The sequence below is a fragment of the Amphiura filiformis genome, chromosome 11, assembly GCF_039555335.1.
Source record: "Amphiura filiformis chromosome 11, Afil_fr2py, whole genome shotgun sequence".
Lineage (NCBI taxonomy): Eukaryota > Metazoa > Echinodermata > Ophiuroidea > Amphilepidida > Amphiuridae > Amphiura > Amphiura filiformis.
In genome coordinates, this window is record NC_092638.1 from 2,603,821 (window position 1) to 2,710,557 (window position 106,737).

The window sequence follows — 106,737 nt, forward strand, 5'->3', positions numbered from 1 at the left end:
ACGGAGCGAATATTTGAAAAAAACTGCATGGAACGTGTTTTTGATCTTGCGAACATGGTGCGTAAAATGATTTAAACGAAGTATTTTCAAACGGATTCTAAAAATTTGTATAAACGCACAAAAATAATGTTAAGATACATCCATGCACCAACATTTGACTCACTGCGATATTTGATTGCTGAGAAAACGCGGTTTTAGAGAACAACTTTATACGTCTTGTATACGTTTTTTATACGTTTCTTCGTGTAACCTTAAGGGATGTGGCTATAGGAACAAAGACCAAACAAACATATTCTTGTTTACGCCGTAATATTGTAGTATTTCAACCATTTTACAACTTCAGCTGTGTAACTTACAAAAATTCCCGCTAAAAAGTGGTTCTTTGAATTTTTTTTAATACATTAAAAATCGCATTGGACTTTTCGTACTGATTATACTATAATGATTACCTGCCTATAATGTTCTGATCACACTATAGACTGGGATTATATGTGACCCCATTGCCAGGCAATTTGTTCCTATTGTTCCTTGTCTGGAAAAATTCAGGGACTGTGCTTTTAAATAACCCGCCAGAACACAATAAGGCCATTGACCTGTGTAGTGGTCATACGTTGTTCATTCGACCATAAAGATTTCTAGTCCCTCAGCAACTCATTAAAAATGCGTTGCATCAGGTCAGGGATTCTATTATAATAATTCTAATCCTTTCTTTGAGGTGAATAGATAAAAGCGAGTTCTTGAAAAACAGGTGTGATGTTGTAGATAATATATTATCATCAAAGTTGCTGGCATATAGGACATTTCGTGGAAGTGGCGCTTATTATATATTTCTTGTAAACACAATCTAATGTGGTACTCGCTACATGGAGAAGGTCGGTCTGCAAATGTCCAGTGCATGAAGCTATATAGTAGAGATATTATAGCTTCATGTTCAGTGTAAATCAATTAAAATACTATAGCTGGATATCAAAAATCGTGATGCATTCCTTCTTGTTATGGACGATATTAATTTTGATATTATTGTGACAAAATCCATTCCCTTCTCAATTGATTAGGCTCCAGTCTTAGGCTTTCTTTTCTAAAAATAAATCCTAGGGCCTAAAGGCAATTAAATATGGGCTAAACCCATATTCGGTATGCGGAAAGTTTTCATAGTCATCTATTACCTATACCAGGGGTCCGCAAATAGCGTGGCTTCCCGAGTGGCGCGAGGCGCCGTTTAGATTTAAAATAAATAAATAAATAAATAAATAAATAAATTCCCATGTTCTCCGTGTAAAGACAGGCTAAAATAGTGCAAAATATTGCACCAAATGGCGTCATTTGCACCTCAACTTAAAAAAACAAAACGATAACTTCACAGGGGGCACCCCTCTGACTCCCCCGGCCGTGCTAAAGCACCGCGAAAGCTGCTTCGCAGCCATTGAGTGGCGCTTTTCAGTCTTTTATTTCACGTGGCGCTTCAACAAACCTATTTGAGGAAGCCTGACCTATACCAGTTTTCACCCCGATGTGGCAGTGACGTCAACACGTTGAAGCAGCTGTTTCGCTCGCGCATCTATGCGGCGTCTTTAAGCGTGTGCGAGTGTACATCAGCGCTTTGATCGAACGCTAGGGAGTGTAATGAAATTCATACAGTGCTGATGTCACTGCCATATCAGTAGCCTGAATCCTTCTGGCCTCTAATGACGGCGTCTTTTATTTACCCACAATCCGTCACGTTGCCTTATTCACCAACAGCACAACCCGATGACCGTGCGTAGTTGTTGAAAAACTGAAGGATCCAGTCTACCACATCAGGGTGAAAATGGTATAGCTTATCGCAAACCAGCCAAATTTGTATATGTTTGAATAGCTATAGAATACCCGTGAATATAGTGTCAGAAACTCTCACACATCTTGGGATAACCTTGTCATTAATGTGAGACTGAAAGCAACGCCATTTTGGGGATATATTTGAACATTGCGAGGGAAAACATTGCGGTAAAAGTAAGTTAATCATGAAAATCGTTTAATTCTAATAATATCAACCAGTCACGGACACTTAGCCAAGACTATGTGAGAAGTTTGGGGTATGTAAAGCATTTTCTTGTTATAAAAAACAAGGAAAAAGCAGTCCAAAATTAAACAACTCGATATTTAAAGAAAGTACATTTTGAGAAGGCCTACGCTGGTTCTTTTAATTCTAGTTCAAAATCTGTTCATCACCTGCAGTCCGATTTGGTATCTATGGTTTCATAAAAGTATTGGGAACTCTTTTTATGATATTTTGGTTTAAAAAACGATACTGTTAAAAATATCGGTATTTATGCCAGCGACATTTCTATTATGTAAAATGCATTGAAAATTGTCGGCTAAAAAGTGCATAAATTAAAATCGCGAGCAGTAATAGAAACAACAACTATCTACATTCCAAGCGGAAACGCTTTTCAAAAACATACCACCTTTTTCGGGCAATCGCTGAAACCGAAATATGAAATTCTAGGCCATCTGTAAAAAAGTGCGTGAGCAGAAATGACCATGAACTTGGGTCACCGAAATAAGTGTTTATATTGGTGTCAGGCCTTTCATAGTGATACAACAATTAGCCCCCAATAATAGCTTTCATTTGAACCGTTATTTGTTAAACTGCGATTTTTACTTTTGAGAAATCAATGAATGTATCAAAAAACTTTTCGAAAGTCGATTAAAAATGGCCTAACCCGTTAACCATTTGGTTCTGAAATTGTTGCCGTGATCTGCTGATCTTAAAGTTTATAATTTCTATAGATTTTCTATGAACACATTACATAATCCATTAATTCTCGTCATGTAATTTTTTGAAACTTAAATATAGTGCTCTGTTGGCTTTATTATACGCTTCCTTCTGATTGCCTAAAACGAGCCTAATGTTTTACATATTTTGAAAACATAAGGACAGCAAGACGTGTCCAGCTGAAACTACTTTTTATTTAAATAACTTTAAGCCTCTACAGCCTATCTCCAAAAAAAGTTGTGCAAGTGAAAATCGCCCTTTGGCAATTAGAAAATACTGTTGTGAATGATGCTTACATCAACGTGAAGCGTAGTCGTAGCTCTCAAATGCCGTTTGTTCTGTTCATTTTGCTTGTTTTAATCTCGAGATATGTTTAGTTAACAAGGGTAAAATCACAATTGTGCCACTTTTACTAGGAAAGAGGGCTGTACATGTAAATCAATGATAGTATTAAGTTTATCAAGTGTTCCTTCGTAAAATCAAAAGAATGCATCAATTACACAACAATACAAAATTGTTTTTACTGTCGTACTGTTTTATCATGATACAAGTATAATGATTCTCTTTTTCCACTTAAAACAGATTAAAATATAAATGAATATTTCACATTCTGCTGTAAAATTAACTACATTTGCATGTCAAAGATTTTATCATGGTAAATACTGTTCTCTTTGTCACTCAATACATGTTAAAAGACAAACAAATATTGCATACTTATAGGTTAATGAACGCGTATTACTTGTTGGGAGAGAAATTAGACAAAACAATACACACGCGTGGATGTTGACGCGTCTTATGCACGAGCCCCGAAGCCGGGAAGTACATTAGACGCATCAACATCAGCTATCATTGATTTATATGTACAGCCCTCTTCCCTAGTAAAAGTGGCACAATTGTGATACTACCTTTTGTTGTTAATTAAACATATCTCGAGATTAAAACAAGCCAATTGAACAGAACAAACGGCTTTTGAGAGCTAAGACTACGCCCTTGACGTTGATGTAAGCATCATGTCACAACAGTATTTTCTAATTGCCAAAGAGGGCACTTTTCACTTGCACAACTTTTTTGAGACAGGCTGTACAACGAAAATTTTATCTTACGGTTAGCAGCTATTTTAAACTATTGCGATTTAGTAGTTCACAGCATCTTGTGAATGGTAAGCCTAGTGAGCTTTGGCAAAAATTGCATTGATCATAGCGAGTGTGTAGAAGAATTCAAATTATCACAGATATACTTTTGTATGTCCTGTGGTTCTTGAGTTATGTTGTAAAGAGCGCTGAAACAACAACACTTTTTTTTAAAAACGTACATACTCATTAACAACAATAAATCAACCAAGTTTTCACAGTATATGATTTGTAGAATGAACTTTTGCAAAACATCAAAGTGTAGTAGTAGTCAAATCATCCAATACCGAGAAACCAATAGTTTTGACTACTTCCCTCAAAACATGTTGCATTTGTATAATATTATTATTGCAAACCTGTAACTTTTTTGCCACATAACACACGGGATAACACACTAACTATACATTACAGCTAAGTAAACAAGTTGGTACAAATTTCATGAAAATCCGAGCAACTTTAATTTTTGATCCCTGTACAACTTGACCTACGACCCTTTTTGACATATAACCCCGCAACTACAACGTAAACGCACAGAATTTATATTTTTGTGATCCTTACGCCGGATCAGACGGATAATTTTATATCCTAATGATGTATGACCCTATGGGGTCATTTCTGGGGTCATTTGGAGGGTCATAGTATACAAATATTGACTGCTATGAGGTGCATTGGTTAAAATTATAGGCCCGCGGTGATCTCAAAACCATGACTATGCCCGAATAAAAAGCAGTCAATATTTGTTTTGTATACCAAATCTTAAGATTCTTGTCATTGAAGTGATGTAACAGGATTATTTACCATGAACAACCCTGGATTTTAACTGAGCTTTTATGGGCTCTATGAATAATTCTTTCAGATTTTGTGAGGAACTTGTTCAAGAAATGATATTAGCTTCCTACTCTCCGGTATTTATTCCTGCTCTAGTTGAAACGGAACTTGAATCAAATCATATTTGTATGGTATTTTATGGTGCCTAATGTTGTTAGCCAAATAATTTACAGGGTGGGCTATTTTGGGTAATGGGCAGATTGGATTAAATTAATATTAGCGAAAAATGGTTTATTTTCAAATGTTTTCAAACTCTTCCCACGAATTTTGGACACACTAACAGTGTAATAAAGTACACCCCCTTCATTTCAAACCTATTCATTGCATTTCTACATACATACTGAATTATACGGCCTTGTGCATACAAGAATACTGTGTACTACAGTTTAATTTTTAACTCTTCTTTTCCTCAAAATGAATATTCCTTACCTAGATCTTAAGTTACAGGTACTTTAGTGACTCTTTCAAATTATGCAAGAAGCCAATCTTTTGAAAATAATTCTAAACCGTCGTATTTCAATGAAAATATTATAGTATGTTGCTATGCCTTATTTTCATAGTAAAAAAATTGTTTCCGCTATGTGATCATGCCACAAATCTCTTTGGTGTAAATCAAAGAAGTACGGGTATATATTCATTTATTAGTATTACAGTTTGTGGTGTCATTTACATAAGATTGTTTGAAATGTATATGAATATGAAAGCTCGTCCTTTGAATTATTTGAACCTGTCTCCATTGCATATATAAGACAGGGTTATGGGGTAAAACCATCCTCTTTAACTATAACAGCTCACGGTAGTTCTGACTTTGGGCGGAAAGGCTGCATAGTGAGCAACAATATACTGAATGTATAGTTGAGTATGAATGACCATTTCACTACTTTCTCTAACCCACTGAACTTAAAAAACTGTACAATGTGTCTCATATAATAAGTTTCTTATGTCAGACACCCCGTGCGTCGTTGGGAGAAAGGCGATATAACTGACAATAGCAATAATAGCACTTTTATTAACATGTCTTGCGATAGCGTGTTTCTGCTATTACTTTGAATGTATAAATGCAATAATCGCACCGCGATTTTAAAGAATTGCTATTTGTGCTATTAACACTTATATTTTTCTAGGTTACAATTTATCTACAACATTAAAACGGCTTAACGTGGTACGCTATTCGCGCGATTATGCTATTTTTCCATAAGTACTTAAGAAGTAGTGCTATTCGCGCGATTTTGCGTTTTTGTTGGTTGGTTGATAGATCTATAGAGGGTGCGCTATTCGCGCTATTTTGCGTTTTTGTACTTACAATAATGTTTAGGGGCGGTGATCTGGCATGGGCGGTTTTCAGGAAAAAATTAAAACAATGTATATTGACTGTTCATCAAATTGTGATACTTTTTAAGTAAAGAGAAGTGTGAAAGCTGGGATTAGGCGGTTTTCGGGAAGGGGTATAATGTTTAGGGGCGGTGATCAGGCATGGGGCGGTTTGCAGAAAAAAAATCAATGTTTAGGGGCGGTGCTTGTGGACGAAGTAAGAACGAGGCAATATACACCATGTACTGTTGGTAAAATTGTGAATGATTTTTAAGTTAAGAGAAGTAATGTTTGGGGTTGGGCGGTTTTCGTGAACGGGATTTTTGTCGGTGAGTACTTCATATCTAAACATCCTCGTCCTGACAACTCTTTCAGAGGATGGCGACTTTATACACAGCGGTTCTCGGCAAAACGGTTTTTGGGGTAGGCTGTTTTCAGAAAAAAGGCGATAATGTTTAGGAGAGGTGTTCGTGGATAAAATAAAGAGTCAATTGTATACTCATTTACTGTTTCATATAATTAAATTGTGAATGCTCAAATTGCGAATGCTTTTTATTTAATAAGAAGGAGCCAATATATGATTTACTGTTTCATATAATTAAATTGTGAATTAAATTGGGAATGGTCAAATTGCGAATGGTCAAATTGCGAATGATTTTTAAATTAAGAGAAGTGATGTTTGGGGTTGGGCGATTTTCGTGAACGGGTATTTTGTCGGTGAGTACTTCATATCTAAACATACTCGTCCTGAGTACTCTTTCAGAGGATGGCGACTTTAGACACAGCGGTTCTCGGCAAAGAGAAATTTAAAATCTGGTGTGGACGGTTTTGGGGTGGAGCGGTTTGCAGAAAAATCCTCGTCCTGACAATTCTTTCAGAGGATGGCGACTTTAGACACAGCGGTTCTCAGCAAAGAGAAATTTAAAATCTGGTGTGGACGGTTTTGAGGTGGGGCGGTTTGCAGAAAAAAAGGCGATAAGTGTTCGTGGATAAAATTAAATTGTGAATGCTCAAATTGCTATTCTGGCTATTCTGTGCTCTTATGGCAAGAATCACACTTTCACATTAACTTATGCTCCTTTGTGCTACTATTGCTATTTACCTATTACTCATCATATTACATTATGCTATTCTGGCTATTCTCTGCTCTTATGGCAAGAATCACGCTTTCACATAACTTGTGCTCCTTTGCGCTATTGTTGCTATTGTCAGATTTAGCGCCTTCATGGTCGTTGGCAGCCATTTCAAACTATTTTCATCTTTATTTGATAAATTGGTGATCCGACAAATCAAGAATTCGTGAACATATCAATCTGGAATATTGCCGCATTTAATCATAAATGAGTATTAGTCTCACTGTACATGCTGTAGCTGTTAATAACTAATAGAAGCATGCGGATTATTCGTGCATTGTCCCGATTTCATCGAAGTAAATTCCAGGCTACCGACAATTCCCAGGGGTGTGGGAAATTTCGCTGGGCTGGTATAAACCACAAATCGACTGGTTTTTTTCACGTTTCTTCGGAAATACGTCGATTTGGAACTTCAAATTTCAGGATGGTAATTAGAAAAATATGATCTATTGTATGATATCATATTCTCTTCAACACAGTGGCGTAACTACGGGGGGGGCAGAGGGGGTGCCAAATTGACCAATTTAGCATTGATTCTGCGCCCCTCCAAGCGATGAAAGTCAAAAATTCTGCGCGCTACCTGCGCATTTCAGCACAAAATCAATTGAAAGAACATTAATTGTACAAAATTAATTAGTGATAGGCCTTATTTGCCCAGACTTTCGCGCTACGCGCGCAATTGTTTCACGAATGGGGGGGGGGGCGTCTAAGATGTCGGGGAGGGGTAGGGGCGCCAATTTTGTTTCTTGCCCCGGGCGCTACCAACCCTAGTTACGCCACTGCTTCAACAGGGTGGTAAATCGGGGAATGAGGCTCTCGATCGGGTCTGGATGGCAAATAATAATACAGCCTGTCTCAAAAAAAATTGTGCAAGTGAAAAGCGCCCTCTGTGGCAATTAGAAAATACCGTTGTGACATAATGCTTACATCGACGTCAAGGGCATAGTCTTAGCTCTCAAATGCCGTTTAGTCTGTTCAATTTGCTTGTTTTAATCTCGAGATATGCTTACTTAACAACGAAAGGGTAAAATCACAATTGTGCCACTTTTACAAGGGAAGACGGCTGTAGTCATGTAAATCAATGATAGCATCAAGTTGATCAAAAGTTCCTTCGTGAAATCAAAAGAATGCATCAATTACACAACAATACAAAATTGTTTTTAATGTTTCATCATGATAAAGGTATAATGATTCTCTTTTTCCTCTTACAACAAATTAAACGATAAATAAATATTTCACATTCTGCTGTAAAATTAAATACATGTGCATGTCAATGATTTTATCATGGTAAATACTGTTCTTTTTGTCATTCAAGACATGTTAAAAGACAAACAAATATTACACACTTATGGGTTAATGAACTTTGACCAGTTCATGAAATTTGACAAATTAATGAAATTAGACAAAATAATGCACGCGGCTGGTGTTGATGCGTCTAATGCACGAGCCCCGATGCTAATGCACGGTATTGCAAGTGTTATGTATAATTTACATGTACAGCCCTATTCCCTAGTAAAAGTGGCACAATTGTGATTTTACCGTTTCGTTCTTAACTAAACATATCTCGAGATTAAAAAGAGCAAGTTGAACAGAACAAACGGTATTTGAGAGCTAAGACTGTGCCCTTGACGTTGATGTAAGCATCATGTCACAACGGTATTTTCTAATCGCCAAAGAGGGCGCTTTTTACTTGCACAATTTTTTTTGAGACAGGCTGTATGTTGGTCCATATATAAGTTTTGAGGGCTTAAAGCCAGAACTGTCTATGTCCATTTTTGGTCAAAATGAGTCAAGTCCACTATTAGATATGTGGACTCTTTCTTTGGTAGGAATGACTAACTCCAATAGTGAAGAAAAGAAGGTGACATAACAATGCCAATAGTGATTATGCTATTTATACTACACACACAAACTTTCAAACATTTTTGATAGACAGTTTTGGCTCTAAACCCTTGAAGTGAAATTGGCACTAAACGATGTCCATAAATTCGTATTTACCCTTTTGGTTGTATTGTTTGTGGGTTTTTTAAGTACGTTTCACTGTCACAAACTCACATTCACAGAATGAATAGATTCATATCACATTGTATTTTATTAGGAAAATGGCGTCTAAGACACTTGTGGTCATCCTCGTCCTGGCTCTCATGGCCGTAGCTTACGCAGGGCCATTCACTGAAAAGGATCTTGCCGTAGAAGATATGAAAAATGCCTTTGAGGCAGTAGAAAAGAGAGATTCTGAAGGTAGGCCTTAACCCTTTTTCTTTATTAAACTTTCTACTATTTTAATCATTTTGTCAAATGTTATGAGAATTGACATTTCATTTAAAAAATAATATGACTGATATCATAACGCGTAATATCCATGGTATCAAAAGGTAGGTCTAAGCCTTTTTTCTAAGCTCTTTTCTAAGGTGAAAACATCAGTTTTGATATAAATGGTTATAACTTTTTGTACCAATTACAGGTATGTAAATGTGTACATTGCTGGAAACCATAAAGAACACAGATTACAATGACGTAAACTTGAAATCAATATTCAGGGTGTGCGAGAAAATATACAGGGTGTACCAATTAACTTTTAACGAACATGTTGTATAGTTTTAAATTGCTTATTTCTTTTCAGAAGCATATTTTCAATCTGAGGACCAACCTTTTGTACCAATTATTACAGGTATGTAAATGTGTACATTGCTGGAAACCATAAAGAACACAGATTACAATGACGTAAACTTGAAATCAATATTCAGGGTGTGCGAGAAAATATACAGGGTGTACCAATTAACTTTTAACGAACATGTTGTATAGTTTTAAATTGCTTATTTCTTTTCAGAAGCATTTTTACAATCTGAGGAGGTCAAAATCAAACAGGGCTTGAAAAGGCCCACCAGAAAATATATAGTTTGTATAGGGTGCGATGCTTGCTTAAAGGCATATGTATACGGGGTGATCAAAACTTTCTTCAAGTTATTATACCTAATTAACTATTCAAAAATCTTAATTAATGCTAATTGGCTGCTTAAAATACTTTCAGTAACTGGTTTAAGTCACACATAATCATAACAACCCATAAAGAGTACAAATTATCTCTTCATTTGACACTTTCGGACTTATTGCATGAAAATTTGAAAATCGACTGTTATACATAGAAATCTATGGAAAAAGACATGGAGTAACACATAAACCAGCTCGTTAGTCTAATTTATTAATTGAAATTACGCAAGCTAGGCCTACTTAATTGTGCTAAATAATCATGGATTTTAGTTTGTAAATCTAGATAAAAGGGAAAACAAGCATGTCATCTAACTATGCTGGACTCTTTCCATACAGTTTATATGGCCCCGTGTCCGCACCTCCTCCAACCAAGGACCTAATTAGCTTAATTAATCATAAAAGAAGTTAGCAACAATGTATAGACCTTAATTTGGTATCAAATTAGAAAGGAAGAATCAGGCTTTCCATTAAGACCAAAATAAGTTGTAAATCTAGTCATTTTAGTAAACAAATAAAACACAACATTTAAAATGTCACAACTCCAATTGGGGTACCCAACTTGAGACGCATGGCCTATGTGGTTGTGATCAAACAAAATCAGTCTGAAGTCGGGAATATTCAATTTTCATTTTACTTGGATGATGATGCATTTGCAAAGCTACATTGCAGAAAGCCTTATTGAAATTAGACACTTCGTTCCAAAGATATGACCAGTTGAAGGGTTTCCATAACAATAGGAAACAGAAGAAATTATTTCCTTTGTTTTTCAAAATCAATATTTCCGACTTCAGACTGATGTACCTTAACCTTTTCCGTACGTTCCCCGGAGTAGGCTAGATTTAGCTATACCGTATTTCATTTGGCAAAACAGGATAATATTTTTCTAATCTGAAAAAAAAGTTATTTATAATTATATAATTATTATCCCTGATCTTTCTTTATTTGTTTTTAATCGTCGAGTAGTTTGACCTAAAAACATTCACTCAGTGTTTCGTTAAAACATAATTATACGCAAATAAAATTAAATGAACCCTGACAAATCTTACTTATTTTTATATTCGTGTCAAAACCCCGAGGAAGTACAGATCAAACCCAGTTATGATTCGGCAACAGTCATTTTTGCCGACAAAATTGTGTATGGGGGGTTGTCACACCCCTCGTACCCCCCCCCCCCCATAACCCCCTCTAGCGACGGCCCTGGCAATATTATTCTTAACATGATATATGAAAGTTTATAATCGGATCATTACATTTAGAATTAGCTGATATTTAATCCCATACTTAAAGGCCTATTCAGTGATTCCAGGGGCGTAGTAGCCAGCCCTCTCTGCCATGGTGGACAAGGCTCCACCCCCCCAATTGATTAAGAAATAGATCAAAGTGAGCGAGCATAGCGAGCGAAACCTTTACTGGCGTGTGGTCCAGGGGTCCACATTAGGGCCCTGGTGGGGGTCCAGGGGGCGAAGCTCCCGGAAGCTGATGGGTTTGGGCATTTTTATACCATGAGGAGAAGCCTCATTTGTAACGTTTTTATGTGAACATTTTACCATGTAAAAATGTAAGGTTTGTTCAATTTCTCTCATTCCTTCCCTCTTCCTTTAAATTACTCCCCCTTCTCTTCCTTAAGTTCCCATTCCTTCTCTTTCAGTCTTCTTTATATTCTTTAATTGCTTCCCCTTTCTCTCATTCCCTCCCCCTTCCATTACACTCACTTAAATTACTTCTCCCTCAAATCACGTCCCGTTCCCTTCCTTAAATTTCCTTTCCTTCTTCATATTCTTCAATTTCTTCCCCTTTCTTACACTCCTTCCCGTTGTGCAGGAATTGCTTCCCCACAACATGCAAGTTGTTTTCTTGACCTCTTTTCCCCTCTTTCATTCCCATTTCCCTATTCCTTCCCTCATCCCTCTCAGGCGTCCCTTTTGTTTTTTCATTTCCCTCTTTTTTAATTATTCTCGTTTCCTCTCTGTTGCTATTCCTTTCTTTTCCCCTTCCCTCTTCCTTTTCTCTTCTTTCTTCAACTTTCTTTCTTTTTTCTTCTTTTCTTTCATTTTCCCTTCTTTTCTTTTTTCTTTTCCCTTTCCTTTCTCTTTTTTAGCTTGTCCCTTCAAAATTTCCCCCAGATTTTTCCAGGGTGGGCGAGTCGCCCACCCTGCCCATCCCTAGCTACGCCACTGAGTGATTCCATAGCTGCAGCAAAGGTGTAAAAATGAAAATTGCGTATAAGAATGATGAAGGACAAGTCATTAAAATTGTCATTAGGTATTTTTGCTATTCAAAACAAAATAAGAAAAACAGCAGTAGACCTATTAACAAAGTCGAAGTCCCATTTAAATACTTTTTTTCCTTTTATACGTGGCTTTCGGCCAATGGGCTTATCTATGACTTTAACAATGGTGCCAAATGACGATCCTCCGAATGAGCAAATCACTGAATAGGCCTTTAAATAGCCAAGATTTTAACATAACTAAAAATGTCTTTGTTATTTATATTATTCATGTGTATCTTGTTTTGTTTTCCTCATTAAGGATTTGGCCACCAAAAGAGGGAGTGTGATGTACTGTTTGAATGTCAACTAGACCCAATTCCTGCCTACTGTAACTGCTAAGTGGTTAAGTTCCAAAGAAAACCGAAATGACGTTCGCACATCGCATGCGCGCGCTCGACCACAATCAAGGAAAAAGTCGCACACTTTGACACTATGTTGAAACTCTTCATTGCCGCTCTGCTAGTTCAGTTATATTAGTATAACTACGTATAAACCTTCCCCTTTTCCCCTCCTCCCCTATTCCTCCTCAATCAATGGGGAGACTAGTGTAGTCAACATCAAAGTGATTTCATCAAAATTTAATTTAGGAGGGGGGAAGCGGGGTGGCGATTTACATTGCCAGAGTGTGCGATTATTTTTTCCCTGATTGTCTAAGCGAAATTCTAAATAACTTTATTTCTCTTTTGGTTTATAAATCTACAAGAAAATGGTAAAACTACTTGCTCTATAGTACAATATGGGCTTTATGATCAATGTAAAATGTTGGGAAAATGTGCTTGTTTATTTCGGGAGCAGTCACAAACAACTCTGACCGTACTATAATTCCCGCACAATTAATATACTGGAATATCAGCCATAACACTATATCTGGTGGCGTGCGATAAGTTAATTAATGGCATTGTTCATCTCTATTTTGTCGATTGACGTTTATGCCTCATTTTGGACCATAAGTAAAGGTATATAAAACAACACTCAAATACACATTGCACATTTGAATACTATTATTAGCTAAATACGGAAAGGTAAATCGAAACAATTATTGAGTAACAACAAGTTCGGGTCATGTGATGAAACTTAAAAACAAAGTGCACTAAAACGTCTAGAGTGTGATTTGAACCGGTGACCTCTGGTCAATAGCGCTGGACCTTGTCCATTAGGCCACCATATCCAATTGTTTAATGGAGCTGTAGGCCCTATATTGCTACCTAAGATAAAAAGGGCAATTTTAAGCTTCTTACTGTACTGATAATAGTCGAAAGTGGAATAATCATGTTTAGCAAAACAATAAATGAATGAATAAATGAATCTTTATTTCCATAATTAAAAAAAATACAAAGAAATTCAACATCGAAAAGTAAAATAAAGCAAAACAATTATGGAGGAGATGATCGGAAGGCCAATAAGGCCAGCACTGACCATCCCCTTACAGAACTAAATTAATACAACAATAAACAAACAAAGTATATTAAACCTATCACACAAGAACAAACGGGGCTCCAAGAACTAGTTATAAAATGAGATCGTAGATCATAGCATTCATTTCATCATAAATTTTCTGAGCATTGTAGGCCTAACCCTTAAAATGCAGGAACTTAATCACGCTGCGTGCCTCAATTTTCACCATCTTGCAGGTTATGCGCCTACTACCCATCTAGCGCCACCTGTAAAAAAGTAAACATACTTAAGGGATTTGGAATGAGCGTTTTGAGCGTTTCGACAGTATTTTTTGTGGGACATGACAGCACATCAGACATATCGAATTGCATTCTGAATACGAAGAATGTCTTTCTGATATCAAATAATTTTTAAATTGAAATTCACGATATAATACAAATTTTATAACAAATTATTAAAATTTGATATTTTTCACATTTTTGATAAATAACAGTCCTCGAAGTAAATTTTATAAATCTAATGATATATTCTTAAAGTGTATGTAGCTGGGAGGAAAAGCCGACGATCAATTGAAAATTTTGACCTTTCATATTGAAGATATGGATTTTTTCCCAAAAGAACTAATTTTTTTGGTGTTTTGGTGAAAAAAATCCATATCTTCAATACGAAAGGTCAACATTTTCAATTGATCGTCGGCTTTTCATCCCACCTACATACACTTTAAGTATAAATCATCAGATTTAATAAAGTTTACTTCGAGTACTGTTAAATATTAAAAATATCAATTTTTAATCATTTGCCATAAAATTTGTATTACATTGCGAATTTCAAAAAATCAAAATTATTTGATATCAGAAGGTCTTTCTTCGTATTCAGAATGCAATTCGATATGTCTGATGTGCTCTAATGTCCCACAATAAATACTGCCCAAACGTTCATACCCCATCCCTTAAGAGACCATTTTTGGACCATAATGTACATTTATCGATATAGATCTTTCACTTCTGGGTGATGTCAAAAACATTTGAATACCCCCTCATACACCTAGTTCTAGTTTGAATACATCAAACACATTGAGAGTATTGAATTTATGAAATAGTGGTCCAGAATGGCTTCGATAATGACTATTCGAAATGGCTCTCACAGCCCATTTTTGGAGCAAATGTATTTTATCAAGATATGTTTTACATGCATTCCCCCATATAAGTATACCATAATTAATATAAGGCAAAACAAGCGTAGGCATACAATAAAGCGTGTGCAAAACACGCCCAGGTATAAAAAAAAATAAACGGTCAACCTGTGTTTAGGATCAAACACTTGCGTTTTTTGTTTTATTTTGTTATTTGTTGTTGTTTTTGTTTGTTTGTTTCTTTCTTTCTTTCTTTCTTTGCTCAATATGAACAGTTTACAGTAATCTGAGTAGAAAATATCACATTTACATACGAATATGTGATGCGATCAAGCAAAATCAGTCGGAACTCGGCAATATTGATTTTGAGATATAGCCAAACAAAGGAAGTATTTCCTTTTGTTTCCTATTACTTTGGAAAATCTTTAATTGCTCATATCTTTGGAGCTGTTTGTTCAATTTCAATGGGGTTTTCTGCAAAATGTAGCTTGTTAAATGCTTTTTACTATCCTATAAGAAACTGAAAATTTAATATTTCCGAGTTCCGACTGATTTTGCTTGATCGCATCACATATATTTCTTCTTAGATTATTGTAAACCGTTCATTAAAGGAGTATTTCGTGATCCTAGCATCCTCTTTTTATGACATTTTTCAGTAGATATCCACGAAAAAAGCTTATTTCCAAAATTTCAGTTGATTCCGATTTTGCGTTTGCGAGTTATGCATGATTATGTGTATTACACTGCTCCATAGACAATGTGTTGTAATTTCGTTCTGGTGCACCAGAACGAAATTCAAATTCGGCGATATTTTTGCTAAACGAATTAATCTGCAAGAAATATTTGGTACATAAACATTATGTAGCCAGAGGTATCCAGTGGTGTAAAAATCTCAACTTTTTTTGGGAAAAGTGGGGGGATGAGGCTGTGGATCACGAAATGCCCCTTTAACTGTGCGACAATAATGTAAACCGCAAACGGTTTACAATAATAGGGATGAGTTGGTGGGGTGTGGTGGGGTGTGCATGGCGGTTAGTGTGTTTCCCAAAGCTAACCAACGTAATCAATAACGTAAGAAGCAAAACATGACGACGACTTTGCTGTTTGAGTGTCCTAAAAAAAAAACCACACGTATCAATAATACAGGAAGTAAAACATGAATGTAAACTTTCCCGTCTTTCATGTCTTTGGGTGACCTCACAAAACAAACCTATATACGTTGCAAGAACACCCAAAGACAGAAAAGTCTTCATTTTGTTGGTGCGAGAAGACCCCAAGCTAGGATAGGAAAGATCATATTCATGTTTTGCTTGCTAAGCTATTTTTAAATACGTTGATAAATAGGCTACGTTGATAGCCTTTCAAATACGTTGATAGCCTTTCAATTTTCGGCCCTCACAATTTCTGTCAGGAGTGAACAACATGATATTATAAGTGGTGCCTTCACTAATCCCATTCTAGTGTGAATCAAGAAATGCCAACGGTTTCTCCTTCCAACTTAGGGTTAGCAACTATTTTAAACTGTTGCAATTTAGTAGTTCACAGCATCCTGCGAATGGTAGTGGTCTTTTGCAAATGGCCAAAATTGCATTGATCATTTCATAGCGAGTGTGTAGACGAATTCAAATATCACACATCTAGTTTTGTAGGTCCTGTGGTTCTTGAGTTATGCTGTAATGAGGGCTGAAACAACAACACTTTTGTAAAACGTACGCAACTTCAATTATGAGGCTATTCTGTAAAGGCCCATGGTCTAACTTAAATGTGGGCATCCATGAAATTTCAGCAAACCACGGCAATGTTCACGGGCGATTTTACTGTTTGAAAACCCCCGCGTAAGTTACGACCCAGTGCCGGCTCTCACCCAGGTAAAGTCCCCACCTAAATTGCCGTGGTTTTGGCCGAATACCAGTCCCGGCCGCGAACTTTTAGTTAACATTTGAATAGGGGGCAATTTTAAAGACCTATACATGGTGTCCCAAACTCAAAATGTGTCAAACCCCAGATGCAATCGTTTTATAAATAATACGTCTGACCTGATTCAATCATCCTTTACGTAATATGTCTTTTTCCGGGGACAAATTTTCAGTCAAATCCCAGGTCACATGATATCAATTCCGGGACCATCGTTTTTCGGCTGCTTCGACCATCGTGTACCCTTAAAGGGGCATTTCATGATACAAGCATCCTCTATTTACTATATGGTTCAACTCCGGTATTCAACTTAAGGAAGCTGTGTACTCTCAGACATGCATATTATAAAAGTGCCATAACTTTGTAATTATTCACGCAAGACATATAAAATATTCAGGGCATAAAAAATTTTCTCAAAAATTATAGCGCATTGGTGACAAGTAAGATATGTATATTATAGGGGCAAGGACTACAACTACTGCACTGAAAACTCAGCAACTCAAGGCAAGTAGTTATTGATTTATTGATCAAATATTGGTTTTCCCTCATTTTTGACTGTAACTCCACAACTGTTGAAATAAAATTTCCAGTGCAGTAGTTGTAGTCCTTGCCCCTATAATATACACATCTTACTTGTCACCATTGCGCTATAATTTTAGAGAAAAATGCAAATAGGCACAAAATTGGGCAGGGGTGTAGTACCCCCTTAAGGATCCTCCGCAGTTAATTTTAATCTTCTCCGTTACTAGCTGTTGGTTTGCCAATATACTGTGGACATAAATATCTGCTGTAACACTAAGGACGGACCTTCTCTATACGATCCATCTCTGCTGGCATTTCAAATGATGGAACTCACACACCTCAGTAATTGTCTTCAAAATGCCGCCAAACAAAGAATAGTTTAAGGTCACTCAAGAGTAACAAATCCTTTACAAGGATTGCTTCGTAACGTCATTCATAATCGATAGATATCGACTGTTTAGTAGGAGAACAGGACACAACATATATACTGCATAACATTTTCTAAAAAACTTTGTGCTGAACGGTTAGTAATTTTACAGGTTTTCAAAATAGATAGATTTGTCCAAATTTGGAATTCACCATTTTTACGCAATATCCTGTAACTTCTATTATAAACGTCCAATTTCTAAAATCTAAAATTCCTAAGAAAGCTAAATATATACAAATTTTAGAATTTAAAACAATACTACCAAAAGTAATGCCCTTCATACCTAAAAAAAATCAACTTTCCCGGTATAAATCATTCTGGGACACCCTTTGTATCTCTAGCGTTTCAAATCTTAACACCCATTAAGTGTTTCAGTGCTCCAATAAAAGAATTGTCACTCCAGTAGAAATGCAAGAAGCAATCTCCCTGTTTATTAAGAAAAAATCTTGGATGCCAAATGCCTAGCTGTGTAAAGTTCTGGTTAGTCTATCTTCTACTTTAAATGGATACTACGTATAAAACATCACAACTGTACAACGCCATCACTTTCATTTTTTACAGCAAATCAAATTGTTTTTATATCCTATGCTGATACACTCCACAAAGGATTGTATATAGTTCGATAATTGAGTATACAAGAATTGTCCAGGAAAAATATTTAAAATACAAAAATCATAAAAACAAATCCATCCTGTCTGGTCCCTGTTTCATTATGCTTCTCACAATATAAAATACACACACGTCCTAACAATTAATTTGCGACATGTACACAATTTTGATAAACTGGCCACTACTACCAAAAACTAAATGGAATAATACAAATAACATTAATCATTGGTTAATACATGAGTATCACTTGTTGGGAGTGAAATTGTACAAAATGATTTACGCGTACTGAGATGTCGATGCGTCTAATATACGAGCCCCGAATTTATTAAACTATTTCATACACGAGAAAAAAATCGCGTGATTTTTGCTATTTTTATTTAAAAATTGTCACAAAAAATGTCGAAAAATGCAATCAAATATAAATGCATCCACTCGCTAGAAAAATGAACGCGTCCGAAAGCACTGCGCGTACTACGCGGAGTGCGAGCCCGTGCAATTATACAACATTTATGCACGGCTAGTAATTTACTAACGATTTCTCTGATTGGTTCTGACTATCTAGCAGTGTATGAACATGTTTTCAAACACATTCTAGTAAATGCTGTATATTATTAAGAAATTATAACCACATCATTTTGTTTTATGTTCCTTTCAAGTTTGCACAAGTCATGTAAAACATCTAGTGGCAAGACATAAGGAAAACTTATTCAGATCATTTTTCTCGTTTAAATGTTTAAAACATTTAAAGGTGAACCTCATTGAAAATAAAGTTATATATCAATGGAAAGCTTATGATGCCAGGAAGCAGAAAAGAATATTTTTTATTTGCCTAACGTACCAGGCTAGTCATAATCTCCATGCAAAGATTGGATATTGGCCCCCCCCCCCGCCCCTAAATTACAAAACGAAATCGTTCAAATTGGGCGCTTTCGTTGATGACGTCAGCTCGGGGACACACAGTTACTTCCGGGTTTGATTGTAAACACAATGTCCATGCATTACTGTGGCATGCATCGGGCCAATAGGCCAATGCACGAATTCAGTCATTGTCAACTTACTTTACATGAAAAATATCTTCAATAAAATAAGAATAACATGAAGGAAACATCATGATCAAATCATGGCCGGGGTGATTTGGGATAGGCCAAGCCATCCACGATATGCATAGGGAATATTACAGTAAAGCACGAAGAGCGAAGATTCGCCGAAGAACCGGAATAAAAACAGATTGCAAAAAATAACTGCAAGTTGAGATGAACTTATCACAATGAGAAAATGAAGGAATAGAATAAGGTACATGTACAGAGTTTTTAATTATTTCTTAGCTTTACAACCGGTCATGTATGATAGGCGAACTCGTAGATACATCCCTACGGGATGAACTCAGTGACTGACTGAGTCTCAGTCGCCGAGTGTTCGGTATCCGCGACTGTACTGTACTTGCAGACAAAATGACCGATTTGATATTCACATTCTGATATTTCCAACTTATTGCTACTTCATCAGCAAAATTTATTCCTGTAAATGTTCCAAATATAAGCGATTGATCAAATCTGCTAAAACACACAGCCGGGCACACAGCGCAAGTGTTACCGGAGGACGAAGCGAGTCGCTGTGTTTGTGCATGTCCACCTTGATCGGGTTCCTGCAATTTCTTCAGCAGCAATTTACGCATCATGTTCGGTAATCCATAAAACATGAATGTTTCACTTTTTCAGTACGGTACACTGATTGTACTATCATTAAAGAATCGTGACACATGTGACAATATTTTAATTTTATTCAGATTTCAGAATTCCATCAAATAATGGTCTACTAAGCCTAAATTGTATTTATTTCATAATAAAGTATCTGTTTCTTTCAATCGTGATTGTGGGGAAAGAATGTATTACCGCAATGCGCTAAATATGAAAACCTTTATATGGGCTGGATTTTTTATTAATTTTTTGATTACGGCAACGAGCATTCCCAAGGTCATAGACATTGATTTGGGTGCTTTTTGGGCGCCTTAAAAAAGACCCAAAATTCATTCATTTTTTTAATTTTTCAGCTTTATTGGCCATCAAAAAAAATCGGAAAAAATAATTTTTAGTATCCTGATATCATAAGCTTTCCATGGATATATAACTTTATTTTCAATGAGGTTCACCTTTAAGTACAAAGCGTTACAGAAAACATATTAAAATATTTCATATTATGATGCTATTATAATATTTCATACAATAAGTAGATAAAGTATACTTTATTTTTGAAGAAACGTTTTCAAACTTCGTTTGTCATGTTGAAAAATCAAAGTGTATACAATTTATTTTAGTTTATTTTTAAGGTCATTATAATCTTGCTGTAACAATTTGAAACATAAAACTAAACATATTAATAACATTTTCGCAAAATATTACTATGTGATGATAAAATATAAAGTATCAAACGATTAAAAACAACGTTTATTATATTATTTCATTATTTTCATTCTTGAGTGTAAAATATTGTGAAATGAAAGCATTGATTGATATTGTTACATTGATATTATAATGTTATTTCTAAGAATATGATAGAGAAACAATTGTAAGAAACAATTGTAAACAATGTTTATGAAATGATGGTAAAATGTCAAATATAAAAAGAAAAGAAAAGAAAAGCGACATTACATCCTGTACTGGTGATGTATTAATCTGGGTTTAGTGGATTTGAATTCATGACATAAACATCGCTTTAACACAAAGCATTATAATCTTTATAATCTAAAAACTTAAAGGGGATTACTATTACCCTCTAAAAGTGCTTAAACCCCTAATTTCTCCTTAAGGATACGATACATGATTTACCGACAAGTGACTCATTTCGGAATGCGATCATGAATTTTGAAGAAAAAAAAGTTTCCACAGGTTTCGTTGGGATTCGAGCCAGCGATTCGAAAATTCCTTTGATTTACGCGTCTAGCGCTTTACCGCTCGGCCACGATGGCAGTTGAGTAGAGGAGTGTAATGATAAATGATAAATCTCATAATGCCATCTTTTGTTTACTAAAAAAGAAGCGTTTTGTAAAGATAGATTAGCCGTTTTATGCATAAAGATCACGAACGTTTGGGAAAGGTTTCAAACAAATAATAACGACACTGATGTGATGATGAAATTGCGTAAGTCGGGAAATATCTGCGTCGCAATGTTTTGTTTTGGTTTTAGGAATTTGACCTTAAAATTTACGACTTCATAACATTATCATTCGAAATCAACAAAAGATATTTCAACAGTATATGGCCTCATTTTTTCTCTAGAATGTTTTGTACATGTATGTGAAATAGCTTCAACAATGGTTCGCTGCATAATGGTAAAAACAGCCTTGACCTAAAAAAAGGGCGAGAGGTACCATATTTACGGATTCAGGCTAAATTTTAAATTGATATAAAACGTTTGTTTTTTGATCGATTACAAAAAATAATGTTTGTCATATAAAGAAATTGTGTCTGGCGTGAATTACACTACAGTTTTTTATTCTTAGGGCTCTTTGACTTCTTCAAATAAGTTTTTAAATGATAGAGTGAATCCCCTGGCCCTCTATAATTACGCACAAAAGATCGAGTCCCCTTAATATTAAAATTACTGTTCGCATTAAAAATGTCTCAATCCTATGAACAAAATGCAAATTTTTTCACTCACAGATTTAGAAATTAAATTCGGATATTTTATTTAAAAACACTGCTGTGTTGATTGGACGAACGTGGTATCAAAATGCGCGTAAATATACCATCCTTCTTTCTATGTCAAAATATTGAGAATACGATTTATAGTTCTGAAGCTATATGCATATTTATGCGGCTGTAATACTTGGATACCTGTTAATATATTATGCATGAAAAGCGCGAACGCCAAAAATAGCTTATTTTGATGGGCCCCCGTAGGGTTAGGGTATGTATGGAGCGAGTCTAAACACCTCTTTACACAATCGTTGTACCCCACAGAGGAAAAAGTGTGTGTAATTCATTCCCTATATGGCCACAATTTATCCTCATTGTGCGATATTGTGTATCCTACAAGGTCGGGCTGGAACTGAAACAATGTAACCCACATTGATGGACATCTACCCTTATGCAATGTGTGAGGTTTTGTGTGTGGGGGTGTGTGGGGGTGGGTGGGGGAGGGGTAGGCGTGTGGAGTGAGTGTGGGTGTTTTTTTAAGAACTGCGTTAAAATGTATTTGATTAATCGTTCATATTAAAAGCAGCATTCCTGCATCCCTCATTACTGTCGTTTTCAAATCTCTTCTGCTCAATTGGGGCCATCGGCACCGAATCAGGATGAACATTCGATTCAGATATATAGCTAGACCTAACATCTGAAGACCTAACACCGCCTGCATTAACAATACTGTCAGGCACCTCACTGGTTTCCAAACTCGAAGATGTCGTGAGAAATATGCCTGCTTGTCGAACAACGAATAAAAAGAACAATGAAATACCAAAGACAATGCTCAAAAAACAAAAGAATGGTTGTGCTATGTATTGAGTGGATGGAACCAATGCAAGGTAGCCCACAACATAGTTTAAAGTCAGTAGCAGCACTACGATGACGTCATATTTCAAGCGAGATTTGCTGTTGCCGTAGTCAGATGCTTTGGTGCCTTGAGGGTCGTTCTGGGAGACAAAAACCTGAGCTGCATAAATGAATAGGATACCATCCACGGTGATAACAACAGCCAAAGGTACTATGACAGAGGCAATCATGGGAGTTTGCTTTAAAAAGCATCTGAAATGGAAAACAAATTAATTACTTTAATATTCTATTCAGCGAATGATGGAACTTTATTTACCCTGGTGGCATATAGGTTAAGTCATAGAGAACTTTTTGGCCAATAATATGACTAAAACTTAGAATACATCGGCCAGTAACATTCCGTTGCAAGCTGCAGTGTCTAACACCTAAACCTCCCATCAAACAGGTCTGCCATTCAAAATTAACGCAGTATATGGCCAGAAATGCTATCTGTAAGGGATGAAATCAAAACTCGACCGCCGGATGACCACCGAATACCAGCGGTTGAACAGGCTCCAACCGGACGAATCCACCCGGAACCAGCGGTCGACTGCCACTCGAATTTTGATTGCATCTCTAAGGTACTAGTACCTCTTGAGGCTGGTTATGCTGATGAAACCTGTACCAACGACGGAACGGCTATCTGGCTGTCCGGCTGTCAGAATTATTATTATTGTCCAATGTACACAAAACTAAATTTAGTACCTTGATACCTTTTTAAACATGTTAATTAGCATGTTGATATTGTACTTTAATTTCAGAATATGTTACACCTAAAGCAGGTCTTGCACATATTAGATATTACTTACATATCTTCCTTTGAGTAGTCTTGTTTTGTAATTAGGCTCGTAACTATCACAATTATTGCTGGTACTCCTGTAGATATCACAAAAATCATTTTTCATTAAAATGTTAATTGATATACCACCTTTCTTTGATCAATTCTTTATTAATTAACTCATTAGTTCAGTCTTTCTTGTTTCCCATAGTGCAGCGCGTCCAACTCTTTTTCATACTATTTTTATACCGCCCTCACGCCACCAACTAATACGCATGCGTAGAAGGTGCTATTTGGATCGACAAAATGGCTAGACGCGCTGTATTATGGGAAATCTGTCCTGAATTGTTCCACTGCAATTTGATTGAAAGTCAATTCATATAGTTCTATAGCATTAACTTAAAACCTTCAAAAAGTTAAGCTCAGTTCATACTCGACGGCCCATACAGCGGCGTCAAAATTTCACTGGGCATAGCCATGGCTATGAGCCAATGAGCTGCTGCTCCGAACGTAAGTAGAGTATAAACTGAACTTTACACTACACTACCTACCCCATGCAAACAAAGACGCTGTAGTAACGAAACACCATTCCAAACCATCGAGCTTACTTTTGTAGTTACAACACATTGCGATACCCTCCATCACTGTCCACGAAGCTGTTACAAGTGCGAAGTAGTGTACAACGCCTGCCAGAACATTGCAAATTATCTCGTCAACATCGCCACTTTCTACCTTTGCAATTAGAACGATGTAAGACACATAGAGTCCCAACAACGAAACGCAGAAACTGAGTAAGATTTTGTTACTAAGAGACTTCAATAAATGTCTGTCGTAAAATAATAATAAGAAAAATAGTAACAATGATAATAACAACAAAAATAGTAACAATGATAATAACACTAACACTAATAATAAATATTTCCATGCTCGTCACATGACAGTTCGTGACAGCGCCAACATCGACCTACCTCAAACTTTTAATCTTTCGAACAAAATCATGTGCTGAAATGTGACGGCCGACATTTGAACTTAAATATATTATCTAGAATTTCTCACGCCCACAAAAGTTAAAGTATTTTTTTTCTAGACCTAAAAATTTAGCTTTTTTTGAACATCAGAAACGTAGAGCAAAGGTGCATATATGTACCCGATATATAAAGGAAGAAAAAGTCTACGAATCAGCCAAACATACGTAAACTGTTCACATTGGTTGGTGTTCTTGATTATGAAGGCCTTTGCAAAACATTTCCAACAAATAATGAAAAGTAAAATCCAAACGTACTTATTAATTATGTATACCACAATGGTAATAGTGATCATGAATGTAGCCACGCAGCATCCGACATAGGTAAAGATGACCATATTGAGCGGGCCCGGTGGGGATATAGGTTCTTGGTGTTCCACAACGGACAAGCTTCCATTTCTGACAGACACGTCCGGGTTATCTTGAAGTATCAGAGCCTCATTCATTTCAACTGCAAGTGTTTTGTCGTACAACATAGTACCTTCTTCTAAAGTAACCGTGTAAGCTACTTTAATACTGCCAGGCGTGAATTGTGTAATATCAGTGAACAGAAACACATCGGCTGCCGTGTCTGTGTCAGATATTACTTTTTCAATCTATGAGGAAAGGCAAAAGTAAGACATTTCATATTAATATGTGGCTTTAAATTATATTTTCTTTCTTTATGTGTTCAAAACATACAATGATACAGTAAAATACTACACTATTCATATAAATTAACAACAATAAATAATGTGCCGAGGTTTTCTTTCTATACATAGAAAAACTGTTTTCAAGGAATGCATGGCTTCATAATATCATAAGGGTCACTCCAAAGCAGCCACAGCTGCAACAGAGTCCCTCTCGACACCAAACCTTTAACAAAAAGTTCATAAAACAACAATAACCCCTGCCTCACCCAAATGTGTAACCATTTCACATAACCCCACACCTCTATATTTGACACCAACGAATAGCTATAGGACTTCTCTATCCAGTGACACCAAAATAGGCACACATATTCACCACATAAGTCGCTATATGACGTATATATTAATGTGCTAGTGCGCCTTCGCTAAACTGGAAAATACACACAATATATAGACCAAAATTGCGTTTTCTGCTTTAATATTTTAGCATCATTCGATTTCCACAGGATTTTTTCCTAAATATGGCTATGACTAATTATAAAAAATTATATGCCAAGTTTTCAGTCTATATCCGCACACAATATTCTGCACACAAAAGAAACATCAATGACTTGTGCTAAGGTTCATACGTATTTGAATGAGCAACTGTTGGGATTTTGTGGCGTTGTACCCGTTTTCATTGTTTTAAAACATAAAAGTATTGTAATTAAATACTATACATTCACTTCTTTAATCTTTAATATACATTTGAAATAATTCATCATATTAATGTTTTAAATGTTTAGAAGGGCCGATGGAATGGTACGAAAATGTTCAAACGCCATTTATTCAAAATAGCGATTTTACGTATTCGTCACTCTGCCGAATTCATAACGAATTATGATAAAGTATAGAATTTTTATGATTGATATACTTACAAAGGGATGTAATATCTTGGTTGCATTTCTGTATGCATCTGATTCAGGGTCGTGCAAATCGTCCGTGAATTCTGCAGGTTCTCCGAATAGGGAATCTATAGTCATGGAGCACTCAAAGCATTTGCCGACTAAATTAAATAAATTTGGAAAAGAACAAAGCTTACAAATCATTTCAGGCATATGAATGTGAGAGCTGTAGAGGTATTTAAATCTGTTATTTGCTCAATACCTACTTTTGGCCAATATTTCAAATAACAGGCCAAATTAACGTGACTGATTTAAATATGGAGCCTTAACACCAATCTGTTTCACAATTCTTTCCAGTGTAAATACATGAACTGCATATGCACTGTCCAGCCTCACAAATGCCGTGCCCATTGCAGTCATCGTCGTCTGTGCACACTATAACAATAATAATATTAATAACATAGTAATAATGGTATTTAATAATAATAATAACAATCATTACAAGTGGAAACATAACATGCATAGGCAGATAAACCAGAGTGAAAACTCCAGACATACGTGCCTGTGCATGAACTTAAACCCCATACCTCTCGCTTGAGAACTATGTCACAGATAAACCAGAGCAAAAACACTACGGATATACCTGTCTGTGCGGGGACTTGAACCCCAGTCCTCTTGCTTGCGAGGCGAGCGCTCTAACCACTGAGTTACACAGACTGTCCGTGATGAACAGGACTCAAGTCTGGTACTTATGGATATGAGCAGTCAGGGTAAACAGTACAAACAATACATAACCCATCAGTGGACGAGATCAATTAATGGTGCTTACCCGCCAGCTTAATATAATTATCATACTGGAACATAGAAACATTTAAACATTACAAACTAGCCTCACGAGATCAAATTAATGATGCTTAATCGTTATTCTTAATATATCAATATACAGGGGAAAGAAGAATAACGCATCGCACACTATAGCCAATTAAACATGAAATTACAAGTGGAAACATAACATGCATAGGCAGATAAACATTCTTCTTTCCCTTGTATATTGATTAAGAATAATGATTAAGCATCATTAATTTGGTCTCGTGCGCTAATTTGTAACGTTTGGATGTCCCTATTTTCCAGTGTATGATACGTAAGCCCCCTTCCCTTGATTGTTTCATTTTGTACTTATGTTAGGCAAAAAAAAACACACAACAAGTTTGTTTCCCGTAGCGCGCGCATTTCGTTTTTGACGGCTTTTTTTGCGTATTTAGATTTTTTTTTTCACTTTTGAAAAAAAAAAAACCCAACAACGGACAAATCGCAAAAAATAATATATTCATTACTGGAGTAATACATATTCATGAAAACCTTGGTTGTTGTTATTGAATGCTCAATGCTTTGTGTAAATCCTTTGGTTGCCAAGTCCTATTGCAGTTGAAATCCATAGATCCTGTGTATTATTGTATTATTATTACAAACATTGTCTTAGTTTCCCATGAAACTAAATCAAATATAACTTTTGTGTGAGTGTTGGACATATTGTAAATTCCCATTCCAATTTGCAGCAAAAATTAGTTTTTCATTTCAGGACATGGATTAAAAAACAAACGCATTTCGCATTTGACTTTTTAGACCTGCTACAGGAAACAAACATGTTTTTTTGGCCTTATACAACATATTGTAGAGCTCATCCTATATTATATCAATCACGTGACACCATTATGATTTAAAGTTATTCATAGAGCAAAATCTGCACAACCAGTCAAATTTGAAATGTTCAATATACAGTAGGCCTACCTTTACTTTCGGTTGGTGTAACTGACGTTGATCTGGGTTGAGTTGATTGAGTTCGTTCAATTGTAGTTGATTTTGGCTGAGTTGGTCTTGCAGTAGTTGACTTCGGTTCAGTTGATTCAGCTGTTGTTGATTGTGGTTGAGTTGTTTTTGCTGTTGTTGACATCGGTTCAGTTGATTCAGCTGTTGTTGTTTTTGCTGTTGGTTCAGTCACTGGACTTGTAGTTGTTTTACCTTCGGTTGTAGGCTTGGGTACTATGATAGATTGTGTGCAATGTATGTAAATATTTAATTATATACACACCTACGCAAAATAAACATCTCAAAAAGGGGCTATTGTATTACAAATCTGTAAAATGCGTTGGAAGCAGAACTTATTTCTGCACATTTTGACACCTCATTTGTAGCAATTGACTAAATATTGACGTCACAGCGTACATTTAAATCAATGTAGCCCAAGATTTGAAAGTTGCAATAAATTCTATTGATTTTGCATTCAGTGTAATGGAAGGAAATCTGTGTAATGATATCTGAGTGTTTTTGTATTGTAAAAATTTGTATGTAAGTGCAACTTTCAAATCTGTACCTCACCACATTAAATTTACCGGTGTTTTATTGTTTTCTGGGCTATCGTATCAAATGAGGTGTCAAAATGCGCAGAAATAAATCCTGAATAAATAAACCCCTCCATGATACCAACATTTGAAGTGTGCACGTAAGAAGTTTCTTGCATGTACAAAACTCGTAATTTTCATGAAAAAACCCAACATTTGTATTTGGTTGTCGTCGGTCTTTAAGACCTTAAATACTTACATGCAGATTGTGTGCATATGTATGGTTGATTATCACTGCACGACGTTTCATTCATTCCATTGTCATTCGGTGATTCAGAGAGTTCCATTATAAAACAACTTCTCTCCCAGGAAACTGCATCCTGTAAGTACATTTTAAGGGATAGTTATTACTATTAACTAAATCTCAAGTTGCATATCAGAAATCAGATTAACTGTGAACTATTTGAAACTCAATGACGCTAAAACCGAGTTTTTGTCGCTGGTTCTGCCTACAACATCAGGCATCTTCAGTTAGCTGACATTGAACTCACTATTGGTTCATCAAAGATCACGCCATCTACAGTCGTCAGAAACCTCGGTGTCTATTTTGATAGCACAATGTCACTCAATTCTCACATTGACAACCTTCGCCGCTGTATTTTATTCCACATCAGAAATATCTGGCGAATCCGGAGATTTATTGATTCAGACACATGTCATCACACAGTTCGTGCTTTGGTCATTTCACGCCTTGATTACTGCAACGCGCTTTATACTCGCTTGTCATCTAAGAATATGAGCCGTTTGCAACGCCTACAGAACAGTGCAGCGCGTGTTATATATATGCTGTTGGTCGTCGAACTGAAGCTGCGCCATTAATATCAAAACTGCACTGGCTTCCTGTGGCACACAGAGTAACTTTTAAGATCTTGCTTCTTGTGTACAAGGCACTCAATGATCAATCACCTGCTTATATTGCTCAAATGTTCTCTTATTATGTTACTGCTCGCCCACTCAGATCTTCAAATGATCCTTCACGTCTTGCAATTGACAGATTCAACTCTGTTGCTGGAGAACACAGGTTTCCTGTTGTTGCTGCCAAAGCATGGTATGGTCTACCACAACACATCAGGGGAGCCTCATCTACAATCACTTTCAAGAAACTCTTAAAAACACATTTGTTCTGACTTTCTGGTTGTTATTGCTTATGTATTTTGCTCATGTTATTTTTGTAAACGCAATGTTGCTTTGGCGAATTGCGTCCTAAGAAACTTTTGTATGTATGTATGTATGTATGTATGTAATGTGGCCACACGTCATGGCCACTGCATTGTAGCGGTTGCTAATCAAAACGTTCACGTTCACGACTAAACACTGTTAAGTGTAAGCACTCCAATTTGGTCAAGAAATTACCTTTGTGGTCGCTGATAAGACTTGTGATATTCCAAGTGCGATTCTTTCTCAAACAGAATAATAAGTACATTGTAATCAGTTGATATATCAGAGGCTCAAGTACCAAGACTTGATAAAATTTTGCGCGGCACGAAAGTCAGTGGCGAAAGTATGCAATAATTCCTTAGTTACCTGCATATTGTTAAAAACTCAATTGTAAACCTTTTTAATCAATACCTTGTCTACGCTTTTATTTCCAGACAGATAATCCAACCATATTCCATTTGGGGAGCTAGAATGCTGAGTACGATCTTGCAAAATAGTTTGAAGTATAGCTGACGGCATTGTTGGCAATATAGCCCCATCAATCTGTGAGAAATAATGAGGAATTCAAAAATGGAATGATACATTAAATTGATTTATTTTTCAGTTTTGCTTCATGCTCGTGGTTGTTTGACATGTAGATTTATTTTAAAGAAAAGTTGAACACTGATGGCGCTAAATCTTGTTTGATTCAAACTATTAAAGTATAAAATAGTTAACAAGGAATAGGTATTATCGGATATAGCTAGCTCTAAACCTCTACGCTACTATGTAAAACGGAAAATTTGGAACAATCACTCTTCGACGAATTGATTGATTTTATTCGATTTTTGAAGCCAATCCTTAGCCCAATTTTAAGAAACTGCTTTAAGAATTTATTATTGACAATACCTTACAAGACTGTTCTGCGGCATCGAAATCTACAGCCCCTCCTTTGTACCCAAAACAATCGCCTTCGTATTCTATATATCCAATCGGACAAAACTCTATTAAGTAGTAAAAGAAAACATCAAATTGTATAAACATAACGTTTTAAAACAATACCAAGAACAGTCGGATATATATAGAAGAAGACAATAATATGAAAATATTACGTTGATTGTGACTCAGCTGCTCAGGTACACGTGTGATATAATTAGCTTAGAGTGAGGCTTCCAGAATTGCAGTTTAGCCAATCGTCCTGCTCCGTTGTTCTGATTTGTACAATTCACGCTATGTCAATTTGTTAAATTAATTAAACACAAATTGTAATGCAGTACCATCGATGTGTGCTGTAGTGTAGAAATGTGGGGTGTGGGTGTGTGTGTGTGTGTGAGTAGAAGATGGTGGACAGACATTTAAGCAGCTAATTATAATTTGCCTTGTTCAGATTCCGAATGGAAGTTCACCAGAAACATCCACTTCCAGGCATATCTTACATCATGATATTTATCAAACAATCTATATAATTTCTCTTTGTTACAGGAAAAAATATATTTACCACTTTGAACATGTGATGGAGAACTTAAGAGAAAGGGTTCAAAAACGACATCCGGAACATCCGGGATTCCAATCAATGTGTCCGAATCTCGTAAGCGTTCTGCAATGAGCTCTGAAGATGTTGTTCCCCACCAGTTATGAGTTGCGTTTATAATTCCATCTCCCAATGTAACGCTAATCTCGTAGTCATTAATTGGGTTATCTAAGATGTTGCTGTAGAATTCCACTCCAGTCGCGCCAACTTCAATGGTGTATAATTTGTTAATGACTTGCATTACATTGTTAGTAATGAGATTATTCGTACATTGTTGAGGTTCATCTGGTATGTCGTCTTGATTTATATGAAGCACATGGTATGCCGCGTTATTGACGGCTATGTTACTGTCCATGTTAATATATACGTTGTTAATATCTATCACACTTTCTGATTCATAACACTGGTTGCTAAGAAGCAGATTGCCATAGATGTGAACCCATTCTACTGGATTACTTCCTAGCCCCTCAATGAACACCATGCCTTTCAGAAAGCTGTTATATGAGAACTCGTTGTTCAGAATGCGATGCATAGATTTATTCCGATACTGGCCGTCTCCTAGTTGTAACTTTAGAACACCCATCCGCTCGTTTTCACTGATTTTACAGTTTTCCATTTCAAACACCGACCCACTTTGGAGTATCATAGACAATACATATTCACTGGTTGAGGCTTCATTTGATATCATTTGACACCGGTCTAAATATATATGGTAGTCATAAGGCAACATGTTTGAGACGCTATTCTGTAATCCAGAAGGAATGGTAGTAACTTTTATTCCACCATTGTTATTGTCGGCAAAGATTGAATCTCGAATTGAGTGCTTCATCATCCCTGTTAAAACGACAATGTGGAAAAACTGTGAATAGCTATATAATGTGAAATGTTAATTGGATAAGAGCAAAATAATCATCTACCAATGCCCACATGAGCTTTATTGTTGAGTCTAAAATCTTCCCGGTGGATTCAATTGAAGAAGCTGCATGAAATATCTTATTAGTGGCCACATTGAGGCTTATTTTTAATTTTTTTTATTCTTAAAAGTCTTAGCCGTAAATAAACCCTAGCCTTAAGTATTCACGTAACCAGGATGGTTTAAAGCCGACATTTTTGTGCTAAAGCAAAGAACAAAATACTCACGAACATCATCAGTTGTTGTCACTCTCGTGTAAACCTCCAAGTTCAGATTCGGACTGTAAGATGTATAAACACGCAACACACCACCTGCTTCTGGGGACACGACAGTTAAATGCTGTTCGTCATGGGAAATATTTCCTAACAAATTGGCCGTCTCGCCTTCATATACACTCACGTCATTGTCATCTTTATCCGCCTTGTAGACTTGCAGGACAAGAATTTCATTTCGTTTTGGTCGAATGTAAACGATGCAAGACTCATGGGAGGAATCAGTGTACATTTTGTATGGAATTTGCAGCAGTAAATCAGCGTATTTGTCAACTTCAATTACACTGTCCGAATATGGCGCACATATAGGAATGGTGTTAATGTAGCACATTGAAAACGCAAAACCGTCATCTTCCTCGTGTAGTACAACAGCCGACTCTTCGTTCTCCCTAATATTGATCTTATCCATATCCAGAATAACGTTCGCAGTTTTATAGAGCACCACACCATTGACAGCATTTAGCACAGTTACATCGTGTAAAATAAAGTCAATTACTGGTGTATCTGTCAATATTCCAGAAGAGGATGAATACATGATATTGATGTTGTCAAGTCGTGGGCTAGCATGCCTTATGTAAAGTCCCGGGGCAGGCTTTAAATGAAGGGAGCCTGTGTTTAAGATATCGACATATTCCAGAATAGATTCGGATGTATTTGACTCTTGGTTTCCAATAATTCTGATTCCACCCCATGAGTTAATGGGTTCATATTCGCATTCTAAACCAACGTCTTCAGAATGACCACAGTTTTCTACTCCGATACCATTAGAAGGACAATCAGCCAACATGAGCTCATCCCCGAAGCACCGTACATCATCAAGCCAAATCCGATCAGGTGGTGTCCCGGTAAAATCTCGGTTAAGGTAGGAAATCGGTGCGCCCATACCCAGTTGACCACAAACCACTTTAGCATTATTGGGGCTCCAGGAATCATCGCAAACCGTTCCCCATTCTGCATTGACAAATATTTCAAGACGTCCTGCACGAGATGAGGGACCGTCTTTTAATCGTACTGCTCCCCAGTCCGTATTCATACCAGCTTTCTCTAATGTATTCATTACAATAGGGAAACTATCATTACCGCGAGCGACGAGAGAACCGAGGACCAATATGCCAATATTTGGTTCGAACAGTAGTTCTACCCCTGGTTCTATTGTCAACGTTACGTTATCCGGTATAGTGATATCTGACTGCACTAAATACGGACTACCAGAAAGTGTCAGAGTTTTATCTTTTAGCAGTTTTCCGCCGAATGATAGTTGTTCTCTCCGAGTATTTTGAGACTTTGTCGTATTATCATCAGTCAAATATGGCCGAAAGGTAACACCAGGTCTGTCATTCCAATCGTTGAGGTCGAAAATCTTTTGATCTATTTTTGAAGCATCCGTAGTATTCCAATTATTAAATGTGGCATCTAGTGACGCATCTGCATCAAAGAAAATGAATGCTCCAAGACAAAGCTCATACATAAAATCTTCATTGCCAAAGAAATTATATTGAAATTTCCCCGCCAAAAGTCTTGTGATAATTGTACACGCCTGGTCTTCACTGTTTGAAGATTCTGATGGGTGGTTATCTATCAAAACATTTCCGTTGAAAATGTGTTCAAAATTAGACGACATTGCTGAAGATAACGTCACCGCTTCAAAGAATTCAACAATGTGAAGAGCGGAATTCTGTAAGAAGTTGTTATTTCTGACGTCACATCGTGGTAATTCATTTGGAATCTTCAATACTGTTGCTTCATTGGCCTCAAATACATTATTTATGACTGACAAACTGGCGTCGTCACTTGCTTTTTCTATATCTACCACGGTACCATAATTGTTTTTAAAGATGCTATCAGAAATGAATGCATTGACAATGTTTGCGGCTTCGAAGTAAATAGCGCTCTGGGATGTCTGAAAAAAGTTGCAACCATCGATAGTAGTATTACAGCGTGAGGTTATCTTGATACCAAAGGGTGTGTTATCAAATGTGCAGTTCTTAACTATCCAGTTTGACCCACCAATCAATACAGCTTCCGTCTTAATGAAAGAGAAAGATGTATCCTCTAATATCATATTTGAAGCACCTAACTGTAATCCATTATCCATGTCGTAAAAGCTGCATTTAGAAATTTTCCCAACAAGGGGCGCAGAACCGTCTATTAAATAACGCCCATTGAAAAAATGTGTATTGCTTAAATACAACCCCTCAAATTGGTGCCGAAAATACATACAGGTAAAGTAGTTACAATCGATTGTAGTATCGCTAATAACTATCTCGGTCCATTGGGTCGGTATGAACTCCATGATTATAAAAGCGGTATTATTAGCCACTACGTTGTCTTTAAATATGCCCTTGTCCAAACCATCTGAATACGGTGATCCGATAATATGCACGATGTTGTCTGCAAAATTGTCGACAATAGTGTTGTCTTGTATCGTAATCAATGCAGTTTGAGTAATATCTGTTGCCGGGAACACGATTTCCATTATTGTACTTCCGGTGTTGTTTGCTACTCGGTTACCGTCCATTGTTACGAATGGTACGTAATATACACCTATCACAGTAATATAGCTTAAAAATTCCATGTTTCCGTTTTTAGTGAATGTATTGTTGGAAATCACAGCGGTGCTGGGGGAAATGTCGATGAAATTGTTGCAAGCAACATAGAACTCCAATCCCCCGTCTGCGTGATCATGTACATAACATGATGACATTACAAAATTGCATATATGATCATTGCAATTAACAGGCTCAACACTTATTGCAATTTCTTCGTTAAATTCAAATGTGGAGTTCGTGATGGATAACTCATATGCCTTATTTGAACTTGAAGCAAATCTGATAGAAATTGCATTATCTGTGTTATTTGACATGATACACTTGTCCACAGATGTTGTACCAGATGCACTGTCTATTAGTAAACCCCAGCCTTTGTTATGTGAAACGTCAGCGTTAAGCAGTGACAGATATCCGTATGTCTTTGTTACACGCATTCCGTAGTATATATTTCCAGTAATTGTTGATGCTTCAACAGTAAGTCTTTGATGCGTATGTTGCACATTTATACCTCCGTAATTGTCATGGATATAAACATTTTGTAGGTGTAGATCGTAATCCGAATCTACAATGAGAGAAAATAAAAGGTTACAATATTAAAATTGGTTTATTTTTGGTATTAATGGAAGTAGTAGACCCATACAGGACATGTGCAGGAGGGGATCTCACATTAACCTGTCATACATAGTCCTGGCAGTCTTGTGTGTAGATGTAGACTTATCTAGACTTAAGCTGTTGATGTGGAACTTAAACGATCTGAAGAGGCAATGAAATTTAGAATTCAAAAGAGTCAATGGTTTTGCGGTATATAGGGCTAAGCTGCGACAGATAGAAATGGCCATAGTGCCTACCAGCGTCACGATAAGTCTTTCGTGTCTAAATGGAAGTATCTCCTTGCCCGAAACAAGAACATCATCTGTTAATAGTCATTGATCATTGCCATGTATTAAAATAAATGTATAACAATTAATGTAATATACCTCTCTGAGCCTGGATCAACAGGTTGAAATACGTGGTGTCATACGACTGTGATCTACAGTGTGGGCCAAAAACAACTTTACCCAATTTCAGAGGGCGGTTGCTCGAATTATAGAAGAGCTATTCATGATAATGTTACATATTCTAAATGTATATCTTTCTAAGAGTATGTGATGAAGACATGAAAGCAAAGGAAGCTAAATTAAAAAAATGGTATTAGTTTTACGTCCGAGGGTCGAAAATCACTTTGTCCACACGTAATTCAATGGGATTTGTCCGATTGCTAAGAGTAAGGCATATACATATGCGTTAGGCATACATGTAATTAGTAAACACGTTTGGCTTGTCTCTGAAAAGTGATGATTGTTTTATATGCATGAAAGAAATACAATCAATTTTAATCCCCATTTACTTGCCATGTACTCGAACTTCACTCCTGTCATTGACCAACAATTAGCATAAAAATTACACAATTACAAAGGTTTCATCTGGCGCAAGTTTTGAATTTTAAATAGGTCTTCGTGCATTTTGAGACTGCGTGGCTTATTTCTAAATAGGTTTGCAAGGTGTCAAGATAAGGCAATTCACAACACAAGAGAGGACTTTTATGGCAGAGGTATACTTAAGAACAGAAAGCTTTTTGGAAGTGCAGCGTCAATTTCGGATTCGTTTCCCGAACGTAAGCGTCCCGCTAAAACCTACCATAACTCTACATATGAACAACTTTCCTCGGAAGTGTGATGAATAGATGCAAAGCGGACGTCCAAGAACTGACCGTTCAGCTGCAAATATTGCAGCAGTTCAAAGGGAACTTGCAGCTAACCCCGGAGTCAGTTGTCGACGCAACAACTTGCACAATATAGCACAAACGCAAAAAGTGCAAACTTTCTTGTAGATAACATTTGACAAATAATGACAAAAAATCAGGTCTAAGGTTACAATTGCTTTTGCGCATATTTGAAGAGAATTGTTTTTATATCTTTGCAGCATGAAAGCTGCATATCATGACGAAATATCGTAGTTTGAAATTTAAATTGTTTATGTTTGATTTATTTGGTTGTGTTATATAAAATTGCTGAACAAATTTGTGCGTATACTGAGTGGTTGTCATTCTCTATCGAACTCGGTATTGCAAGTGATGCGACGCGACAGCTAGTAGGCCTTCGCGTGGACAAAGTTAATTTTGACCCTTTGATTTCAAACTAGCGTCACGTTTTTAATTTAATATATTTTTGGATAGTTTTTTCAACATATACTCTTAAGAAGATGTTCTTTACGAATATGTGAAAACAATTTGAAGCAGACTTTTCAATTTTGAGATATGAACCTTTTTAATTGGGTAAAGTTGTTTTAGGCCCACCCTGTATACACCATAACTGTGAGACTATTTGTAGTCGTCCTTATAGGTTCTCCATTACTTGGGGATATAGAGCTTGAAAGTAGTAAATCATCAGTCGTATTCCCATTCCAAAACTTAATTCCCGTGTATGGACTGCCTGCTCCGGAAAGAATAAAGGCTGTTATCGTAGTTCCAGGTGGAGTTGAGAAAACCTGCATATGTCGAGAAAAACCCTTAAAAGTTGTATTAAATTTTATTTTCATATACTGAATATACTGAAGAAAATTTGTAGTATATCGATAATTTCAAAAATCCAATTTATTTGTTATCAGAAGGGTCTTCCTCGTATTCAGAATTCAATTTGATATGTCTGATGTCCTTTCATGTCCCGCACAAAAAGTAAACGTTGCTATCCGAGTTTAAATCGAACGATAAATGTGAAATACTTTCTCGCATATTGGAAACCATGAAACAAAAACAACGATTACGCATCAGCAATACCTGAATTTAAGTATTCATTTCATACATACCTGAAGACATTCAAGGGGGTCAATATAATCGTCTTTAGCATGCTCCAAGTAAATGTATTCTGATAGACGTCTATTATCTCCACAGAAGCGATAGTAATCAGGATCTTCCAGAAGTGCGTTGCCATCATATTGGACTCCATACTCGCCATTTGTAGCTATTTCACCGCCCTCCACATAGATACTTCCTGTTCCAACGGTAGACACATCAAGCCCATTTCCCTCATTTTGGAGAATACGGCTGTTAAATACCATGGTTTCAACAGACACTTTGGAGAATTTAACGCCATCGCCAAAATTATTAATTATGTTAACGTTGTTAAGAATGGGTGGGATACCAGCAGCACTGATGGCCGGTAGTCCTTTACCAACATATTCAATATCGGTGTAGCTAAGAACGGATTTTGAAGTTGAGTTGCCCTCCTGTATCCATTGCAGACCTCCCCATAGCGTTTGTTCGATAAGGGATGTTTCGCAAAGTAATCCAAAATCGTTATGATGTCCTATTGGAGATGAATTCGAAAATAAAGTGATGCAAATTTTAATACTAAAGGAGTATTAAAAATTAACTGTTTTGATGCAGATGTCCTATTATAATTATAATGTCCCATACGAATCCAGCTGTATAAATCATGTACAAACCACATTAATGTACGTAAAACATGATATTGCTGGAACATATCACCTTTTCTTTGCCCTCGGATGGGGAAAATTTCCATTTTGAGCAATATCATACGGTATGAGATAGGTAATGAACATATGTAATGTTATTACACTTTCAACTTACCGCGGAGTCCAGATTCAAAAGGTAAAGAGAAGTTCAAGCATGCCCCCTATTTTATTTCAAAATTGTGATCATGCAATGAAAGGGTTACATGTAAGTAAAAAATGTGCTTACGCTGTAGTAGGGGGCTCGGTAATTATGGTAGTATAAACAACGTCAAAATGAAACTTACCACAATTATGAACTCCTATTCCATTGTGACTACAATTCCAAAGCACTTCCTCATCCCCAATACACTCAACATCGTCCAACCAAATTGGTCCCGAACCGTACCAGCTGTATCGGGAAACATATCCACTGAGATATCCCAACTGTCTACAAGCTACTTGGGTGTCAGGTGGACCCCAATTGTGTTCACAAACAGTTCCCCATTGCCCATTTAAAAACACCTCAAGTCTGCCTTCATTTGCATAAAATCCGTCAGCTAGTCGGATTTGATCATATCCAATGGGTATTGATATATTGACTGGGATTCTTGTGAATTTGATTCTCTCTGTCTCTGTGCCATTAGCGATAAGAGAACCGCGAACAATTACGCCAGTATTGTGTTGAAATTGTAGGTCAACTCCCGGATCAACGGTTAAGGTGACATCGGGGGATATAACCAGGGTACTAGTGACATTATATGGGCTACCCGATATATCTAAAGTGGCATCTTGGGTAATATTACCGCCAATTTCAGATTGACTGTATCCAGAGTGGAATAGCAATATGAAAATCAAAGCACTGAATAGTGCTGTGGAGCTTCGTTTCAGAACCATTTTGTAAAGTGTCCCTCCTGAATATACTCAGCACAGCCTAGCCAGCTGCTAGGTTCCTGTTAAGATGAAATACAAAATACAAAAAGTATTAATAATATACCTGTTTGCATTTATAAAAACACTATACTTCCTGAAAGTGGTAAACACTCACATCACTCAACTGCTTGATCAAGAACTCAATATTTAATATCAGCAGTAACATTTAAAACGCCACGCAAAAAAGTTTTAACCAGTCAGTAAAAAAATATGAATGACGTCATCAAGTCATCTTGGCCCAAGTTATCCCCGGTTCTGATTGGGTATCACGCATCGCGTAAATTCATGTGTTATATATCATATTATAGAGTTTGCGAAATGAAGTTTGGAATTTACTTCGACATCCACTGCAACTTCACATTATTTTGATTTCTTGCTCAAATTTACTTCAACGCGAACGTCTTATACGGTTAAGCGTTTTGTTGCTTAAACTCAGGATATATGTACCAATGGGCGATCAAATAAAGGGCATGTAAAGTGGGTTGTTGGTCACACTTGAAGACAAATTACTCTACCTTAGGGGCTTCGTTTGAAAAAAACATGAATGGACTCGTCAGGCGATGACCAGGGATGATGTCGGGAGCCAGCGCTAATCTTCCTGTGAAGTTTTCACAGAACGGCATTTCGCAAGCTGATTTTTCCGCCATGCCACAAAATTATATATACCAGGCTTGACGTTTAGAACAAATAATATTATTTTAACCTAATTCAATCACTAATTTTCAACTACATTATATGTGGCGTGTTTTTTACCCAAACCAAAAGAGATTTCCTATAGCTTGTAATTTTGCACTACATGGGGAAACATGCTACTGCTGAAAAATTTACTGCTCAGCATAGATTTTCGCGTTCACTTCGACTCCCAAACGTTTTCATGGCAGATATGTTGAATAAATAACCCTCTAGACGTTGAAGTTTGTGCTTTTTGAACCGCATTATATGTGCCATGAAAGCCCACATCTAACTTGATGAAAGTCTTTCTTATCATGGTGTCTCAGTTACTGTTTGTCTTGATGTCATCACTAGGATCCAATGATATGCGCGGAAACAAATACAAGATTGCGCGGAGATTGCCCAGAACTTTACATAAAACACACACACATATATACAGCCTGTCTCCAAAAAAATTGTGCAAGTGAAAAGCGCCCTCTTTGGCAATTAGAAAATACCGTTGTGACATGATGCTTACATCAACGTCAAGGGCACAATCTTAGCTCTCAAATACCGTTTGTTCTGTTCAATTTGCTCTTTTTAATCTCGAGATATGTTTAGTTAACAACGAAAGGGTAAAATCACAATTGTGCCACTTTTACTAGGGAATAGGGCTGTACATGTAAATCAATGATAGCTGATGTTGATGCGTCTAATGCACTCCTCCCTTCGGGGCTCATGCATTAGACGCATCAACACCAGCGTGCGTGCATTATTTTGTCTAATTTCATTAATTTGTCAAATTTCATGAACTTGTCAAAGTTCATTAACATATTAGTGTGCAATATTTGTTTGTCTTTTAACATGTCTTGAATGACAAAGAGAACAGTATTTACCATGGTAAAATCATTGACATGCACATGTATTTAATTTTACAGCAGAATGTGAAATATTTATTTATCGTTTAATTTTTAAGTGGAAAAAGAGAATCATTATACCTTTATCATGATAAAACACTAAAAACAATTTTGTATTTTTTGTAATTGATGCATTCTTTTGATTTCACGAAAGAACTCTTGATAAACTTGATGCTAACATTGATTTACATGTACAGCCCTCTTCCCTAGTAAAAGTGGCACAATTGTGATTTTACCCTTTCGTTGTTAAGTAAGCATATCTCGAGATTAAAACAAGCAAATTGAACAGACTAAACGGCATTTGAGAGCTAAGACTATGCCCTTGACGTTGATGTAATCATTATGTCACAACGGTATTTTCTAATTGCCACAGAGGGCGCTTTTCACTTGCACAACTTTTTTTGAGACAGGCTGTATAACACATTAACAAGGAAATACATGTCAATTTAAAATGTTGAGTAACTTTGAAATTTACAACACATGCCCCTGAATAAAAAAATAATATCGCCTCCCTTTAAGGCCAAAAACTGGGTGCTATAAATAAAACTTACATAATTACTAATGTTTCTATGTAGGCCTATACCGTATTAAGACAAATAAAGTAATTCTGCTATTGGCATTTTCCTCTCAGTGACTTACTGGTTACGCTGTAGATACAGAGTATCGAATCTTCGGTTCCTTTTTTTCCTGGAAATAAACCTGCCTGCTTAATCACAAAAATACAGCACATCTAGCTAAAGAGTAGACGAAATCAGGTCTTGTTTATTAAATTGTGCTATTTATGCGAACCATGATCCCGGACTATCTTCTTTATCATTTGATTATTTACATTGTGCTGGTGTTTATCTCTGACCACACGGTGTCGACTGCGGACGACAAGTTTTCTTTAAAAATATAAACATTTCGAAATTGCACATTTTCGTATCAGCATGATAAATGCATTAGGCCTACAAAGAATACAAATAAGCCCAGTATTGCTGGTTCACTGGTTTTGCGATAGCTCTTGATATTTTGGGAAAATATCTCAAAGCCTGTTGCTAGCAGACTAAGTATATTATCAATAATGTCAGGGGGCTTCATATACAGCTAATCTATACGGGAGCAGGGGCGGATTCAGGGGGGGGGCGCAGCCGGCGCGCGCCCCCTCTATTTTTTGACTAGCAAAGGGCGCCGGTAACTTAAAAATACAAAAATGGTAAGAAATTAAAAAAAGGAACAAATTCGGCCATGAACAGCAAACAATGGGCCAAAACCGTTAAGTTTTCGAGGGGGTAACCCCCTTTAACACATATTTTTCGTCGTCGACCAAAAGGCGCCCCCTTTATCAAAAATTCCTGGATCCGACCCTGGGGAGAACAGTAGTCTATTTGTAATATTGCTCATTTTACTGGCTGCTTGAGCAAAATGTTAACCTTATATTAAATGATATTTCTTGTTTACACTTGTTTGTTACAATGTAATTTCAATTCATTTGGACATATATTTTTGCGAGAATGAAATGAGTACACGCAAGAGTATTTTATATGCCTAAATCTCCATAATAATGATAAAAAGATAATAAAGTGACGTAAAGATATACGCCCCTTAAGTAGGCTACATACGAAAACTAAGCGACGTCATTCTAAAATAATTCATTAAGTGCCGTTATAGCACCCTCAACGGCAATAATTGCCAATAAATCTCCAGATTTCGATTCTGAATTACCATTTGCTCTTAGCATAGAACTCCTTTGAATAATTAACTTGTCTAATCCTCCAGGGGAGGCAGTGCCTAGCACTGCCGAGGAGCTGAAATTTACCCTTACCAGCACCTCTTGGTGCTGGGTTTCCCATGGCTTTCTTTTCCCATGGGGGCTCCATTTAGGGTATGGCACGGGACCCTTTATTTTTAAAGGCAGCCCGTGGAGGGACAGTGAGACACCCCTCCCTTTCCATAGACTTGGGGGCAGTGCACTTGGCAAGCACTGGGTACCCCCTTATCCTCCCTGGCCAGGGTTACGGCGAAGACCAACGGCGGATCTAGCGAGCCAGCATAAGTAGTTAGCATCGGCAGTTCACTGGCGGATGAACAGAGGAGAAGGGAAATGGTGGTCATCCTTAGTCCACCCTGTAGAAGGCAATGGCGAACCACTACAGTATCAGCCTAGTCATACCATGAGAATGTCAAGAAAATGTGTTAAGACTAACAGCGTTAAGGAGAATGCTTGTATCAAAAGCAATCTCTCGCTCGGTAGGGACCCCCATTTGCAGTGGGTGGGACCCGATCGCCATCAAGATACCACGCAAAAGGGAAATGTGAACTTACGTAAAAGGTTATTGAGACTTGGAACTTGGAATGTAAGAACATTGCACCAGGCTGGAAAACTGGCAAACTTATTAAAAGAAATGGAAAGACTCAAAGTTAACATCCTTGGAATAAGTGAGACAAGGTGGACGGATGCTGGAACGTTTCATGATGCACTCATGTCTGCAGTAGAATTCACCACGACCTTTGCATGACTTAAACCCCATTCAAAGCTATTAAACCAAGATAACACTCATTGAAAACAGCTCAACTGATTAAATCAGATCTTCTCTGGTTGTACACATGTGTCTGTTTTATCTGTGCGGTATCGCAATGAGCTGGTATTAGTTTCAGTTGGGTAACCGATTATAAAGGAAACGCAAGGTAATAATGGTATGTAGACCTTTGTTCACGAAATGAGACAATGCCCTGCTTATTGTTAACCAGCATTCTTGAAAATGAGCAACATAATGATTGTTGACTTAACACGGTTTGGAAATAATTTCTTCATATTTTTGGTGTTATCTGTCGTTTACATATCCTTCCTAAAACACAAAAGTACCCATACTTCCAAACACCTAAATTAGCTAAAATTTAGGACATGTTACAAAACTATATTTTCTAGAATTTCAGAGAATACTTTAAATGTAGCCTGTGCCGTTTTTTTGTAGCATCCTTCAGAAGTGAGCGGTCCGTTACCAATATTTTCGATCAAATCTCCATTCAATTAACATGGGGAGTTGGCTAGCTCATGCCTTGCCCTCACTCATATTTTACAAAAGTGCGACTATTTCTGAACATCTAACCTAGCTGTAATTTTAGGTCATGTTAGAGAAATATATTTACAGTGATGTTAACTAGGCAAATGCATATACTTCTAACATACGCTATTTGTAAAGGTCGCGCGTCAATGGTGAGAGCACTGTGTGCTGTGTATAAGAAACGGACAGTAACTGCAGTATGTACATCTGGAGAATGTAAAGTGATTTTCGACGAGCATACAACTCATGAACAGTAGACTTCGGTTGTATATATAAATGCGCATATATAAATGCGCACGTGACCAGATGACCAGCGCCATATTTGCATTACATCACTGTCAATCACTGAAATGGCGATCATTGAAGGAGTGGTTACAGTTGTGACCTTGTTTCGTGGCTAGCACTGGCAAGGAACATTGGCTGGAGGTTCGATGCTATAAATTTGCAAGGATAAATCATGGATATCAAAGGATCATGATTATTGCACAGCACCCCCATGTACAAACATAACTCATGTTTATTTATTTATTTTTATTTATTTATTTATTTATTTATTTATTTATTTATGTATTTATTTATTTATTTATTTATTTATTTATTTATTCGACGAAAAACGAAAACCCTGTTCCATTTTGAACAAATTGGGAAACAAATTTTTCCTGTACAAATGAATGCTGACCCCAAATTTCGGAAATTTCAGGACAATTTTTTTTTCTTTTCTCAAATTGAAATTTATTTACAGATTTTTGTGATTTTTTGGGTTATTTATTTTTTTTTTAAATACCAACCGACCGACCTACCCTACTTGAAAGGTCCGTTCGCCCGTAGAACAGGGTTTCTCTCTTTCTCGCCTTACTTATAATTTTATAAATATTATTTGCCCCCCCTTCCCCCAAAACCACCCCCCCTTTTACACTCATAACCCCTTCCGTGTAAAGTAAAACTTTATAAGCCGGTTGAATCAAACTGAACAAAATTGACGTATACAATTACAATATAATACCATGACAATAATGTGTATGACGGATCTAACTTACTAGCTGAATAAACCTCAAAGCATGGATCACATACGTGATTGTACGTCAAATTGTCATATGTGACTGGACGCGGCGTATGAGCGTGATGTATAGTATACGAGTCTTCCAGCCGGGATGATTTAGATCATGCACAGTCATCTACGTGTTTATACTCTAAATTGTACGTCAAAGGTTGACAAAGGGTGTACAGATTACCGATTTAGCATGGGGGACACAAAAGGTGCGTGCTTAAAACACATTTTGAATTTGTTTTTTTGTCCATTTGCGAGCGAATGAGAGTTGAGAAGGTCGGGCGGGGAAATCTAGCCTATTAGTTTGAGAGGGTCATTATGCCGAAAAGGGCTAAAGTTATAGTTTCCTCAATTTACGTTATAATTAGAGTTAAAATTAGGGTCAGAGTTATGTTCATTGGCGGCACTACAGGGGGGATACTTATCTGGACTCCCAAATAAATAAATCCATGACCCCTTCCTTCCGAAGAAAATGACAGCCCCCTAAGTTCCCTACGTGCAAACATTATCAAATAACATCATCGGCAGCTACCCAGTTCTGACCTTAATGCCAGTAAGAATCACATTTCGTCATCAATATGGCCAATTGCCACGCCCATTTAGCACGGAAATAATGAAATATAACTTTTTAAATCAGCTATATCTAGCTTTTCCGTCATAATTTTTTTTTTTCCGTAATGGAAAATCCAAATAAAGAGTTTATGTTTCGGGTCAAATTATTTTGCCCTTTGCAATCAATGCCACTATTTTGCAAAGCCAATTTTCCTTGTAACCTGTCATTTTCGCCTATACTTTTGCGTGTGGAATTTGTGCACATCCGGGTACCTTACATCGTTCAACACGGTATGGCGACTTGTAGATGTCACGTGCGCATTTATATATGCGCATTTATATATATACCCGAAGTCCACTGATGAAAGGGGAGTAGCAGTTTTGCTGGATAAAGTTACTTCGAGGAGTCTGATAGGTCATTGGGGTGTGTCAGACAGAGTAGTGCTTGTTAAATTAGCTGCAAAACCTTTCAATCTTGCAATCATCCAAGTCTATGCACCAACCGCAGACAGTGATGAGAATGACATTGCTGCTTTTTATAAGGATCTGGAGAAGGCAATGAAACAGTGCAGGTCAGATGAAATCACCATGGTAGTGGGAGATTTTAATGCAAAGGTCGGAGAAGGAAGAGTTGGAGATACGGTAGGGCCTCATGGTTTGGGTGCAAGAAACGAAAGAGGAGATCGGTGGATCGAATGGTGCAACGAACAAGACCTCATGATTGCAAACAAATGTTTTGTGCAACCACCTAGACGGAAGTACACCTGGGTATGTACAGGGGATAGGGTGAGAAATCAAATTGACTTTATTACCATTAAAAAGAGGTTTTGAAATGCAGTGAAGGAAACAAAGACCAACCCGGGTGCAGATATCAGCAGTGACCATGTGCCAGTTATCAGTAAAATTCATTTGCAGCTCAAGAAGATACGGAAGCAAACAGGGGCTAATAAACTTGACTTCGCAGCATTAAAAGAAGACAGCAACATCAGAGATATGTACAAGCTCAAAGTGAGCAACAGATTTGAGGGGCTGGAGGATGAAGGGGACAAAGACAATACCAAATGGCAGATTTTCCTAGAGTCGATCGTGGAAACTGCAAAAGAAGTGATTCCACCAAGGAAAAAGCAAAATAAACATAGCTGAATGACAAAAGACATTCTAGATTTGATGGAAGAGAGAAGACAACAAAAGGTGAAAAATGACAACAAGTACAAGGAACTTGATGATATGGTCACGAAGAAGTGTCTTGATGCAAAAGAATCATGGTTCAACAGCAGATGCGATAAGCTTGAGAAGCAGAGGCATACAAGCCCCAAAGAAATGCACCGGATTATTAAAGAGGTTTGTGGAAAGAAGGGGTGTACCTCAGCTGGATGTATCAAGTCGAAGGATGGAGATATCATTGTGGAGAAGGACCAGTTCATCAAAAGATGGACTGAATATATCTCAGAACTATTTGATGATGAGAGAGGTGAAATGCCAACTATCAAACGGGAAATTGATGGCCCAGAAATTCTGCAATCTGAAGTGCAATCTGTGGTTCACAATATGAAGAACAACACATCAATTGGTCCTGATGAGTTAGGAGTGGAACTGATTAAGAACTTGGATGAGTTGGGGATAGTGAAGTTGACAGAAGTGTTGAATGAGATCTATAACTCAGGTGAAATTCCTCCAGAGCTGAGCAAGTCCATCTTTATTGCTTTACCAAAGAAATCTGGAGCTATATTATGTGAGTTACACAGGACAATAAGCATAATGAGTCATGCAGTGAAGATCCTGCTGAAGGTGTTGATGGAGGATTGTGGAACCAGGAACGCAATTTTCATGCTGAAATTGTTATGTGAGAGGGCGATAGAAATGAAGCAAGACCTGTATAATGTGTTTTATTGATTACACCAAGGCATTTGACACCGTAAAACATGAGGAACTGTTGAATATTTTGAGTGCGATTTATATTGATGGAAAAGACCTAAGAATTATCAGAAATGTGTATTGGAACCAGACAGCAGCAATCAGAGTGGGCAATGATGTAGGGCGGAGTTTGTTGAAATCAAGAAAGGAGTGCGGCAAGGATGTGTTTTTTCGCCAGATTTATTCAACTTGTACAGCGAGTGGATACTAAGAGAACTGGAGGATTTACCAGGAGTGAAGATTGGTGGGACAAATATTAACAATCTAAGGTACGCAGATGACACTGTCCTGATAGCTACATCTGAGTCAGATGTTCAACAAATAGTCAACAAAGTTGTGACTGAAAGTGAGAAGAAATGACTGTTCATCAACTGCAAGAAAACTGAGTGTCTGGTAGTTACAAAGCAAAAGGATGTTCCTATCTGCAACATTAAAATGCATGAGGGTAATCTGAAGCACGTTGACGGGTTTAGCTATGGGAAGGTGAATCACAACAGATGGGAGGTGTGACAGAGAAATCAATAGGAGAATTGCAATGGCAAAAGAGACTTTCACAAGGATGAGCACCCTCCTTTGTAATTTGAATATCACCATGAGTACAAGACTCAGGGTCTTAGATTGCTATGTACTACCAATTCTGAAATATGGTTGCGAGAGCTGGTTAGTCTCAAAGGCAATGGAAGATCGATTGCAAGCAACATAAATCTGGTTCCTCAGACGAATGTTGAGGATCCCTTGGACTAGTCACACCACAAATGAAACATGATTGCATAGAGCTGGCAGTCAACGGATGCTCCTGAGGAAGATCCGGAAACTGCAACTTGATTTCCTGGGCCACTGTATGACGAAAGATGATCTGGAGTGTTTGTTTCTTACGGGGAAGGTTAATGGAAGGAGAGACAGAGGGCGCCAGAGGACAACATATCTTCAGAGTATCGCAGCCTGGACGGGTGTGGATAACATCAAGCTGTTGAGATTGGCAAAGAACAGGATGGATTGGCATTCCATGGTCGCCCACGTCACTGGATATGGCACATAGAGAGAGAGAATCCATTTTTGTTTGGTTTCATTTATTTAATATATTTTCAACGGATCTCACTTGTCTAAGGATAATAATTTGTGACTCACTTGTGAACTCACCAGATCATTCGTTCAATCAACCGATTATTACAAATACAATACTCTGTGATTACCGGTATAATATTTCATTACCCTTACCTAAAACACTAGCATTCCCTAAGACATTCCACTGAATGGTTAATAACCGGTAATGAATGCCTTATAATGATGAGGTTAATGTGCGGTTGTTCACTCAGCCGCCTGTTGCTTACCATCAACCGCATGAGTGGTTCACATACCCTTCTAAAGGCGAAATATGTAAATGAGCTAAACTCTCAAACCACAAAGAGCCGACATTCAAACCACCTTGGAAGCACTACGACCATCTAGAAAGCCTTCCAACCGCCTCGGAAGCATTCCTACCGCCTACAACCACATACAGCTTAGCACTTCGCTTACTTGCTAAGTGGTTCATAAACCGTCCTCAGAGGCAAAATATATGTAAATGACCTTGGAAGTTAATAAAAAATGCGTTTTCGACCAGCATACAACTTAAATACAACTTGAATTCGTTATAAAGCCGAATAGCTGTAAATTTCCTGGATGGATTTGCTGGAATATATTACTGTATAAGCTATTTCCACCACTACCTGTCCATCGCTCTATACCGGTCTCTTCTACCAGATCGAGTGTTCTCTTGCCCGTATTGTCCGTCTTAGATTTGATTTCTGGAAGAGGCGACGTTTCTTTCTCGCTGCTCTTCTGCAAATGTCGACGAACCAGGCCTGGACTCCGATCATCTTGGTAATAGCATTGCTTTGGAATATGTTTGGCCAGTCAGTAAATGCAATGGCTTCTAATTCCCTATTAATCTTACTGGTTATTTCGTAGATACCATGATTAGATTTTGTGATCTATAGCAGATAGCATGATCAGATTTTGCTATCTTCAGTAGATAGCATGATCAAATGTTGCTATCTTCAGGAAATAATATGATCAAATTTTGCCATCTTCAGTGTGCAGCTAAATCAAATGTTATCGTAGATAGCATGATCAAATTATGCTATTTTGAGTAGACGGTATGATCAATCTTTGCTATTTTCAGTTGATAACACTAGATTATGTTATCTTCAGTACACAGCATGATCAGATTATGTTATCTTCAGTAGACAGCATGACCAGATTTTGTTATCTTCAGTAGACAGCATGACCAGATTATGTTATCTTCAGTAGACAGCATGACCAGATTATGTTATCTTCAGTAGACGGCATGACTAGATTATGTTATCTTCAGTAGACAGCATGACCAGATTATGTTATCTTCAGTAGACAGCATGACCAGATTATATTATCTTCAGTAGACAGCATGACCAGATTATATTATCTTCAGTAGACAGCATGACTAGATTATGTTATCTTCAGTAGACAGCATGACCAGATTATATTATCTTTAGTAGACAGCATGACCAGATTATACTATCTTTAGTAGACAGCATGACTAGATTATGTTATCTTCAGTACACAGCATGACCAGATTATATTATCTTCAGTAGACAGCATGACCAGATTATATTATCTTTAGTAGAGAGCATGACCAGATTATACTATCTTCAGTAGACAGCATGACCAGATTATGTTTTCTTCAGTAGACATGACCAGATTATATTATCTTCAGTAGACAGCATGACCAGATTATATTATCTTCAGTAGACAGCATGACCAGATTATGTTATCTTTAGTAGACAGCATGACCAGATTATATTATCTTCAGTAGACAGAATGACCAGATTATGTTATCTTCAGTAGACAGCATGACCAGATTTTGTTATCTCAGCAATCTATCTAAAATCAAGTCGCTTGGTTATGCCTTTTTCACCACTACCTGTCCATGCTCAATACTAGCCTGTTCTACATAGACAGAGTGTTGACTAACCTCCACCATTTCATGCTCGTGTCAGTGATGTCCTTTTGGGTTTCTGGAACAGGCGACGCTTTTTTCTCGCTGCTCTTCTGTAAATGTCGACGAGCCAATCCTGTCTTCTGATCTTCTTGGTAAGTCTTGATTTGGAATGTTTGGCGAATCAGTAAATACCAGGTGGCCTCGTATTTATCAGTAACCTTTCTGGTTGTATAGTAGACATGGTAGATAGCATGATCAGGTTTTGTGATCTTTAGTAGACGACATTATGTTTTGCTATCTTCAGTAAATAGCACAATCAGATTATGCTATCTTCAGTAAATTACATAATCAGATTATACTAAATTCAGTATATAGCATGATCAAATATTGCTATATTCAGTAGATGTAATGATCAAATTTGGCTATTTTCAGTAGATGGCATGATCAAATTTGGCTATTTTCAGTAGATGGCATGATCAAATTTGGCTATTTTCAGTAGATGGCATCATCAAATTTGGCTATTTTCAGTAGATGGCATGATCAAATATTGCTATATTCAGTAGATGGCATGATCAAATATTGCTATATTCAGTAGATGTAATGATCAAATTTGGCTATTTTCAGTAGATGTAATGATCAAATTTGGCTATTTTCAGTAGATGGCATGATCAAATTTGGTTGTAAGAAATACGAAAGTTTGCATTTTTCTGCAAATGCTTTGCTAATTACCAACACACAACGCAGATTGGTATGCAAATTATATGATATATTACTCATTTGTTCACTAGCAATGGCGTAGTGCGAGTCATTTGATTTAGGTGGGTGGGTCACCAAGTGGCAAGTAGAGTATGGTAAGATGACTTAAAACAACATACGGTATAGAGGCACCACTTGGGCAAGGGATACGCAAGACAGACAGAAATGGACGATTCTTGAAGAGGGCTTCATACCACCGAGGATGAAACAGCCCACATCGTCATCATCCCTATATCTTCGTGTCAAAAATTGCCATGATAGTACAGCGACTCCTCTCGGTTTTTCAACAGCTACGCATCACGATTTTGTTCGAGATAGGCCGAGCGACTCAGGCTAAGCATACCATGCCTATCATATGAGATACACACAGAGTTTCTATATTCTACACATTATTACGATATGTGCATGCTCTAGTACCCCATATGTTTCTATTAGGACCCGGTGCTTAATCTCGCCGATTACTCTCTGCGTCGCCTCAAGCAGCATTTCGATGGCTCTCCTGCGTCTTGCAGTCTCAAGCCGCAGCACGCCGATGAATTAATATAGTGTAGCCATATACCTGGTTGCGAATTCGCGAGCAGTTATGGGCATCGAGTTCGCAACATCTTTCCATCTCCTTGCTCTGCGGTTTGCCATTCATTACTCAAAACCTTTATATTAATGTTTATTGTAGTACGTACTTGAGTTTACTCACTGTGAGCAATTTGCGGATCAGTCGATATAATCCGCAAAGAATCAACGCACTCAAGGACACTAATTTGTAAGGGTATTGTTGTCAAGTGTTATAAGTCGGTTGCGAGAAATGCAGGAGTTGGGCCGATCAAGCCGATGAACGGGTGACTGAACATGGCTTTTCATCGAGCAGACACACATTTTGTTAGTGCATATCGCAACAGTATTTTATTTCTCAGCATAGGCGCATCGGCTTGGGTCTGCGTCTTGGGTTGCGGGCACGCCGCAGACTTTATCGGCGAGATTAAGCACCCAGACCTTAGAAGAAAATCGATTTGTTTTCAGGTAAAACCAGGGTTTTGTTTCCAGTACACTCACTCGAAAAGCAGTACACTAATTAGCGGGGCCTTGAAGCTTGCTGTGGATATCTTTTACTGCATTTTAGAAGTAAAGATTTTGAAATCCAATGTAAAAATTGTGATATATTTAATTTTGAGAATTACAATTCTACTTTGTAGGTATAAAGGAACACGTTTAGCCCATTCAGTTAAGTTCCAGGTGCAAGCCCTATAACACAATGCATATGTAAACTTTCTTTATCTGTGTCAATAATAGAATATTGATTTCAACGGAGTATTGAGCTGTATGGAAAAAATATTTAATACAGGGTGTTTACACTGTGCAGCCTAGGTCAGGTGAGGTGTAGGCTTTCTCTAGGTGAACACATCTACTTGGTATCATCACCACATAGACTGTTATCATACTGACATTCTTGCTTTGAGGCTGTTTACTGCATAAAGCGCTATATAAATATCTACATTTAATGAGAGTAAACGAAAGAAATTGTTGTTTTTACTATCCTCTACCTACGATAGACGACAGGCAGGTCCAATATTTTTTATCGTAGTGGATACCAACTGCGCCGGCATCCGATACTCAAAATATTGAACCTACCTGTTGTCTTCCATAGGTAGAGGATAGTAAAAACTAAAATTTCCATTGTTTATTCTCTAAATACACGAATGTAATCGCAATACGCGCAATTGAAGACGTGAAGTTGAAAACAAGTTTTGTTCATTTGAAGATATGAGGGGTTTTCATGACAGCAATTCTTGCTTAATAAAATGGCAAGTTATTAAACTATTATGGAACTGACTAATAATGCGAATATGCATCGACATCCCCTACTCAAATTATTAGACCTGCCTGTCGTCTGTCACATGGTAGAGGATAGCAAAAACAAAAATTCACATCATTTATTCTCTAAATATCCTATCAAACAACACACAAAGACTATCGGTCATTTTGTATAAACCACCTTTATTAAAGGCATGACCTGCCTACAAAGACTTCACATTATTGTGATTTGACAATTAACATTGATCAACATGAAATTACAAGCAATTAATGCCCCTATTATATGTATCCATCATTGGCATAAGATATATCCAACATGCATCTTATGAATATTAATGTCTACTTTATAAACCAATGTAACATAAAGTAACAACCCTCTGTCTAACAAAAATAATTATGCAATTTGCTTACTACAAATCATAAGCGATCCACAACACACATGTTTACAATACAATTCTAATAATTATATTAAAAATAGATTTATTTAAGGCCCCTATATACAAAAAGAAAAAACACATTACACTAATACACCTGTCTTAATAAATACTTTGCAAGCAACTATAGAGTAGGTTACCCTCTTTATATTCACTGTTTTCTTCAACCAAAAATCAAACAAACAAACAAAAAACCCACATTTTTCAAACATGTTTGACAAATCCAGACCATTTTCTTACTTTTCTTTCGCTGTCTAGGCTGGTGGCTTGATCACACATGATCTGGCATGATGTTTGTGATCAAGCCACCATCTAATCACATGTGATCTAACATGCTATTGGCGATCAAGCCATCATCCAGTCACATGTCATCAGCCTGCTACGATAATTCCTTCAAGTCATTTTTGTGTGTGTAATTTTGAGAAAAAAGTACAAAATACAGTTCAAGCAAGCATTTAAACACATTTATTCACCAATCTTTGCTCAAGAACAAATGATAATGAGAATTAAAGGGAATAATCGGAATTATGGTGATTATGTAATTGATGCTTGCTTGAAACCTATTTTGTATTTTGTTCTCAAAATTACAAAAAATGACAGGCAATTATGGTAGCAGGGTGACGATGTGACCTGACATATTGATCAAGCCATTGCCCAATACTCGGGATCTGTCAAGCATTACATTTGATATGTTCTACAATCCTACAAATTAATTGATCATTTACCAATACCAGCATGCTTGCTTAAGCAGTAATAGAACTTATTGTTGCAGATTATATTCCTCCTGGATCTTGTTCTGAGGAGCTTTATTCCATTGGATTGTTCTGTCTTCACATGACTGCAAGTTTCATTATCAAAGTCATTCTATCAGAAGAATGATTTTATTCCAAAGACATATTTTTACCTAGTTAGAAAGCTCTAAGGAAGATGGATTTGCTGGAATATATTACTGTGTAGATGTAATTCATATAATAACTTCAATTATATGAAAAAACCTCTAGATTATTTTAAAATGTGCTAATACTTGTATTGATATCAAGAAAATAAATAATTATTAAAGGAATGTATATTTCATTAGAGTCCTGTGATGATCTTTCCTATAATTAAAAAAGTATATATAAACTATGAAATCGATTCAACAGTTTGTATGAAAAACTAAATCAAATTTTGTTTATAATGCCTTCATGACATTGTGTCACCACAAATTTAAATGAGATTTCCTTGTTTTTTCAGAGTGTTGATCTTCGATGTTGGGGACAAGTTCCTTGTTGAGAAATAATCCATGTTTGGTTTACCCTTTATGTGCACAGAATTTGGTATTACAGATTACACCCAAAGGTCTCTGGAATACACACAAATGTATTAGAAATACACCCAAATGTATTAGGTATACACCCAAATGTATTACGAATACTCCCAGATATCCCAGAAACACCCAAATGTATTAGAAATGCACCTAGATGTCTCAGGAATACACCCAAATGTATTAGAAATACACCCAAATGTATTAGAAATACACCCAAATGTATTAGGTATACACCCAAATGTATTACGAATACTCCCAGATATCCCAGAAACACCCAAATGTATTAGAAATGCACCTAGATGTCTCAGGAATACACCCAAATGTATTAGGAATACACCCGGATGTATTAGGAATCCTTCACCAGTATTTGGCAAAGGAACACACCTAAATGTATTAGGAATGCACCTAAATGTATTAGGAATGCACCCAAATATATTAGGAGTACACCCAAATGCACATGTATTAGGACAAACTCAATTTTAACTAAGCCCGCATCTCTTCATATCCAACAAAGTGAGTATTGATTAATTTGCTGTGCACATATGAAAGGTATTAAAGTAATACATACATTTCAAAGAAAGACTAAATTAACATTGAACACAATTTACCATAGACTCAGCAACAACACAGCAAGATTCCTCACATGGTAACTCCTTGCAGCACTACTCATTGTGTATTTGGTAAAAAACAGTGCATGATAGCCTGAACAGACAATTATGACTACAGTTGAGCCCATAAGTACTTTTGGGACATGCAATTACTAATCACAACATGGTTATACAGTAGATCAACTGGCACAACAGAGCCATGAAATACATCATGTGTACATCACATGTACATCATGTGTACATCACATGTACATCATGTGTACATCACATGTACATCATGGGTACATCACATGTACATGAAGTATGTCTACATCACAAGAACATCATAGTTACTCCTTGGTTACATGGCAGATAACCACTTGAACAAACCAAAGTTAGGAATCTTACTGAAGAATCTGGCTGCATAAATATATGTTTGTACATAGCACAAGCTTTATATCACAACTTTAACATACTTGAAACATACACTTTCTGTTAAAAAGGTAATTTCAAAGATATATGTGTAAACATATTAACATTTTTACTTGTATTAGAAATTGTATACAAACAATATACAGGTGTATATGTACACTCCCAATATTACAAATGCAGACTATGTAAGTGATACTGTGTGTTGACTCCTATAGTAAAATGAAGTATCAGGTGATTTGATTGGCTGCTACTACAGTAAAATGAAGTATCAGGTGTTTCGATTGGCTGCTACTACAGTAAAATGAACACATACTCCTTATGGAAGTTGTAACCTTAATCTCCAAAACGGAGTGTGATTTTCCAAATGCGTTTACCCGAATTGGAGATCCATTTGAAAACTACACCCTTTGTTGGGGAGGCTAAGTGTATGTCTTCCGTAAGGAGTATATGGCTTTGAAATGGAATAGTTCTTTGTTGCTATTTGGGAGTGCAGAGATGTTTACTTATATGAAAGCATTGTAGAATTGAGGAAGAAGACATTGGAAACATTAATTGGGTAAGTATCTTACAACGTTTACAAATAGTTTATAAACAGCCTGTATGACAACACTATTAGTTACCGTAGACATACACAATTCATTGTCTGCATCACATATTGTTTTAACCTAAAAGGATGTCTTGTGTCATTTTTTTATTATTATTTTCATCTAATACAGTGTCAACTGAACCTGAACTTGATATATTAATTTTGAGGTATTGGTCATAATATTATTACAATTTCATGTCCATTCTGCAGGGTCCATTCATGAAAGAAAGAAGCATGATAAAATGTCAATGAACAACATGAAACATCAATGATACTAAGGATGACACAAGACTGCCTCTTAAGATACGACACTATGTGAAGCAGACAGCGATTTCATAGAAAATGACACTATTCAAACATATCTTTGATTTACATGACTAAAGTGAAGCTGAAAATTATAAAGAGGTTACATTCTTCCATGCATAGATTCAATTGAAAATTTCAGTGTAAATGAATGAGACTTGTCGGTTCTTCATTCATTCATACACTGAAAAAATTCACTTATTGTGCAAGACTTAATTGCTTGATTGTACGGTATTCTGTAGCCATATGTGACCTGCTACCATGAAATCAGCGTAAAGTCACTTTGACTTTACTCATTTGGTTGAGTTGATAGTTTCGAGAAATTTGGTCTGACTAAGTTGATGTTCTTTGTTTGCCGCCACCTGTACAAGCCAGTAGTATTATACTTCATGAATGGACCATTGTGCCCCCATTCACAAAGGACATACAAACATACTTAGTGGCTTCAACAGGTGAGTGAACACCAATGGAAGGCGTTTCGAACACCTTGCGACTTTACGCTGATTTTGTGGTAGCAAGTCACATACATAATATCCTTCAATGAAGTCTTGTCAGGCAAAGTCTGTGTAGAATGGGCCATTCCAGTTAAATGCACACACCGCTATGGAAGACTTCAGCTTAATCTTTCACACAGGGAGTGTGTATTTCAAATGAGTTTACCTGAATGGTTGATTCCATTTGCAGTCTACATGTCCTGTGTAAAAGATTAAGGTCATGACTACCATGCTGGTGTACGGATTTCAACTGGAATAGCCCATTAAATGAAAGATCCACTAACTTGCCTTTCAAACAAAATATCAAATACGAGGATGAGAACAAATTGTCTGATGTAGCAAGCCTCTTAATTTGTCTTAAATATAGTCCAGCATTCTAATATGACGGAAAAATATAAACAAGATGTAGGTCCCTTTGTATTTCTTGCATTGAGTCGAGGAAATTTGTAACATCTGTAAAATCTAAGAGTAGTGAATGGAGTATCAGCACAGCTCCATCTGAGACTTCTGGAATGCAACTTTGGTTCTCTACACTATGACATCTCTGGAATGTGATTGCGGTGTTCTACCAGCTCTGCTCTCATCTTATTTAACATATCTGCTGTTTCTGTTGATTAACTTTACAAAACTATACAATATTATAGTTTTTGTTTTATTTTCTTTTATGTATTTTTCATTACAAAGGTATAACAGTTTGAACGAATCTACATGTAGCTGAAAACATTTATCAATCAATGAATAGAGAAGATGTCATACCCTTCCCAGAATCCTTTGCATCATGATACATCACCTCATTACATCAAATGACACTCCCATTACTTTGTACAGGTTCCCTTTGTTTTCATGTTGAGAATAGACTGGCTAAACATGGGTCGATAGTCAAGAAATAAACATATTTGATTTGTATGTGCTCTACTCATTGAGGTACTTTTTGTAACTATCGACCCACGTTGCATTAGATAGCAAATCTGTATAAAAAATTGAAATGGAAGAAATGCATTGTGGGAAGTGTAAGATATCTTCTTTGATCATTGAATGTCCTGTAAAAATAATGTTTCTTTTATATGTATGGGATCATTCAATACCACTATTCTTTACAAGGACATACTGTTACAAACACAACTTTGGCAAACTTGTTAGGCACTATTCATTTCAATTTTCCCAAGAATTTTTAGTTTCTTAACTTATCTGGGGCCCATTTCACCAAACTTGACAAAACTTTGTAAGTCTCAAAATCAATTGTAACTTGCAACACATCATAAAATCCATTTCACTAAAATGACTTATGATTGATACCCTTCATAAGTAATAGGGATTTACTACAGGAACCTATGTACAGTTACTTAAGATTCAAAGGGTTAAAAGCTCAGTAAAATAGACCCCAGATAGTTACTCCCATTTAAATTGGCCAGCTATTCCAGTTGAAATCTATACACCGCCTATGGAAGACTTGACCTTAATCTCCCACACAAGGGGTGTAAATTTCAAATTTGGGTAATCCTTTATGTAATTCAAACTCCCTGAGAGGAAGATTAAGGTCATGTCTTCCGTAGGGGGTGTGTATGGATTTCAACTGGAATAGATGATTAAATAAGTAAATATCTTGCTCCGCTTTCCACTGTCATGTCCTACAGATACCCAGAATGAAAATATACTGATGGGTTGACAATTTGAGAAATATTTGATGTGAGATTCCTAATATGAAATCTACAATGACTTTACATTTAGCAAACTTTACACATTTGACACTTACTTAAATAGCAGACTATATTACATTGTAACTTGACCACATTTTCCATGACATAAAGAAACTGTCCGTATTGAGTATATGAACACTAATTTCATTGTGTGAAACACATTTCAATCCTATCAAAATGATCAGCAGAAAATATACAAAGTAAAGGTCTATGTAGTTTAAAGTTGTACAAAATAAAATTGAAATATTATGAAAAATAATAATTTCATAAATATATATAACGACCTAAGTATGTCTCATTCACCATAGGATTAATACACAAATTGTAAAAAACACAGCAATATCCCATTATTAATAGTGCAATATTAAATTCTTGCTACTACGTGTACGTAAGACATTTAGACAGTTTTATAAAATAGTTGAAACAGAACTGACATCTGTATTTTGGTATTGGAATGATTTACTAGTATCCAGTCATACTGATACTGCTAGCAAAACAGATTTCAATTTTTTACATGCAAAGCAAACCTTAAAGCTTTTCATATTAAAAGCTTTGCAATTCAAGGCCCTTGCAGCATGAGTGCCTAGCAAATAATAGTTGTCATTTTTTCAGAGGCAGTTTGATTCATCGGTACCATATAGAGGGCTACACCCACTATGGTGCAACCACCTGTGATTTATCATTACAAAATTATAGACTTGGTAATAAAATTCAAGGTTTAGATAAGCAATAGGTGATATTTTGTACCAGTATAAAGCATTGGAATGCAAAAATATATAGAATCCCGAAAATAATCAAGATAAAATGTTTGAACCTTCTTAAGATCATATGTGACCTTTATATGGATATTAAGAGCCTACTAAACATCAACAAGAACATGTTCAGTGTTAAGAACATGTCAGAAATGTTAATTTTCATGACCATATTTGGAATCAGAAAGAAAAATGCATTAAAATGAGTACAAACAAGCCTAGTATTGGTTCAGTGGTTCTTAAGATAGCTCTTGATATTTTGATAAAATATTTCAAAACTTCAACTGTTTCCGTTGAAGCGCATGGCTAGCACGCAGAGCATTAAAATGGAGCAGAAACGCTTTATGCGGAAAAATGTAATATGGCTCTAATGGGGAATGGCTTTGTTAAATATGACCTGAAATGGAACTACAGTTTACATTTAATATTTTTATTACATGTACAAGACACAATAGTGATTCAAGGCACTAATATAGACATCATCAAGATGTCTGTTTTGAAGGAATTAATGGTCAACAAATTTGGAAACATAAAAGAAACAGGAATGAAAATTTAAATTTGACTTGGAAACAAAGGAATGATGATTCATGTTTGATACATACTTTGGTCTTCTCATATAAAAGTCTCTTTTTGATGTTTAATCAATATATTTAAGTCAATGTCTTTAAACTTTGCAATTTATTATTATGTAAGGTAAATTTCTAATTCTTCAGAGTTCTGGATACGCAGTGGCTCTCCGAGCGTAGAAAAGGTGAAGTCCCTGTCACTTCTATACCTAGGCGCTCAATGATCAATCACCATCAGTTTGAAAAAGACACAGAGTCGTTGTGTCGAAAGCTCACGTAAGTGAACAATTTTAGTTGTGTGTATAGGTTTAAACTCTACCAATATCAATCATCTTGTTGCCATGATTGTTGATCAGCCAATTAGTGTGATTGTTTATCACTTCTACTTTCAAGCTTGTATACACTACATGCATGGCACATATAACCTGAACAATTAGGGAATTTACCTTAATACAGCATCAGGGCTGTATAAATAAAGGAATGCATAATATACAACACGTCATTACCCTGACAGTTTCCCACAATTATTTTAATAATTTATGTGTTATACTTTGTGTGCAATTTTTTGATGAATTAATAGTGGAAAAAATGAACGCAATTTTCAAATTGAGTTGATGACATATGAAGAAGAATTCTTTTTTCCATTTGGAAGTTTTTTTTCCATTTTGTTGATATATAGGAATGTAAAAATCCTTTTTAATTACTGTCCTGCATAAATATCTTACAAATATTAATGACCTGATGAGGGTTCCATAATGTGTGATGTTATGCAAATTCATTCTAATATTGTATTCAACGTGTATGACATGCTTGGTATCCAACAGTTTTATGCTTGTTACAGAGACTACCTCGCCCGAATAAAACATATTGGATCCAATTTGCAACCAGGTTGTATAGTTTACGAGACTACTTCTGATTCCAGAAAAATACACAACTAAATTATTTGAATTAAAAATATTTTTGTTTTGCAAGATGAAACAGCTTACTCCTCATTCTTAAGTTCAACCTAACTATGAATTCAAGTTAATATTCAATTGTATTCATTCATTTTTTATACACCATATTAGTGTATTGCATGTGGTATGGCAGTCTTGTTTGTGAACACTGATAGGTACCAATCCATTTGGTAACATTCAAATCTAATTCACATGTAAAGGTACACAAAGACCTTTAATAACAGCTCTATCATGGATATTATGTTTATCATGGCAGATAAATGTTACTGGCTTCAGCCAAACTATGTATTTACCCATGAATGCCACCCATATCTGATGATCTAGCCATGCCAAAGGCGGTTATTGTGAATTGAGATACAGCCAAAAAGGGAGAAAATGCCAACAAAATACAAAAGGAAATTAGCATCATAAGAGCTCATTACTCAGCAACTATAGGTGCTAGGAATGTTAAGGATTTTGGTTTACTTGGCAAGTTTATAATGGCAATAACTCAACTGTCAGAATCCCCTCCTTTGGCCTGCATATATGGCTGCATCAGATCATATTCGTCATTGGGCAGGAAAAACCTCCTATGTGCTTGTGGCCCCTGAACATGTTTAAAACAAAATTGGCAACAGTTTACATAGGAGGTATTGTTTTAAACATGTTCAGGGGCCAATGACACATGTAGGAGGTTTTTCCTGCCCAATGACGATATTAGACTTGCTGTCCACAAAATGAGAGGGAAGTTGCAAATCTTTATTTTTGAATTTATGAGTTCAAAATCACTGGATCATAAGCTTTAAAAAAAATGACATATCTTGCCAGGATTACTCCCTTACTTGATCAAAATTGCAAAGAAGAATTCTTGTTTTCTGGCATATTCAATTAACCATATTGCCTTTTCTTTCCAGGCGACTTTCCGCTCATTTTGTGAGGACAGAACTCATATTTTGTCCCAATTTCACTTTTGCTCCATACAAAAAAATACACTTGCGATCATGAATTTAATGTTCAACCATGATATGTCAGGTGTTAGATCCATTTTCCTCCATCACATCCACCACTTCTATTGAGTGCATAAGCTAAATAACAGGTGCATACCAATTCAATAAGTATTATTTGCAATATAATCAAGGAATCCCTTATTGAACTAAATGTGTTTGTCATCTTTCTTCCAATTTTCTCATTGTTCCTGAGAAAAGTTAAGTTTTATGTCGTTGGAAACAATAAAGAGAGGAATAAAATGACCCTTTTCAACCATATCAATTTTGCTAACATTGGGCTATTCCATTTAAAATATACACTACCTCTGTGGAAGATTTTGCAAATATTTTCCATGTGTTGGGGTATAAATTTCAAATGGAATGTACACTTTAGGCAGCTCCATTTGAATTTCATACACCGTCTGATGAGAAAGATTCAACATGAAGCTTCAACAGAGAGAGGATGAGTTTCAAATAAGAGTTGGTTAATATGTTAAATCCATTTGAAATTCATACTCCTGTGGAAGATATATTTCAAAACTCCTCCACAATGGCGAGTGTAGATTTTTAATGGATTAGCCTGTTGGACACATTGGGCTGTTCCATTTGCAAAGCACACCCCCACTATGGTAGATTTTGGAATTCCAACCATATTCAATAGTTTAAAATTCCTGGAATTGATATGGCACTGAAATCTTCCACAGGGGGTGTGTGGATTTGAAATGGAATAGCCATTGCTTGATCACATCATAAGTTGGATATCTGATAATAACCATTTTACAGGCTGATTACAGACAGCCACCTGTCTTACAGTTTACCAAAAGTAAGTAAAATATAGAACACTCCTTCAACATGTTATGGAAACACTGCATCAGTTGTCTGGAACTGTGGAAAAATCAGAAAGATATTATTAGAATGACTGATTTGGGATTATACAAACATGTAATATTGCAACTTGTATGGATATGATACATGTGAAATTGATAGATAGGAAAACATCATATGCACTGCCACTAACACACACATACACACCCCTGTCTGTGTTTGCCTCCAAACGTGGACATTGTGTTTTGCTATCTAACCGAGGACGTGTGTATGATGTTTTCATCGCCTAACCGTGGACTAAAATGGCGGATTTTTTTTGTGTATAATACAAAACGGAATTTTAGCCATCACCCTGTGGACGGTAGTTTTTACACGTGTGGTCCTCGGTGTCAGGCAAATAGCATTTAAAGCATCTAGCATGCATTTGAGGTCTTTTGCAGCAGTTTGAGACCGAGGACAGTCCTCGGTTGGAAGTAGGTCCACAGTTGAGGGTGAAAAATCTTGTGTGTCCTCGTTTGTCGGCAAACACGTACGCACCCCTACTCACTTTCACCGACAACAGTGGACCTGTATTGTTTGTGTGGGTGTTAACCGTTAAACTGTGGACCAACCCAAATGTGGACTTCTGTGTTGAATTATGACAGTTGATCGATTAACTGTGGACCTGGTGTTGCACCTATGATATAGGACCCTACCTCATATACAAAGTTATGCTGTATATCACCATCTGCCACTGTCTTACGAACATGGACTCTACGGTTCGCTACATGTGGTTTTTCACTACATATAAGCGAGGACTCAAAGTCCATGTTTGTAGGTGAAAACACACGCACAAATGTATCCTCTCTTTTCGTCCATTCTCAACCACATAAGCATGCATGTAGGCACACCCACCCACCAAAACTTAAACACACCATACTTCATGATATGCTCTGCAACTGCAGAATGGAGGACGTATCTCTCAAATGCATTTAGCATTAAATTGCACCCTACTGCATACCCCCAGCAGAAGACTGTGTTTGATTGCAGGTAGGTCCACAGCTTATATGTAAAAAGTCTTGTGTCCTCGTTTGCTGTCAAACTCTGACGCACACCCCACTCCACACCCGCACACACACCCCACAACAAACAACATATTATATTAATGAATCTTTGCATACATACATAATTGCACATATTAACATGCAATATTAAACATGCATTGTTATGGTGAAACCATGCTATATGTGTATGATTATGTTTTGTTATTAATAAAACCTTGCTTACATTGATCAAAAAAGCAAAAAAAAAGAAAGAAAAATGGCAACAATTCTCTAGTCCAACGGTAGTCAGAAGGCTCCTTAGTCCGAAGGTTTGCTAGTCTGAACACTTAATTTACTATTCGCTAGTCCGAATTCTGAAAAAGGCTCGCTAGTCCGAATATTGGGTTCTCTAGTCCGAGGGTTCGCTAGTCCAAAAAATAAGGTTCTCTAGTCTGAATATAGAATAAGGCTCGCAAACCCTATCCCTAAACCCTAACCCGTATTCTATATTCGGACTAGAGCACCTTCGGATTAACGAACTTAATTTGGTTTTCGGACTAGCGACCCTTTGGACTAGCGAACCTTCAGACTAGCGACCCTTTGGACTAGAGAACCTTCAGACTCGCTACCCTTCGGACCAGAGAGAAGTCATGAAAAAACCCAACCAACAAACTAAAAATACAGACTATTGATTTACCACATGTCAATTAAATCAATAGTAAGATTAATTTAAGTCTTTGTGAAACGGGCCCCTGATGGTTATGTACCAATCATTATGATACAACTGGTATATTCAAATAGGTGGTAAAAAAAAGGTAAAGGATGCAAACCTGCATTTTTTACAAGACGGAATGTCCATCTCTCTTTCGTTAGCGATTAGGTCAGACTCCACCGTGAAATGTTGCTGTGGGCGATCGCTACACCTCCTCCACAGCAAGTCTGTTACCTTACCAGCATTTAAGAATGCCGGTACCAATTTATACACCTGGGTGGAGAGGAATAATCGATATAAAGTGCCTTACTCAAAGGCACAACACGATGGCATCGGTGGGGCTCGAACCCGCAACCTTCTGATTGTGAGTCGGAGCCCGTTCCACTCGGCCACCATGCTCCCTATAGGTGGTAAACTCTGATAAAAATTAGAAAAAGGTTGTATTCACAGAACTTAAAAAAGTTCAGCACATATTACTGAGGGCCTATCTGTACTCATTTAGCTGCAAAGTCACAATCCTCCTTGTTGAAGTCATGAACTTAGTAGTAACCCTGTAGTACCTTTATTGTACCACTTGAGTACTCAATTCTTATCAGATCCTAGAGCTCATGTTTAAGTTAGTGATCAACTTGCCTGCTACCCCATATCATGAATTCAATGTTCACAGATAGGCTTTATGCGACATTTTCCTCACAACACTCATAATGTATATAGTGACTTCCCATCACTGTATATATGCATGTTGAACAGGAGAACACTTACTTTGGTTGCAAGAAAGAAATTTTTTTATGCAATGTATTTTCTTTCATATCTTTGGTATGGCACAGTTGCTGAAGACTGGCTCCTTTTGTTCATTTCTTTTCTCATTTTTTCAAGTTGTAAGCAACAACACAGCAGTTTATAATATTTAAGCGTATGAATAAATTCATAACATCTCTAATTAAGCATAAAGCATAAGCACAATCATGATGAAGAGTAAGATGTAAGCAAATGAAGCAATAAAGCTGTAGACCTATGAATAATTCAATGAGCTTATGAATAATTCATAAATCCAATAAATGCTTTTAGGATCAAGCATTTAAGCAAACAGTGACCATAAGACATTGGAGTGTGAGATGCAAGCAAAAAGGTTATAATAAATAATTAACAAGCTTATTAATAATTTGTAAGTTCAAACTTATCAAACTCGCTACCCCAGATTGAATTACTGGGCATTGTTTTACTCAATCTGAACTCAATCATGTAATAAACTTCTAAACATCCAGCACTGGGTTATTTTCTTTGAAGTCTACACTCCCCCTGTGGAATATTAACCCCATGAGCACTACCTGCTGATCTAACATTACCTCTGATTGGTCAATTACATGATATCTTTACTTTAATCACCAATCAGAATGGAGCTTTGCAAATAATTCACCCCAATTATTTGTGTGGTGAAATTATTCTAACAATGTTGCTGATTGGTCCATTTGATAATGAAAACTTCTTTTTCGCCAATCGGCAGGTAGTTCTCATGGAGTTTAGCCAAAGTCTTCCACTGGGGTATGGCAGATTTCAAATGGAATAGCTCATTGGATCAAGTTATAATTGGCAATTTTCGTGAGGGACATTTTTGCAATCGTTATTTTAAGATTCCCCAGTTTTGCCCTACAGTTACATTATTCATATATTCATGAGGTGTTAATATTGTGGATGGAACTCCATTCGTGAAATCAGCGGAATAAAAAACTCTTGCGAAAATTACCACTTATACAGTAGTTATAAAGACATTGAGACCTGCAAGTGTGAACCAAGCAATAATATATAAAATATGAATAATTCAACAAGTTTGTGAATAATTCATATTTCAATCTTTTATTAAAAAAAGCTTTTACATCAAGCAATTAAGCAAGTCATGTATTGAGATGTTATAAGCAAGCAATAAATATATCAATTTACAAGCAGTCAAGAATGTCAAGACCACATCAGCATAATCCTGCGCCATTTGACCCAGAAAAAGAGATGAAGTATAATTTTGTGTTATGTTTATGAATTGTCATATACTCTATAGGGATGTAGAACTTAAAGCCAAGATTTTAGATGACTTCTCAAATATAGCAAACTGTATCTTCTTTGTAAAGTAAAAAATTGTTTAACAAATAATTTGATACTATTTTTATTCAATTAGGAGCATTTTGAAAATTTGACCCATGTACATTTTAATTGTATACTTTGACCTATATTGACTATATTATTGACTATTAACCTGCAGGCATCCTGAAGACACACCAACCATTTCTTTCTTTATTCCTTGGGACCAGAGGAACAACATGTGATATTCTATACCTTGATTAAAGCATTTGAAAATATTAATACCCTTGACCACAAGTTCAACTCATTTTGCCAAAGGTTGCCCTCGTGGCACCAGGCAAAATCTTAAATTAAAGGTTGCCCTTGTGACACCACACAGAATCTGTAATTAAATACCCTCCTCTAAAAACATTGCAATATAATACACAACTTAACGGTCATACTGGGTCCTCAATGATCTCTATCTTGAACTATATGAAGTTTATGTTTGCATGGTGCTCCCTAAAATACACCCAATGTAATCCACTGATTGATTATTACCACATGATAATGTCAACACTGATCACCTAGAAGCTACAGTATGTGTGTAAATGAGTTAGATCACCATTTTGAGGGGTTTATACAGGAAGGCCCTATCTGCAATAGCTGCCCTATAGACAGTTGACAAACCCTGCCTACTATATTCCTACACAAAAATATACAGACTGTTCACCAATAGGCAAAGTTCCATGCTTTGTATGCTGAGAATTCTTGCATATTCATGAGGGTTGATTGTTCGATCGTGGGTGTCTAACAAATCATGCCAGCATTGTATGTCTTCGCGTTATGGGAAAGACCATAAGAATACATGTACATGTTGTGTGCATAGCAGTTTTGTCTTCTGCACTTCATGGAAAGATTGGTCTGTATTGCCACATGGCAGCTATTATTATTATGACACATAGCAGCCATTATAGTTGGGCTTTCTTGCACTATAACCCCTTGATTTTGATGATGATGAATATTATGTGCTATAATGGGCTATTACAGTTGAAATCCATACACCCTCTATGGTAGACATGATCTTATCTTCCATAGAGGTGTAGATTTCAAATGGAGTCAACCATTCAGGTAACCCCATTTGAAATCCACACTTCCTGTGTGGAAGATTGAGGTCATGTCTTCCATACGGGGTGTATGGATTTCATATTGAATAGCTGATTGGTTCATGAACTACATGTCTTGTGACAAAAGGTTTACAACAAATATAAATGGAAAAATATAGACACGCAGAACACACAATAGTGCAAACAAACTCACATTAGCACATTTATAATTGAAACTATAGGCCTATATTCTAACACAAGTTTCTTTATAAATTTAAACAATACTCATTCTCATACTTGTTATTTAAATTTTTTGACAAAATAAATGCTTATTTGTTTTTGTCCACAAATTTACAGCACACCAATTTGATTTCATGCCTACAATATGGCAGCAGCACTATCGTCATGACAACACCAATCACCCACCTGTGTCGTTATTTGACATATGATCGGCTAATCGTCGGTTCTTCCGTTCTAAATCTACTTTCCACTGCGGCACGTGGCCTGGTGGAGGGTTACGTGGAATTTTCACAGGTAAATCTACAGGGTGTTAAACCAAAACATACAGGGTGGAACAAAATAATAGAATGACCGTAACCAAGAGATAACAAAGATGATATTTGTGACTCTTTCATGATGATGATCATAATTATAAAAGTAATCAAGAAATAACAAAGAGTATTGGTGACTTGTGAATCTTAATGATGATAATGATAATTACAAAACTTATCGATGAAGTGAAATGGAATAATAATGTTAACTTTATATGTATACATAAGAAATAAGACAGAAGAAAATGACATCTATATAACACAACAAAATATCAGCCAAAAAACAAATTTTACAGAACCATGGAAAAAAAAAAGCAGCAGGGTTACGAGCAGACATATTTATAGGGGTGGATAACTCATCTCTGCCCACACTGAGAGGAACAGTTCCAATCATCTACCAAAGAGCATTGTGCTATACTTCTGATCCATGTGTAGTAATGATAACAATATACATGTACACGAATCTTACTTTACCAAACAACATTCACTTCAAGGAAGAGGTGCTACATAAACACATAACAAGAAATTCACTATCATGCTTATGACACGTTAAGAGTTCAGACTACAACATTCAACATATTTAGGGTTGAATTTACAATCATGTGTCACTGGACCTACACTAATCTGAATAGGTAAGATTCATCTTTATTTTAAGCTGAGATTATAGGTAAAATAGCTAATTATATATATCTTAGTATATATATTAGTAGTGAACATGGAATAAATTTGTTTCTTTTTTGTTATATATTAAGTATATACCTTAACTTCTAAATCAATGATTATTATAAAAATTTGAAAAAAGTAATAATTATAGTAAAACAAATATCCCCCTAATGTGGGTCATTATTTAATTTCATGCAGCTCTTACATGCATGAAGACTACTATTTAATCTAGTCTGGGTTACAGTCTAACTGATGAAAATTCCCAACCTTTGAAACTCACCTTGCCCTCTCACTATGAATCATGAGGATCTTTGAAAAAGACTAACTTTATTCCTAGTCTTACACAGCTTTAATATAGAATTAAGAAGTATAATTATATGACTACTGATGTTGCATCATTACCAGTTTCACTTTTTATTTATCATTTAATTTTACTGGTCAATTACAGCAGCAAGAGAACATAGACTGGCTATTCCATTTGAAATCTAAACGGTGTTAGTGATTCTGTTTGATATCTACACTCCCTGTGCAGGAGATAAGGGATCATGTCTTCCATATGGTGTTTGGATTTTAACTGGAATAGCCCATATAATGAGAACCCCAATAAGTTCAAGCTGAAGACCATGGCAATAATAGGCATGAAATTATTTTAAAATATTACTGGCTAAACTGCAAAAAAAAAGGTAACAATTAAAGGTAACAATTAAAGCACTATTTTCACATAATTATCATACCTTTATATCGTTTTTTCATATAATTTTATTTTTTCATTTTCTGACATTTTTCAGAATGAAGCAGTTTCTTCCAAGTCCTAATGCTTTCAAAGTTCAAAGATGTCCCATTCGCACTAAACGGCATTACCAAAGGCAGATCCAGGCTCAATGTTTCATCGTGCCCAAAACTAGAATAATTAAATGTATGTTCTCTGTCCACTGCAGTTTAAATATGTTTTGCAATGCATTTAGGTTTAGGTGACATTTGCAAAATCCAATAAATTTTAATGTTGTTAATAATCAATTATGTGGTATTATGCACAGGTAGTTTTTATTTGATCATAAACAAATTTTATCAAAATAATCCAAATATGGGGTACAAAGGACAACAACATACAAACCGGGTCTAGTATATAGATTGATTTTAACTTATGACAAAATTGTTCCATCAAAAACTATACCTAACTCAAATTTCAGCAGAAGCTAGATGACATTTTCACTCACGAGATTACATTATAACTAATTTCTAGGATAATTTGAATGATACGAATAATTAAATCACTTTGTGGATTATATGTTCGTTGAAGTATTTATGAGGGAAAATATTAAATATTCTACAGCAAATATTAATATTCTACAGCAAATATTAATATTCTAAAGCAAATAAAGCCAAATGTATATGCAAAGAGTGAAAATAATAAATGCTGATAAAACTAAAATATTGATGAGGTGGAAAAAAAAGAACAACAAATAAATAATGAGCAAACAAGGATCAACACTCATGTGAATTCTCTGTACAACTGTGGACGCACAGCAACTGTGGACTTCCAAGCTTCCTAAATAGTGTTTTAGATATAAAGCGTCCTAAGAAAGCATTATAGCCAAAACCACAGTCCGCACTGAGTAAAAACCTCACCACGTCCACAGTGAGGCTTAAACTCAAACATGTGTATTGGATAGTAAGAACTTGATCATGTTTTTCCTGTCCTCATTTGCCAGTAATTAAACATAGGGGTGTGGGGGTGATTTTGTGATAATTGTCAAGGGGATTTCAACAATTCAACTTTGATTACAATTAATACTGAAAGCTTTTTGGCAAGAAAAAGATGTTAGCATCTAGCCTATAAAATACAAGGAGACTTTAACAGCTAATAGTACTGTTTCCAAAAGGGATATAACATGGTCCCAAATATCCGGTACTGTCTGAAATTATAAAAACAGGGAAAATATGTTCCAACTGACAAGCAGGGAACCAAAGGATGGATCCAAAAGGATACAATAGTGTATTTGATCAGAGCTGGTCTCCACTATATTGAGAGCAGGTCTGTAATTTTATCCCTTGAGAAAGAAAAGTTTTGTCTTTTAGAAAGTCTGGTTTTTAACTTTGTTTATATGTCCTGTGTTAATCCCCCATTGGATGTTGTGTCATATTTTCCCTGGCTGAAATTAGTCAGGTGTCCCAGAGCAGCAGTTAGGATTTTCACACCTTCAAGCACCAATATTCTTTATTCTTTACACTGTCAGTATTCTTTATTATTTTTTTCAGTGCAGTGCTTATGTAGCTGCAGCACACAAACTGTGTGTTACAACTAAAATGTCGCAGAGCAAAATCAGACAGTTTGAAGTACGCCTATTTTCAGCTATATTAATCCAATTGGAAACAGCATTTTTGATGTGGGAAAGGGATAGACTATATAATTAGGCACTACAGATTACATATTTTGCAACACTATTTACATTAGAGGCAATTTTGAAGCAGGTACTAAGTTAAATGTAGCTATGGCTTCATAAGGTATATACATAAACAGACCTTGCATTTATTCACATATTATTAGGATATTCCAGTTAAAATTCATACACCCCCTATGGAAGAAATTACCTTAATCTCCCAGACAGTGGGTGTAGATTGAAAATGGAGTGACCCAGTCAGGTAACAGGTAAATCCATTTGAAATTTACACTTCATGTGTGGAAAATTAAGAAAGGTCATGTTTTCCATAGTGGTGTAGATTTCAACTGGAATATAAGGTACTACAGAATTCCATACCCTTATTGCCTCAGGTGCCACAAACTCAGCATGCTCTGTTTTGTCTTTACACATTTACATGTAGCTTCAGGAAAGTTGTGCGACACAATGACAATCATGCAAATTCACATTTATCATGCGTTGCTGTAAACCTTTGACAAGAGCGGACTTCCACCATTTGATAAGGTGCAACTCACAATGTGGCTGAATTAACAAAGCGTAAGATGCATAAAGCACACATAATATGCTTCAGAAGCGCCTTGTTAACATCACAGAAGTACTATCTTGCCAAAGGTTTACAGCAAAATATTTGAATTGAACTTTTCATATCCCAGCATGCAATATTCCATGGCACCGAATATGCTCATCTCCATGCACGAGTATGAATGAGCTATTCCAGTTGAAATCCATACACCCCTTATGAAAGACATGACCTTAATATCCCACACAGGGGGTGTGAATTTCAAATAGGGTTACCTGAATGGGTGACTCTATTTGAAATACATACCCCCTATGTGGGAGATTAAGGTCATGTCTTCCAAGGGGGGTACATGGATTTCAACTGGAATAGCCAAATAATACAAAGGAGTGCTATTTTGTTGGTATGCTGTGATCACAATGATGTTGTGATGGATGAAACACAACGTCATTGGGCGGAAAAAACCTCCTATATATGTATCTTTGGCCCCTGAATATGTCTAAAGCAAAACTGCCTGTGTAACCTGTTGGCAGTTTGTTTTAAACATGTTCAGGGGCCACAAGGACATAGGACTCCTATTAGGAGGTTTTCCTCCCCAACAACGACAGAAAAAATGTATTTTGATAATGTGACATTATCTGATTCACTCAGGCTCAAGGGGATTTCTTATTATCATCATGCATCACCTTACTCGATAACCAAATACACCCAGATGTCTCAGGAATACACCCAATTTATTACGAATACACCCAGATGTCTCAGGAATACACCCAATTGCATTACAAATACACCCAGATGTCTCAAGAATACACCCAAATGTATTAGGAATACACCTAAATTTCTCAGGAATACACCCAAATGTATTAGGAATACACCTAGATCTCAAGAATACACTCAAATGTATTAGGAATACATGTCTCAAGAATAGACCTGTATTAGGGTAGTATGATTGATGAAACACAAAACAAAATGTATTTTGAAAGCTATCACACGGCAAGCCAACTCACTCCGGACAAAGGAGACTATTTTGTAAACTTAATTACTATCTTTGATCACCAACATACTCATTAACCAATCACAATTGCTGAAATATTTACATCCATAGCATCTGGGTTGATTTCCATGGTATGGGTTTTTATGGTACCAATATTCATATTTGCTTTATTGCCTGCCTTTTGGTCTAAGAGGATCAGATCGTGCCACAAAATATCATAAAAGTTTACTCTCTTAATATATTCTTAAGAAAACCAAATGTATCAAAGAGCCAACTAGTTTGACTTTTTGACCAATCTATCCACTCAAACAATGCATTGATCATCCAAAATTCATTAAAGAAAAAAAAAAAAAAGTTTGTCTCAAAGCTTGTGCGCGCATTTGTAAAATTGCGCGAATTGAAAAAAAAGAAATGCAAAAATTTTGTTATTTAAAAGTTTTTCCGGAAAAATTCAGCGAAAATCAGACTTTTTTTCTCAAAATACCATATAAATACCAAGTCGGGAATAAAAAAAATAAAAAAAATCGCATTTCACATTTGTTTTCAAACCGCTCGAGAGCTTTGAGACAAACCTTTATTTTTTTTGCCCTATCAATCGAACAAATTAATCAATCCATCGATCAATTATTCAATTGATCAATCAATCAATCCAAAGTGAATGAATCATTCAATCAAATGATCAATCAATCCAAAGAACAAATCAATCAATAATCAATCAATCAATCAATCAATCAATCAATCATCTTACCTGTAATTGTGCATATTGTATGTCGTTTAGCTTCCTTCTCACTTGTACTGTTCTGTTCATTCTCGTTGAATGTATTGCTTTCTTTGTTAGTTTTCGATGTTGGCGATGTAGGATCGCTAGCTTGGTCTATGCTGGCGCTTCGCAAACGACTACGCCAATCGCTGGTGCGCCTCTTTTTGACGAGATCTTTCTTCCATTGTGGGGTGTCGTCGTTATTTGTTTGTCTTATTTGTACAGCGGAAGGTTTGGGTTTAGGTGATAAGACTGGTTTCTTAGTCAACTAAAAAGCAGGCAAAATGAGAAATAAAATGAACAGAAAATATGAAAAGTGATACATAAATCATTAGATAGGAATGATGACATGATCTATTAAATTAATTAAAATCTATTAATGTGTAATAGTATAAATCATTAGATAGGAATGATGACATGATCTATCAAATTAGTTAAAATCTATTAATGTGTAATAGTATAAATCATTAGATTGGAATGAATTATGACATGATCTAATAAAAAATTAAAAATCTATTAACATGTAATTATTAGTATAAATCATTAGATACAAATCATGTATGACGTGATTGCATCTATTACAGAGCCTGTGATTGGTTGATTACATGATATCATCACCTGAGTAACCAATCGAAATAAAGCTTTTTTGATCAGTTAGCAATTTTAAGCTCTACCAACAATTTTCACCACAGCCCTGATTGGCTTAATTGATAATATGACTCTCTTTATAACAGGCCCTTAAAAGATAAATGCTTAAAGTAGAACTATCTGTTGAAGATGCTAGTTGATCAGGTCACCCATTTCTAGCTGAGCCAAAAATATATTTACCAGTGCAATGTATACATTTTCACATGAAAATAAATAATTTTAGATTTAAAGAAAAAAGAAGAAAATTTTTTAATCATTGCCGGTGGTGGGAATCGATCTCGGGACCCTCTGCGTGGGAGGCGAGACTCTTAACCATTACACCACAAGTCGCATTGGTATACGTGGGGGAATTTTCAGTATATATCGTAACATATCGTGCATTATTCAAACAAAAAATTCTAAAAAAAAACAGTACTTACAATGAGGTTCATTGTCGAACCTCAACGGATTTAGACAGATAAAATAGTGCTTGATAACATGCATACACTTTTGGAATTATTTGAGACATTTTTGTGTTTACGTGTAAAACCAATGACGACGTCAAAATTCAGTCAATCTTGGCCGGCCCCCCTGTACATAATGTACCCATTTTATACACTATATTGTGGAGAGTAACAACAGGGGAACAGGGTCTTGTCTAAGTACAAATCACATGGTATTATTGGGTTTCTAACCTGTACCACTGATAATACAACCTGTACCACCACACTCTCATGAACACTTTGGTAGCTTGTTTTGGACATAAAACTAAGTTAAAATTGTTAAAAATAAGTTGAAATATTAGTTATGTTCATGCTTGTGTGCATGCAACTTTTAATGGGTAATTCTGTTAGCAAATTAGAGTGGTAAAACAAAATGGATTCATATTATTTTAGCATACAGCACCTGAGGTCAACTACTTGTGCACCATTACACATTTCATTCAAATTCATCAGTTTCATTATTGTTTCAGATTAGTTGTCAATGGATAAGACACATACAGACAGCATAATGCTGGTTTCATTCTTTCTGCTGCCTGCCGCTGAGCGGTGTGACACTTCATCATGCCGCTTACGCTAGTCTGCAAGCGGAGCGACACACCGCAGGACGGCAGCGACATGACTCTGAAAGCCACTCTTGCCGCTCAGCACCGCTCAAAAATTGTACTTTGTTCTCATACGGGTACGACATAGCGGCACAGCTCTGAGTTGATTTGAATTCAACTACCGGCGGTGCTGCCGCTGCGGCAAAGCGGTGGAGTGATTGATATATCGGCTTGCCGCTGGTCACTGCTAGCTGCGTTTCTGGTGCAACTGCGCAGTGAAGTAAAATCATCTTCAGAGCGGCAAAGCGACAAGCAGCAGGAAAGTATGAAATAAGTATAAGAAGTAATGCTCTGCGTGTTAACCACACTCTTCAACATAAAAAGAGAATGTTTCATAATAGCTGACTTTAGCCTGCTTGGACCAGATCTGGTCAAATATGCAAAGATGTGGACTTACCACTTTAGGTTTAGGAGCTTTATTTTCTGCATCTTTATTTTTCTTTTGTTTCTCGTTGTTTTCATCCTTCCATTGTGTTGATTTAGGTTTGTCTTTCTTCTCGTCATCTTCTGAGCTGTTTTAATGATTGTCCCTGATGTGGAGGAGGTTGTCTGCATGGTAGACTAAAACCAGATTAACAATTAGTAAAACAGGGTTAACAATTGGTAAAACCAGATTAACATTATAGTCTGTATATTAAAGACTAAACCAAATTATGGTCACCAATTGGTAAAACCAGTTTAACAAAGAATAAACCAAGGTTAACTATTAATCAGGTCTATTGGGCAAAAAATATGTTACAGGCAAATGTAGGTTAGACATATTTCTTAACTTTTGAGACCAATTATTGTCAATGTCTCATAAGATTTGCTTGAAAAAGATATACCCTAAAAGTATCATTTTTCCTGTATTCCTGTTGGTACCAAGGGAGTCCTCTATAATAATAATAATAATAATAATAATAGCTTTATTTATACACAGTAAAAACATGTTCAATACAGTATTGTTCTTCCACATGTCCGTGTGGATATTAAAAATATTACTAACAAACACAAGTTAATTTAAAATATAATACATTAGTGTACATAGACTAAAAATTAAAATTAATAATGATCTTTTACTAAAAGACAAAATATATATAATAAATAAAATAGTAACCCTGCATTCTTCCTCATACAGTCACACTCTCACATGCACTCCTCTCTCACCCTCTCACATGCACTCCTCTCTCACCCTCTCAACACACACCCTCCATACATCTTTCACAATAAAACGTTATACTTAGCAACATGGTCATATCAAACAAGCATTCACTTACCAATGGTGCTGATTCTTCCTTCTTTTCCTTCTCTTTTTTCTCCTTCTCTAATTTTTCTTTCTCCTCCTTTTCTTTTTTCATCTTTTCTTCTCGCTCCTTGTCTTTCTTGGCCTTTTCTTCTTGCGCTTTTTGTACCCTGGCGGCTCGTTCCGCGGCCTCCCTCTTCCATGCTGGTACCTGTGTAAATAATTACAGTGGTTGGCAGGGTGTTATATTAGCTAGCCATTTTGAACAGGCAGTTTGCTCCTGGGACATGCAAAATTAATGCCCAGGCATGAGAATGATCATCCATGAAAAAACCTTAAGTGTTTGAAAAAAGCCTGAAAAAGTGTGTGAAATTGGCTAAAAAGGCCAAAAAACAGGCTGAAATTAAAAGGAAGTGTGGAAATTTGGGTTACAACCTGAAAATTCTAATGCCTGAATGCCTGTGACATACGCTAAATTCAAAATGTTTGAATATTAAGTTCTTTGAACCAAAACAAGACATGACCAACAAATCAAGGCTATAGCAATAGCCATTTGTACTGTTTGAACCACCCAGAAGGGGCAAAGGTCTGATTTTTGTTTTCATGGTTAAAATTTGGACAGGCAGTTTTGGTGAAAATGACAGGCACTCATGCACTTGTCAAATCCTATCAAAGACCCAGGTGGTTGTATATGGAGCTATTCCCACTGAAATCCATACACCCCCTATGGAAGATATCTTCCACACAGGGAGTTTAGTAGGGTTACCGTAATAGGTGAATCTATTTGAAATCTAAACCCCTTGTGTGGTAGATTAAGGTTATATCTTCCATAGCGGGTGTATGGATTTCAACTGGAATAGCCCACATTGAACCGTATTTGACATTAGTCTGCAATGCAATGAATTTTCATTTTATAGTATAAAGGACAAACTACACTAAATGTAACCATCTGCCATGAATGGACCATATTTGTCAGTATCTACTACAAATGGGCTGTAATGCCAGTATTTCCACTTTTTGAGATATTGGAAAAGCAAATTCTCTTTAAAATAGGATTTACAATGATATATTACATGCCTTTATTGATTGTTTGCTAGATAGCAAAAAATCGATAAAAGAGATAAGAAATCCTTTGTTTTGTATTGTTTTTTGAGAAGTTTAATGGACCATACCTCAAAACAAGCTCTGCCAACATTACAGCCATTCAGGGTGGATGGCCACATTTAGTGTAGTTTGTCCTTCATTTAAGAAAGTACAAATGACAATACGGGATGTGCTGGAAAAGAAGCCACTTAGTTCAACTAAAAACCAGAAATATCACATACATTTGGAGTAAAAAGGTATAAAAAGGCCTGGAAAAAATAAAAACAACAAAATTGGAACACAGAAATAATTCAGGCACAAGCCTGAAAATCAGGGGTACTCAGTACAATGACAATACGGGGGGATGTGCTGGAAACTCGGTCACATTTTCAGCCTTTTGCTATATCAATGACACCTTTTTCTAGACCATTTTTGGTACATGGAAGGGTCATGTTTTCATATTTTTCAGAAAACAAGTCTAATTTTGCCTCACAAACAAATAAACAAACAAGCAACAAACCTTTGGAGATTCCTCTTTGCTACCAATATCAGCTTCTTTTTGTTTTCTTAAAGTTTTCTTCTCAGCCAAGTCCACCTGCCATTGAGGCATAGTTGTGAATGGTACTGTGCCCAAGTCTGGTTTCTTAGCAACGGGAGGAGGCATCGAGTGACGCTTTGGTGCTATAAAATGTCAAATAAAAATAGAGGAGTTATTAGGGGCTGGTTATTCCATTTGAAAACCATAAACCCTATGGAAGACATCATGACCTTAATCTTTCACACTGGGTGTGTGAATTTCAAATGGGGTTACTTGAATGGGTGACTCCATTTGACATTTATACCCCTTTGCGGGAGATTAAGGTGATTTCAAATGGAATAGCTCATTTAACCCAAAGGGTAGACAGCATATCTTGAAGACATTGTGAGGGGTTTATCAATACATGTAAACACAATATTGTATGAATTAAAGTCCCAAACTGGAAAATCTCATTTGCTAGAGAAAGATCACACAGCAGGCCAGATCATGGCCAGACAGTAAGTTTATTTCACCTTGGATTTTAACTCTCTCCACACGAATGTCGACTGCAGACGACATATTTCAAATTTGTTTTGAAAAATTCAAAATGTCAGAATTGTACATTTTCATGACTATATTTGGAATCTGCATGAAAAATGCATAAAAATGAGTACAAACAACCCTACTATTGGTTCAGTGGTTCTTGAGATAGCTCTTGATATTTTGAGATTAACCTGTTGGTTTCCTACCTGTATCCACGCCATCTTTCTTTTTCTTGAGTAACTCTTGCTTCCATTGTGGTATTGGTACAGGTTTCTTACCAGGTTTGGTCTCCTTGGCAACAGTAGAGTCCTCTTCTGTTCTTGGTGAACTGCAAAGAAATGAAACAATAAAAGAATTAAATTTGTTAAAAACACCCTGACATCTTTCATATATATTTCTTATTTCACTAAATGCATTGCAGAGAAAGGAAAGGGTAATGACTACAAGTGGTAAAAACACCCTGATATATGTTCCAAAAATATTTGATATTTCACATATTTCCATTGTGTTTTTATTGTGAGTCCAAACGTTTGACTGCAAATCACATCAACCTACCTCACCAATACACAGCTAGTTCATGGCAATCTTCTGTCACAATTGGAAATGGGATTAAAACTAAGTGATTATAACCAAAGAGTACCAACTCAAAATTGTTCCGTGTATAACAACATGGTAAATCCGCCACTTTGGTTTGTCTCTCATGGAAAGCAAATGGTGAACCTATAAGTGCTTTTCAGCAAATCAAAGGACGATTTGGGTACTTAAAACTTGCGTGTTACAAAGGATTGCGCACTCGGCATTTAGCGCACATTTTTGGTACAACACGCACAAACAAAACACAAACAACAACGCAAATTGAATCAAAGTTTGTCCGGAGCATAGCAAAATTCTCCGGAGGTCCATGAGCGACACATAAACATGGTGGAGTTGGTACTCTTTGGTTCTACCTAATTGGATGGGTCAAAATCAAATTGAGATTTTCTTTGAGTAAACAGGGTCTTAGCTCATTTCACTTGATTCATCAAGATACTACTTACATGGGAGGAAGCCTCTTCTTTGCATCAGCCATCCACGCTGGAACCTTTGGCACTTCTTCTTTTTCCTCCATCTGTGCATTGAGTATTTCATGATTAAGTTCCTCCCCAGTTGAGTGTCTAGGTTTTGGCTTTGGTTTAAGAGGTCTGGATGCTGGTGTTGGTCTTGCTGGTTTAGGCTTGGTAGGCTTTGGAGGCTGTGATTTCACTGCTGGAGGCTTTGTGGATTCTAGGGGGTCTGTCTTTGTTTTAGGGGGGCTGGTTTTATGTACTGGTGAGCTTTGTCTAGGTATAGGGGGTTCATCATCATGTGTGGGTAACGAGAGAGGTTTGTCTTCCAATGGTGACTTTTTAGGAGTTTTCTGAAAACAAGGAAACAAGTTTTATTCTGATTAACTTAATTTCTTCATTCTTTTTTCTCTGAAGTTGCCCACAACAAGTTTCTCATAAATACTGCATGTGCCTGCTTAAAATATTTACATTGCGAAAATTGTCTTGCTGTACAACAACACTATACCTTAAACCAGTGGGTTTTTGATGCTGCTCTCACAGCTGATTATTATTCAGCCAGGAGTTCAACCCACTGTCAATCAAGTCCGTGATAAAGTTACCGGATCACCTGTTTTCAAGCTTCTTTCTAATAGACCTTGATTATAGCCAATCAGAAATGGTGGTGTAAGTGGACATTAGCAGACTGTTTGTGTGGAGGGAGCAGAACCAAACTGGCTGCTTAGGAGACTAATTCCTGACTTGAAAGGGAGGGTTGATACTCACTTTTAGCATATGAGGTCCTCCTAGTCCTCCCAGTCCAGCCAATAGCATTGGGCCACCAATACCACCTACAGGTTTGCGTAGTTTATGTGAGGGTGATGTTGATTCTTCCTCTGTGTGTCTATGGAGATCATATGGTTCACTGTGTCTAGGAGCTTTAGTGTGACTTTTTTCTGCTTCTTCTTCTATACCTTCTAAACCAAGTAGATGACTTGTATCTGCAACATCCATAAAACACACCCATAATTTATATAATAATCATGAAATTGTTCTGTAACATTCCTGTATTCATAATTTTTGGAAAAAAAAGTGTCTTGGGACACCTGCTAAATCATGCTCTTTGTTTTCTTCACCATAAGCATTTATGTTAATTCGAGGGTTGACAAACAGAAGGCCTTAACTCACTTTTGGCCATTTTGAGATTTTGGTACCAAAATAATAGGTAATACCCACAGATTCTTAAAATCATTAACCTTAACTCAATTCAGATTCCTATTGCATCTATAGCACACTAATACTTGGTCACATCTCAATGCAAAATATTACTTTTACTCATTTTTCTCAAAAAGGCACTTTTTGAGTTAAGGCCTTCTGTTTGTCAACCCTCGAATTGTTTATTTGATGTTTTTCAAACAACACTGGGCTATTCCAGTTGAAATCCATGCACACCTTATGTGAAACATGACCTTAATCATCTACACAGGGGAGGGAGTAGATTTCAAATGGAGTTATCCATCCATATAACCTCATAAGAGTAAGTTATTATCTTCCATACGGGTGTATGGAATTAACTGGAATAGCCCATTCTTGTGATTCAACTGTTAGGAAAGTCAAAAGCAGACACTTATTCAGGGGGAATGCTAACTTGATCTAATTACTTAGTTCCAAACAAATCCCTATTGTTTATATTCATTCACACAAATGCGTACATGCTTATTACGCTCAATGCACGGCTATCCACATTAATTACATAGAAAATTAAAACTTCTATGCTACTTAATTACTTCGCTTTACCAGAAGCGCTTTCTAAACCATCATCGAAAGCACTATCAGTTTCAAATTATAAATTCTCACAATTAATGACATTAGTGCTGCATTTTAAACCATTGCCTGTTGGAGTTACAGAAGTCAATGGGATAATTCACTTGAAATCCATACAACCCCTAGATCAGGCATTCTCAAATATATTCTGTGAAGTATCACATTAAAAAATGAAGTGCCACTACCCAAATAGAGCATATCGTCTCATGGATGTGGTCTAGGGCCCGCATGGTCTCCTGGTTAGGGGCCAGGGGAAAGCCCCAGGCAGGGGTGCCCCCGGAAGCTTGTAGTTTTGGCCATTGAAAGTGAAATAGGAGGGATCTCCTGGCATGTTTTTTGTTCATTTCAACAGGTATTGATATTAATTACAGATAAATACACTTCAAAATTATCAAAAAACTTTTATTTTCATTTCTCCGATTTTTTCGTGCACAGCTATTTGCGGATGCCTGCCCTAGATGGAAGACATTACCTTAATTTTCCACACAGGGAGTGTGAATTTCAAATAGAGTTACCTGAATGGGTGACTCCATTTGAGATCTGGTCATGTCTTCAATATGGGGTGTATCGGCTTCAACTGCAATACCCCTTTACCTGAATTCCTCTTTATATCAATGTGTATGTTCAGAGAAGACATCTTACCATTCCCACAATCCTCTGCAACATGATACATCACCTCATTACATCAAATGACACTCCCATTACTTAATAATAACAGGTTCCCTCTGTTTTCATTTTGAGAATAGACTGGCTAAACATGGGTCGATATAGTCAAGAAATAAAAATTGTAGTTTGCAAGATCTGGATGTGCTCTGTTCACTGAGGTACATCTTGTCACTATCAACCCATATTGCACTGGATATCCAGTCAGTACAGAAAACTGAAATGGGAGAAATGCATTATGGGAAGTGACCGATATCTTCTCTGGTGTATGCTTACATTCTGTACTTGGGCAAATCCAGATAAAACATCCTCCCATCATACCTAAACAAACATAAACACCAACAAACAAACAAACAAACCAGATAACAAGCATACCATTTGGATCACCAAACATCCATGTCTGTCTTTTTGACGGATCCTGTTTTGTTGGTTTTCGTCGTTGTGCGAGGGCGCCTTGTTTACCCAGCTTGGCTCTTGATTTCAGCATTTCTGTGTCGAGACGTTTGGCATTCTGAAATAAAGGTTTTTTTAATCAGAAATACCAGTATTATCAATAAATTTCTTCAGAAAGGAAAGAGGTTACCCTTATGGAATTTTAAAGAAACTTTTCATTCAGCATATACATGTAACTGCATACAACCACTGCACATCATATCATATTGATGACCATTTCTAGCTTAGCTTGTGAGCAAAGATTTAGTCCTCAATCACCAATATCTGTGCCTCAATAAAGTAGTTATCTTTAAACCATGACATACCCTCTCTGACGTTTACTAGACAGACCAGTGAATCCTTGGCTGGTATTGGTCACTAAATATTTTGCGGTCACAGGGGAGGGGCAGTCTCAAGACTTCAGAGATTAGAGGGTTTGTGCATGGTTTGTACACTACACTGGACTAGGTCATATCAGGGGTCATTAAATATTTTGTGGTAAAAGGGGAAGGCAGTCTCAGGACTTCATTGTTCAGAGGGTTTGTACATGCTTCGTGCACTAGACTAAACTTATGTCATAATCATGAGGACTCTGATTAAGAGCTCTAATCAGCTTACATTTAAAATAACCATCGCACAAGTTCACAAAGGTTTTTTGTGTTTTTCTGGTAACACCTGTGTTACACTATGAAACTTTAAGTATAAGTATTTTTCTTGAATCGGGAATATGCCAAAAGTCTTAAAATCAAAAGTAAGTTTTCAAATTTGTATCGATATGCAGTCTCCATAAAATGTGTTTTTTTGTGGTAAAAATGTATAAACTAAAAATCACTTTAAGTCCCAATGTTAGACAACTGAAGTACCATAACACCACTAAACTTATTATTTTTGCTCTGAGACTCATGTATAGGCTTTGGGATTCAAATCCAATATCCTAGCTCCAATTATCATGTGGTTATGAGTCTCTTTCATAGCGCCACCACACCTCGGCCTGCACACATATTAGTATATGGCTTGGGATGCAATAAGGATATAGATGATTTCCTATACTACACACCATGTAATCCTTGTCAGTCAGATGTGACCAATTAGAGTGTGTTCTAAAAAACAGGTCCTGACTCTCAAATGGTTGATTTCATAAGAATTATTTCACTATAATTTTTTGCCAAGTTCCTTTTAAGCTTTAAAAATCACATATATTCGCACCATAATACGCACTGGATGTTTGCAGTACGCAAAATAATATGCACTGGATGGTTAGCAGTACGCTTAATTTGTAAAACATTATAAACCTATGTTCCTTTTGGTATAAAAGCTATATGCTAAAAAGAGTAAATTTATAGCTTTCTTTCTGTAGAAACATTTACCTCTTACTTGTCTAAGTTGTAGTAATTGCTACTTTTAAGTGTCAATTCAAAAATATAGCGTTCAAGATTTAGCTATTTTTCTTATTTATCCTGAAATTATCTACCAGGATAAATTCTTAGGGCTGGTCTAATGTGAGAGTAAAAAGTATACTTATGCATTGTGCAAGACTTGCAAAAATTTTGATTAACTTTGTTGCATGGTAATCTTCCTTTATCATTATTTAATTTTAGCAAGCAACAACAAAATTGGTACAAAACAACAAAACTGAGGTCAAACTTACATCAAATATATCAAACTCTGGCAATGAGTATCTTTGTTGTGGGTGCAGTGAGCCTGCATGCTTTTGCCTCAACACTACTGATGGTTCTTCTTCTTTACTTTGCTCCTCATTTTACCATCTTCCTCGTCGTCATCATCAATAACAACTTTGTAGTCATCATCGCCCTCCTCATCCTCATCAGCTCCCAGGTCTGGAGGAGGTAATCTGCTTTCATCTACTTCATCATCAGACTCATCATTGTCATCCTGTTTTATACACACACAAGATATAAATGAAATAGAAACATCAGAAAAATTGTATTTGTAAAATTCATAACATCACAACTATAAGTATCATCACAACTATATCAGCATTGCTAAAGTAAAATAGTGAACAAAAGTATCCTGACTAAATTTTCAAAACAAATTGCAATGTAAGGAGCTAGAAGTTTGACCCTGCAGTGTCAATCTATTTTTGTGGAAAAATTGAGCTAGCTTGAAATACCTCATGGACAAGATACTTGCTGAGTGCTCTATTTGTCCTGGGCTACCCATATGAATCTCAGAGAGCTAAAATCCAGGCTGCGATGTTCTATGTACATGTAGGCTGGTTAGGGTTCTGTGCCTGTACAGAACTGTGTCTTTGAATGATGCTAAAAGGTTTATACATATATGCTGTGTGTTGGGCCACAGTCATGGTCATTGAATTGCTGTTTGTGCTAAGCCCACAGGTTTTTTGCCCAGGTGCATTAGTGTGCATAGTATACCAGTCTTCCCCTTAGTGTGCGTCATTGCGTCCAGACGCGCATTTTACCAATTTGGACGCCAAGTTTCAGATGGCCGGTCGTATTTTATGCGTCCATCTCACATGCATGTGGACGCAGAAAAAACTTCGAAATTTAATCATTAATTGATGATAAAATTTAGAAATTTCCATTCTTTTATATTTCTAAAATAATAAAAGCCCCAAAATTTAACCAACCTGCTAAGAATTGAAGTAAATTCTGCAATATTTGTAAATGCAACGTCAGGAAATCTTGCACTTTTTGCAAGCTTTCCGTAACGTGGGTTTGATGGGGAAATCCCCCACTTGATGAAATTTGCTTTGTTTACTGGTGTGTCTGACTGACGATGTGCGGTTTATGTTTATTTAATTATTTATTACAACCTGAAAATATTCAGAATTTAATGTTTTAAGTTTATTTTCTCATCAATAATCTACCTTTCCTTTATTAATATTATTGTTACGATGAATGAAAGCAATTTTAAAGACAAAATCAAAATGATAACTTTTTATTTATTTATTGTGGCAGCACTTGATTTAGAAGTTTTAGCATCAACCACAAGTTAATCGTAACGTGGGTTTGATGGGGAAATCCCCCACTTGATGAAATTTGCTTTGTTTACTGGTGTGTCTGACTGACGATGTGCGGTTTATGTTTATTTAATTATTTATTACAACCTAAAAATATTCAGAATTTAATGTTTTAAGTTTATTTTCTCATCAATAATCTACCTTTCCTTTATTAATATTATTGTTACGATGAATGAAAGCAATTTTAAAGACAAAATCAAAATGATAACTTTTTATTTATTTATTGTGGCAGCACGTGATTTAGAAGTTTTAGCATCAACCACAAGTTAATCTAAGATGTGTGAAACTACGAAAATGTGTTAAAAATTGGGCAGAGTTTGTGCATGTTTTTGCATATGTTTCTGACCACGTTTCGGACCAAAACTGACACAGAAATGAGAAAATTTATTATAGCGACTGGAGATGGAATATCATGGAAAATGCATCTTTATTTTATTTGAACGATCGATGTTTGATGAGGTGTAGACCGCGGGGTACGTGTAGCAACAAGGGATTGCCGGCCGTTCTGATCATGGCATGCCACAGCGTTTCCCACTGTAAAGTGTGCTGAGGCTTGTGGATCAACGTCGAGGCTTGGTTCCTGTGCGCAGCGAACTATAAATCACTACGCTTTTTTTTTTTCTTTTTTTTTTTTTTTTTTTTTTCCCGGTATGATTGATCATGAATTTCAGATGGACGCATAAACATTTGTCTGGACGCAAGTTTTTGCAACCTTGTCAGCAAACTTGCGTCCATATGGACGCGCATTTTTTAAGCCTTAACGGGAAGCCTGTAGTGTACTATCATAAATCACAGTGCTCGTTATATAGTGTACCAGTAGGGTGATTAAGTCCTATCAACCTAGCTCGAGATACTCTAGCTAACAGGTTTACATTTACTATCTTACATTATCTTGCTGTATTTCAGCTAGAGCGCCAGAGGTAGAGCAACCGGGTTTTTTTTGGAGAACAATACTGTTACGTAAGACGAAGAAGAAACCTGCCCCGGAGCCCGCCCTACTCATTATTTCATTGTACTTATTGCAATTTGCATCAACACATTACATATAATCAACACAAAGCTTTTGTGAGGACTAGTGAGTGGATAAGAAATTGACAGCGGAGGATACGAATGACATGCCGATTTTTAGTTGTCAATCATGAATTGCCGCAACGTTTTAGTATTTTACTGTGGCATTCCGTAAGCACCATGACAAATTATGCCGTATTTTTCCTAATTTCATCTCATATGAAGTAAGCTGAATGCGATCTGTACTTTTGTACCATTCCGATCGCTTTTGATCACCTATTATCGGCAAATTTGCTTGAAAACATGTGAGTTCATGTTGTGTAAACATAATTAGCATGGACACAAATGAAATTACGATGCAATACAATGCAATTTGAATGCGCAGCAGATCTATAGAAATAACGTGGCCCTCTTTTAGGTAGAATTTATAGACTACAACTGTATCAACCTGGTACATGACACCCTGACACACTGTCCTTTGAGATGGTGTATTAATGCTTGCATGCTAGCCATAGTGTTCAACATACAAAGTTTTCAGAATCAGATAATTTCACGAAATATCAAGAGCCATCTTAAGAATCACTGAACCAATACTAGGCTTGTATATACTCATCTTAATGCACTTTTCATATTCGATTCCAAATATGGTCATGAAAATGTACCTGGTTCTACAATTTTTGAATTAAAAAAAATTGAAACTTGTTTGCAGATGGCACCCACGTCGAAAAGGTTAAGTCTTGTAGATAAACATAACTGGAGTTGAATGATTAGCCTATTGAAAGTTTGACTTTGAGTAGTAGTTACAGCAGTTTTGGGCTATTCTAGTTGAAATCCATACACCACTTGCGGAAAACATGACCGTAATCTTCCACACACAGGGGTGTGAATTGTAAATGGGGTTACCTGAATGGGTGAGTCCATTAATTTGATACCATCTGTGTGGGAATGAAATAATGCTTTGAGTATGTACTATGTTTTAAACAGATTTATAATTGAGTAGGGTAAAGTACACTGACCAATATGCCTTTTGTTTGGAGCAAATCGGACATACGGTTTCCATAATACATCAATTTATATTTTCTTTGTATCCTATTGTTTTTGTCAATAATCAATATAGTTAATGAGCAAGAACTGGAAAGCCTCATTAATATGTAATTTTTCCAAATATTTTGCTAAAAATCAAGGCATAAATTAATGTTCAGGGTACTTTTATTTTGCATACTTTTGCTCTGAAACTTGGTCAAAGACTGATCACCACAGGTCCAGAGACTGCCAGCATCTAGAACAGCTCAGGAGGTCATGGTTTCCACATTTTGTTTTTGACATGACAACTTTATTGAGGACATTTTATTTTTAATTTAACATGACAACTTTATTGAGGACTCATATCAAGGCTCAGAATCTGAGCTAGGGGGTGTATGTATTTCCAATGGAATAGCCCATTGAAGTCAAGGTTGCTATTTTTTATTACTATTTTTTTTTTAAATATCTGTTTGGATATCAGACGATATTAGGGACATCAATAATTGGATATTGGAACGGTTGACAAAAGTCATTTCGGTTCAGCTCTACATTTTACTGGAGACAAAAAATAGTCAAATTTGTTTATTTGCCGCCTGTTCTTCCTGTTCCTTTTAATTGTTTCTATGGTGAAACTATATCCTGAAATGTTGCAATGTGAGCTATATACTGTAACCTACATGCTGTAACTAGACACACATCATGAGACTGATACCTCTGATTACACAAACTGGGTGTAACATTCAGCCCACCAATGCATTTTCTATATGCATTCAACATGTTAACAGCAGGTATATTTGTTTGTGTGTATTGTATACTGCGCCAATAAAGTATCCTTACACTTGGAAAAATAATCACAATTTCAAAACTGGACCATATTGGGGTAAATTGTTTTTGTAATAGATGCACTATCTAATCCTGCACATTATGACACCACATTGAATCCAATGTTACTTCAAGAAGTAAAGTTACAAGCAATTGAATAGACGAAGGTCCTGTTTTAAAAGTGACAAACATGACAAAGTAGCCAATACAAGGCGCAAAAAGATTCCAACAAGCGCAACAAAGAGACAACACAGTTTCTTTAATGAATCTTTATTTAAACCAGTTTTTATTTCAGTTTTTACTTCTCTGTACTTTTCATAACTTTCATTTTATTTTTGTCTGCTCTTTTGTTTCAGTTTTCTTTTGTTCCTCTTGTTTTGAATTAAAGGCACACACAAATTGGCCATTCACCACTCTCAAACCAAATGTCTAGTCCGTGGAGTTTTGAATAGGCCAGTTTGTCACTTTTAAAACTGGACCTTCGTCTAATCAAATGCTTGTAACTTTGCTTCTTGAAGTCAATGGATTCAACGGGGTGTCATAATGTGCCGGATTAGATAATGCATCTAATAAAAAAACAAATGTATCCCAATATGGTTCAGTTTTGAATTTTTGATTATTTTTCCAAGTGTAAGGATACTTTTCTGGCACGGTATATATGGCCATGCGTTTTAACCTCGCCGACTTTTCGTCACACACTGATTTTTGAAATTTGCGACACTCTTTCACCTTCAAATGACTATATTTTTCAAACCATACCCCCCAGCATGATAAAAGTATACATTTTCTGAAAGGAAATTGAACAAGGAATCCAACAAGAGACTCAGAAATACTGTCAGATGTAAGGTTCAAATGCTACATTTATGTGAATGCGACAAAACATCGACTGACAGTGGTACAGGGGTATAATGTCACGAACATTTCTGTGTTACCCCTGCATCTTATTTTATGTCATTTTCTAATAGATCATAGCAAGGTCTTTCCTGCAATATATAAATGTATGGGGGTTATCACTTTTGTAAAATTATACAACCCTGCAAAAAGTGACCAAAATAGAATTAATTTTTCTTATTGTCTTGGAGGACATTGGCCTATCATATACCCTAAAGCAGCTAACTATTTTAACTTTGTACACAATACAAGTGTGGATAATAATGTCAGCTTTCTTTTGATACCAAATTTATTGATAAACCCTCATTTTTAAGGAAAATAGCAACATATTTGCACACCGCCTATGAGGCTCCCAAAATGAAAACTTGGCTTACAGTTTTGTGCAGAGTGCCCCGCTACATCCACCACCCCTGCCTTGGCCAATTGGATTGAGTCCCATTCTATAGATGTTCAAGATATCTTACTGACACCTTTCCACAATTAATAATGGTGTTTTAGCTGTCATTTGATACCAAATTTACTATCAAATCTATTTTTATTCCAATGATACATTAAAAAAAACTAATGACCACAGTGAAAAATGTGATGCCACTCACCCATTTTAGATGTTGAGTTCAAAGCACTTGCCCCTATCATATAGCTCAAGGCAGTTTATTGTTTCAACTATTTTACAGAATAAAAGTTCAGATAACAATGTCAGCTTTCTTTTGATACCAAATTTATAGATATAAACTAGTTTTTAAAGAAAATTTCAATATTTTTGCACTGCGCGGCACCAAAAATGAAATTTCCCATTGAGTTTGCACATAGTGAGCCGCTGCCTCATGAGCCGCTGCCTCCACCACCCATGACTTGGGTCATTGGATTGAATGCCATTCTGCTTCTGTTCAAGATACCTTCATGTAACTTTCCATAGTTCATCATTAATATATTAGTTTTCATTTGCTACCAAATTTATTGCCATAGCTTCTTTACTTTCAAAGATACGCTCAAAAAACAAAACGATCATGGCGAAAAGTGTGACACCACCACCCTTTTGGGTGTTCAGTTCAAAACGCATGGCCATATACCTTGACTGCCTACATTTATTAGTACCCAGTTTCAACCACCATTTATCAGTTAGAGCTGGTGGCCTAATGGTGAGGGTTAACACAATTTTGGAATGTGTAGCAATTTTGTACCGTTCATAAGCATTCGCCCCCAAATTTGGTGAGCATTTTTGCTACACAAATAAAATTGCTTAATGCGGACCCTGTGAGGGTATCCATCTAGAAGAAGGTTGTGGGTTCGTATCCTACACCAGCACATTTCCTTGCTTGGTTGTGGGTCGGGTGGGATTTGTGTTTAAATATGTATTGCTAAATATGTGTTGCTTTAAATATGTGTCGCTTTAATTGTAATTTGTAATTTAGCTTTAATCGTAATTTAGCACTTTAGGTTCGTCAACTGTTCATAGCAGATATATACCTTGAAAATGTGGAGCTTTGAATACGCTAAAAATGAAAATGTTTTGAATAAACACTTTGAATTTATACTCTGACACTGAACTCTGTGTGATGCGATCAAGCAAAATCCTAGTTTTGAGATATGGGCCAAATTATGTGTGTAGGGGTGGAAAAATTGACTTTTTTGCAAAAATGGAAGGGAAAAGCATTCTTCTTTCACATGAAAATATTTTTTGATGAAATTCCGAACGGAAATTGTTAAAAAAGTGACTTTTTTTACCCCCTATCCAACTTCGATAATTGTCAAAAATCATGAAATTTTTCCAAAAGAAGCTCGGATTTAGTATTTTGTTATAATGCCAAATTCCGTAGTCATATCTTAAACCAAAGATATTGTTGCTAAGTTGACTATGTATAACCTGCATTTTAGGTGTGCTAAAATGACTCAATTAAAGTTAATTACAACTTGACTTATTAATTAAACTTGACATACTCTGTTTATTTCTTTTTGATGTACTACATGTAGTACTCAAGACTTTGAATCAATCACCTTGAATCAATCAATCTTTGAATCAATCAATCCTTGAATCAATCAATACATAAATGATAAATCAAGTCAATCAATACAATGATCAATCACATACCTTCACATGTATCATCTCCCAAATGCAGCTATTTTTACAATTATTCCAACAGGTGACATGACTTGTGATCCATGAATCAATTAATCATTAGGTTGAGTGATCAATCAATCAAGCAATAAATTGAGTGAACATGTAATCAACCAATTAATCAATCACATACCTCTACATGACATATTTCTCCAAAACGCATATGTTTTGATGTCATTATTTCGAAGGTGCTTATGCATCTTAATCATGATTTCCAGTAAATCAACCAATCAATCACTTAATCAATCGATCATGCATTGAAGTTCATTAACATGCCAACATAGTGTCAATAATAAGTTGATTTTATATAATCTGCTATTCCATTTCTACATGAAGGTCAATCAATCAATCAATCAATCAATCAATCAATCAATCAATCAATCAATCAATCAATCAATCAATCAATATCAATCCTTCAAAATCAATCTGCGCAATTATGTACAAATCTGCAATCAATACGAAAAGTACACCTGTAGTTTATCCATTGGTTTTCGCCTTCAAATTAGGTAGTTGAAACACACCCCTAAAGCCTATACATTCAGGTATTGATCACTAGTCCTGGTTACAAGTCCTGGTGGTTCTTATCTTTAAGATAATGCTACCAGCATAACACCATCATAAAGCTACTAGGGGTGTTTGTATGTGTTGAAGCAGACAAGTATTTGGGGTCCAAAGTTTATCAAAGGCGAAAAGTACAATGTTCATGGTATTAGGGCTGGGCAAATTGATAAATGTGGTACACAATTACACGTATTGTTATAAGAGTGCAAAATAATTAAAAGTGTACTTTTCTCTATAAAGCCTGTAAGAACACAAAACGGGGGAACGTGGGTGGAATTAAATGGTGACAAGAGAAACAAATATTGATGTTTTCAAGGTAACAAGACAATTTAATGAGTTCATACAACTTGTTATTGTAGGCTCATCAATAGGGCAGATACATACTTAATAATTTCTGAGGTACTATAACAGCTCAAATTATCATTTGGTTGTTTTTGTTGGTGTGGCGATGGTATGTATTTGCCCATGCCTACTGCCCATTAAGTCCCTGGTAACAGGAAGCCTATACTGACTGGAGCATATCTGAGGCTTCCTGAATAGAGATTAGGCCCTATTAATGTAAGCTTGGTCATAACAAATTAATTACATGTACACAGGGTGCACAAAAATAAGAACCAAAATAAACAAACAAATAAACAAAACAAACAAGTATATAAACAATAAGAGAGCAAAAATATGATTATATTTTAAAACACAACTAAAATAAATAAATAAATAAATAAATAAATAAATAAATAAATAAATAAATAAATAAATAAATAAATAAATAAATAAATAAATAAATAAATAAATAAATAAATAAATAAATAAATAATGAATGAATGAAAAAAAATAAGAAAGATATGAAAAAATTCATACACTCCACATTAATAACACAGTACATGCGTTTGAAAATTAGTTCCATATTTTTTCTGGAATTGGTAGTTGACATCAAAACTAATTTAGGAACCCTATAGGTTTCCAAGCATAAACCTGGGTTTTGTTAAAACTGTAACCTTCACACAACTCATTAGACTAAATTGCTAATTAATGATTCCTATACCAATAATTACAAAACAAGGTGATACACATTCATTTTATATGCAATACAGAGTTTAAAGTATAAAGTTATCCCAAATTTTTGTCAAAGTTTGCCCCTTGAAAGTTGCCTAGGTTTTATGTACCATACTTATTTTGCATAAGCCCAAATTTTGTCAACCCTGTACTCAAAGTTTTCAGATAGGCAAATGTGAATTTGTGTCTGTAACTTTGTTAATTAATTGGTATTAATGAACTACCTTGTTCACACCACAGCATACAACATTAAATACTTCAGTACCAATAATCCCTTTAATGACACCAGGTCTGTATCAAGTGGTAGCTAGTCACAGCACTCTTGAACTTTTAAGTCTGAGTAGGCATTGGTCAACTATACCTTCACCTTGATGTGGCAGTGAAGTTATTATAGTTAAACCTAAATCCCAAAGATAGATGCATACCGTTATATGAAACATGCATGACATAGACTTATGTGTGGACAAACTTAATTTTTCTCTAAATGGTCACTATCTTTTTTAATTTGAGCTTTATTTTCAACAATATTTTCTTGTATTTATTTTAAAAGATCTTGTAGAATATCTGAAACCAATTTCAACTTGTTTTTTCAATTTTGAGAAATCATCAGTAAGAGCTGAAAAAGTGTGAACTTTTTTAGACCAACCTGTCCTGTACATGATTTATAACAATGGAATGTCTATGTGTCTATCTAAATATAAACTATCTACATGTACAGTCTATTGCTGAGTAATTTAGAAATACAACAGATTCAGATTTCATGACAACTCACAGGGAATTTCCATAACCTGACCACCTTTTCTGACCACCTTTTCTCTGTAAAAGCTGGTCAGAAAAGGTGGTCAGAAAAGGTAGTCAGAAAAGGTGGTCAGGTTATGGAAACACCCCAACTGACACAACTTAATTACTTTTTAGAGGTGAAAATTATGACTAATACTAATTATGTTCTAAATTATCAACTTATTTTCAGTATTTTGTTGTGTGATGATTACATAGATTATTGTATGAACTACTATCGATATATGGCATTATGTTAAGGTTAAGTGTAGCTATTAACTGTAACGAAGGGAATTTAATTACTTAATGATGGCAGTCCTTTCCAGGACAAGTATAAATAGCTTCTATAAGGTCACTCACTCTTACTGTGTTGAATGATAGAGATCTACATGTATCTAGATTATCCTTAGTCCTGGTACCAAAGTTTGCCACCATATCAAGCTTTTCTTTGTGTTTTTATTTTTAAGCAAAGAAAGCACCCTTCTTATTGGATGATCTGTAATTTAAAAACTTTTCTATTTGTTTTCACCCCCTAAATGCATTTTGCGTTAATCTTGTCCAGATGGTTCAATAAAAACACACATTTTCATCAATTTTAGGGCCTGCTACACAAAATGAGCATAAAGGGTTAAGTTCCAAGTTGGTAGTTTCAAGATATTTTGTTCAGTGCGTGGGGACCATGAAAAGCTCTCTCTAACATTACAAAATCCACCAGTTCGCCGCAAGCGGCTCAACTGCCGCTTCTTGGCCGAGCGTGCACACCCATCAAGGAGCTGGAACCAGTTTCAAGATATCCCAGACCTGCTAGATGCTGTGTTGGTGTTCTTTCTTTCACACACACTCTGTTCAAGCTTAATAATAGTCCCAAACAAAAATGTTTGGTAGACTCATACCGGTGCGATCTTACCTTCCGATGTTGATTAAGATACTTCTTGCATCGATCCCGAGATGCGGAAAACCAATAGTCATTTTGTCCCACATAAATGAATAAATAACAAAAACCCCGATCCCCGGTGGACTCACCCAAAAGGTGACGTCACACCATATGATCGCCCCTTATCCGACTTGGGATCCCCTACCGGACCAAACTTGTAGGGGTGGCGGGGTCCGGATAATCAACATCGGAAAGGTAAGATCGCGACCGGTTATGAGTCTACCAAACATTTTGTTTGGGACTAGACTCAGTACACCGGTCGATCTTACCGCTTCCGATGTTGATTAAGATACTTCTTGCATCAACATCTGAAAGATCGATCTAGCAAGTAACCGACGGATGGAGGTACAAGATTGGTCAGCATCTGATCAGGGATCGGGAGCGGTAACGATGGTTTTCGCGAGGTCAGAAAATATTTTCCCCAACGGTCGGGAAACAAAAAGACCACGCGATCACAGACATAAACCTCCTTACTTAATAAGTTTGGTGGTTAAGAATAGCGACACTGGTTCTTACCATGCTGAGTATTCTGTATAGTCTGAAAACCTGGTACCCGACACCACCGTATTATGATCGCCGAACAATGTCCCGGTAAACCTCCCGCCTGCCTCTGATTACTAACGTAAACGGAAGTATCGTAGAGAAGGGCGAAGGTGGCTTCCGGGACACCGCCTGCTAGATCTCCTCAAGGGACAACCGAACGGTATACCCAAGATGATGAGATAGCTCGTGTCGAGTGGGTCGTGGGACGCTAAACCTTCGCGATCCCCCGGACCCCACCAACACCTGGACCAGCCATTGCGACAGCGGCTGGACCGAAAGGCCAGTGAGGGTGATGAATGCGGTCACGAGCACCTCGCCAGCCTTGTGGCCGGAAGAAATAGTGCTGCAGCGCCTTATCGGACACCCCAGCCTATCTTTGGCTTCAGCCGAACCTTGCCCAACCCTGGGGATTGGAGAGGGACGAATGTCGGTATGCACCGCGCCTGCTCAGTAGTCACGAGAACAGAGCGCCAAACAGTGTCGCCCAGTGTTTGTGAACACGAAGCTAACCTCGAGACCGTGTGCAACTCAGCACCGCCGCCCCGAAGCCAACGCCAAACCGAAAGCCATCTTGAGAGTTACGATTTAAGTTGCCGCTTTTGACGGAAGGTCAAAAGGGTGACCCTTAAAGTAATCTAAGACTGTGTTGGGATCCCTTAGGAGGATCACTTTCCTTTTGGTAGACACTGCTGAACATACCGCCGAGGCGTAGACTAATAAGGTAACCATCGGCTATGATAGTCGAATTCGCCTCGAAACCTCGGTGAATGGAGAGGACAGTTGACTTATAGCTGGCCCCAGTGGCCCGCTGAAGTCTTGCTTGGAACTTTTCTGTCAGAAACTCCGAACTAGCAGCACAGAGGTTCTAGCGGAGAGCTATTTGTCTCATTGCACCAAGCGTAGTATGGAGCCAGACTCTGGCTATCGCACGGAGGGTAGACTTCCGTCTAGCCCCGGCGATGAGAAAACAGCTTCTGATGAAAAGTATCCCTCCGCTGCGTGTTCCCTGGTAAGGGCCATGCAGCTAACTGCAGGTGCTCTAGTGATAGACTGGTACCTCCGCCCGGCATCCGGAGTAGATCTGGTACTGGGAGTGCCAGCGCCTTGCCGCTAGCAGAATGACAATGCAGTCTTCCCACCCGATCTTGGCCACCACCCTCATGAGTAGTGAGATCGGAGGGACTGCATAAGCTGTCATCCCTCCCCAGTCTATGGACAGAGCGTCCACGGTGAATGCTTGGGGGTCCGCGACCCTTGAGCAGTCCACCGGCAGTGGATGATTGCGATGAGATGCGAACAGATCTTTCGAGGGGGGGTACATCCCCTTGAAGATCGTCTGGGCGACCTGCGGAGCAAGGGACCATTCTGCTGGTCCCGACACCCTTCCTCGTGACAGATTGTGCGCGAGGATGCTGGTGACGCCTCGCGATGTGTATCGCTCTCATCGTAATCTGCCTGAACTTGCACCACCCTATCAGGTGTCGTGCATGCAGGCTCAATCGTGGTGGCCCGGAGTCCCCTTGTCTGTTGGGGTAGGCTACCACGGTTGTGTTATCCGTCAGGACAACGGTATGTGATTCCACGATCACCTCCTCGTAAGCGAGGGAGGTTGATGTGAAACTCTGTCTCTATGGCCCCCATAGGCCCGAGACGGAGTCTCGTGGATGTGGACCCCCAGCCCCGCTTTTGGCGCTATGGTCGTCACTACGTGACATACCGGGGTGCAGGAAACCTGACACCCTGGGTCAAATTGGGCTGATGGGTCCACCACCAGAGTTCCTCTCGCGATCTCCGACAACGGAACCGCGAGGGATATTGGTGACGACTGGGCCTGCAAGCAGGCTAGAAGGTGTAGTTGGGTAAGCCTAACGAGAAACGGCAGTACAGTACGAGGTCTACCATACTGGCCATTAGGCCTACCACCTTCATCCATGCCACAGCGGGTTTTGCCCGAGACTCGCCAAGAGTCAGGCACACCGCACCATGTTCGCCACCCGCCGGGTGAGAGCACCGCGAACCCCTCCGTGAGGGTGATCTGGGCCCCTACAAATAGTGGTGTTCATGTCGGGACCACGCTGGACTTTTTGAGCTGATCAAAAATCCAGGGTCCCGCACCCCACGGACTATCAACCCCATGAGACCCGTAGTCTTCAGTGGAGTGCGTCCGTCAGATATGAGCCAAACGTCCAGGTAGCAACTGATGTTGACACCCCTGTGCTTCAGGTACGCTGCCACCGCTTCTGACCAAGAGTGTTAAACACCCTGGGAGAGATGGACAGGGCGGATGGCCGGTATGAAAACTGGTATTTTTGATCCTGTACCTAGAAGCGCAGATGCCTCCGATCTTGAGAGGCGATTGGCATATGCAGATAGGCGCCCGAGAGATCTAGCGATGTTGTTCCCATGCCCCTGATGGGGCAGGCTAGCACCGAGGCGAGAGTCCCCATTCTGAACCTCTTGGGCCTGAAGAACGTGTTCAACAGCCTGCGGTTCCGGATGGGGCTCCTGTCGCTGTCTTCCTTGGAGCCAATGGCTCCAAGATCACCCGAGAACGGGGGTAGACCGGGACAATCGCCCGCTTCGTGAGAAGCTGTGTGATCCCTGTCAGTAGTGCCCGACGCTGGGGGCCATCTGACGGCGCTACTGTGGACCTCTGAAATGTGCAGACGAATGTGGGGAGACTGCGCTGCCAGTCCGTACCCCCCACTCACCACTGACCATACCCAGGCGCCAAAGAGATGGTTTCCCACCTCTGGGTGAAAGCCAGAAGCGGTCGGCCACTGGGAGATCCCCCTGTGGAAAACCGCTGAGCCCCCCAGGAATGCTGGCCAGCTGTTCCTGTGCTACCCTTGCGCCTCCCAGAAATGGGTGCTGCAGAGGTAGTGGGCTCGGGTACTGTTGGTGGTGCACGGCCTGCTGAAGTCGGAGCTCCTACCCATGGTAAGGGCAGTTTCCGACCTCTTCAGAGTGCTCCCGTTGGTAGCTTCTTTGCACGGTCCTCCACCGTAGCGCAGAAGCATCCAAAGAGAAAAAGGACCCTGCCTTTCCATCGCGTTGAGCGATTGGAGTGGCAGGCCCCTCCCCCCGGCGCTGAGTGGACACCCTATGGGCTAGGCCCATGGAGCTCTCGCTGAGGCTAGCTGTTAGCACCGCTAATAGGCTCACCTCGCGGCAGAGCTCAGATGTTGTCTGAGCGTGATACGCTTGACGACATCTGGGTCCCTCTCGGATCCCCTCAGGTAGGTCCGTGGTCCTCCCGCTGCTACACGCAGAGGAAGCGTGCAAGCACGCGCGCCATAGCTCTACTGAGCTCGACAGCCCCACGATATCTACCCGTGAGGTTTGCGGGAATGAGAGTGCAGGCGCCCCTGTGAGGAAGCAGCAGCTGAGCATCCTACTGAAAGGATCCCTGGTCCTCCTCCATGGACTCCCCTTAGGGGGTGTCCGGAGGAAGATCAGTGCTGTTGCTGCCCTCGCGGGGCAGCGGTGGAAGGAGTGTAGTGATGTCACTACCGGACTCAGCTTCCGACTCTTTCCCTCGCCCACAGTATCCGTGATCATGCTCCGATGATGACGGTAACTGAGGACGGGCATCTGAAAGCGGGTAAGAAGGCATAACCACTGTGTGGCTCGCCGACTACCTGCCAGCAGAAGAGGGAGTACTCCCGCAAGACCCTGAGGTATCCGCCATGGCACCACTGGGTCCAAGATGCTCTCGCAGCCGTCGTCCTAGCGCTTAGCAGCACGGGCCTACCCTGATCAAGATCTGGGTTAGCCCCATGCCGGCTGGCCTGGTCAACAGCTGATGTTGGTACTGCGTGGCCATCGCTAGGCGACACTTGCCACGGTGCTAGGCCGTGGAAGAAACACCCTGCGGCGGGTACCCGGGGGCATACCCAGCGGGCAGCTGACCCTGAAAGGATCCGCCACCAGGGTAACCCCATGGTACTGCAGTACCAGCACCGCCTCCCCCCCCCCTTGTTGCCACAGAGACTGTGGCGACTAAGGCGGTGCTGCGGTGCCGGGGCGGTATCAGCGTGGGTACCCGTGAGGGTTCCCAACTGTGGACCGCTGTACCCTCGCCACACTGCGTTCCCTGTTTGGGGGATCAAGCTGTGTGCTGGCGTGGTATCGGCGCGGTACTAGCGTAGGTGCCCTTGAGGGCTCCCGGCTGTGTACCACTGTACCCATGCCTCACTGCGTTCCCCGCAAGGATCAAGCCGCAGTGTATGGGTACCCCGCTATACCGCTGTCCCTTGGCTAGAGGGAGCTTGCCTAGTACCACGGGTAGCTGAGCGCAGATACCCCCGATCAATCACCTCGCCACCTGAATAGGCAGCGCCAATCAATGGAGCTATGCCCTGTTGATTTGACAGTGATCGATCAAGAGAGGGTAATTGACCCATTGACGGTAATGGATCACCACGCCCGCTGGCTCTCGAGGACATAAGTGGGTTGTTGATCAGCTAGGCTGTTCAAGCTACTTACTGTACCTCTAGAGCTTCGCCCAAGGTCGCTGTGTGTGGCGGACCACCACGGCAGCTATGGGCGGGTGCATAGCGGCTACCACTGAAGTCAAGCCGTAGCTCGCCTTTGTAGCTGCCACCGAATCGCACCTGGGTCGCTGTCCCGTGAGAGACTGCGAGCCCAACCCCTGAATAATCGCCAGCCAGTCCCTGTGGACAGCCAGCAGCTATTCTAGGGCCCAGGGTATCACTCGGGCGGTCCCGCCATGGAACGCTGCCGCAGTGACAACCCCAGTTGGTTCTGCTAAGACTACACCCACAGCGTTAGTCATGTATCGTCTCTGCTGAACCCATGCATGCTAGGGTTCAACCCAGGCAAGCCCGGTGGACCCTTGCATGCTGCCCGTCGCTGGCTACTACTGTGGCTGTTTGAGCCCGTAGACATGCCTGCAACAGACGGGTGTCCTCCTGCTAAAAACCCGTGAGGATTTTCGCCAGAGGGCTGGTATCCTCCTGCTACAAAACCCGCTAGGGTTTTCGCTGGTGGTTACCGCTCTGCTGCCTGCTACTTTGCTCCGACGTATAGTCAGTGCTTTCGCTGGCTGCTGAGCCTTTTGACGCGCTTAGCAGTCCCGAAGGAACCGCTTGCTTGTCCGGGACCGGAGCCCCTTAAGCAGACCTGCCATGACCCATAGGGGCTGTCACAGCAGAATCTACCGTGATCGACTGGTATCCTCCTGCTGCAAAACCCGCTAGGGTTTTCGCTGGTGGTTACCGCTCTGCTGCCTGCTACTTTGCTCCGACGTATAGTCAGTGCTTTCGCTGGCTGCTGAGCCTTTGGACGCCGCTTAGCAGTCCTCGAAGGAACCGCCTGCTTGTCCGGGGACAGGAGCCCCTTAAGCAGACCTGCCATGACCCATAGGGGCTGTCACAGCAGAATCCACCGTATCGACCTTACCAGTGCCCTTGGTAGATTTCTTCTTCGTCTTATGGCGATGACGGAGCCTATCCCAATCGTCAAGCTGGAACTCGGAGAGTCCTAAGCAAAATAAAGACATCTAGAATATCGTGAGCACTCCCTGTGTGGAAAACATGGCGGATGTGGGTCACGCTCCGTCACCAGGGAAGGCAAGCCCGACAGGGCCGAGGCGAAGCGAGGAGAAAAGGGAGGGGGCACTACCCCCAACACGCGACTCAAGCCCAGTAAGCAAACCTAAGCACGGAGGCTGGTCGCTAACGTTAGTGGTAAAGTAAGGACTGGCTAACTTTATTACTAAAATGTCAGACGGGTCCCTACCAATCCCCACCGTATGAATATCTGATTAACTCGCCTTTATTGGACGGTAATGAAGACATAACGATAGAGTAATCACCCTAACATAGCAACAATAACCTACCGTACATGAAAAACAATGTGTATGTACAAACATCTATTGTAACTTACAGGCTGCAATGGTTGTTTTACGTGGGAAACAAAATGAATGGCGCCAACGAGCGGCCATTTTGAATTGCTCGTGTGTCCCGTGATACAAACGGAGGCACGATATGTAGCTAAGTTTTGGATCGCTTTTTGTCACTTTTTCGCCAGAAAATGCCGTCAAAACTATCCTCAGTCGAACAATACCGGTTTGGTTTTACCTAAGGTGTGAAACTACAACCGTATATCTCGCCTTTGGTCGAGAAATTGATACACAGTGCTATGAACAATCGAGCAGGCACGCCTGTGTCAGTCGGAGACCAAGGAGGATAAGGACGATCATATGGTGTGACGTCACCTTTTGGGTGAGTCCACCGGGGATCGGGTTTTTTTGTTATTTATTCATTTATGTGGGACAAAATGACTATTGGTTTTTCCGCATCTCGGGATCGATGCAAGAAGTATCTTAATCAACATCGGAAACGGTAAGATCGACCGGTGTACTGAGTCTATGTCTGTACATATCCTTTACGAATGGGGGCACAATTGGGGGTACAATGGCCATTCACAAAGGACATACTACTGCGTGTACAGGTACGGGTCAAACTAAGAACATCAACCCCAGGGTCAGAATTTCGTTTCACAGTGCGAGAATCAATCTTGATTCTTGCAGAATAAATTTACGGGAATCATTTGATTCTTGCAAATCAACTTCTGTGTAAAACTACAAATGTTTGCGTGAATCAACTTTGATTCATGCAAATCTGTTTACGAGAATCTTTGCGAGAATCGATTCTCTGATTTATGCCGAAATTCTGACCCTGCAACCCAGCAGCCAGAATGTCTCAAATCTAGATACCAACTTGCACAATTTTACACCAATTTCGTGGTAGCAGGTCTCGTGAACTCCTTTCCTATCTTCAAGCCAGATGGGCCACACACTGCTTCCCAATCATCATGCCAGATGTTTTTTTATGATGAGAAGTTTTTACAAATACTATGTGGAGAGAGTTAAAGTATTCTTCCCTTCACTTCATCATTTTAACAACAACATTGGAGCTAAGGTAAAGGAGAGTACAGTATTACTGAATAGTATTCAATATATCATCATTTGCAGTATTTGGCTAGTGGGTACTGTTGCAATCAGCATGGTTTCTGTAATCTTAAACCCAGTTTATACATAGGGTAGGTTATTTGAAGATCATGGTAGTAAACACCGAGTCAAAAGAAAGTACTGTATAGTGGGATAGTTTTGCTGCATTAATTTTTCACAATTTTATCAATTCTGGAAAGTTAATTGGGTGTTTAATGAGTTTACAAATATATTCACATTAAACTTAAAGGAGGATTTTGTGATCCTAGCATCCTCTTTTTATGACATTTTTCAGTAGATATCCACGAAAAAAGCTTATTTCCAAAATTTCAGTTGATTCCGATTTTGCGAGTTATGCACGATTATGTGTATTACACTACTCCATAGACAATGTGTTGTAATTTCGTTCTGGTGCACCAGAACGAAATTCAAATTTGGCGATAATTTTGCTAAACGAATTAATCTGCAAGAAATATTTGGTACATAAACATTAGTAGTCAGAGGTATCCAGTGGTGTAAAAATCTCAACTTTTTTTGGGAAAAGTGGGGGGATGATGCTGTGGATCACGAAATGCCCCTTTAAGTTCTATGTGTAATATTTATTTTCGCAAGGTTAAAAATTCACGGCTGCCGACTGCAAAAAGCGCGAAAATTAAACCCCTGCAAAAATTTCAGTATGTTGATGTAGGATGCACCTTTTTGCTGCACTACATATCGTGCTGCGGCAACCTGCCTGGGTTTGGGAACTTAACACCATATGGCTATTTGAGAACTATACAATGTCCTCAAAGTGTAGATGGCTATCAATGTTTACAATCACAGTGGTTTACATGTAGTTTGTACATGTATGTAAGTAGGCTCTACATACCTAGAATCATAAATCATGGATTGCAGAACAAATTCAAGCTTTTTTTTTGGGGGGGGTACTCATTTGACAAATGAAATGCATCCATGACAAAGGATCCTTAATTGGCTGCCACTAGGCAAGTTACTTAAAATACTTCCAGTTTGGCAAATTTAGCATTAGTATCAAAATTATTAGTATTTAGTACTAATAAGGCCTGATTTATTATTATTATTATTATTATTATTATTATTATTATTATTATTAATGAAAAATATTTGGTCATGATGTATGAAATATATGTCAAGCACATTGAGTTTTACAAATAGAAATAAATAAATTCATACCTAAGTGCAGTTTCCTTTAACCACATTGTTCATTGTAACCTATGGTCTCATTGAAGGGATTGAAGTAAACACATAGAATCAGGATGCAATGCTCTTCCTATTAATCTAATGCATACAGGTGCATCACACTAACTGTACATCCTATGGGCTATTCCAGGTGATATCCATACACCCCCTATGGAAGATATGACCTTAATCTTCCACACAGGGAGTGTGAATTTCAAATGGAGTTACATGAATATGTGACTCCATTCGATATCTACACTCATTGTGTGCAAGATTAAGGTCATGTAAGGGGTGTAAGGATTTCAACTGGAATAGTCCTTTGGGAACAGACTAAAAGACATGAAGCCCTATAACATAACTATTGTTGATATAATTAATTCTCGGTTAAAGGTGTATGTGTCCTGGTGTGGTGTCAATGCGTGTTCATACTTCACAGAAGCTCTGGCCTGTAGCGATGGGCTGGTTATAGCAAGAACATGCGAGTAGTGTGATTGGTTTAATTTATTTTAAGTCAATATATGCATGCTTAACATCATATGCTGTGGAATGCTTATGGAATGCACTTGTTGCATTCAAATGTACATAGTGTCTGAGAATTAAATGTAGGAACAAACTATACATGAAAACAAAGGGGCAGATAAGATGTCTTACCCTTCCCAGGATCATCTGCAACATGACGCATCACCTCATTACAGCAAATGACACCCCATTACTTTGTACAGGTTACCTTTGTTTTCATGTTGAAAATAGACTGGCTAAGCATGGGTCGATAGTCAAGAAATGAACATATTTTTCAAGATCTGGATGTGCTCTGTTACTTGAGGTACATTTTGTCACTATCAACCCATGTTGTACTAGATAGCAAATCAGTACAGAAAATTGAAATGGAAGAAATGCATTGTGGGAAATCTTCTCTGGGAACTATAGGTACTGTAAAGGTGGAAATATTTGCATGAGTAATTTTTCACATAACATTGATTGATTCATTGATTGACACTCTGATAACCTGATTGATTGATTGATTAATTGATTCATGAATTCACATTTTATCCACCTGCTTTTTGATAAATACTAATCCTCTTTTTTTGAAAAAATCCTCCTTCAAAAGTCCACCCTCCCACTTCCAGTGAAAACTTGTTAAAGGATGTCTCCAGCAATCACAACATTATGCCTTATATGTTAGAAAATTAATTATCAAGCACGAATCACATGGTTTTATTTTAAACAAAATCATATTGACCATAAAAACAAATTCAAACAGTCGTCTCTTAACATGCGATATTCAAAATTCCTGGGTGCCGAGATTGTCGAGTGCAATGACGTCCCAGTAATGCAAATGAAGGCTGACAAATAACCATGACGTCATTGCACTGGATAATTTCGGTGTGGGGATTTTGAATACCGCGTGTTGAGAGCAGGCTGTTTTTATTCATTTTATGGTCAATATGAGTTTGTTTTAAATAAAACCATGTGATTCGTGGTTTGATATTATTTTTTCTAACATATAAGGCATAATGTTGTGATTGCCAGAGTCATCCTTTAAGGAGTATGTTATACAAGGAACAAAGAACCAAGAAACCAATTACTTAGGTGCTGCCGCTAAATTTGTTTCATCTTGGAATCAACCATAAATGCCGCTTCGATGTTTGTACTTAATTAATGAACTATCAACTAATTAATCAGAATTAAGGTGACGAAAATAGAAAACCCTGTTCTACAGGCCCGACCGACCCAGATTTTGAACAAATTGGGGGGGGGGGATTTTTCCTGTACCAATGAATGTCGACCCAAATTTCGGACATTTCAGGAACATTTTTTTTTTGCATTTTCTCAAATTGCAAATTATTTAGATTTTGGTGATTTTTTTGGGGTCATTTCCAAAAAAAAGAAGAAAAAAAAAAAAAAGGCCAACTTGAAAGGTCCATCCGCCCGTAGAACAGGGTTTCTTTTTTTCTTCTTTTAATGTTAAATTTTCCTCAGTCAATATACAAAGATTAAATGTTTTCACAATAACAATAGTCACTTCATTGATATATATCCTACATAATATGGATCGACAAGCATCGACAGTAAATAAAAAGATCAAAGGAATTATAGCAGATTCAACACATCGTGGAACGTTTTTCAAACAAATTCAGGATAACAAGCGATCATGCATATCATTTATTTATTTTTTATTTATAACATTCGGCCGAAGCCAGGCTAATCCCAATAGTGCTCAGAGGCTACTAAATTTAAGGGACGCCATCCGGATATGATGGGACAGGGATATGGGAAGAGGTCCGATTTTAGATGCAGGAGGAAAACCGGAGCACCCGGAGAAAAACATGCGAGGACGAGCATGCTAAAGACGAGGTACACATGATAGACAGGCAGCCTGGATTTGTTGGAAAAACGTCCCGTAATGGGTTGAATCTGCTACAGGCATTATTTATTGCCTTACCTTCTTAATTGTGTCCATCACTGCATCATCATCATCTTGAATCTTACGTTTCTTATCTTGATGCTCATCCTCTTCCTCCTTTTCTGCCTTTCCTTCCTCCTCCCTTTCTTCTCTCCCTTCTTCCTCCGTTTCTTCTTTCTCTTCCACCTCCATAGGTTTACTCTCCATTTCTGTTGACTTTGGTAGCATCACCCAATCGTCATCTTCCAAGGGCGCTTTGTTCATACTTGTTTCATCTCCCGAGGGCGCTTTACTTGCACTTGTTTCATCTCCTGACACTACTTCATCCTGTCTGCCCTCTCCTGATGTATTCTGTATATCACTGTCACTATCAATAAATCCATCTATAACTTTCTCATCACCCAGTGTTGCTTTAAAACTCTTTTTGCTCTCATCCACTTCCATAACATGTTCGTCTTCATTTTGTAAAGCGCCCTCTGCTGGTGGCACCTGTTCGTCATCACTTAATGCTACAAGCCCATCGTCAGGAAGTTGGTCGTTATCAGGAATTGGAATGGGAGGTT

At 37.6% G+C, this 106,737-nt stretch overlaps 4 protein-coding genes and 1 non-coding gene across 7 annotated transcripts; 1 reads left to right on the plus strand and 4 right to left on the minus strand.

Annotated features, from left to right (window-relative positions):
• Nucleotides 1-22,614: 22,614 nt before the first annotated feature.
• Nucleotides 22,615-26,414, minus strand: LOC140164335 (adhesion G-protein coupled receptor G7-like). The gene is made up of 5 exons (XM_072187610.1): nucleotides 26,294-26,414; nucleotides 25,006-25,343; nucleotides 24,275-24,549; nucleotides 23,755-23,821; nucleotides 22,615-23,158 (listed from the first exon to the last, which is right to left on the minus strand). Exons 1-5 carry the CDS (start codon nucleotides 26,396-26,398, stop codon nucleotides 22,615-22,617), a joined length of 1,329 nt encoding a protein of 442 aa, XP_072043711.1. The 5' UTR covers nucleotides 26,399-26,414.
• Nucleotides 26,415-26,585: 171 nt separating this feature from the next.
• LOC140164337 (protein bark beetle-like) lies at nucleotides 26,586-39,447 on the minus strand. The gene is made up of 10 exons (XM_072187612.1): nucleotides 38,859-39,447; nucleotides 37,906-38,405; nucleotides 37,455-37,587; nucleotides 32,468-35,623; nucleotides 31,295-32,161; nucleotides 30,706-30,800; nucleotides 30,229-30,360; nucleotides 28,859-28,979; nucleotides 28,049-28,300; nucleotides 26,586-26,695 (listed from the first exon to the last, which is right to left on the minus strand). Exons 1-10 carry the CDS (start codon nucleotides 39,445-39,447, stop codon nucleotides 26,586-26,588), a joined length of 5,955 nt encoding a protein of 1,984 aa, XP_072043713.1.
• On the minus strand, nucleotides 26,905-26,977 carry Trnaa-cgc (transfer RNA alanine (anticodon CGC)). The gene has a single exon. It is a non-coding gene; the product is annotated as a tRNA-Ala (tRNA).
• Nucleotides 39,448-46,838: 7,391 nt separating the features above from the next.
• LOC140164343 (uncharacterized) lies at nucleotides 46,839-47,588 on the plus strand. The gene has a single exon (XM_072187615.1). It carries the CDS (start codon nucleotides 46,839-46,841, stop codon nucleotides 47,586-47,588), a length of 750 nt encoding a protein of 249 aa, XP_072043716.1.
• Nucleotides 47,589-59,884: 12,296 nt separating this feature from the next.
• On the minus strand, nucleotides 59,885-84,655 carry LOC140164219 (uncharacterized). 3 transcript variants are annotated; one of them, XM_072187465.1, is made up of 11 exons: nucleotides 84,517-84,655; nucleotides 82,812-82,947; nucleotides 80,736-80,950; nucleotides 79,965-80,323; nucleotides 79,134-79,255; nucleotides 78,388-78,548; nucleotides 76,819-76,995; nucleotides 75,960-76,123; nucleotides 73,819-74,098; nucleotides 68,352-68,465; nucleotides 59,885-63,096 (listed from the first exon to the last, which is right to left on the minus strand). In XM_072187465.1, the coding sequence occupies exons 2-9, from the start codon at nucleotides 82,921-82,923 to the stop codon at nucleotides 74,095-74,097; spliced, it is 1,314 nt and encodes a 437-aa protein (XP_072043566.1). In that variant the 5' UTR covers nucleotides 82,924-82,947; nucleotides 84,517-84,655; the 3' UTR covers nucleotides 59,885-63,096; nucleotides 68,352-68,465; nucleotides 73,819-74,094. The 3 variants fall into 3 exon arrangements, with proteins under 3 accessions (XP_072043566.1, XP_072043565.1, XP_072043567.1); XM_072187464.1 differs by lacking the exon at nucleotides 68,352-68,465 and having other exon boundaries at nucleotides 59,886-63,096; XM_072187466.1 differs by lacking the exon at nucleotides 59,885-63,096 and having other exon boundaries at nucleotides 68,227-68,465.
• Nucleotides 84,656-106,737: the final 22,082 nt, after the last annotated feature.

Excerpts from the sequence above, each read along its gene's own strand:
- LOC140164337 (XM_072187612.1), bottom strand. The coding sequence starts at position 39,447 with ATGGTTCTGAAACGAAGCTCCACAGCACTATTCAGTGCTTTGATTTTC. Across the intron at positions 32,162-32,467 it reads GACAACAACTGATGATGTTC|GGATGATGAAGCACTCAATT; the intron begins GTGAGTATTTTG and ends TCGTTTTAACAG. Across the intron at positions 26,696-28,048 it reads TACACCAACCGAAAGTAAAG|TGTGCACAGACGACGATGAC; the intron begins GTAGGCCTACTG and ends TTATTGTTATAG.
- LOC140164335 (XM_072187610.1), bottom strand. The coding sequence starts at position 26,398 with ATGACTATAGATTCCCTATTCGGAGAACCTGCAGAATTCACGGACGAT. Across the intron at positions 24,550-25,005 it reads GTGGTATACATAATTAATAA|ACATTTATTGAAGTCTCTTA; the intron begins GTACGTTTGGAT and ends ATTTTACGACAG. Across the intron at positions 23,822-24,274 it reads AGCGTCTTTGTTTGCATGGG|GAGTACCAGCAATAATTGTG; the intron begins GTAGGTAGTGTA and ends TGATATCTACAG.
- LOC140164343 (XM_072187615.1), top strand. The coding sequence starts at position 46,839 with ATGACAAAAGACATTCTAGATTTGATGGAAGAGAGAAGACAACAAAAG.
- LOC140164219 (XM_072187465.1), bottom strand. The coding sequence starts at position 82,923 with ATGCTGAAATCAAGAGCCAAGCTGGGTAAACAAGGCGCCCTCGCACAA. Across the intron at positions 80,951-82,811 it reads GATGTTTGGTGATCCAAATG|ATACAAGTCATCTACTTGGT; the intron begins GTATGCTTGTTA and ends TGGATGTTGCAG. Across the intron at positions 76,124-76,818 it reads AGGAAGAATCAGCACCATTG|TCTACCATGCAGACAACCTC; the intron begins GTAAGTGAATGC and ends ATCTGGTTTTAG.